This window comes from Anolis sagrei, chromosome 2 (assembly GCF_037176765.1).
Source record: "Anolis sagrei isolate rAnoSag1 chromosome 2, rAnoSag1.mat, whole genome shotgun sequence".
In the NCBI taxonomy this organism is placed as follows: Eukaryota; Metazoa; Chordata; class Lepidosauria; order Squamata; family Dactyloidae; genus Anolis; species Anolis sagrei.
Genome location: NC_090022.1, coordinates 262,079,454 through 262,201,349, shown reverse-complemented (window position 1 = coordinate 262,201,349; position 121,896 = coordinate 262,079,454). Strand labels below are relative to the sequence as shown.

At 40.1% G+C, this 121,896-nt stretch overlaps 1 protein-coding gene across 1 annotated transcript; it reads right to left on the bottom strand.

Annotated features, from left to right (window-relative positions):
* Positions 1 to 526: 526 nt before the first annotated feature.
* MAP1B (microtubule associated protein 1B) lies at positions 527 to 100,311 on the bottom strand. The gene is made up of 7 exons (XM_060761691.2): positions 99,913 to 100,311; positions 85,880 to 85,981; positions 29,980 to 30,062; positions 21,922 to 22,062; positions 13,568 to 19,820; positions 10,958 to 11,196; positions 527 to 8,547 (listed from the first exon to the last, which is right to left on the bottom strand). The coding sequence occupies exons 1-7, from the start codon at positions 100,088 to 100,090 to the stop codon at positions 8,392 to 8,394; spliced, it is 7,152 nt and encodes a 2,383-aa protein (XP_060617674.2). The 5' UTR covers positions 100,091 to 100,311; the 3' UTR covers positions 527 to 8,391.
* Between the last annotated feature and the right edge of the window lie 21,585 nt (positions 100,312 to 121,896).

Below are 121,896 nucleotides of genomic sequence, written 5' to 3'. Positions count from 1 at the left end.
AACTACAACTCCCAAATGACAAAATCAATACCCCCAATCCCACCAGTGTTCAGATTTGGACGTATCGGGTATTTGTGGCAAATTTGGTCCTGTATATCAGATATTATATTGCGATTCATAACAGTAGCAAAATTACAATTATGAAGTAGCAACTAAAATAAGTTTATGGTTGGGGGTCACCACAACATGAAAAACTGTATTAAGGGGTCGCGGCATTAGGAAGGTTGAGAAACATTGCATAGGCGGTATGAGGAATGATGGGAGCTACCGTCTCAACACATCTGGAGAGACACCATTTATCTGGCCTGACCTAATGCAATAGTCTGACAAAGACCAAAGGGATGCCCTGAGAAGCATGACAATGGAAATGACCACCACCACCCCCCCCCCCCCCGCCTTTGTCTCCATGGCTTCTTGAGTGGAAAGATCATTATAGCTGGGACCTCCTCCCCATTTCCATGGCTGAGGCTTAAAATGAATTAAATTCAAATCTCTGTCTAGAAACAAAAAGTCATACCAACACCACTTGAACTATTTTTGTATTTTATTGTGGAACTGAGCTTGTTTCCTTTACATCAAATATCCTCAATGGAGAGGGGATATTGCACACAAATATCATAAAAGCACTACATATTACTTTTCACTGGAAACTAGTTTTCTACGTTAGATATGACTGGATAGAATAGAGTGATGAAGGATTATAAGACAAAACCATACACAGCTGCAGACCGACACAAACAAGACCATTCGGAACAAGAGAGGAGTGTGTGAGGTGCTTCTCAGCCAGCAACAAGCCTTTCTCTCCATGGTTCGGAAGAATAAATGGCTACATGCAACTATGTGAAAGCAACCTGGCACTTTAGAATTGCGTTTTTCTGGCGTGATTACAGCCCAGCCTTGCGTGAATATAATGGTAGCTCTGGGCAGACGGAGCCCCTAAGCTAATTTAGTGCAGAGAAGCATTTACCCCCCAAAATGTTCAAGGTTTTGATGCTGCATTTTTTTAATTTTATCATTTTGTAAGATCACAACGAACAGTTTTTTTAATAGCAAACATCTTTAACAAGGCAAGCAATGCAACTGCAAATGCATTCAAAGAACTGCTTGTACCTAGACAGATTTTCATAATTTGTTCTACTATCATGTGAAAAAAAAGGAAAAACGCAAGATTTTTTTCTCCCATAAGTGTAAACATATTTTCTCATTGCTAATTAATGCCAGACCACTAAAATTACTATTTCCCTCTGAGCAAGAACTTCTGGTTACATATAAATAAAAGAAAAGTTTGCAATATAAGCTTCAAAAATGCAGAATAATCTCCTTGGAGCAGGAGTTCCCCGGGCAATTTCCCTTTGCAAATTTCTCATCTCGATTCGGTGTTGCAAGGTTTCTAAACTGCTTAAGCTATGAAAGACAGCTAAATACATTCATATACACACTTGTATCCATTCACCACAGTATATGAAGTCAAAATAAAAACAGAATGAATGGACACATGTAATTAAAAGATTTGTTGGAATCAAACCCAAGAAAGAAGATCTGTTTTATGTTTGGAAACAGACTGTGAACTCCACTCATCTGTCACTGAACTTCATCCAGCAATATACTACTCTCATAAAGGCCATGATTAGGAGAATGTTATCCATAGGCAATATCATTTTCTGGAGTATTTTAACACTCCAGCATTGACATCATTAACCTTGCTTCTAGTGATCTGTGTTAAGCTACAAAGCTCAAGAGTGGTGTCTTTGCTGCTTCCTGATTGATAGTTGCTAAGCTAACTGTTTATGGCTGTGAGTAACTACCAGGTTAGTTGCGCAGGCATTGATTTGGTCATGAAGGGTTTATTTTAAATAACACAAAGCCAAGTAGAACACAAGAATACATGTCTGCCATGTAAACCTTTGAGAAGCAAAAAGAGCATAGTTTATAAAATTGATAGACTACCCAACTTTTGCAGATTGAACTCAGAAACCTATCTACCATAAGCTTGGGGTCAACATTTCAGCTACACAATCTGTAGGCGCTTGTGTGAGGAAGTTGTTGCTTTCCTTCACGCTGTATCTCCCTGCATCCTCAAAAAGGCACTCTGGGTGGTTTGCCGGCCCTCAGATGCCAGAGTTCAAGAAGGGCAGGGGTTCACAATGGACAGCAGCAGCAATAGGAATCCGTAACACACAATTATGATCTTCAAGCCTTAGAAAAAAAGATTGCTGATACTCAAGAGTTGAGTAGTGCTTTAAAAGATTTTGAGGCATAAAATAAAAAGACCAGCTGACATAAAATCCCTAATTACATTTTTGCTTCTACAATAAAAAAATATGGATGAGAATGGTCACAAATTGATTTAAATTGAATGGAGTATTAAGGCCGAAATCGAACCTCATTAAGGCTGCAATCCTATCCACATACACCTGGAAATAGATTAGACAAAGAATTGCACTTTCATGCTGATTTCAAACAAGCCACTGCCATGAGACTTCTGCTGTATTTTTTCTTCGTGTTTGGTGTGAGAGAATTGGTCATCTACAAGGGCATTGCCCAGGGGATGCCCAGATGTTTGATGTTTTATCATCCGAGTGGGAGGCTTCTCTCATGTCCCCGCATGGGGAGCTGGAGCTGACAGAGGGAGCTCAACCAGCTCTCCCTGGATTTGAACCACTGACCTATGGGTCAGCAGTCCTACCAGCACAAGGGTTTAACCGATTGCACCTCTGGGGGCTCCAGTCTGCCGTAATGAAGTTTAGAAAAGTTGCTCCTTCTTTCCGGCGAAAAGTTCTCCCTGCCAGAATGAGCAGCAGTCCAAATTAATTTTTCCAAGTTCTTTCAACAAAGCTGCTGTTTTTGAAGGGAGAATAGTGTGTAATATTGCTTTTGCACATATAAATACACAGTGCCTTGCAGAAACATCTGTCCCCCACTCTTTAACTTTTTAGTATTTTATTGTGTTACGACCTGAAACAGAAAGAGGTTTAAATTGGCATTGCTATCATTTAATGTCTGCAAGACACTCAACACTGTGAAATTACCAAATATTTCACTATAGCACAACATTAACCCCCTCAGCAAGCTTTGTCACCTCTCAATGCCTCTAAAAGTCTCATCAGTAGCCAAATGGTGTCCATCCGGATGTCATTTAAATGCAACATCATCTCAGATAAAATATGCTTTTCTCTGAAAGGGCCAAGATTTCAATGGAGACCACATCCAAACAAACTAAAGGACTATCCAAAGAAATCTGGAATAATGTTGTGAAGAAGCACCAAGCAGGGTTGGATTTTAAAGAACTATCTTATCCATGGAGGCTCTGGCGTGGGCTGGTCCATGAGGTCACTAAGAGTCAGAAGAGACTGAACAAATAAGCAACAACATCTTATCTATGGATATCCTTCTGAGTGCCACTGAATCAATTATTACACAGTGGAAATAATATGGCTCAGCCATAACTCTGCTTACAGAAGGCAATCCACTAAAACTAAATTACAGGGTAAGGAAGGCATTAGTTTAAATAGCAAACAAAGTGGTCAATGTTAACTTTGAAGAAAGCTACAACTGAGATGGAAAACATCACAAGGCAGCCATCAGCCAGATGCTCCACAAAGCTGGATTCTGACAAGGAAGAAAGTCATTGCTGAAACAAGCTAAGATCATAGTTTGCAAATGCTTAACCAGCATATACAAAAGGGGTCTCTGAGGCAAGAATAAACTGTTTAGCCATGTCATAAAATGCTACATGCAGCACAAAGTCAAATGTACACATTACCCCGAAAAGACCCCTCCATGCTGAAGCTTGGTGCTGCTATCATATTGTGGGGATTTTTTTTCCTTCTCAGCATGGACTGGGAAACTGGCCAAGGCTGAGGGTAAAACACATGGAAGTAAATACAGGGCAAAAGATGTTGATGGATGATTTTCAAGGAAGGACAACCATAAACGCGCAGCCAAAATAACATTGGCATGGTTTGAAAACAAGAACTGGAATGTTTGAAAATGGCCCGGTCAAATCCCAGACCTTAATTCAACTTTGGAAGTGAGACAGGCCTTGAAAGTTGCTGATCAGCAGTGGTCCCCATCCAACCTAACACAGCACAAAGAATGGGAAATTAGGATTTAGTTATGCAGAGCTAATAGTCTTACTCAAGACTTAGAGCTATAATTTTCCCCTTTGCTTCTATGTCTACATTTTGATTCAGAGGTGTGAATGCTCAGGCAACTAAGGAGTGCCAGTTTGGTTTGTTTACTTGACTTTTGTGCTACTAAAAATATCTTGTGCTTCATAGTGTTGAGTAGCTAGTGTATCCCGTGGTAACAATGCCAATTAAATTCATTTTGATTCTAGAATTGTAACACAGCAAAAATGGCTTATGGTCAAAGAGGGGTGAATAATTCTGCAAGGCAGTGCATATACATGCAATATTGCTCTTGAACGCTGAACAAAAAAATCAAGCAACATACATTTTCATTAAAACAGGTAACCTGGTTGAAATCAGTCTTTCAAGTGGCAATTTCCACAGACTAGCTGCAATATTGTTGCTCACTTTAAATTACAGTCTCCATTCTTAGCTACAAATCCATTGAAATGTTTGATGAAATGTTTTCAATTCCACTTAATTAAAAAGTGAATTTTAAAAAATAATTATAAAACAAAATCAATTCTAGGGAATTTATTAATACAGAGAATATTGCATTAATAACTAATCTGGCCTTCAGTTTCCAGCAGAATTCAGAAATATTCTTCAGGACATTTCCACCCTAATAAATAACTTTTCTGATTTCTAATTCTTGGACACCAAAAATGGAGCCTCACTGATCTTAGTAAGACTTGCTATTAAGAAAACATTCCCTGTAGAAGTAGGCTATAGAAGGTTTTCAGGCAGTTTCTAAGCAAAGCAAAGCTCAGGATACAGTACAGTAATACATGCAGCATAGGCCCAGCAGCACATAATGTATTATTCTTAAGAATATTCTAGTTCATCCAGTGTGGATGAATAGTCTGTTAAGGTTCACAGGAATAGATGCTGCACAGCTAACAGCCACTGTTGAAATGGGAAAGGGCAGGAGAGAAACAGTATTTAATGACTTAGCAAGAGATGGGAATTTGAACTTCATGGTAGATGATGTACTTCAAAATAAAGTTAAGACAATGGAACCAATGTCCTCCATGTGTCCTGCACAAGTTTCTATTATGCCTATACTGGGACAAACAATGCTTTGTCATGTTGTGAATCCATCTTTAGGATCAAGATGTCAGCAGTAGAAACCTAGAGGATTATGAGCTCAGCCATTCTGCTTCTTTCCACAATATGTTTTCCTTCGTCTCTTGTACCACAATCACAGGGAATTCTGACAGACTTGGGCCAAACCTAATAGTGCTTTCATGTATATGTTTCTATTAAAAATCATAGGAACCTACAAGTACACAAGTGTTTGAAGTACCGCCATGATAAAATAATAAATAAAGCAGCATTGCTAAAATTGTCAAACAAAAATAAAACATTAGAATTTTAAAATGCACAAAACATTTAACAAACAATATTTCACAGCATTAACAGGGCTACACGGCCCAAATAAAAAGGGGTCTGAAGTAGTATTTAAAAATATTTTTAAAAATTAGCAGTGCAAATGCACATTTATAAAATAAAACAAAAATAAACAATGTTAACTATCGAAATAAATTATACAGCCAATAGAAAATAAAATGCTGCCCTTCTTAATGGAATCAAAGCCTTCTGCAAAATTATTGGCACAGAATAATACAAATTCCTATTACAGAAGTAAGCTTATGTAAATCCCTTAAAGAACTGCAAAGTAAAACATCATGGTTTTCTGTAAACAGTGATGGCATGCAACCTGGTCCTCAGAAATACTCTATAGCAGCACCAGCAATAGCTCTGCAATGTTTCAGCTACAAAAGGCTCTATGTTTTTTCTAATTCTTTAGCAATGAATGAAATAATGTTCATAAATGGTAGGCTTTACTTGGGCTGTGAGTATTTGGGGTGTGTATGCTTTCATAAAATATTCAGGCAAACCCAATTCGGGCAAACTCATATAAATCAAATTTTCCTAGTTTCCAACACACCTTACAACCTCTAAGGATGCCTGCCATAAGTGTAGGTGAAATGTTAGGAGACCTACAACAACCGAAACCCAATTCTGTCAATAGCTGAAGCTGAATTCTGCAACCTGCCAAAACTATGCACTTTTAATTATTCTTGTTTGGAAAAATCCACTATTCTACTACTTTTCTTGGGAAAGGGGGAAAGACTTTACAAGGTCCTTAAGACCTACACTCTTGGCTGCCAGAAAACCTGAAAAAATAATGTGCCTTCTCCCTTTAACATGATGGGTTGAAAGCAAGTATATGTGTATATGTGTATAGATAAAAGGTTTCATTTTCATTGAGCTGAATTCTGAACCATATTCTGCACTATGTCTGTGTTCTCACAGAATTGCAACATACACACACTGCAGGCTATAAACTTTTCAAAGAAATCTGTAAATGATGGGAAAGACAAGTTCTTTTCACCTCCTTCAGCTAATTTGGCTCAAGAGAAAGGAAACCTGAAGACCAGGAAACTTTTAAAACTCAATCCAGCAGCACTGAACAGTTTCAGAGATGTACTGAAGGGTTACTCGAAATATAACTGAGGATGCTGTGCTGCAACTTCCAAACATACAATGCTTTCTCTGATGCCATGACAAAATATTCTCGCCTGTGTCCAAGGGCCAGCTCAGAATCTAGGCTGCCTTCAAGTTAAAAGGAAGACATCTAGCCCCTCTATCCTAAGGTCCTCAATCACTACCACATAACAATATTTGTTAGTATGCTCCCTGCAAAGCAATTCCTGGCAGTTAACCGTGTTCAATAAATACATTACTGCTATATTGTACTTCCTTCTCCCCAGAACCTTACAACCACACTATGCATTGCCTTACACTATGCATGGTCTCACAAAACTTACAAAAACAAAGGAAACATGCTGCCTTCACCTGAATGTTTTTTCTTTGCATTTTCCTGTAAATGAAACTTCTGTTTAAAAATTCATCTATTAAAAGTCTGCACAGAGCTAAAAAAATTCTTCTGTACATTTGTTTCCATACTCACTCTTAAATTAACAGTCAAAATTACGCAAGACAAAGGAAGGCTTCAAAAGTCTGTACAGATGTGCGGATAACTTTTTTTTTTTTGCAACGTTCTGTCTATGTTTGTAAAGTTTTGCATTTCTGGTACTGGGCACCCTTTCTTCCATACAGCAGAAAAAAGAAAGGCAAGGGGAAAAAAAAAACGTTCAAAACAGGGTTGCTCTTCAGGTGCACCAATGAAGTGTTCAACTTACATACATAACTCATAGCACCAAGCTGTTTGACCAACCAGAGCGGTTTCCAGGCGCACACATGCACAGGCATACTTCTGAACTGGTGTCACTATAATCTTACACGGATGGTTTAAAAACTTGCTATCTTGCATTACAAAATAAGTGCATCAAGTATCTTTGTACATTCAAGTCACTTTCTAAGGCAAATTGTCTACCATATTGTTACTCCCAACTGCTTTGGTATTTCGATCAGTAAACTCGGCGGTGACTCGGGTGTTTCAGCACACACGTTTGTCAAATTTAAGAGGACTTGTTTGTGGGCTTTTCCTGGGAGCGTGCCTTAGACCAACATGTTTGCATGTCAAACAGAATGGGGTTGAAACGACTTGCACAGTATTGCCTAAGAGAATTATGGTATATGAGTATGAAGCATTAAAAGTGAAGCTTGCTAACAGTGAATGAGTGTTTTTGGTTCTCGTGTCCCTTCAAAGCCATGCTCAGTTTCGCTTAAATGTTTTTGCTAATTTGCCACTAAATTAACGCCCGCTCTTGCAATAACTTAAGACTAATGCAAACGTACTTTCTATTTATGTGATGGCAGACTGCAGGAAGCAATACATTGATTGCTTTGGGAGTAATGCAGAACTAATGGTTTTATTCTCCTCTCTCTCTCTCTCTCTCTCTCTCCTCTTTCTTTCCCTCCCTCCCCCCTTCTCTCTTTTTTCTCCTTGTATTTCTATCAAGGGCAAATGCCTCTAACCTGGCAGAAGTCAGCAGTGTTCGCTAGTGCATGGTTTCCAAGTTTTTCAGCAGAAATGAACCTGGATCTGCAGTTTTTGCAATTATTTGAATCCTATGATGGGAATATAGTTATTTCCCTTAGCAATCAGCAAAGACTGAAGAAAAAAAAAGATTAGTGACTTGCATCACTGTGATACAGTATAGCATTTGGCAGGTATATATAGTTCGGCAGCTGAATTAGATGGATTACATTTTTAGAAAAGGTGTTTTCAGACTGAAGAATTTCTGGAAACAAAGTTTAAAGTTGCGAAGCATTGCTTTTTTTTTTTTTTTTACAGTTCAATCTTGCATGCAGGGAAAGATTCATCTTGCATGACAACAGTGCTACTGCTTGCCAAAACCATGATGTTAAGATCCTGTTGTTTCTCGTGGGTTTCTTGATACCATTCCCTCATCACCTCTGAATCGTGGGTTGGGATTAAAGTCACCTGCAAGACAAGAAAAGAGGACACATCTAAGCATGATTCATCAAGTGCAAATCCTGGCAAAAAATTTCAATGTCTGACCTTAAGCACTCCTTTTGGTAAGAATATATCTTAAGTACTTGTGGTTTACATTAAATTTGTGTTTAATGTGTTTTTAAAAAGGTTACAGTAATTCTGCATGAGGCTTTGGTTTTCCATTACAGGGGCATGGCCATTTTGTTTAGCCAAATGAAATTTTACCAGTAGCTCCTGGTAAAGGAGTTCCTAAATATTTAAAGGTAGGGAGTTTTCATCTAATACAGTAAGACCCCCCCCCCCCCACCCAATCATCCGATTCAAAGGCCTGCTGGATTCCCAGAAGATGGTTATAACTACAACACCGCAAAGGGTCCAAATCTTACCATGACCTTCCCCCTCAGTTGTCCTGGAAGTTGTCTCACTAGTGGGTTCACAAAATTTCTGGCTAAAGGGGGTCCTTTAGCCAGAAATTTTGTGAACCCACTAGTGAGACAACTTCCAGGACAACTGAGGATTCGTGCTTATAACAATGAGTTTGGGGGAATTGAAGTAGATATGTAAAAGACCATGGAAAAGTTCAGAAAAGAACCACTCTCTTCACAGAGGGAGAGGTAAACATAAAAGTTCAGAAACAAACCACTCTCTTCACAGAGGGAGAGGTAAGTGCAGAAAAACACTCCTTTCTCTGGGCCTGACTCTTCTGAATTCTGTTCTCAGTGGGCAGAGAAGATGATCTATTAAATTCAATAGCTTTTGAGGGGCAGAGCTTGGAAATCTTTCCATAACAGTGTCAATAGAAATAATAACATTTAATTGTGTGTTTAGTGCAACCCTAGTTCACACTGGGCAAAGTGTCACTCATGAGCCACATGAGGCCAACCAGACCTAAAAAGACTGAGAGATCTCACTACTTAAAATAGCCAGCATCACTTGCTGCACCTTGATGCAAATAACCTTCTTTGTCTGCAGCAACCATGGTGCTCCCACACATTCCCATCTCCTCCTTCCACTCCCTTGCATAGTTCCAACTTAAATTTCTCCTGTCCATTCTCAATGTCTAGCAATGCTACCACTCCCCCTCCTTCTGTCACATTTTTGCTTTAATCACTGCTTTAAATCCTTTTTGCTCAACCCCCTTCAGTACATCCCTGCATTAAATCTGGTTTGCTCAACCCATTTCAACAAAAATATAGTCTGTTTCTCCAATTGTTCTCATTCTTCCTGACAAGAAAACTGCCATATACATATACATACACACATATGCACAATACATATAGGGTCGTGATACAATTGTCTCTCCCTGCCCTAATTTAGACATGAATGGAAAAATACAAGATTTTGTTTCTTTAAAACAATCTTTTGCCATCTTTAAATAATATCAGTACACGTTTTGAAGCGGAAGTCTAAGTGATATTCAACTAACACATATTTGTATCATCTATTATCGTTAACTTCTTAACAGAAAAATAGCCAGAAATATTATCCACTGCCACATCCTCCCAAGTTTCAAGTGACTTTTAAGCAGTGAAGTCTAGAATATAACGAATAAGCATTGTTTCATTCACATGATAACTCCTTTGTTATTCCCCAAATATAACGCATCACAAATACAACTCAGTGATCACTGGATTGTATTTCGTCAATACAGGAGTTCAACTGACAAGGAAAAAAATCAACAAAGTAGTGAGTTAAGGAAATGTCTTAAAGGTAATTTTGTTTTAAATGGGCATTTGCCTAGTTGCAGGGGTGGAAATCATGCCACCTCCAAGGGATATTGGACTCCACTTCCCAAAATTCCCCACCATCAGATATGCTGGTGGGATGCTGGAAGTATTCTGGCCCTATCTGGAAAGTCAGATGAGTCCTACTTCTGCTTTAGAGCAATAAGCAATGAATAAGAACATACTGTATCTACTCAAGTCTAATGCTCACCTTTTTTTACTTAATTACCCTCCCAAAATTAGTCTGCACGTTAGATTTGCATAATATGTTACAATACTTTTTGGGCTTTGGGTTTTTGAAAATTGAGGTGCACGTTAGATTTGATGGCTCACTACATTCAATTTGAGCAGATATGGGTATTAAAGACTAACTTTACTTAACAAGGTCTGATTGCACATCCTTAAATTGGAACTAGATATGACAGAAGCATCCTTAATTAAGCAAACTGAATCATTTTCGTTTGGAGGAAAGGTTCTTTACCTTAAATATAACTTTGATTTTAATTTTAAATATCATTAGCATATGCTATGAAATCATTTCTTGCCATTTAGACCAGATAGGCTGGTATTGAATAAGAAGTCACAGCTCAAAGTCTAAATATTGTAAGTTTTTTCCCAGCTTTCTGTAGTTATGTTTCTTTCAAGTTGTGATTTGAAAGTACTGGAGAGCTTACCTGCATGTTGCTTCCCCATTGAGCCTTGCCCTCCAGCAGGGAATCCAGGACTGCCCTGCTTGGTTCTTCCGCAGCAGGATCATTCCCACTCACCACATAATAGGAGGACCTCACCCTCTTGAAAAACTCAACATCCACATTCTTACTATTGCTGTGGTTGGGAATGTAAACCAGGTCCATGTACACTGGAGGTCCTGGAGGTACAGCTATCGATTTGGTTGGTTTCCCATTTCCAGATCCTTTGAAAAATGACAATAATGAAACAACAGTGGTATGCTTCAAAGTTGGACAGAGCATGCGCATAACAAACTATGACACATGTTCCCATGTGAGCCGCGCCGTCCCTTTGCGGAGATGGAGGTGGGGTATAAAAATTAAGTTGTCATTATTATTATTATTCGGTTTTTTCCTTCAACCCATCAGAGATGGCTCCTCTAGATGTAAATAGTAAACCTATCATTCTTATATCAAACAATAAAAAATAATTGTTTGGTGACAATCTCTGTATTTATTTTGGATCCAGTAGATATGTATGTTGGAGGCACCAGATTCTGTCTGGTCTTGGAAGTCAAGCAGGATCAGCTCTGCTAGGTACTTGGATGGGAGATTGCCATTGAATACCAAGTGCTCTATGCGATATTTCAGAGACGGAAACAGGCAAAACTGCCTCTGAGTATTCCTTGTCTATGAAAATTCTTTGAAATTCAAAGAATCACAGTAAATCAACAGGCAACTTGAACACATATACACACAAGTGTGTTAAGGTCTGTAAAATCTACACAATGTTAATTTCTAAGCCAAGATTCATTCACATCCTTTGCCATATCAGGAACTGAGTAAAAATATGAGTAAAAGCAGCTCTGTTAAATCTCAGCATAACCGTCTGTTTCTTATTAAGTGGTTTATTGCTCAGATATTATTAAGAAATCATGATCATTTTGTTGCTCACTGTGGTCAACCGTTTCTCTTCATATCCTTTGTATATCAATGGCACTATACATGAGAAACATAATAGCTATGCTTTCTCCTGTTTCTGGGACAGATTCCATGCTATACTGTAAATCAGGAGTGAAGCACTTTTGGCTTTGCAAATGTTTTGGACTTCAACTCTCAGAAGGCACAGACAGTATATTAAAAGCAAATGATTCTTGCTTTTAATGTTATAATGAAAAACATGGGGGTGAATCATGAGGCCAACACTCCCCATACCTACATTTTCTTCTGTACTGAAACTACTGTATAGTATTGAAACACAAGTGTCTCAGCATGCTGAATTGGACACCGCGATTTACATCCCCAAGCATGAATATACTGAAAACTCATTTGTTGTGCTACATGTTAGGAAAAACACTCTTGTAATTCCAGTTTTCCCACAAAAGCCATGTTTGTTATGTAAAGGCAGAAGCTACTTTACACACTAGTCTTACTATTTAAACACCCCCCTCCCCATCTTCATACATATTGAGTCATCAAAATGCCACTGAATTGTAATGATGCATGACACCAAAATTATGCAAAGCAAAATCTCTAATAGAGTAATTTAAGTTTATATTAATAGTCCTCATGTAAATAACTGTTTTTGGCAAACATCTGTATATACAGAATTCCTTATTATTATTATTATTATTATTATTATTTGAAACACAACAAGATGAGTCCACAGCAAACAAGATCACTCTGCTGGCTGTTGTATTGGATCACACGTTGGACACTTCCCAAGTGTATAGGACTGTGTGATGTATTGGCGAATAACGCGTGCAGATCCCAGTAAGGTGGCCTTTTACAGCTGGCAGATGGTCATTTTTGTCAGTGCCGATAGTGTATAAGTGCAGGCCAAGGTCTTTTCGGCACTGCACCCAGTGTGCCGATCATCACTAGGACCACCTTTACTGGCTTGTGCCAGAGTCTTTGCAGTTTGATCTTTAAATCCTCATATTGTGTTTTATTATTATTATTATTATTATTATTATTATTATTATAAAATGATCAAGGGTCTGGAGAACAAGCCCTATGAGGAGCGGCTTAAAGAGCTGGGCATGTTTAGCCTGAAGAAAAGAAGGCTGAGAGATGATAGCCATGTATAAATATGTGAGAGAAAGCCACAGGGAGGAGGGAGCAAGCTTGTTTTCTGCTTCCCTGGAGACTAGGACACGAAACAATGGCTTCAAACTACAAGAAAGGCGATTCCACCTGAACATTAGGAAGAACTTCCTGACTGTGAGAGCTGTTCAGCAGTGGAACTCTCTGCCCTGGAGTGTGGTGAAAGATTTTAAACAGAGCTTCTTTGGAAGCTTCTTTGGAAGCTTTTAAACAGAGGCTGGATGGCCATCTGTCAGGGGTGCTTTGAATACAATATTCCTGCTTCTTGGCAGGGGGTTGGACTGGATGGTCCACGAGTTCTCTTCCAACTCTATGATTCTATTCTATTATTATTATTATTATTATTATTATTATTATTATTATTACATTATTATTATTATTATTATTATTATTATTATTATTATTATTATTCTATGATCATTTTTACTAAATGGCATTGACTGACACACACACACACACACACACACACACACACACACACATATAAGTTGCTCCATCTCAATAACTTACCTGCAGTTGTAGTCTTTGCTGACTTTGATGTCGTCGAATTGGCAGCATTTTTGGTTTCCTTGTCTTTTTCCTCATTGCGGGAAGATTTTATCTCAGGAGTAGAGATATTTTTGGCAGCTTTCTCCACTGACTCCTTCTTCTTTGGAGAAGCTGTTCTTGAAACTTTATCAAATGCTTCCTTCAAGCCAGCAGGCTTGGGTGAAGCCATTTGTTTTGATTTGCTGTCACCCTTCTTGGCAGGAGAGGAAGACTTGGTCTTTATACCCTGTTTTTTCGTTTTCGTTTTTTCCTTCAGATCCTTCCTCAAAGGTTTGCCTATGTTCTGCTCAATAGGCAAGGTCTCTGGGTCTACCATTGAAACATCGGGGTGCCTGGGTGAAGGGCTACGATCTTGCATTGGGACTGGTGGAGGATCAATGTGTTCATACGTGATGGTTTTATCTGTTGGAATAGTTTCAGATTCGTCTTCTGAATCAATGTTAGCATCTGCTGTAATAGAAGGACACTCTTCTGTCTCAGGTGGCACATCTGAGTCAGTTTGTGATGGAGCAGATTCACTGACTGAGGTTGGAGGAGTTTCACCACACAGGCGTGCTTGTTGTTTTCCTCCTGAAGGTGGTTGTCCTCCTCCAGATTGAGTTAATGGCTTCTCTTGTTCTTGAGACTGTTCCTCACTTGCAAACCATTCTAAAGGGTTAGGATTAATAAATGAAGGTGAAAGTTCAGTTTTTGGATGTTTATATTCACAAGAAGAAACAAGACATAGATCAACATCTTGACGGGTTTCTGTTTTTTCTGAAACAAAGTATTTATCAACCTCATAGTGGTAGCTAGCTGTATCGGGTGATCTGGTGGTTTTCCCACTCATTTCATAAGAGTAACTGACTGTTTCGGGTGATTTGCTAGTTTTTCCAGTGCTTTCATAAGAGTAGTCGATCCTTTCAGGTGATTTGCTTGTTTTTTCAGTGGTTTCATAAGAGTAGCTAAGAGATTCAGACAATCCAAGACTTTTTTCACAGGAATAATCAAACTTTTCTGGTGACTTGGTGGCTTTTCCTGTTGTTTCGTATGAAAAACTATCAGTCTCAGGGGATCTGGTGGTTTTCCCTGTGGCAACATAAGAATAAGCAAGAATTTCAGGGGATCCCATGACTTTCTCTGTTTTTTCATAAGAATAATCAGTATCTTCTGGCGACCTAGTGATTTTTCCAGTCCCATTGTAAGAGTAATTAAGAGCTTGGGGTGATCCTGCAGTTTCCTCAACATCTTCCTGATCTGTACAGCCTAGAAGCTCCTGCCTATGTTTCGTTAGAGTGTCTTGAACTACTGAGGTATGGTAACCAAATGATTTGTCTGGTGACATATGCAATGATAATGGAGGCGACTGGGAAGTGGCAGTTGTATCTTTAATCACAGGAGGTGAATCTGAAAAACCAGGTGAATATAAAGGAGAAGATTCCCTTGGTGTTAATGGAGACAAGTCGGACTTTGGTGAAAGTTTTTCTCCCAGGCTCTGAATTTTTTCAGATGAAAATGCAGAATGTAATGGCATATCATGAGGCTGTGTGACACCTGATAGAGTTTCCTCTTGCAGTGGAGAGCTTGCCGGTGAAGGTGTGTGAGCCGAGGAGGAAGAGGGTGAAGCCTCTATCTGGGATACTGAAATGATCTCTGAAATATCCTTCTCATGGCTATAGCATGCTTGGTCCACTGGTGATATTTTATTTGGAAAAGAGTGTTCCTGCATGTCTGAAGGGCTGAAATCAACTTCGGTTGGACCATTTTCGGATATATGGTGCATAGTAGCACCTGCTATAGGATGTTCAGGGGACTGTCTACTAAAATCCATTGCCAAAGATTGCTCTGGGGAATCTTGTCCAAATTCTACAGACATGGTTGATTGTTCGGGAGACCTATGATCTTGAGCAGGTGTCCTTGATTTTGCTGTTTTAGGGGAGAAATCTGGGGGAGAAATGGACATAGGCCTTGGGCATTCTTCTTTGGATGGAGACATTTCTGTTTCCTGAAATGTTGTGGGTGTTTGTACAACAGATACGGAAAGAGAATCATCTACTTCAGTAGAGTGAGGGGATCCAACCTCAGCATGCAGTGAAGGAGATACATCATCAGTAGTAGGCTCTGGAAAGGAACTAGTAGCAACTGATGCTGTGGAAACAGAGGCAACTCCTTCAATGTGTGAATAAGTATCTTCTGCTACAACTTCATCAACAGGAGTTGCAGATTTATCAGAGACTGTCCCTTCAGAAATGGACATTTTGGTGTCTTCTTTAAAACAGCTAAAATGACTAATATCTACCTGTGTGGGAGAAATCTCTCCTAGTTTCCTTTCATCCAAAATAGATACAGGATGAGTTTCAGAAGCTTCGAGGTCATCTTTTTTCTTTTCTAGGACAAAGTCTGATTTTGATGGTGTAAGCTGCATATCTTTTTCAACTTGCTTTTCTTCGAAAACAGTTGTAGAAGTAGTCTCAGAAGCTGGGCTCTTCTGCAAGGGAGAGCCATCTTTTTCACTGTTTTCAAAGGGACTCGATGTTTCTCTGGGGTAAGATTTTACATCAGCACTCAAAAATTCATCATAGGAAGACTCTGAACCTATGAGTGGTGGGCTTCGTAAAGGCGAGAGCACTTTTTCAAATGGTGATTCGGAGTCAGGCACTGGTTCATCCATTGGGCTTATTCTATTTTTATCAATGCTATCTTTGGCATCAGTAACTTCAAAAGTGATTGAGGCTTCTGTTGTTTTACCAGTAATCTCAGAGGGGAGTTGGTTTGGCTTTTCATCTGTGGGAGACTGATAATAAGGAGTGTGTCCAGCACTACCAGCGGCTGATTGTGAAGGGGATACTACTTCTAATGTTTTATCATCAGGACTGGCACATTGCTCTTCCAGGCTTTCATGATGTTTTTCTGACACTGCTGAGAGAGTTGCAGGCTCAGATGACACTTTAATTTCATTGGGAGTCAGGGAGAAGTTCACACTGCGTTCACTAAGAGGTGTTTTAGCAATTGGTGAGAGAAGGCCTGGACTTTCATCTATTGGGCTATGCTTCTCCTCCAAAGCTTCTGAAATTTCTAATTTGCTAGTACTTTTGATCTCATTTACTTGTTGACGGTACACATCTTGGAAAGAAGATTTGCCAAATTTGTCTTCCTCTAAAGATGAAGGTGGTGAAATCGTAGAAGCTGAAACATTATAATCTTTACCTTCAGTAGCATCTGTTTTAGATCCTTCAGATAACCCATTGAAAGCATCAGGAAGTGGAGAAAGTTTATCCCTAGTAAACTCTTGAGTGTATAGAGCTGACTCATACTTAGTAATGTTAACATATTCTTGAGAAGGGGATTCACTTTCTTCATTATTCGTTTCATCACTCATCACATCTCTTGGAGTTGACATTTCATCCATTGGAGTTGGTTCACTGGATATTTCAATAGTGGACTGGGTATAACCTGAAGTAGCAGTAAATTCCTCAGGCGGATCTTCTCTATTTTCCTCATCTGAAACAGTTGCTTCACTTTCTGACCCACCAGGTAAAGTTTCATCCTGGATTGAAGATGCTGGTTCTTTAGGAGGAGACTGAGATTCTGAATGCTTCATTGGAGTATGCAAGCCATATTTAGCATCAATCTCACCAGCCTCTGCTGCTTTGTCTACCACAGCCATAACATAATCTTCTTCAGCTGCCATCTTCTCTGTTTCCTCTTCATCTTTGACACCCTCAATTTTGTCTTCCTCCTCAGCTTCCTCCTCAGTCTCTTCTGTTTCTGCCTTTTCATCTACATTTTCTTCATCTTGCTCTTCAGCCTTAGCTCTAAATTCTGCTTTTTCATCATACTTCAAACCTTTCATTTTTTCATACTCAGGTACTCTGGTCATTTCTTTTTCAATCTCAATTATATCCTTCATATCTTGGTGTCTGATGCCTAGAGGTTCCTCTTCTTCTTCATTTTCACCTTGTTCTTCAGCCTCCTCTGTCTCAGCCTTTTCTTCATAGTCACCTGCCTCAGAAGATTCTTCCAAACCCGTTCCTTCATCTTCAAACTTTTCATTGTCATCAACCCTGTCCTTTCCAACAGACTCCAGCTCTTCAGGTGTTTGCTCACATTCTCCCTCAGGTTCAGTGGTTGTTATGCCTTCATCAGGAGAATCAGCGGGACCCCCTGTTTTTTCCTTCTCAACTTCATAATCTTCCTTTCGATCTATATCTGTTAATTTGTCTTCATTTCCTATTATATCTACCTGAGATTTTATCTCTTTCACCACTTCAACTTCTTCAGCTTTTAATTCCTCAAAGTCTTTTGTTAAATCCTCTGGTGAAGACATGAGTGACCTCTCAACTTCAAGTTCTTTCCCACTTGCCGCCACACCTGCAGCTGCCACGGTTGCAGCAACAGCCCCCAAAGCAGTCACTGCAGCTGCTGCTTCGGAAACTTTGATCTCTTTCTTCAGTGGCTTGCTTTTAACTTTCTCCTTTGGTTTCCCAAGAAGCCCACTTTCTTTTTTGACAGACTCTTCTTTCTTTTGTGGCTTAGGCTTTGTGACAGTCTTTTTTGACTCGGGCAAAGAGGCAGATGTTTTCTTTGTTTCTTTAAGAAGCTTCTTGGGCTCTTTCTTCTCTTCTTTTTTAATTTCCTTTTTCTCTTCTTTTTTAGGGGGAGCTTCTTTCTTTGATTCTTTTTTAGATTCTTTTTTCACATCCTTCTTGGCATCTTCCTTTTTAGGCTTTTCCTCTTTCTTAGCCAGGGTTTTTTCTTCTCTCTTAGATACTTCTTTCTTTGGTTTTTCTTTTTCTTCTTGCTTTTCCTCAGATTTTGCTTTTATGTCCTTTTTCACATGTTTCTCCTTTATTACTTTTGGTTTGACATCTGCTGCTTGTTTTTCAGCTGGTTCTGATTTTACAAGCTGCTGTTCTTTAGCTGTCAAATCCTTTTCTGTCACCGAGAGTCTAGTTTCAGCTTTTGCTGTTTTATCTTTTTTTGCTATGGGTTTCTCTTTACTTTCTACTTTTTGAGCCTTTTCAGGTGGACTAGACTTCCCTGTATCAGATGCCTCATCTCTTGATTCCTTTCTGACTGTTTTGCTAGATAGTTGTTTTGTCACAGGTTTGAGACTTTCCTTACTATCTGTTCGCTGTTTCAGTTTTGTTTGTTTTACCGCTGGACTCGCTATATTACCAGTAAGGTCTTTCTGTGTAACAGTTGGCTGCTTAAGAAAGTCTAAATGTTTGAGTTTTTCCAATCCATCTAGTATACTATATTGAGTACTATTCCCTGGAAAGAGAACTCTGATGATTTTTTCAGAGGGATTTGCTGGATGCCATACAATCAAAGATGATATTGATGTTAAATAGGACACTGGGATGTCTATCTCTTGACCGTTTGGTAGAACAAGTTCAGCTTTATCTTTGCTCGTACCTGTCCACTGATGCATGAAATATTGCATCTCTTTGCTATTTTTGACTGGGTTAAGCACATACATTTCCAGTTTTCCTACTCCCATTTTTTGAAAAAGAATAATAGGCTCAGTGCTGTTTCCAGAATTCCTAAAAAGAGGTTCTGGTTTCATAGATAGCTTGCTTAAGTAGTGAAGTGTAAAACAGGCCTCTTCTATGCTTCTTTTCAACTGGAAATTAGGATCAGGGTTTCCTAGGCTTTCAGGGACATTAAGAAACACAACTCCTAAATCTGGTGAAATTAGATTTTTCATCCAGTCACTATTGGTAGTAGAGCCTTGAGACTGCTCCTCTTCTAATTCAGCTATTTTTCGTTGTAGCATGCTGTTAATTCCTGGCAAGTTGTCATCCCCAATGTGGGTGAGCAGAATTGAATCCACTCTATCCAAATGTCGGATGAGTTTCCAGAAACAAGATTTTCTCTCCGAGCCCCCATTGATAAGCATGTTGAATCCATTAACTGCAAACAAAGCAGAATCTCCTCTTCCACCAGGGAAAATGTAGCAACAAGGTTTAGAAAGCTTCAAAAAACCTCCTGACGTTGGTGGCTCCAAGATATCGAAAGGTGATGGCACTTCCACTGACTCTGAAAGGTATTCTGTGAACTCAGAAAGTCCTTCCATTTCAGGCAAAATAGAGGCAGAATTGAGTTTGATGTTGATGAAATCTTGAAGGTTGTGTCTGTCAAGGTTTGAATTCTTCCAGTCCCCTTCCTCAGGACAGAAAAGCGTTAAGCTGGCTTTATTGGCAGGGTGAGTCGTACTCAACAGTTCTCCAATCTGAAGTTGCAAAACACAAGAGGAAATATTATAAGGCAATTTGGACTTAGGACCTTATTGCATTGTGATATAATCTTGTTTATATCGGTATGCATCCTATATTTTTTTTAGGACTGGATGTATACTGTATTTGAGATGGAATGCATACTCTCCCCATCACATTCAGTTATTACGATTTGAAAATACCGCACTTTAACTCATCACACCATGGAAGGCTGGTTCTTCTCAAACTTCTGGAATGCCTCCCAAAATCACTTTATTATTATTATTTCTAATATTTCTAATATTATGCAATATTTGAAGTCTCAAACAACAATTATCGTGAGATTTTTACCTGACAGAATGTATACTGATTTTCTGAGCACACATAAAAACAGTGCCTCAGCAACGTACAAAATCCTAGTACATTTTTAAAAACACAATCAGAATCCTGTGTGCAATAACTCAGTCTCTGAAATGTTTTGTACTGACAGAATGCGACAAATGTCATATGATAGGATCCATTCAGAACTCCATTCAAAGAGTCTCAGAAATTGAGTATATCCCAGTGTGATAAGACCCTGAATAATTTTCACTTGCCATAAAATCAACTGGATGTTCTTGGTGATCACCTGAACCTGAAAATAACTCAATGTTGTAGAAAGAAATCCAATATATTGTGCGTAGGTAATTCTAAATGAGGCCTCAACAACTTCTATTTCATTGCCTAAACACTGCCCTTCACCCCTAGTGTTGTGATAGTACTTTATCAACGCATTATTGTCCTATTATATGTGAGTTGCAACAATGGCCGGAATGCTGTTGCAGACTTATGTATTGGAAAATGGACTAACGTGTGGGATTAAGAATTGGATAGTTCTGTAAAGCAATAAAGGGCTGCCATTACATTACTATGTAGGAGAGCCAGCAAAAGGACCAATGCACATTGGGATTGATGCACAATGGGACCCATGAATTTGGAATCCACTCTATCCAAATGTCCCATTACACATCACGACACTAACTAAGGAATGCTGATGCACTTTGGGACATTATTGCCAGTTGTCCCACAATGCACCTTTGCAATTCACTAACAGGGTCTCATGTAGCTAGATTTACATAAAGGACAATGTGATAGAGAATTAGGGCCAACATTTGGTTTAGCGAATAACAATTTGTGTATGTGTTTTAGACTATAGGTATTCTTTGTACACAGCAGCTTATTGGATCTGTCACTCAAGTTACTATTTTATATTTGGTTTTAGTTGATAGGCTATAATAAAAATAGATCCTGCTAGCCTATAATTGTCCTTCATGCTCACCTAGAAGAATTTACATGCTTCACCTAAAAGAATCATCCAATGAATGTGCATAATAAGAGAGCAAGAAATAAGATAAATAAATAAATGAATAAATAAAGATGACTGTACAGTATAGCTCAGGCATAGGCAAACTTCGACCCTTCGGCTGAGGGGGAAAAGGAAGGGGCCTGAGGCCAGGAATTGTGGGAGTTGAAGTTCAAATCACCTGGAGGGCCTAAGTTTGCCCATGTCTGGTTTGGCGGTATTGTTTTTATATAGGTCACTGAAAACAATGTGACAATCCACATGGTTGGAATATAAATAGGTTTTATATAAATGTCAAGCAGAACTTTATGTTAAATGTTTTTCTTCAAAAAGGAAAACAAAGCACTAAATAGGAAGAGTAAACTTTTCAAGATATGAGGCAAAAGCCTGTCAAACAGATACACTTATCAGAGGATACTAATTATTATAGAGTTTGGAAAAGTTCCATTTTTGAACTCCAATTCTCAGAATCCCCCAGTCTAACTTATTATGAGACAACAGGGATTGTAGTTCAAAAATGGTTACTGGAATTCACCTAGATTTACAGGTTTTTGGATTATAGTTCCCAGAACCCTACAACCAGCATAATCAATTTAGAAATTATTGGGAGTTCCAGTGGAAAAAAATTACTTTTCTTTTGACAAATCTCTGAAATACACATGCTAATTACTAATACTGAGAGGGGGGTATGTCATAAAACTGTTACATCAGAGTGTACACCAATGCTAAACAACTCTAGTCACTAGTTGTTAGTGTTGAAAAACAAAAACACAAACCTCTTGATCTGTGAAAATTTCAATAAAGTTCTGAAATGAGAACGATCCAGACTGAAGAATGAGCTCGCCTGTATTTTCAAAGCTTTGCCCAGTTAGTACCAGAAGTTTGTGCCTTGCAGCATCAGTTATCATCAAGCGCACCTGTGATAAGAGATAACAAGAGTGCATTTAAACGCTGTCTAAAAATGACCCATTAAACTCAAATTATTATTATTATTATTATTATTATTATTATTATTATTATGCACTTTTCAAAAACAGGAATACTCAAGATGGGATGAAAAGCTAGACATTTCTAAAAAAAACAGTAAGTGAAACAAAAGGAGAAAGAATAAAATGAATATCAAGTTGCATGAACTTCGATTTCAAAACAGCCTCTACTTAAATAACAAAAATCTTTAGAAAACAAGAAAAGGGACTATAAGCAGAATCTTCAGAAGAATGGGCAATACCACATACTCAGGGCGGGGCAGAAGTTATTTGACATTGATGGATGCTGAAATCCATTTTAAAAGTCAGGATTTATCCAGCTTATCTGTATGTATTAATCGATTTCATTGATTTGCTATTAGTTTAATTCTTTCATTTATTTATTTTAGAGTTTCTCATATCTGGAAAATCAATATCCAAAAGCTCTAAAATTTAAACTCTTTGCTGCCAGCCACCTACTTTCAATGTAGTAGCTGTGGCTTGTCCATCTCTCAGATCGTATTAGTCATGAAACAAATAGTGTATCTACATGGTAGAATTCATACAGTTTTACACCACTTTAATAGCCATGGCTCAATACTATGGAATCCTAGGAGTTGCAGTTTTGCAAGATTTTTATCCTTCTCTGCCAAAGAGTAGTAGTACCTCCTCAAACTACAATTCCCAGGATTCCACAGCACTGAAACATGACAGTTTAAGTGGGTTCAAACTGCATTAATTCTATAGTGTAGAGGCAACCAGAGGGAGGAATTTGAGGACTGCAGTTTAGGGAAGAGTATTTAGAATTCCCTGCCGGAGAATGCTGTACCAAACTACAAACTCCAGGATTCCTTAGGATACAGACGTGACAATTAAAAAGCAATCATAGTGCTATAACTGCATAGTGTGAAAAGTTCCTGGAGCCGAGAAGGCTTTTCATGAAGTATTGTGTGGCTTATGAGCTGCAGATGCCAGCCACAGATGCAGGTGAAATGTCAGGAGAAAATGCTGGTAGAACATGGCCTCACCACCCAGAAACTACACAACACCCCCCAGTATATTACCATAATATTGGTTATTCCATTGAATATTGAAAATGTTGTGTTTGATGAGCCAACATCACAAACAACATTAAAAGCCAATGGGATTTTGGCCTGCATAAATAGCGTCTAGATCTAGGAAAGTCACGCTACCCCTTTATTCTGCGTTGGTCAGACCACACCTGGAATACTGTGTCCAATTCTGGGCACAGCAATTGAAGGGAGATGTTAACAAGTTGGAATGTGTCTAGAGGCTGCCTACTAAAAGGATCAAGGGTCTGGAAAACAAGCCCTGAGGAGTGGCTTAAAGAGCTGGGAATGTTTAGCCTGCAGAACAGAAGGCTGAGAGGAGACATAATGAGGGCCATGTATCAAGATGTGAGGGAAAAGTCATAGGGATCAGGCTTGTTTTCTGCTGTCCTGGAGACTAGGACGAGGAACAATAGTTTCAAACCACAGGAAACGAGATTCCATCTGAACATTAGGAAGAACTTCCTAACTGCGAGAGCTGTTTAGCAGTGGAACTCTCTGCCAGGAATGTGGTGGGGGTTCCTTCTTTGGAGGCTTTTAAACAGAGGCTGGATGGCTATCTGTTGGGGGTGCTTTGAATGCGATTTTCCTGCTTCTTGGCAGGGGGTTGGACTGGGTGGTCCATGAGGTCTCTTCCAACTCTATGATTCCACTGACTAAAGTTCATTTATCATCCGGCTGTCAAATTTTGGTGAAAATTTAAATAAAGAAATATCAATGATCGAGAACAATGGAAAAGCTGCTGCACTTGGCCTGATCCTGCTATACCCAACAGTTCACTTGTTCTTAAATATTTTTTGATCTTGTGTCACAGAAAAGCAATACTGCCCTGAATTCACGTTTGCCTTTTGTAGTGAGTTCAAGGGTATTCACTAAAAAGCTTGGAACAGCAGGAAAACGACCTAATCAGAAGCAAATCCCAAGCTCCTTTGGCACTAATTGTGTTGGGATATAAAAATGTAACATTATTCTTGACGGGACGAGTCGTTTTATTGGGTGTGATTTTTTCAGGAAGCAGTGAGAAAAGGATTCAACTGTATAATGAATGTCACTTAAATCTCATCTGTTTTAATTGCACAAAATCCATTTTAAAAAACTGAATTCTCTTGGATTTATTGTTTCCTGCATTTGGTAGCAAAGCTCAGGGAAAGCTGCCAGCTTTTCAAACAAAGCCAATAACTTTTCCAGGGAAAATGAATCTTCTAGTTGATGTATATAATGTTTATTCATGATGCTGTAATATATTTTCCTGTTCCTTATAGATGGCACTTGGAACTATGTTAAAAATAAGTATGTCCTCATTAAATACTCAGATATTTATCCGTTCTATATGTGCTGCTAATAGAGGGAAATTTCCCCCCATGAGACCAAATGGAGATAACAAAAAGGAACACACACATTGCCAAAGAAATGACAAAAGTGAAGTGATTAAAAAAATTGGAAGACATATTGGTAAAAATATTAAGACCAGCAATCGACTGGAAGGCAGATCCAAGCTAGTGATTCTATGATCCTATGGAAATCAATAAGACTGAAATTGGAGAGCTTGAAGAAGAAATCCAGGAAGAACTAGTTGAATTTCAAAACGATAGAAACTGGAAAGATGTATTTGAATCTGATTTTCTCGAGAAGTTTTGGTGTACAAAAGCATTTTTTAATACTAAAATTCAAGGAATTGCCTTGCGCTGTCTTATGCTCTTCTCCACACTTTATGTGAACAAGAGTTTTCAGCTTTGCTGGTAATTAAGAACAAGTCCAGGAATTGATTGAAAGTAAGTGATAGCATGCATGTAGCTTTCAGCAGTAATATTAGTACCAGGATTAGCCAACTTGTAAAGACTATGAAAGCTCAAAAATCACAAATTCGATGCAAACCTAATTTAATTTTCTATTAAGATGCTCTTTTTTATATTATAATAGTATTTTTAATTCATGTTACTATTAAGTTTAACAAATATGTTAAAAGTTTGAATTAAAGTTTATTTTTAGATCAACACAGTTTATTTAGTTCTTGAACCTTGTGGCGCCTACTAACAACAACAACAAAAATCAAACTCCCTGGTTAAAAGAAAAAGGGTTGGGAACCACGTGACTAGAACAAATATAGCCAGCGGCCCTCCAAGGTAATCCCCCCCCCCATCTTAAACTAAAATCTAACCCTTGGAAGGGAAATTCACTCCTGAAAGAGTTTTCCTGGGGAAAAGGTGTCTCCACTGATGCTTTCTTACCAATCCTTGTTTCCACAACAAGCTGAATTTTTCAAAATCCAATGATCACAGGGACAGAAAATGAGGAAACATCTTCTCAACAGGGGCGCAGGCAGAAAAACGAACACTGTGGGGGTGTTAACCCTTTCCTATGCTATCCAAAGCTAAAAAATATGTATATTTTGGCTGGAGTTACACTTAAAAAAATGCACTTGTTCCGACTTACATACAAATTCATCTTAAGAACAAACTGACAGAACCTATCTTGTCTGTAATTCAGGGACTGCCTGTACTGGTAAGTTTTCTGGTTAAAAATGTCCTTCATTTTAACTTTAAATGGCAGTGTGGTGGGTTAAACTGCTGAGATGCTGAATTTGCTGACCGAAAGGTCAGCAGTTCGAATCCGGGGAACAGGGTGAGCTCCTGCTGTTAGGCCCAGCTTCTGCCAACCTAGCAGTTCGAAAACATGAGAATAGATCAATAGGTACCGCTTTGGTGGGAAGGTAACAGCGCTCCATGCAGTTATGCTGTCCACATGACCTTGGAGGTGTCTATGGACAATGCCGCCTCATCGGCTTAGAAATGGAGATGAGCACCATCTCCGAGAGTCGGACATGACTAGACTTAATGTCAGGGGAAAACATTTGTCTATTGTTCTTTCATATTTTTTGCACTAAAATATGATTATGTGTAGTATGGGATTTACGTTTTTTTCAACCAACAGTCTGGCCCCAAACAATCTGAGGGACTGCGAACCGGCCCTCAGCTTAAAAAGTTTGGGGACTCCTGGGATAGAGCATGCCTTAAAGCATACTCTCAAGTCACAAAGAAACTTGAGAGCCAACTAAAATGTATTAAATCCAAATCCCTTTCAGCCAAAGAATATTAAAAATGACTCCTGACTACGCTAGCTCTGACTGAGGTTTGTGCTGTCTCCCTGGGCGAGGATTCCCTGGGGAGTTTTAGATCTGACATAACTTGGCCTCTGCCTCACTTTTCCTTTTCTCCACCTCTTTTTTGGCTTTTCTGAAATTCTCCTAACAGCTGGTGTCTGAGATCAGCTGGCAGAAGAAATTATATCAATATAACAAGAGTTCATCTGGCAGAAAAGCTTCTGCTGATTCTGAAACCTTTGCAAGTAGCACATCCTTGACTTAGGGACACACACTTAGTCTAGATCAGGCACGGGCGAACTTCAGCCCTCCGAGTGTTTTGGACTTCGACTCCCACCATTCCTAACAGCCTCAGGCCCTTTCCTTTTCCCCCTCAGCCACTTAAGCGGCTGAGGGGGAAAAGGAAAGGACCTGAGGCTGTTAGGAATGGTGGGAGTCAAAGTCCAAAACACTCAGAGGGCTGAAGTTCACCCGTGCTGGTCTAGAGTCAAGTTTTTAAAAAGCAGTAGCAGAAAACTGACTATGAAAGCAACGGAGACACTGGAAGGCATTGGAATTATGAATGGTATACTAAATACAAACAAGGACATTGCAAATAGTGAGTTCTTCACCAGTCTTCACTTCAGTTAGTATAGGACAAACGCCTGTCTCTGAAATAACTTTGGGGAGGAAAGGATCTGAAATATTTAAATAATGAAAAAAAAACCTACTGATAAATTACAAACCAAAACATTACTTGGTCTGGATTATATCTGAAAGTTCTTAATGAGTGTAAAAGTAAAACTGTTAATCTTTTGGCAAAAAAATATTTCACTTGTTCTGCAATAGCCTTCCATGACAGAAAACTATAAAGCAGCCAATTTAACACTTATTATTTTAGAGATTGCAGGCTGGTTAATTTAATGTCTGTGCTCAGTGATGAAAAACATCGTTACAGAAAAAACTGTCAACCATATAGGCGTTTCTGAAGAAGAACCAACATGGCATCTACAGTTTAGTTCTGTTTCACAAATATTCAAGGAGCCCCGGTGATGCAATGGGTTGAACTCTTGTGCTGACAGGACTGAAGACCGCCAGGTCGGAGGTTCGAATACGGTGAGAGCACGGATGAGCTCCCTCTGTCAGCTCAAGCTCCCCATGCGGGGACATGAGAGAAGCCTCCCACAAGGATGGTAAAATACAAAACATCTGTGTGTTCCCTGGGCAAGGTCCTTGCAGACGGCCAATTCTATCACACCAGAAGCGACTTGCAGTTTCTCAAGTCGCTCCAGACATGAGGGAAAAAGTTTGCCTTAAATTTTAAGGGGGTGGAAGGGGGGCAAACTGCAGCATATGGGGTAAACAATAGCCTTTCCCTCCAAAAAAACATTTTATGTCTATTGTCAAAGCATTTCTACCACTTGAGGAGAAGCCTGGATCAATTTAGACTCAAGACTGGATCTATACTGTCCTATATCGAAGGATCTGATTCCAGATTATCTTCTTATCCCAGATTATCTGGCAGTGTAGACCCATATAATCCAATTAAAAGCAGATAATAATAATAATAATAATAATCATCATCATCATCATCAATTCCCTCACACCAGAAGTGAGCTGCAGTTTCTCAAGTTGCTCCTGACACGAAAACAACAACAACAACAACTAACATTCAGAATTATTCTGGAATGTTATCAAACACATGGACAGAGAGTGCATCTACTATACAGTAGAATTTATGCAGTCTGACACCACTAATTGCCATAGCTCAATCCTATGGAATCACGGGAACTTGTAGTTTTACAAGATCTTTACCATCTCTGTCAAAGAGTGTTTGTGCCTCATCAAACTACAACACCTATGATTCCATAGCACTGAGATATGGCCGTTAAAGTGGTATCAAACTGCATTAATTCTACGGTGTAGATAGACACAGAATTTACTATAAGATATAATAACTAAACTTTAAAGAGGTTTTCAAAGAAGGCCTTAAGTAAAACTAATGGTCATAGGAAAAGAGCACAGGTCATATACTATATAAGTAATTAGTTAAAGAACCAGAAGTCAAGATTATGAATGAAACGGTCAGTTTGGCACTGGACAATTATCTGGTGATGGGTTGTGAGAAGTGGTAAGCCCAAAATCTTTACCATGGCCATTAGATTTCAATTTGTTCAGACATTGTAATCAATGGTGAGCAGTAAAGTGGCTAAGTTTGTTGGTGATGCAAAATTATTAAAATGAGTAAATTTTTAATGTACAGGGTGCCATATGAATCTATTTTAATTGGGTAAATGTGTTTCAATGATCCAAACAATACATATGAGTCTCAAGCTGGCAGTACTACTAGAAAATAACAACACCTTAGGATCAAGATGTATAAGGTAAAAATAAAGGTTTTCCCCTTGACATTAAGTCTAGTCATGTCCGACTCTGAGGGGTGGTGCTTATCTCCATTTCTAAGCTGAAGAGCCGGCGTTGTCTGTAGATGCCTCCAAGGTCATGTGGCTAGCATCAATGCATGGAGTGACATTACCTTCCCACCAAGGCAGTACCTATTGGTCTACTCACATTTTGCATGTTTTCGAACTGCTAGGTTGGCAGGAGCTGGGCCTAACAGTGGGAGTTCACCCATTATTTTAGTCTCCCTTGTCTGGACACATTCCAGCTTGGCAACATCTCCCTTCAATTGCAGTCCTCGGAATTGGACACCGTATTCCAGGTGTGGTCTGACCAAGGCAGAATAGAGGGGTAGCATTACTTCCCTGGATCTAGACACTGTACTATTTATGCAGACCAAAATCCCATTGGCTCTTTTAGCTGCCACATGACATTGTTGGCTCATGTTTAACTTGTTGTCCATGAGGACTCCAATATCTTTTTCACACCTACTGTTGTCATGCCAGGCGTCCCCTATTCTGTATCTTTGCTTTTTTTTCTGCCTAAGTGGAGCATCTTGCCTTTCTCCCTGTTGAACTTCGGGTTTTTTTTTTTTCATTTTGGCCCATTTCTCTAACCTGTCAAGATTGTTTTGAATTCTGCTCCTGTCTTCTGGAGTGTTGGCTATCCTTCTCAATTTGGTGTCATCTGCAACCTTGATGATCATGCCTCCTATCCCTTCATCTAACTCATTAATAAAGATGTTAAACAGAGCCGGGCCCAGGACAGAACCCTGCGACACTCCACTTGTCACTTCTCTCCAGGATGAAAAGGACAACTCCCAGGATTCCACAGCACTGAACCATGGCAATTAAAGTGGTGTCAAACTGCATTAATTCTACAGTGTAGATGCACCCCTTAAACAGAGATAGATAAATACAGGCATCAACAACCCATTTTTTACCAGTTTCAAAAGTTATGCCCAGAACTTATACATTTGACATGCACACTGCATTTTCATCATTTATTAAAACAGAACCAAATTAAAATTCAATCAATAAAATGTAACCGAATTAAACCAAAAACAAATTAAAAATCAACCAAATGAAAACGAAAATGCGACATGGGATTCTGCATTTCAAGGACTGCTCTGGTCCCTAATCTGTTGAGTAAACAGGGAAATCCTCTTTTTCCAGATGACAAAATACATTAGCAGGATATTTAAAATTTATGCTAACAAAATCCAATTATTGCTGCCCTGGCTCCAGTAAAATACAATTATTTTATGCATATAATATAATCTGTATAACACATTCAGTTATAGATTTTCGATTAATTTACCTCAGTGCTGACTGCTTCATCTGAAGGGTTAATCAGAACGACAGTTTCCAAAACATCACTTCGGTGGTGAAGAATCTTCTGACCTGTAGATATGAAAGAAAGGGAAAATATGAAGAGTATGTCTTGCAATTGCCAGAAGGTACACTTTCCTTAAAAGGTAATTCCTTCAGCAGGATCAGTCTGTATCACAACATTTTCCTCTGTCCTACAAAGATAAAAAGCTAAGGATTCATGTTTGAAGGTATTCAAACAGCAAAATACAACATGAAACTGGTGAAAACCAATATTGTGTGATTTTTACCCCACTTCAGATAGGATTGGAGAAAATACTCAAAAAGTTAGCATAAAGCCATTTTGCCATGCAAAAAAAAAAAAAGCTTTTGTCACCCTTGGGGCCACTGCCCACAACAGTTTTCTGACATTATTGTTTCACCATCTCACATTTTTCCCCATTTGGCATCATTCTTATTGGTGCTTTGAGAAGAGCAGTGAGACTAATTAGCTGTTGTATTGGGATTTTGAAGGGCATGTCATCCAGGCATCCTGTCTGGCAATTAGTTGGATACAGAGAAAAGAAGCTTGGCATATATTATTTAAAATGAAGTAATTAACCTTCACCAAAAGATACTATGGAAACAGTTCATTTGCCTAATATGAAATACTCTTGAACATAGCTTCTCTTTGTGTGTATGTTCACACATGACTATCTGAAAACTTTTGAAATTGAAATGCATTTTAAAAGGAATTATTTTCCTTCAAGATCTGCAAGATAGGAACACATTACTATTGCAAAATAAATTGATTTTTGGTCATGCTGATTGTAAGCTGATTGTGTTACAATTGTGTTGCAATTCTGGAATGTCACAGGTATACTCCACTTGCTTTACCTCCATCAGATCTTCTGAAGATTCCAGCAGGTGAAACGTCAGGGGAAAATGCTGCTAGAATGTCTAGCCCAATGGTACACAATTATGATACAGCACAGCACTTTCATCCCATGCCCTTGTTCCTTAGCTACAACTTGCACCATCCCTTTCCCTTCTTCTTGTTTACAGTTGGCCATGTTTTATGACAGTAGACACTATAGGTTATTGGGCACTGTTCTGAATTCAAATTATTGTTTTATATACTACTGGTTTTATTTTGTATTGTACTGTGTGTTTATTTTATGTATTGTTTTGGGCACTTTGTGCCATATGTAAGCTGCCACAAGTCCCTTCAGGGAGATGGAAGCAGGATACAAGAATAAAATTGTTTTTGTTGTTATTATTATTAACATAACAAGATTAGTACACAGCAAACAAGATCACTATGTTGGCTGTTGTATTGGATCACACATCGAACATTTCCCAAGTGTCTAGGACTGTGTGATGTATTGGCGAATAATGTGTGCCGATCCCAGTAGGGTGGCCTTTTGCAGCTGACAGATGGTAATTTTGTCAATACCAATTGTGTTTAAGTGCAGGCCAAGGTCTTTAGGCACTACACCCAGTGTGCCGATCACCACTGGGACCACCTTTACTGGCTTGTTCCAGTGTTTTTGCAGTTCTATCTTTAAATCCTCGTACTGTGTCAGCTTTTCCAGTTGTTTCTCTTCAATCCAGCTGTCACCTGGGATTGCAACCTCCACAATCCATACTTTGTTTTTTTTAACATTATTGAGGTGTTATTATTATTATTATTAGAACACAGCCATACAGCCCAGAAACCACAAAACACTCCAATGATTACAGCCAAATAAGCCTTGGACAATACATAGTTTGCGAGTTATTTCTCCTTAATAGTAATTTCAATTTTGGCCACACACATGTCCACATTTCTATCTACGAAATAATTGAGGATAAACTGTGAATAACTTCAAAGATATTCTCTGAATACTTCTTTTTACATAATTATTAGTATGACAATGTTTGATTGAACAGCAGTCATAACTGATCAATTCAAATGGATTAAACACATATTTATCAACTCCAAATTGCACTTCCGACTAATGAATCAGTAAATTTTAAATTATTAATATTATTTTTAGTAACATTCTATACAAATACTCCAGGTGGCAAATACCACCTTGAAAAAAACAACCCCAAGTGTATGAGTGAATGTGTATATTAATGAAAAATATGCATGCATCATCTAAAAAATAGATGATTTCTCTTATTTAGAACTCTTTTTCTCTCACATACAAACTTACATAAATGTACCAGGTTACTCACTGTCTAATCCTATACATACTTACTCAGAAGTAAGTATTACTGTAATATAGTTTATGCCTACAGATGAGTGACATATAGGACAAAAGCCTTACACAGTGATTTTCTTCATAGTAAATGTGGTTGGATTGCACCATTTATTGATGTATATAATAATATCACATGCTCCAAGCAGTCATGCTGGTCACATGACCTTAGAGGCATCTACGGACAACACCGGCTCTTCAGCTTAGAAACAGAGATGAGCACACACACCCCGCTGCCCCCAGAGTTGGACACAACAAGACTTAATGTCAGGGAAAACTTTTACCTTTACCCTATATTAAAAGTGAAATGCCATGTATATCTACGAGTATTATTGAGTGGTACCAGACAGAACTTGTTTACTACTTTTACAAATAAAGTAGTAACAGTTAAAAGGTTTCTGCCAAAGCAGTTTCCATTAAAGTTACAGTGCTATAAAGTAACATTTTGTTTTTCCGTTTTCTAAAAGCAATTATGATAGTTACCATTTTAAAGCCAAATTTGGCTAGCTAAGGCTACTGTAATTGTGTGGGCCTGCCCGTAGCAGCCAAAGAAAACAACATGTACAGTAACTCCAGAATTAGCATGTGTGAATAGCAAAACAGAGAGACAGCAAAGCAGTGTGAACAGCAAAAAAGAGCAGGTATGCCAGCTTCACCAGCTATTTCCAGCATTTCTTTGTTGTTGAGTTCAACAATAAAAATATTAATATGTTTGGCTATCAAAACGAAAATCAAAATGAAATCATCATAAGAAGTGGGAGTTAGTGAACAAAAAGGTGATCCTTCAAATGTTCTCTAGAAGATTCAAAATGTTTCTATTTATTTACACAAGACTTACTTGAGCTGGTTGTTTCATTTCACAAGTACATCTGGTTAGTTCTTTGAGGATGGATCTACACTGTCCTATAATCTAGTTTCAGAATATGCATTAACTGCACTGAACTGGATCATATCAGTCTACCCTATAATCCAGATAAATGTAATTAATCCAAATTCTGAAGCTGGCAGTCCCCTAGTTATGAACAAGGTATGTTCTGTAGGTTTGTTCTTAAGTTAAATTTGTATGTAAGTCAGAACAAGTACATTTTAAAGTATAACTCCAGCCAAACCACCTCATCATACCTCCAGCGGCTGGTGGTGGTGACGTTACACTTCGCCGCAGGGTGTGGGGAATCCTCCTCCCCATGCCTTGCATCGTCCAGATCCAAGGAAAGGTGATCGCATGGGTGAAGAGCGAAAGCGTAGATTCCCCCTATAGATTGTATAAGCCGGCTCTGCCCTGCTTCACCCATGGAGCCAATACAATGTCATGTGATGGGAGCCAGCCGGCTCAGTGGGTAACCTGGGCTAAAATCAACCCATGCTGCCAATTGCAGCCCAATGTGATGAGGTCAATAGACAGACAAAGTTTTGGATAGCATAGGAAGGGGTTAACACCCCTGTGGTATTTGTGTTGCTGTATGTTCAGAAGATTTCATCTTACTTTCTGTCCCTGTGGGAATTGCAGTTTGAAAAATTGTCTTGTAGAAACAAGGATTGGCGACAAAGCTTCATTTGAGACACCTTTCCCCCATGATAACTCTTTCAGGAGTGAATTTCCCTTCCTAGGGGTAGATTTCTCTCACTTCCTGTTGTCTCATCCCCATTCTTAGGTATGAGTCATTTGTAAGTCAAATGTTGGTAACTTGGGAACCGCCTGTATAGGGCAGTGTAAATCTAGACTTAAATATATTGAATTCTCTTCCTGTTTATGGTGTAAGAATCTTGCTCTATTCTTTCCATGCTAGTTTTTGCCTCTGGTACCAAATTTTGTGTTAAAGAAGTAATGCCCAGGGACAAATCTATTTTGCTAACTGAAGTATAGCTATAATCATATCCTGCTATCCGTGGCAAATCTTTGAATGAGAACTGCAATGTTTGTTGGGTTTTTCTAAAAAGGGAAACAAAACTGAATGCACCAAACTGCTGGCTTGTAGCACAAAACACAACTTCCTACTGTCTACTTTGCCATCATACACACACACAGATTTCTGAACAAAATGAAGTGTTATAGAACCATTGTCCATTATGTAGTGAAGTCACACTATCTGTCTGTCTGTCCGTCCATCCATCCATGCATACACACACACAAGACTCTCTCTCTACACACATGCACGCACGCACATATTGTTCCATCTGAAAAGGAGTGGAAAATCCCTTGTTAAGTCACTGGCAAAATGCAACCACTATAATTTGTTAACTGATAAAATGAATTAATTAGAAGTAACTCTAATTCAGAACAAACCTTGGAATTAAAGAAGATGGTGGCCTAAAATATACCATAGACATTTAGATAATATATCTACAACAAATCCATAGTTTTGCATAGTTTCTATAAAAAGAAACCTCTCAACTATGTTGCTTCGGCTTGTTGGGTTTTTTTATAACTAAAATTGGCATACTTATAATATTTGCTTGCAACCAGCAAAACAAAGTGACCCATTTTCTATATTTAAAAGGCCTTTCTTTTTAATCCAGATGTTGTTTTTAAAAGTGGAACAATGTATAATACCCAAGTATGCCAAATCTGGTAATGGTAAACATGTTATTGTACTGAGAAAAAGACTTCTGCTAAAGATGTCAAAGATCAACTGAATTGGCCATGTTCCTAGAAAGTCAATTTCTGGTAGCTTCAGTCAAGTCAAGTGAATCTCTACAATGATACTGATGTTATGCTGACTCTGCTCTGTGAACCATTCATTTTATAGAGAAAGCCATTCATATTTAAGCTTTTTCAGTACTTAAGACAAAAACGTTCACTGATAAAAGTGAGGAAGTGTGGTATTTCCGCTGCATCCTTTTGTTACCCATGACTTATATTCTACCAGCAATTACTGACATATTGAACACAGAAAATGAGATTTGACATGAGCTTAAACATAAGGTTGGGCTTAGCACAGTGGGTTAAACTGCCAGCTGCATAAAATCTTGTGGATCGCAAGGTCAGCAGCTCAAGCCCGGGTTGGGGTGAGCTCCTGCTGTCAGCCCAGCTTCTGTTTATCTAGCAGTTCAAAAACAGCGATGTGAATAGATAAATAGGTATCACTTTGGCATGGAGGTAATAAAAGGCACCCATGCAGACATGCAGCGATTTGATCGGGAGAGCATTGATGGACAACAAAGTTCCTCGGCATGGAAGATGGAGTGACAGCACCTCCCTGTGGCCGGAGTCAAGTGCAGCCTCCAGTTGCCAGAGATAGAAAAAGGTGGGAAGCCTTTACCTCTGTGTATGTACTGTTGTCTTAGTTCATTGTATAATGGCACTGAATGTTTGCTGTATATGTGTACTGTAATCTGCCCTGAGTCCCCTCGGGAGATAGGGTGGAATATAAATACTGTATATTATTACAAGCTTTATTTACTAATTAATTTTTTATCTAGCCTTTACTCTAGAAAATTAAAGACATCACCAATTCACTTCAAAAACAAGTTAAAAATAAAACTATTTAAGAGGCCAGATTGGAAACATGTGTACCTTTCATAGAAAGAGTGACAATAGGACTGAATGTAAAGCTGAAGGAAACCTTTCATAATTTGTGAGCAAAACAGGAGAAAATCCATCCCTGTGTGTGTGCCTATGTCAAGCATATCTCTGGAGGGATTCTTAAGAGATTCATTCCTACAAATCTTAGCAACCAGGTTCATAAGCAGACTTTTGTAAAATCATGCCCCATGCTGTTCAGAGCTATGAAGGTTTGAAGAATCATCTACTGAATTTCTGATAGAAATTAAACAGATATCCTAAACTTTGAAAGTTGGTGTTTGTTTTTAAAAATATTTTAGAGAATATAATTTGGTCCATTTTAGGGGAAAATATAATATTTGTTGTGTCTTCACCCTAAATTTTAATAATCTATGACTTTAATGCTGCAGTTTTGTATACAATTTCTGGGATTCACTGGCATGGAACTCAGTGGGATTTACCTCTGAGTTGTCATGCCTATGATTGCACTGTATCATTTCTGATGGTATGTATAATATGTTGATTGCAGATATGACGCCACGAGGGGCTTAGCAAATGTTAAGAGTCAGCAAAGTTCTCTAATGAATCTTCTGCTCACTAAAAGTGAATAGAGAAAATGAACTGTCAGCAGATGGGTCTTCCATGAACCTGCTAATTAGCTTTGATACATATAAGATCCCTGGTACTTCATGCCTGGTAGAAACCCACCTACTGTTGTATCAAAAGAAAAGCAAAAAAGCTCTGAAAGTCCATTCTCAATCCATTAAAAAGGTAAAAATACAATATGAGTCAGTTCTTGTGGGTTTTTTCGGGCTATATGGCCATGTTCTTGAGGCATTTCTCCTGACGTTTTGCCTGCATCTATGGCAAGCATCCTCAGAGGTGAGGTCTGCTGGAACTGGAAAAAAAGGGGTTTATATATCTGTGGAATGACCAGAGTGAGACAAAGGGCTTTTGTAAGTTGGGCTAGGTGTGAATCTTTCAACTGACCACCTTGATTAGCATACAATGGGCTGACTGTGCCTGGAGCAAACTCTTCTTGAAAGGTGATTAGATGTCCCTGCCTGTTTTTCTCTCTGTTGTTTTTGCTGTTGCAATTTTAGAATTTTTTAATACTGGTAGCCAGATTTTGTTCATTTTCATGGTTTCTTCCTTTCTGTTGAAATTGTCCACATGTTTGTGGATTTCAATGGCTTCTCTGTGTAGTCTGACAATACAATATGACCCCCCATATTCAGAAAATCTTAGTCGATAGTGAACCCTACTGAAATCAATGAGCCCCAGTCATAGGGAGGAGGGAGCAAGCTTGTTTTCTGCTGCCCTGGAGACTAGGACACGGAACAATGGCTTCAAGCTACAAGAAAGGAGATTCCAACTGAACATTAGGAAGAACTTTCTGACCGTGAGAGCAGTGGAACTCTCTGCCCCGGAGTGTGCTGGAGGCTCCTTCTTTGGAGGCTTTTAAAAAGAGACTGAATGGCCACCTGTTGGGGGTGCTTTGAATGTGATTTTCCTGCTTCTTGGTAGGGGGTTGGACTGGATAGCCCATGAGATCTCTTCCAACTCTATGATTCTATGAAGATGCCACAGAACTGCCCTTTCTAAAAATTAGCTACTTCCTCCAATGCAACTATAAGGTAAACATGCCATAGAGTCATCTAGAAAAGCCCTAAAGATGACATATTTTGCCAGATGTAGGTATGTGAAAGCATGGGAGATCATGCTGTAATAATATGGGATGTTTGAAATATGTGTGCTTGAAAAAAATATTTTGCATTATGAACAGCAGCCTTAGTGTCTAGTTTGAACATGTTTACTTAGACAGAATAATTGCCATTGAATAGGGATTATTCTCAGTAATAGGGAAAACAAAAAAAGTCCTATGCTATAAAGCATCGTATGAATTTGGTATCTCTCTATCAGTCAGATTAATACAAACTGGTCGTCTTACTCAATTTTTATGGAATGTTTTAAATTCAGTGTATGAAACAACAACTCAAGGATTCAAATAGTAACAAAAATGGAGAATATTTCAGTTTTGATGCCAGAGGAGCCAGAATGCTCACTGGATGTCACTTGTCACCCAAACTGTTCTGTTTCAGGTGACTGATCTGTGGACAACCAGAGTGAGTTTAGACAGTGTACTAAAGCATTGTCTGGATGTTCCCATGGTGTGCTTTCAAAGGCTTCAGCTAAAGAATTAACTGGGGAAAATAACTCATAAGTGAAGAGATACACTCCTGAATTTCTTAAGACCTTTCTGTCATGAATGCACACAGTAGAACAGACAGGTTTTTCCATACTTCATTTTTCCAGTGAATAAAATCAACTATTATTATTATTATTATTATTATTATTATTATTATTATGCCCCCACTCAAAACAATTATGACTTTTCATATAATACTCTGCTCTTCTTTCAGGCCAAACTATCTCTCTAATATGAAGTCCTGCTTTTATTGCAGGCGAAAACTAGATACCTCTAGGGAAAGCACTTGGGGACGACAGGAATGGAAAAATAATGCAATGTGCTCAACAACAAAATGTGAACTAACTATCACACTGTATCATAGTAACGAGATATGTAAAAATGGTAGCCTGTCTCCTTATTTCTAGGAACAGAACTATAACAGAGCTGCTAAGTGCAAACAAGTAGTATGATTTACAGAAAATGTACAAGGAAGGCGAAGAGCAAAAGTTAACCTTAATTAAATTAATAAATAATGAAAAGTGATTCACAAAAAAGAGAATAATTAAAATTAATTCAATTGCAACCCAAGTGAAATAAATGAAAATATTTTTCATTTTACAAATACTTGACTTACAATTGTGAGATAATAGGAAGTGAGAGAAATCTATCCTAGAAAGGGAAAATAACTCTTGAAAGTGTTAATATGGGGAAAACATGTCCTAACTGAAGTTTTTTCACCAATCCTTGTTTCCACAACAAGCCAAATTTTTCAAAATCCAATTATCACAGGGATAAAAAGTGAGGTGAAATCTTCTGAGCAGAGGTGCAAAGAGCAAAACAATTGACATGGAGGTGTTAACCCTTCCCTATGCTATTCAAAGCTTGTGTGTGTGCACGCGCGTGTGTGCATGTATTTGGCTGGAGTTAAAAATGTACCTGTTCCAACCAACAAACAAATTCAACTTAAGAACAAACCTACAGAACCTATCTTGTTTGTAACTTGGGGATTGCCTGTACTCGGATTTAACTTCACTGAAGACTGCTCCAAATAGTTTATGTTAGTTTATCTGGAAACTATTATAGTTTCATAAATAATCAAACCAGAACAGTCTTTACACTTTTCATCATTCATCATGCTTGTCTTTGTTTTATACGTTATTTAGTAGCAGATGTAGAAATATGATTGAAAGGAAGTTACTGTTCTCGATATATTTAAATCACTTCCAGCATGCCTTTCTGTACAAGAGTATTCAAAGCAATTCACACTAAAAACAAGATACAGATGGGTGGATGGATTTGATGAAGCCTGGGGGTTGGGAATATGTATTTTATCAGATATTGCAATGTTTCCAATTTTATCAGCCAGAACGCCAAGGATGATAACAACTACAGTCCAATATTTGGAAGCCCTTTCATTTCCAGCACCTATCAAGTTTATTGATATGTTACTGATATTACTGTTGTTGTTGTTGTTGTTATTAATGAGTCTCCAGCAGGACTAAAGAATGACAGGTCAGGGGTTCAAATCTGGGATGAGCGCAGATGATCTCCCTCTGTCAGCTCTAGCTTCCCATGTGGGGATATGAGAGAAGCCTCCCATAAGGATGGTAAACCATCAAATAACATCCAGGCATCCCCTGGGCAATGTCATTGCAGACGGCCAATTCTCTCACACCAGAAACGACATGCAGTTTCTCAAGTCACCCCTGACACGAAAAACAAATTATATCCCATTTTTCTCTCTCACAGGACCCAAAGTGACTTAAAACATATTAATGTCATAGAGACAACAATCTGACTACATATATCCAAATAGTGCTATTACATCACTTGATATATGTATCGATTTCCTTTAATACTAGAATCTGTCAATATTACTTTGGCACACCAAATGCTTTGACAGTCATTGGACACAACAGTTGTTATTGTAATAAATTAGAAAATAAAGTAAAAACTATTTTACTAGTAAGAGAGTAAAGACAGAACCCCTTCTTGAATTCTTGAGCTGGAGTACATGGAGCACAAACAATGAACTGGATCAATAAAAAACAAATGATGGCCTGGATAAGCCTAATGAAAACCTCCAAGATTGCCTAACCTGCTAGGAAAAGCCCCCACACAAAGCACTTTCAGCTTTAAATAAAAGCCAGCTAAAACACAGCAAGTAAATAATAGATAACACTCCTCTAGGCTATCTGGCAAAATACATGCTAAACGTGCCAAGCAAATGTGATGCCAGGTAGCAACGAGAGATGTGCCGCCTTAGAATTGGAAATGTAATTCTAATCCAGACTCTTTAAAGCTTTGAACAAAATATTTTCTCTGTGGCATTCATAAATATCTTAACCCAGATTTGTATTTAAAATGTGTCAAAGATTGCAACCTTCAAGGTTTGTTTGTGGGTTTTTGGTACAATTTTAAAATGAAAACTGGGACAAATTTTGCAGGATGCTTTTTTCCACTGAACTGAAGTGACACTTAGAAATGACTTGAGAAGCTGCCTTTCCCTTCAGGTATTATTCTGCAGTACAAGTTAAAAACAAAGCAAAAGCTGAGCTAATTATGCTTTGCACTTCAACACTGACACCTTGTTAGGGCAACCTGAGACCGGATTTCTCACTTGGAGGTGTGGAAAGGCCTGGCAGGACGTATTTGGAATGAAAGCATTGATGCACCTTGAGAAGGAATTATGTGGCCCAGCGTACTGTGATTGTATGTCATTCTGAGTTACACAGGCTTCTACTTTAAGAGAGGCCAGTGTCCTGTAATTGGCTGCATTTAAGAGTGAATGTCTGCCATCTACTCTCAACTTACATCAGAAATATCATCTGCCTGAGGAAAACATAATCTGTTTCGATTTTTGTCTGTCTGCTATAACATTTTGGAGATTCTTTTGAACACACAAAACATTTTCTCTATAAAAATGACATTCCTCAAATCAAGTTGCATGCACTTAATGCTGTTGATTACCAAGATAACTGTATCAAATTGTTGTTGTTTTTGCACTAAACACTGGTTTGAAATGCCATTTGCCACTTTTATGTGACATTTAATTTGCTGTCAAATAGCTGCCATTAATCAGTTATAGACAAACCACTGACCTTTTACTTCCACTAGATCCCACAGGGGATAAACTTTCCCCCCTAAAGTGTTGCAGGAATCACACCTTGAAATGCTGTCCCTATTCTGCTTTAAATAATGACGGAAAAGCAAAACAACAGCAACAACCACTGCACCAAAACCCTCACAGTAAAAGTTTAATGAATAATTATAATTGCTTTCCCAATTTAAGGAATAGCAAGAAACAATCCAGTTGTAACTTTGTACTTCTTATTCCCAAAGGCTTTAATAGCAAATGGGCCATCCAGAATGGCCAGGGAGGTTTTTGGAGTTGTAATACAACAGGTCCTCTTGTAGTGAAGCAAGTTAAACCATTGAGCTACTGAACTTGCTGATCAAAAGGTGGTGGTTCGAATCCAGGGAGCAGGGTGAGCTCCCACTGTTAGCCCCAGCTTCTGCCAACGCAGCTGTTCGAAAACTTGCAAATGTGAGTAGATCAATAGGCATCACTTCTGCAGGAAGGTAACGGCATTCCATGCAATCATGCTAGCCACATGACTTTGGAGGTGTCTATGTACAATGCCGGCTCTTTGGCTTAGAAATTGAGATGTGCACCACCCACCAGAGTTGGATACAACTAGAGTTAATGTCAAGGGAAACCTTTACCTTCACCTTTAATTTTTTTAAAAACCATAATGTTTACAAGCTTCTGCAGGACAATGGCATATGAAATAATGGGCTACATAGTAAAGACTATGACGTCTTTCAGAAAACAAGATTCTGTTAATGCAAATTAACGAACAACATAGTTTGCTAGTGTGTGCTATCTCATCACTTCCCCCACCAAGTGAAAGCAGCTAAACAAATCATACACTTCCTGTTGATTTGTATATTGTTTGTATATTGTGATGTGAGATCTTTCTGTAGAAAAAATAGAGCCAAAAGATGTGAAGAAATTTTATCTTATAGCTCCAGCTCATCTGGAGAGAGGGAAGCCAGTGTTTCCAATTTGCACATTGTTACAAACAAATGAGGAAAAGGTACTTCATCTGCTCCAATTTGCAGGAGAAGATGAGAGTAAATCACTGTGGTGGCACAATGGATTAAACCATTAAACTGCTGACCTTAAGGCTGGCAGTTCGAATCCATGCAATGGGGCGAGCTCGCACTGTTAGCCCTAGCAGTTGAAAACAAGTAGTCTTGCCGGCCACACGACCAGGAGATGACAACACAGGCTCCTTGGCTTGAAAATGGAGAAGAACACCTTTCCCACAGCCAGAGACGAGCACCGCCTTCAGAAGCCAGAAATGAAAGGAGAAGCCTTTGCCTTATCTGTGTTTGTGTGTTTAATTATATGTGATTGCAGGGCATACAATGTTTTCCTAAGTCTACTGTAAATGCTGTAATCCGCTCTGAGTCCCCTAGGCGAGAAGGGCAGAATATAAATAAAGTGTATTGTTATTACTATTACTATATTGTACATTGGCATATTGGCTTATTTACAATAAGTCAGAATTCTTCAATTTATATCTAAAGCTAATGGTGAATTTCATATTGCTTATTTATTTGTTTGTTTGTTTGTTTGTTTGTTTAATTTATATCCCCCTTTCTCCCAACATGGGAGTCATAATATAGATTTTACACACACACACACAGACAGAGAGAGAGAGAGAGAGAGAGAGAGCTGCCCCCAAGTTTTTTAAAAAATGAAATAAAGCAGCATACAAAATCAGTAATTTAAATCCTAAAAATATCACTGAAAGAAGAACAGAGGAGTCTGAATCCTTTGCAAGACAGTTCCAGAGTTCTGGAGCTGATACCAAGAAAGCCTTCTCACATATTCGGGCCAATTGTGCCAACAAAGAGACAAAGTCTGCCTCTAGAACTTCAAAACTTGTACCATTTTATACAGGGAGATATTGTTTTTACTTAAGAGTAATCAAATCTGGTGTCCTTCTAAAAAAACAATTACTGTACAGGTGTAGAATTAACACAATTTGACACCATTTGAACTGCCATGGCTCCCCCCCCCCTCCCCGCCAATGTTAGGAGCAACTTGAGAAACTGCAAGTCACTTCTGGTATGAGAGAATTGGCCGTCTCCAAGGACATTGTCCATGGGACCCGCAGATGTTTGATGTTTCGCCATTCTTGTGGTAGGCTTCTCTCATGTCCCCGCATGGGGAGCTGAAGCTGAGAGACTAGAGCTCAACTCACTCTCTCTGGATTCAAACTATTGACCTGTCAGTCAGCAGTCATACCGGCACAAGAATTTAACCCATTTCTCCATGGGGTCTCCTACTGCCATGGCTCAATGCTATGGAGTCATAGGAGTTGTAGTTTTACAAGTTCTTTTGCCTTCTCTGCCAAAGAGTGCTGGTGCATCACTGAAATATAAATCTCAGGATTCAATAGCAATGAGCCATGGCTTTTCAAGCAGTGTCAAACTGCATTAATTTTACAGTGTAGATGGACCCTAGATGCCCCATTTTTTCTCAAGTGTCAAATCCAGTATTTTGCCTATACTGTACAAGCCATTGCATCTGTCTCTTCACTGTAATATACCAGTTTGACAATGCAGGACTAGTTTGGTAATGTAATGCAACACAAAGGCACAATGGAGACCCCCAGTAGTTTCTTCAGAGTCTGTAAAAGCCTAAAGCCTTGCCCAATAAAACCCCTAGACTGACTGGAATGTGCATTGAAGTTTTTTTAAAAAAAACCTCTTTTGCTTTGTACTTCACATTAGCAGGTTTCATAAATAATGCACTATAGATTAAAATGTATTTCCAGCATCACATACAAAAGGCTGCCAATATTTCAGAGCCCTGGCTAGAGCTTACTCGTAGCCTCTGCTGAAGAATGATATTCTGGAATCCAGTGAAAAGATATTTTTTCTCTTTTTCGTGGCTGAAAATGTCTTTTGGGAGGATATGCATGCCTGAATGTTTGCCCAGTGTGACTCCAGGGATAACGCCATTAAATGGTTTAGGGCTTCTCTCTTTGTGAGGTTTCTGTGACAGGACCAACAAAAGGAACAATAGGCCCAGAACAAAGATGATGTGGAGGGAAAAGCAGGTCCCCGAAGGAAAAGAAATGCGGATATCTATATAAAAAGTTCAAATAAAAGATCTCAGACAGGGAGGATTCAAATAGCAGAACAAGGTGCAGTAAAATGAGTAATAGAATGGAATGACATACAAATATATTCATTTCTTTTATTTTGCTTACCTTTACTTAATAGTTATTTATTTCCATTTATTTAGTGGTTTCTAGGACATAAAACATAGTGCTACGTTTTCTTAAGCAAGCACTTTCCAACAGGTACAATCTTTTCCTGACTTTTTATTATGGGGTAATTTATACTACAGAATTAGAGTACTAATTCTGGTTCAACTTGTATTATTATTATTATTATTATTATTATTATTATTATTATTATTTACTGTTTTCTCACCCCTGGGGGGACTCAAAGCAGTTTACAACAAATAATGGCAAAATTCAATGTCTCACATACATAAAAACAAAATCATAAATCTAAATAACATAACTATGCATAAATTCAATAAGGCAATTAACCCTAAAATTAAACAATATTTACACTTGAAAACATAAAAATTAAAACCACCTAGGAGGGAGGGCCCTGATCTAATCTTACTGGGGAGAGAGTTCCAGAGCTGAGGAGCCACCACTGAGAAGGCCCTTATCATGATTATCTATCGACAAGCAGACGACGTGATCTACGGCATATGTTCTGTATCTCAAAAACTAGAGCTGATAGGAGAAAAACTGGAACCATTTTTGGAATCAGCCAGTCAAATATAACCAGAAACAGGGCTAATATTTGAGGCACCAAATATTGTGTGTTGGCCAGTGTTATTACCTTAATGGAGCATGTATTTATAATGCCCCTTTTTATTGATTGATTGATTTTTCACACTCAATTCACAAACAAAGAAATATGCATTAAGAAAAAAGAAAAGAAAAAGATATAAATATACACAGTAGGACTCTGATCAGCCCCCCTCCCCCCAAAAAACTGGTTGTAATGAAGAGAATATTATTAGCCTGCCATTACTGATCCAACTCAATAATCAGGCTACTAATAACCATAACTAAAAATCATTAAATTGTTAGATTTCTTTTTTGCTTAAAAAGTTTATAGTACCCAATCTTTAAGAAAGGTCTATTCTTAGAATCATGTTAAACTGACAATTTGGACTAATTCAATGACCTTAGCAATTCATTCTTCTATTGTTAGTAAAGGTAAAGGTTTCCCCTGACATTAAGTCTATTCGTGTCTGACTCTAAGAAGTAGTGCTTATCTCCATTTCTAAGCTGAAGAGCCGGCATTGTCCATAGATACCTCCAAGGTCATGTGGCCAGCATGACTACATGGAGAGCTGTTACCTTCCCACAGAAGTGGTACCTATTGATCTCACATTTTGCATGTTTTCAAACTGCTAGGTTAGCAGAAGCTGTGGCTAACAGTGGGAGCTCACCATGTTCCCCGGATTTGAACCACCAACCTTTCAGTCAGCAAGTTCAGCAGCTCTTGGTCTATTACTACATTCGAGCACATTCCAGCTGTTGTCATGTATTGAAGTAAATCATTTTTACTGTTCAATTCTTTACCCAAAACATCCAACAAAAACATTTCTGATAACATTACAAAATCTATCTTTAATTATTTTTTGGATTAATATATAAATCTATACAAATGGAGATGAGCACCATCCCCCAGAGTTGGACATGTCTGGACTTAATGTCAGGGGAAAACCTTTACCTTTACCTACCTATATCAATAACTTTTTGCCTACTTACAGACCTTCACATGTGAAAAATAATCCCTCTTTTTCTTGATTTCCCCAAAATTGGTTTGCAACAATCTGAGGCACTTTCAATAGGTCATTTAAAGTTAGACATGTTTATAATACTTTTTAAACGGTTCTGGCCCAACTTACCTGTCCAAACCCATCTCTCCTTATGAACCTGCTAGGACTTTAAGATTGTCCGGGGAGGCCCTGCTCTCATTCCCGCCTCCTTCACAAATACGTTTGGTGGGGTAGAGAGACAGGGCCTTCTCAGTGGTGGCCCCTCAGCTTTGGAACGCCCTTCCTAGGGACATTAGATTGCCCCCCTCCCTCTTAACATTCTGGAAGAGTCAAGACCTGGCTGTTCGAGCAAGCATTTGAAAAAGCAATGTAAAAGAAATAGGAACTTGGAACGACTGGACGATGAGATGGATAATGTTTTTAATTAGGAGATGCAAATGTCTTATGTTTTTATTACTTTTGTTTGGTTTTTATACTATGTATTAATGTTTTAAATGTTTTATGATGTTCTTGGGCATCGAATCGTTGCCTCTGTAAACCGCCCTGAGTCGCGTGAGGACTAAGAAGGGCAGTATACAAATATAGTAAATAAATAAATAATATATAAATTTAATCTAGAGAATTAAAAAAATCTTAGTAAGGCAAAACATAAAATTGTAACATTGCATGTGCACAAGCTTTTGTATCTGCATCTCTTAATTGTGTTAAATTGAGGTTTCACCAACAGAGCTCTTCAAGGCAGCTAACAATACATCAACACTACATCAGCACAACCCTGATTAAATCATAATACAAAAGCCATTCAATGAAAAAACACAACTTAATAAGCAACAACGAAAGTGCCAGCTCTCAGTCAGTTAAAGCCCTTCAACAATAGCCAAGGGCCTGCCTGAATAAAGAGGTCTTTGCCTGCCAGCAGAGATCTCCCACAGACCCTAAATTATGGACACCTGCTTTGCTTTTTTTATGCATCCATGATGTATTGATTATTCCTGCTTTATATTCCCTTCCTCCAAAGTCTTCCCCTAAGACAAGGAAAGGTTAAGTATGGATTGTCCAGAATCCTGTAACAGATGCAGAAGTCAATTCTGGCTTATTAATAATGCATTATTCTTCTTCCAGTCTTGCAAACTGGAGCTCAGCGAAATTCTGCAGTCCCCAAGCTCCCTTTGTATGGATAGAAAAAGATGTATCTCGGATGCTTATTTCATTCATTTCAAATATCAACGAAATTGACAGCAACTCTGCTGAAGAATGAACATCATTACACTATCATATCTGTCGAATGTATTGATTAAAGAAAAAATCCCCCACCCCAAATGGAAGAGCAGCAGCAGCAGCAACGAAATACATAAGCCATCTATTCTACATAAGACATTTAATCACCTGCTCAGTAAAAAAAAAAATAAATCTAAGACTCCAGCATCCTCAAAAGACTGCTATTCGGACTCTGCTTGACAACTTAAAACAAGGAAGAGTGGAAGCCACAGGAGCAGTTGAGTGTCCCAGTACTGGAAGCACTGTCTGACTGCTCTTCCCATTAAAAAAGAGTTTTTTCTTAATATTCAAATTAAATCTACCTTCTTGCAACTTGATGGCCACTCCTAAACAGTGTACAACTGCTATCTGCTATGAAGCTGGGAAGTCCTGTCCCTTGAGTACTCTAGCTGAAGGTCAGCTGTGACCAGCAGTGCTGTAGAATTTGAAGAGATATTAATGGAAGGTGAAAGGGAGAAACGTGCCAACAGGAAGGCATGTCAAGCCAACTCTGACCGGGACCACCTTCCACCTGGAAACAGATGTCCTCACTGAGGGAGAACATGCAGATCAAGAATAGGGATCCATAGCCACCTACGGACCCACTTCCAAGACACTACACTTGGAGGACCATCATCCTCAGGCTACGAGGGATCACCTAAGTAAGTATATGATTATTCCAGATTATAAGGCAGTAGGGACACATATAATATAGTTCAAAGCAGATAACCTGGAATTAGATCCTAGGATATAAGAACAGTGTAGAAGGGGGCTAAGATTTCTCCCTCCTTCCTTTTCTTCCTCCATCAAGGGCAAACTTTCCTATTCCTATCATTGTCTCCCAAAGCAGTTATTTTATTCTCAATTTAAGAACACAAAACACAATGTGGTGGACATCAAAAGAGATTTATAGATAGGCTTAAAGTTAAACTTAAACAATGTGGTATAAACACCAAGAACTGGGAAGCCCTGGCCCTGAGGTCAGCTGTTACCAACAATGCTGTGGATTTTAAAGAGGCATGAATAGAGGAAGAAAGGGAGAAACATGCTAAGAGGAAGGTGTATCAAGCAACCAAGCAACCAATGTTGTGACTGCCTTCCACCTGGAAATCTATGTCCACATTGTGAAAGACCACACGGACCAGGAATAGGTCTTCAGCCATTTATGGTAAGTGATATGGTTAATTATATTATGGACATTGGATGAGCAAAAGACTAAAAGAACTTACAAATACCTCATGTAGCCAACAGCACATTTTTGACAAGGTGGTATCTGTACCAGGAATCTATGGAACAGAAAATATTGGCCTAAACCAGTTTACAAAACCAGATTCTGGTTTTTTTGGAGCTTCAAATGAGTTCACTAGTGTTTTCCCACTTTTTCACATCACTAGCAAACCCATGTTAAAAATTCTGTTTCAAATGCCTCTGCTGCTCTCTCACATTGAACCACTTGGGTTTGTGCAGTATAAATAATATATTATAAAGCCTTAGAAGGTTTTCCATCATTGTAATATATTTATAAAGGTTCCCTATGTCAGTCTGCAGCAAGTACTATAAGTGGATTTTCAGTGGTGGTTACAGATACTAAAAGCCACTCATTTGCATTTTGCAATACTTGGCTTCAGCCAAAAAGCTCACTAAAGCAATTCGTAATTTTAAAAGAAGGCTGTCCGTGGAGTCTTTCATCCTCATCTGTTTTGGTTTTCTTCAGAGAGCTGCTTGGCTAAAAGCAAATATTTTGAAATGCAGTTATTATCTGAAGAAATAATAACAGAATGTAAAATTGTAACATTATAGGTAGGCTTGCAAAAGCATTAACTTAAAACAGTTCTGGGTAAAAGGCAGCATGTTTCTTCTTTTCTTCATTTTGCATAAGCTAAAGATCCTTTTCAGTTTTTCAATCATTCAGGAATTACTCATTGAGTCTAAATTCTTTGTTACTGTGTCAGTAGTGAGGATCATACAGTCATCCAGATATTGCTTGATTGTGGTCCCCAGTAGTGCTAGCCAGTACAACCAGTGATGGGAGTGGCAGTCCAACAACATATGGAAAAATGTGTTGTTAAAGGCTTTCATGGCCAGAATCACTGGGTTGCTGTGAGTTGTCTGGACTGTATGGCCATGTTCCAGAAGAATTCTCTCCTGACATTTAGCCCACATCTTTGTCAGGCATCCGCAGAGATTGTGAGGTCTGTTGCAAACTAGGCAAGTGGGAGATATATATGTGTGTGTGTTTGTGTGTGTATCTGTGGAATGTTCAGGGTGGAAAAAGGAACTCTTTTCTGTTTGAGGCAAGTGTGAATGTTGCAATTGGACAGCTTGGTTAGCATTGAATGGCTTTTCAGCTTCAAAGCCTGGCTGCTTCCTGCCAAACAGACAAGAATTTATTCTCCCACTCTGGACATTCCACAGATATATGAACCATAGTGGTTAAAGTGGTATCAAACTGCAGTAATTCTGCAATGTAAAAGCATCCTGAATCTATTTACTTGTAATAAAACGTTCCTCTTTTTTTACTGCCTGCTATCCTGGCAAGCATCATTGTCTTTTCTAATGAATCGTGTCTTTTTCATGATGGGGATAAAGTAGGGCAGTCTCACTTTAGTCATCTTGGTATCTAAAAGGAGTTCAGACTTCATGTGCTCTAGAACCCTAATGCTTCCTTTAAAAAATTATTCAGTGATCTGCCTCTAAAATTGAGTTTTGTTCCAGTAAACTAATTATTGGTCTGATCAATGATAGCAAAAATCTTGGTATCATTGTAATTTTGCATGCATTCCTTAATGCACATAACTTGATTTAATGAATAACAACTACATAGGGCTCAGACACCTACAAAGTACTTTGACTTCCATTCTTCTACTTAGTGGTTCTATATATTTGATTGTCTTTCTTCCTTTACTTGTCGAAGGAAACACCTACAAAATTACAGCCTATTAATTTCCCTTGTAACTCAGTATTTATAGATAAAAGCAGAATATAATTAATCTTAGAGATAAAGGTAAAGGTTTCCCCTTGACATTAAGCCTAGTTGTGCCCGACTTCAGGGAGTGGTGCTCATCTCAATTTCTAAGCCGAAGAGCCAACATTGTCCATAGACATTTCCAGGGTAATGTGGCCGGCATGACTACATGGAGCACTGATCTTCTGATCTACTCACATTTGCATGTTTTCGAACTGTTGGGTTGGAAGAAGCTAGGGCTAACAGCAGGAACTCACCCTGCTCCCTGGATTCAAACCGCTGATCTTTCAGTCAGCAAGTCCAGCAGCTCAGAGGTTTAACCCGCTGCGCTAACAGGGACTCCAGTTAATCTTATATGGAACACAAAATGTGCTGTTGCAGCATGCATTTTCATGTATACGTGCTACTATCATGATTGTTTTCTAAAACAATGTAACAACTGTTAATACTGTTATTTTATTTACAGTGAAACAAATCATATTGATCTAAAACTGCTGCTTTGGGAGGATCACTGGGGAATTTTTTAACCATTTGGGGCCATATATACTTTTTATGTGGGGGTTTTATTCATTCTAAAAGTAAGACTAAACGTTATTCCCAAAAGACTGATAAATGTTATTTTCTAAAACAATGAGTACTAAATTACTTCAAGCTCTATTCTAGGTATCAGTCTGCTCTTGCAAAATGCTATTTAACATGCCTGCCACATTACATCAGTTGCTTCCTTTAACCTGCAAAATCACACACATGAAGCTCTGCTAAATATAGAAATCACTTGTGGCATCATAGATATGCAAACATAAAAACCCAGCAAGACGAAATCTAGCACGCGTTTATTATTGTTGGACTGGTGCCTCACATAATGCACCTGGTAAGATAATTTCAGGAAGATTAATTCAAAAAGTGCCAGAAATAACTCTTGCAGCTACTTGAAAGTTTGTTTTTTATTTGATCAATCCTATTTCTTATTTCACATAAGAGATATTTCCTTAACTTTTCCTTACTTTGCTTTCACAAAGAAAAACACAAATGCACGATATATATTGTTCTGGATAAGGTGCAGAATAATTTATGAAATGTCCATTCATTCTGCTTTGTGAAGGGCTTGATACTATAAATAAATAAGGAAGACCAAGGTCCAGTGAAGGTGACAAGCAAAGACTTGTGCCTGAGATGACAAAGGCTAGTGCAGTTTTCTCCATCATGGTGCCACAGTTTCCAATTAGTAATTTTTTGGATTACAATTCTCAAAGAGTGATTCTGGGAGTTCTTGCCAAAACACAATGTTTCCAAACTCTGTCTCATGACTTCCAAATATGCTGGCTGCAGTTCTCATCATTCCTAACCAGCATTTTTGTTTTCAGTGCTGGCTGAAAATGTCAGAAATCACAATCCGACACTTGTGTACATTCTCAATGGCTATATTGTTATTCTGTATTTTTATGATTTCCTGTCCCCAATTTTCATAGAAGCATAGAATTGGAAGAGACCCCAAGGACAATCCAACCCTTGCCACACAATAAAAGCATCCCAACAGATAGCCACCCAGCCTCTGCTAAAAAAAACTTCCAGAGAAGGAGACTACGAAGCAGCAGCATATTCCACTGCCAAATAACTCTTACCATTATTACCATTAGGAAGTCCTTCCCAATATTTTGATGGAATCTTCTTTCCTGCAATTTGAATACATAGCTCCAAGTCCTAGTCTCCAGAGCAACGGAAAACAAGTTTGCTCCTTCCTCAATGTGACATCCTTTTAAATACGGAAACATGGCTGTCTTGTCCCCTCTCAGTCTTATTTTCTCCAAGCTAACCAGACCCAGCTCCTCACAGGGCTTGGTTCCAAACTTTTGATCATTTTGGTCAGCCTTCACTAGAAACAGTCATTATCCTTCTTGAATTGCAGTTCCCAGAACTGGACACAGCATTATTCCAGATGAGGTCTGATCAAAGCAGAACAGGATGGGACTAAGACTTCCCACTCTAATACGTTGCCACTTCTTTCACTTGTACCTTCCATTTCTGGCCTGGGACTCTGGGAAATAAAGTGCAGAATTTTGCCCTTGTTAACTTAGGGATGTCCTTTTAAATCTGAAAAAAAATGTCAGCAGCGTTTTTTGCCAGGCTGGTTTTAGACCTGTGGATCCCAATCTGTGGTCCATGAACCACCAGTGTTCATCAAGAATTAAAATATGGTCTGCGGTCTCACTGTTACTACACCATTGCAACAAGAGCAACTGGTCTCGCAAAACCCTCTTATAGTGCCGAAGCAATGGGGATGTCAGGAGGGGAGAGGCTGACTACCCATGAAAGGTGCAACAATAAGCCTCCTGGCTGCTGCTTCTCTTCCTCCCTCCCCCTGAGCAGAGCCATTCCATGTGGCACCTGGAAGTGGGGGTGCCTTGGTGTCTTTGTTTTAGGTCTGTTCCTGTGGTTATTTGGGGTGTTGATTCAGAAAATTGCTTTGGATAGACCACATCAGCTCTAGATTATTAAATATAGTTTTCTGTGGACAAGCAGATGGCGAATACTGGATAGCATATGTTCTGTATCAGGAACTAGAGCTGATGTGGTGTATCCAATGCAATTTTCTGAATCAGCACCCCAAATAACCAAACTCAATCTAAAGGTGATTCGTAACCCTTTTGGTACTAATGTTGGAGAGTGGTCCCTGGTCAAAAAAGGTTGGGAACTAAGTGATCTCTCTTGACCTGGAACTGTCCTTCACAAAGCAATCTGCAGCAGACAATATTTTGGGAAACTTAGTTAATTGTTTTTGGAGTCTGGTGCAAACTTCTCCTTCATATTCATCTTTTTAGTATTACAGTAATCAATCTTTTAAAGGAGACACCCAGTATTTTAAAATGTTCTCACTGATTTGATACTTTGCATGACAAAAACTTACCACAGTCTCTTTCATCGGTCTTTCAAACCTATAGTTAAAAGCAGTGTACAGTCATGCAAGTTACAAAATCCTTTCTGCTACAACCTAATCCTATTTGTTCTACTCTGGCAAACAGAGATATGGCTCTTTATTCTGCACTATATTTATTAAGTAAATCAGTCTCCTTGAATCTTGCAAGGTGAGAGAAATACATTTCCTGCAATTTCCTCTTTAGAATTCTGTTGCATCAACTACACAGTTAAATTGAAACTAGATATATCTGGACTAATCTTTGCAGTCACTCTATGCATAATATAAAAAGGAAATTACCAATAAGGAATTCAATCAAAAATCATTACGTATTTGCACATTAAATTATATTTTGAATACTTTGTAATCTCAAAAAGTTTAACATAAATTCATAATGAGTAAATATAACAACAACAACAACAACAACAACAACTTTATTTATACCCTGCCATCAACTCCTCGAAGGGACTCGGGGTGGCTCACAAAACCGCTCAATAGTGCAAACACACAAAATACAACAAGTGCACAAACAATAGCACAATAACAATAACAAACGGCATAGCCTTCATCCTTAAAATATCTTCTGAATTACTGCCTTTTCAAAAATGTTCTTCCATGGGAGCCTGGGCAAACACATTGTGAACTACTACTCCAATTATAAATAATATTCATACATATTTTCATAAGATACATACACTAGATTCAGTCAATATGTGACTAAGCTAAAAGAGGCAGGCCAGGCAAGTCAGGTATCCAAAATTGGAAGACACTATCAGCAGAATGGAGATTTGATTGATTCTCCATCTCTGCTGCAGCCCCCCTGTCCACCCTAAAACTTTCTCAGACAGCTGGGAAACTCTCCATGGGCAAATGCTCACACAATACAGAAAGCTGCAGAAAATATCAGCTGTTAGTGTAATAGAGGATTTAGGGTGTAAATGGCAGCCAAGCTGTCACTCCCTACATGGCTTCAGGGTGGTATCAGGTTGCACTCTTATAATCCACTTTCTCAACATTCCTACTAAAGGAATGTTCCTATTGTTATCCAGTACTCCCATCTCTTAGGTCCAATGAAATGCATGTGAACACTTGGGAGATGCTAGGTATGTTGAGTTAATTAAAACCTTTTTTAAAAGAATATATTTTTCCCTCAAAGCTTTTTAAAGAAGAATATGATATGGCAGAGATCATCTGTTGCAAAGTGCACCCTGTAATAACTCTGCTTGCTTTTTTTTTTTTTACATTGCTTGCTTTTGTTTGACAGTCTTAAATGGTTTTGGCATATTAATCCCAAAGTCTATGAACTAAACTATTCTGTTTCCCACAAGTCAACCAGAAGCCTCCATCCAGGAAACTTTTTTTTTTGCTATAGCCATCTCTGCTTTTTGCCCTTCATCTTCTTTTTATATAAAAAAAAACCCAAACACTGTTTTTCATAGGAATTTATTAAAAGCAGACCCTCCGGTGGCACGGCGAGTTAAACTGCTGAACTTGCTGACCAAAAGGTCAGCATTCAAATCTGGGGAGCTCCCGCTGTTAGCCCCAGCTTCTGCCAATCTAGCAGTTCAAAAACATGCAAATTAGAGTAGCTCAATAGGTACCACTTCGGTGGGAAGGTAGCGGCGCTCTATGCAGTAATGCTGGCCACTTGTCCTTGGAGGCGTCTACAGACAATGCCAGCTCTTTGGCTTAGAAATGGAGATGAGCACCACCTCCCAGAGTCAGACACAACTAGACTTAATGTCAGAGGGAAACCTTTATCTTTACTCATTAAAAGCATTACAAATTTGAGGATAAGAAAGTGTGACTTTCCCAAGATTGCTCAGTGGGTTTCCATGGGTGAGCAGATGCTTGAACCCCGGTCTCCTGGACTGTAGTCTGACATTAAAACCACTACATCATGTTGGTTTTCATCATTCTTATAATGAAGTAATGCTACAGAACTGTGGAAAATGTTGAGATTTTATCTAGAGAACAATAGCATCTAGACCTTTCTCCATATAACCTTATGTACTCACATAATGTCATTCATGCATGTTTATTCAGGTGTCCAACCTTATTTAAAGATACATGTTCATTTAGGTGTCCATCTTTACTCAAAGGGGCTCACATCCAAGAACATAGTTTAAAGACTTCATCCTTAAAATAAGATTAAAATAAGTTTAAGTGGAATGTGATTACAGTTTTCATTCAGGAAAAAAGTGTTCTATGGCTATGTTTGGTCAATATCGACAGAATCATTGTCAAAGAGGAAGAATGTTTATTTTGCTGATAACAAAAATGGATGGAAATGAGGAGCATTCTCCAATTGCAGCAGAACATGAGCAAACACATAATCCCTGCCCTTCCAATCTCCCTGCTTGTCTAATTGTGAAATTTTCATATCTGAATCATGAAAATCGAACAGGGGCTTGTTGGGAAGTTCAGCAGAATAAGGAAATGTGCATGTTAGGAATAGAATCATAGAGTTGGAAGAGACCTCATGGGCCATCCAGTCCAACCCCCTGCCAAGAAGCAGGAAAATTGGGTTGTTGTAGGTTTTCTGGGCTATATGGCCATGTTCTTGAGGCATTCTCTCCTGACATTTCACCTGCATCTATGGCAAGCATCCTCAGAGGTAGTGAGGTCTGTTGGAACTAGGGAAAAGGGTTTATATCTCTGTGGAATGACCAGGGTGGGACAAAGGACTCTTGTCTGCTGGAGCTAGGTGTGAATGTTTCAACTGACCACCTTGATTAGCATTTGATGGCCTGGCAGTGCCAGTTGATGGCAGGAAAATTGCATTCAAAGCACCCCCGACAGATGGTCATCCAGCCACTGTTTAAAAGCCTCCCAAGAAGGAGTCTCCACCACACTCCAGGGCGGAAAGTTCAATTGCTGAACAGCTCTCACAGTCAGAAAGTTCTTCCTAATGTTCAGATGGAATCTCCTTTCTTGTACTTTGAAGCCATTGTTCTACATCCTAATCTCCAGGGCAGCAGAAAACAAGCTTGCACCCTCCTCCCTATGGCTTACTGCAAAGCTAAACTATAACCTCCCCTTGAATATGCTGTGTATATTCATGGAGGATTTGTGGGAACATCGTGTTTTCCAAAGTTTCAGAGTATTCGTTTAATATTGATTTACAATCTTGTATATTTTATTATATGTATTCCTTAGATTTTTTATTCCATGTTGGGAAGTTTTGTATTCCATCTGGATAGTTCATTTTACAATTGTATTGTACAGTTTTATATTCATATTACTCTTTCCTTCCCCTCTATGCATATATTTGTGTTATGTTAGTGTATACATACACACATTACATCACATCACATAACTTTGGCAGAGCTGGCTGTTTTTCTTGTTTTATTTGTAAAGTGTCACGTACACTAATGTCACCATATAAATAAACAATGATAACCAACAACAACAAAGGAATACTTAAACAACTGTCATTTTCCCTCTTTCCAGTCCATTCACGAGATGCAAATAAATGCAACTATCACTCTGTGAGGATTATGTGTGTTCCTTCTAGTATACAGGTACAACTCACAACTGCCACAAGATAAATGTGTTGTGCATGACTGTTTCTGTACCAGAGGACAAACCACAGCAGTCCCTTGTGTGTTTAGGATTTCATTCTAAAAAGGTCTACTGCAAGAATCAAGTTTTTTTCAGGTAAGGTTTCAAAGCATCTTGCTGCAATACTTTATCCTTTAGCTCAGGTTCTAAATACTCCAAAGGCACCAGATCCTGTGTGATCTTGGAAGCTAAGAGCACCAGCCCTGGTTAGTACTTGGATGGGAGACTACCAACGAATACCAGGTACTGTAGGCTGAATACCCGAGGAATAGGAGCCCCTGGTGGTGCAATAGATTAAACCCTTGTGCCAGAAGGTCTGAAGACCAAATCTGGGAAGAGTGGGTTGAGCTCCCTCTGTCAGCTCCAGCTCCCCACACGGGCGACATGACCGAACCTCCCACAAGGATGGTAAAACATCAAACATTCAGGTGTTCCCTGGACAACATCCTTGCAGACAGCCAATTCTCTCACACTACAAGCCAACTCAAGTCGTTCCAGACGTGGAAAAAAAAAATCTGAGGAATAAACTGGCACAACCACGTGATAACTCCTTGTTTAAGAACCCTGCAAAATTCATACAAGCATAACCATAGCTCAGTAAAAGCTTATTAAGAAAACTTAGAAAGCAAAGAAAGCTTATGTAGCCAAATCAAAAAAATGATATAATTTTATTACTAAATAACTAGTCTTCTTTGGTTACATATTGTATCAGAAAGATTTTAGAGAACATTAGTTATCACTAACAATCTATAATAAAGCCTCTGTTTTATACTGCAGCAATTCCATGTTCTGAAGATGTGGTTGACTAATTTGTCAGAAAACATTGATTTAACAAGAATCAATTTCCCACGACTAAGAAACAAAAAATGTTGACAGTCACATAGTAGTTTAAAAAATAGAATTTAACAAAATATTGTGCTTGAAAGATAGTTCATTATAGACTTCTTTTATAAATGCCATTCTAAACACACATGTACTCCCTCCCTTTCCTGCTGCTCTATCAATATTAACTATAAAGCATTTCCCATCATAGAAACACGTTTCTATAGTATTTATTCTCCATAGTATTCTGACCAGAGAAAGCTGCATTTAGTACTAAATGCAAAGAACAGGCAATTACTGCTGCCTGTGGAGAAGAAAACCCCACTATCACAAATTTCCCTTGGGTGACTTTATGAACAAATGAAAGGGGTCCTTTCCCCTGCAAGAAATGTGGTCGCAAAAATATATCTAATCTTTCCGTACAGGATAAACCCATGTGAAATCTTACATAGGTGCAAAATTAGTATTTCTTGGGGGGGGGGGGGAATCAGAAAGAAGAAAAAGAAAGCAAGGACAGAGCAGATGTTCATAGAAGCTTCTCTCATTCTTTAGTTCCCTGTGGCTCTCTCGTCTATTCTCCTACCAATTATGACTGCCAGCTAAGATTTCTAAATGATGGATGGCTAGATGATGAGATTTCTTAAATGTTATTAGAACTCTCCTGTTATCAGCCCCATCCAGCAGATGCACAAGTGACAAATGTAAAGGAGCCAACATTCAGAGTACAAACATTATCTCTTCTGCTTGGTCCTCTTTCTTCTTATTTCATCTCAGAGGGAAAGCAAACCATTAGTTCAAATGTGCACCAAGAGGCTTCTAGATATTCCCCTTGGAATGTTTGCCAACTGAATAAAAACCATGCATCAAGATATCACAGGAGCTTCCGTTCATATCTATGCCAGCCTCAAGAGTTCAATTAACAGACATGGCCGACATCATGGGTGGTATCAAAGACCATGTCCCTGAGGACTAAGGAATTTGCTGATATCCCACTGCAACAAAGGCAGCTGAGCCAATTCTGGGGTTTCATTCAGCTCCTCTGTGATCCAGTAGGCATGGAAGCTCATTATATCCATAGATATTTCTCCAATTATGAAGTCATTTGTCTAAATTATACGCATAGACAATTCGTTTGGAGCTGGTGCCCTTCAGTTGTTCTCAAATTACCCAACCAGCTGGAGGAAAGGGCACTAAATTAGAAAGGCTGAAGCAATGTTTTGATCAGGTAAAATACATATCTAATGCTATGTTTTTCACAGCATTCTCCTTCTAGAGTCATCCTAGTGAATGAATCCCAATGAAATTAATATAATTACTTGTAGAAAGATTTGCAATAGTGTTAATTCGAATCCAGAAGGGCATTAGTCTGTTAAATATGGGGAAGTCTATTGGATTTCTTTTCCATCACATTTGAATTTCAAAAACTCTTAAACTCTTTGCGTCTTAAATATGAAGAAATATGAAGGGGTATTTTTGGAAGTCCTTCAAAAACAAACAGAAAAATATTTCTCTCCAATTCCATTAGTCAAATTCAATTGGCACACTGTTTTCTGCATGTACAGGACCATGTTGTTCAGGGGTCGGGCTTAGCACAGCAGGCTAAACCACTGTGCTGCAGAAAAATCCTGCAAATTGGAAGGTCAGCAGTTTGAGCCCAGGTTGGGGTGAGCACCTGCCGTTAGCCACAGTTGACCTACCTACTTACCAGGTTGAAAGCAGAAATGCAAAATAGGTACCGTTTTTAGTATAGAGGTAATAAAGGTGCCCCTAAGGACATTAATCAGAGGAAAGCTCCTCAGTATGGAAGATGGGGCAACAGCACCCCTCGTGGCCAAAGTTGAGCACAGACTCCAAGATGCCAGAAATAAGATGGGAAAAACTGCCTTTACCTCTGTTTGTGTTATGTGTCCTTGTTAATTGTACAATCGGCATTTAATGTTTGCTGTATGTATGTTCTGTAAAGCTGCTCTGTGTCCCCTTCTGGGTGAAAAGGGCGAGGTATAAATACTGTAAATAAATCAATAAATGCTGTATGGGAATCCTTTAAAAGAAAGGCCTTATCTAACGCAGCACCACAAACATTGTGAATATAGAAGGATTCAAATCTAAGGTCTGAAAGCTAAATAACTAAAATCCCTGCTCTGGATAGACAAATTTGTCAATGTCTGTCTCCTAGAGCAGGGCTTCTTAAACCTTTTCTACTTGTGATCCCTTTCTGCCCAAGAAATGTTTTCCTGGCCCCAGGTACATAAAATAGGTATAAAAAACAAACATTTGCTGACAATAAATAAGCATTTGCAAAGCTTGTTAAAAAGGCAGATTTTCCTTTTCATGAAGCACAACTAAAGCATTTTCTGCAGACTCCACTGTAAAATACTGCACGAATACTTGCATGAAGACCAAGACGCGGAAAAGGAAGACATGAAAGTCGTATTCCCTCCCCCCTCCCTCCCTCATACCTCCCCCATCCTTACCTGATCCTTCCCCTCACACACGCTTCCCTCCCTCCCCTCTCTTCCCCTTCCTTTCCCCCCTCCCCACCCCTCCCTACCTTCCCTATTTTATATATGTACTGAAAATTTTTGAATAAAGATTATTAAAAAAAAAAAAGTAAAATACTGCACGTTATTGCTAACAGATTCCTGTAAATGTCTAGCTGGTGTTCAAAGACCTTTCACTGTTAGAGGAGTTTTTTGCAAACCCAACATTGATCTAAAGGGACCCCATTTGGGGTCAGGACCCACAATTTAAGAAGCAGTGTCCTAGGGCAGATCCAGACAGTCCTTTATCCCACAAGCATCTGCATTTAAAAAAAACACGGATGTTTGTGGGGGGCTATCTGCACCCACGCCAGAAAGCCCTACTAGCCCGAGAGAACATCCACCTCCCCCCAAGCCCCCAGACCCCTTAAAAAACTAACAAAAACTTAGGTGCAGTCCAGTTGAAGCCCTGGTGAGCTCTCCTGGTGCATAGAAATGATGTGGCAGGAGAGGGGAAGCAATAACCGTAACTCCACAGTAACAAATTAATTTGGCACAAACCAGGGCTTTCCTGGTTTGTGCCAAATTAATGCGGGACTGGCCAGAACGTCATCTAGACAACTCCCTTTTTATTGCAGAAGGGGCTGTCTGGACAGACCCCTACAGCATCCTCTTGATGTTGTTGTGTGCTTTCATTTTTTTTAGATTTGGTGACCCCTAGGTGACTCTATCACAAGGTTTTTTGGGGCTGAATGTGTGAGTCCCCTAAGGTCACTCAGTGGGTTTCCAAGACTGAGTAGGGTATCAACCCCTGGTCTCTAGAACTCTAGTCCAATGTTCAAACCACTATATCACACTGACTTCTTAATCTTCCACAATTGTGGAATGGTCTAGAGCAGGCATGGGCAAACTTTGGGCCTCCGGGTGTTTTGGACTCCAACTCCCATAATTCCTAACAGCGTACTGGCTCTTAGGAATTCTGCGAGTTGAAGTTCAAAACACCTGGCAGATCTATTGTTCGCCTCCTAGGTAAAGTGAGCAATTGGAGAGGGGAATTTGGCCTGCTCTCCCCCTGCCCACCCATGTAATGTCACGAGGATTTCTGTTTTTAATTTTAAAAATAACTATGTTTTTAAGCACGAAAGTGCCTCTGTATCCCCTTAAGCAAAGAACAGTTTCCCCCATTTCAGTGGTATTATTTTAAAATCTATTTTGATATGATTTCATCATTTGAGTACTCCTACTGGTAACATGAGAACTTTCAAAATCTAAGGACTGACAGTCATTGGCTTTCATTTTACATACATAAAAGAGCTGAGAAAAGGGAAATTGTTAAAAAAAATCAAGACTTTCAGTTGGTTTTTAAAATCTGACACCGCATATTATATTACAAATAGTGTTCAGGAACTTTTGAAGTTTGACACAGAAAATGAGTTGCTGTGGGTCTTAATTTATCATTATTAACTTATTGTAATATGGGGGGAAGCACAATATTTCACAAGTCACTGTGCTCCACTAACTTGAATTGTAGCCCAGGGGCATTATTAAAATTCACAGTCCTAAGTGACATGCTGAGGAATAATAAATGTATTCAAAAATCATGTAAGTACCTGCTACCCCTGTAGCATGATGTCAGAACTCACAAAGTGGGTTGAAAGCACAAGATTTCTTTTTGTAAAAAAAAATATCTAGGTTTATAACAGAACATTTTACATCAGTTGCTTATTCTGTACTTATAGAAAGCACCTTCATTCATATGGTGTTTATTCTAATAGATACTATGCCTTCCTTCTTCCATTTCAATGACACATTCCTTTGCTCTTAAGATAATGCCTACAAATTTTATTTGTCTATAGCTACAGACTTAACAAACATTTCTAAAAGAGGGTTCCTGTGAGTTTTCCCGAGCTGTATGGCCATGTTTTAGAAGCATTCTCTCCTGACATTACACCCACATCTATGGCAGGCATCCTCAGAGGGTATATTGGAAACTAAGCAAGGGAGGTTTCCACCAGGCAGTTAGAAGCCTAACCTAACTGCCATTAAATGCTAATCAAGGTGGTTAATTGAAACGTTCACACCTACCTCAAACAGACAAGAGTTCTTTCTCCCACTCTGGACATTTTACAGACATATAAACCCCATTTTTCCTAGTTTCCAACAAATCTCACAACCTCTGAGAGTGCCTGCCATAGATGCAGGGGAAATGTAAGGAGAGAATGCTTCTGGAACATGGTCATACAGCCTAGAAAACTCAGAGCAACCCAGTGATTCTTGCCATGAAAGCCTTTGACCATACATTCAGGTTTATATATTGGTGGAAGGTCCAGGATGGGAGAAAGAACTCTTGCCTATTGGAGGCAATTGTGAATGTTAGATACATGTTGACTGACTATATCTCACAACCTTTGAGGATGCCTGCCATAGATGTGGATGAAACATCAGGAGAGAATGCTTCTGGAACATGGCCATACAGCCCGGAAAATTCACAGCAACCCATGGCCCATCCAGACAGTACCTTTATTGTGATAACTCCTGCAATAAAGAAGGTGCTGTCCAGACAATGTTCTGGACATTCCCAAATTAATTCGCAACCAACCAGGAAAACCTGGATTTGTAGCAAATTAATTAGATAGTGGATTTATTCTGTGCCTTCTTGGAAGGCACGGGATAAATCCACTTTTTCCAGTGTCTGAATAAATCCACTTCTTCTGGTGTTTGGTTAGTCCAGAAAATGGTGGGAATACCCACCCCCCTCCCTCAAAGCCCCCGAACCCCTTTGAAAAGTAAAGAAAACTTGCCCAGCCTCCAGTACACTCTCGGAGCAGCTCTCCTGGTGCATCATTTCTATAAGCTGGGAGAGCTGCTCCAAGAGTGTACTAGAGGCTGGGTAAGATTATTTTACTTTTCAAAGGGGTCTGGGGACTTCGGGGGAGGGTCTCCAGATGTTCTCGTGGGCCAGTCCCGCGAGAGTTTCTGGACACCCACCCCAGAAAGCATGTGTGAACAGGCCCCCAGGAAGATCAGCATTTTTAAAACACAGATTCTCCTGGGATAAAGGCCTGTCTGGATCCGCACCCAGTGATTCCAGCCATGAAAGCCTTCAACAGCATATTTCAAACAGACTTTTTTTTTGCTTTGCCCCTGAAAAGAAACACCAAGTTGCAACTTGGAAAAAAAGGCTTTTTATCTTCCTGGGAAATGTCAGGCTTGATTAGATTGCAGTGTGGATAAAGTGCTATTTTAGATATGTAACCTTCCCTTTGCCAATTTATATGTGTGCTGTGTAATTAGTTCCATAAATTGTATCCCATCAGAAAGACAAGGTGTCAGCAGAGACGAGACTTTAACAACTGGGGGCAGTGGGAAGGATTCAGTAAGCTTTTAAGAACATCATCAGTCAAAAATAGCACACAGATATAAATGACAGATGAATGCTAATTTTACCTAGAAGCGTCTATGTTTTTTCAAGAGTCTGACTTTATGTTTCAAGTTATGCTATTGTTATTATCCAGTAGGTCTTTAGTAGGGGAAGTCTGCTTTCACGAAAGCAGCAACAATTATTGGGAGATGTCCAGTATTTCTCCTGGAAGCTCAGTTGTTTCTATTTATTCTAAATTTATAGAAATATGTAAATTGCTGATGTAACACACACACACACTTTGACAGCATTTAAGCTAGGTCTTACACAAAGGGAGATGGAATGAATATGTATCAGTTCAACCTGGAAATGCTGACACAAGCAGTTTGGTTGACAAGCAGCCATGGTGTTGTTGTATCAGAACATCACTGACGCCACTTACAAAATGGATGCAGGCCTTGCACAGTCAACTTGATTAAACAACAGTGTGCACAAATAAAGCTAAAGACAAAAGAAGAAGAAAAATGACATAATATTTCATTCTTTTCCTCTTTCATTATGTATTCGTCCACAATAGTTCCAACACACCTCACTATGGATGTTAGAAAGTAAGCATTTGGCAATGCCTTTGTAAATTATGCTATAGTCAGGATACATCATACTGATTTATAACCCTGTTTGTATGAGGGTGGGTCAAAAAGTTTTGCCTCTTGTGCCATAAAAATGTTATAAATAAACATATAACCGCAGAAATTGCTACAGATCCTAGCCTGAACTGTCCTCTACCCAAAACTACCATCCAACATAGTCACCATTAATTTGTACACATCTGAGACATCGTTTAACCCAGGCATCAAAACCATTTTGGAAAATTCAGGGTTTTGCTTCATGACCCATGATTTTCAAGCTGTTTTAACATAATTGAATCTGAAACCATGTAGGTTGTCTTTCAGAGGTCCACACAGGTAACAGTCAGAAGGGGCCAAATCAGGACCTAAAGGGTCACAAAGCAAAAGGGTCATGAATCAAAATGCTGCATTTTTCCAAAATGGTTTTGATACCTGGGTTAAATGATGGCGCATATGTGTACAAACTGATGGTGACTATGTTGAACAGTAGTTTTGTATAGAGGCTACAGTTCAGGCTACGATCTAGGACAACTTCTGCTGTTATGTGTTCAGTTATAACGTTTTTATGCCATAGGAGGCAATACTTTTTGACTGACCCTCTCATTTTGATGTATTCAAGGACAAAAGGTCAATTGTTTAATTCAACAGGGAAAACAAACCTGGGGCCATATTTAATATGGTAAAGTAGGTTCTCCACTTTCATGGGATTTTGGGTGCAACAACCACACAAAGGTGACAAAACCATGATTTAAAAAAACAGCTGAGATATCATCACTCTGCCAAAAGTTGACCATAAAATTGTGTGGGGGGAAAATTGCTAGAGAAGTGCTATTTCTAGGAATTTCTAGGTCCTCCAGTGCAAGTCAAAAGTCAACTTGCAGTAGAGGTTGATCACAGAATTGGGATGGAGGACCTAGAGCTTTCTAAAAGTTAAAAGTAAACATGCAAAATGTATAGGGCCAGTTGTGATTTGTAATGGTATTACTATTACTATCATCATGATAATCCTGGCTGAGGTTCCACTACAGTAATGACTGATATTCAGTGGCACTAGGGAAAGAAAGCAACTACAGTTCCAATTGTAAAGGTGCTTTGGGATGAGTTCCAAACAGAGTAGCAAAACATTCGAATCAAATCACAATAGATTACAGTAGCAAAGTTACAAAAGTTGATACTTGGAGCATGCTGCTTTGTTTAAAAGTAGTTCTCTGGTTACTACATTCTTGACTGGAATCCAAACAATTAAGGATTCAAACTCCAGTGAAAACACAACTATGATGACAATAACTGTGGTTTCACTATTAGTTGTTCAGTCTCGTCAATTCATGTAAAATTTTGTCTTAACATTTCAGTCTCAGATTTGTTACACCATTCTACAATTTCCATCACAGTGGAAAAAATCCATCAAATTGATAAGGGAATAATTTCCAATACTACTTGAGTTATGTTGGGTACTTCATTGAAAAATAATTCCTGCTCGTGGGATTTCAGGCAAGCTTCTACATGCAGGCTATCATGTTTTCCTTATTAATTTGTTGTTGCTCTATGTCTTTCTTATTTATGACAATCCTATGGTGAACCTATCCTGAGGCAGAGAGAGTGATTTGCCCAAGATAAACCAATGGATTTCCAGTGTAGAGCAGGGATTCAAACCCTGGTTCACCAGAAGCCTAGTTCAAAACTCAAATCACTATGCCATGTTAGCTCTTCTTTATTAATTAAACTAGCTTGGGTATCCAGCATTGCCCAGGTTATTTGAAAAAGTCATTTTTTTTAATTGTACAAAATGAATAAGGTTGTGGATTAACTACTGACATCACGCCAGGTTAACCCCGAGAAACTCCATCAGTACTTAAAGTTTGTTTTATTGCACAATTTTGCTCTAGATGTATCATCATTGGGGTTCGGTGTGCTCTCTGGCTATAGGGTACACTACAACTCCCCTCTGGAGGGTCAGTCCTCTCAAACTCCTCCAGTAGGTTGACTTAGTCATGGGGGTTCTGTGTGTCAAGTTTGGACCAGGTCCATCATCAGTGGAGGTCACAGTTTCTCTGGTTGCCAGTGAACTACAACTCCAAGAAAGGAATATCAGTCCCCCTGACCCCCATCCCCCCAAGCCTTCCAATAATTAAATTTCAGCATATCAGGTATGTGTGCCAAGTTTGGTCAAGATCCATTGGGGTTTGGGTTTACAGTGCTCTCTGGATGTAATTCAACTACAACTCTCCCAAATCAAGGTGAATTTTCCCCAAAGATCTTCAGTAATTTTTTTGATCATAGGGGTTTTGTGTGCCAAGTTTGGTCCAATTGCATCTTTGGTGGAGTTCAGAGTGCTTATATATTGCAGGTGAACTATAAATCCCAGTACCTACAACTCCAAAATGTCCAGGCCAATTCCCCTCAAACCCCACCAGTATTCAAATTTGGGCATATTGAGTATGCATGCCATGTTTAGTCCAGATCCATAATTGTTTGGGTTCATAGTATGCTCTGGATGTAGGTCTCATGCAAATTCTACACCAATGGAGAGAGTAAGAAGCACTGGGATGCCTGTGGTGGAGAAAAATAGAAAATCTAGGATGAAATTGTCCCCTCTGAAAGCCTTCATTTGGGTGGTGGGCAGTATTGTGTTTGTGGAGGTCATGGGCAGTGTTCTTGTATGTGTTCATGGCATTCCTATAACCTACAATGTCATTGGAGGGAGGGTCGTTGGTGCTTCCTGAGTAGTGGGAGCTATAGCTGTTTGTGGAGGCAGGAGCTTATCTGTGTAAGTGGACACCCCAGCCACACACACACACACACACACACACACACACATATTTTCACTTTTATTACGTGTACAGATAGATAAATAAACGTAACACACTATTGTAATTTTGACACTCACCAAAATCATTCATAGAACAAAGGAAAATGGAGATTATTCTCAAGAATTGTGCAATTGCAGATTAACATTCTTCAGTCTTTTTAACAATTCAAAGTTTACACTTTTAAGTAGCTCAGTAAAATGAATAACAAGTAGTTTCTGCACTGGAACGGCATGATATAAGAATTTAATGGAAATGAAGAAGACAATCTAATCCATCAAAGTAAATCTTTCCTACACCTGTGCACTTTGACAAAGTACACTTAATTGTTGTGGATAAGTAAAATGTAAGTCTTTCTGAGAAATGAGAAACCCTGTTTGGTATGCTGTACATAAACTAGAAAGAACCTTTGAAATAAATATTGATTTATCATATCGTCTTGTCTCTTAGAAATATGGTCCTTTTGGTTACCTAATTAAATTGGTTAATACAATAGCGTGGGCTACCTCTATAAGACGCTGCAGATCTGCCAGACTGTGATGGGCCTTCAAGTGACATATCGCTTGAAAGATATGTATGGAGACTCCGTCTGCATACTAATGTGCCTCCCTGCTCCATCCTAATCCACACGAATGGAATTTAAATCAACCTCCACAAGTTCAGCTTTAGAATGTTCTAATTAACCCTCAGATATAAGACATGCAGCAAGGCAGGAGGGGGGACATTTGGTAAATTAGAGGCGACAAAAGTCAAATGCTAGTCAATTCCATCAACTGAAGGTGACTTCAGGCATTAATATGAAGTCTGAGGTTTTAATCTGAATCTCTACTTATTTTGTCTCTGCGTGAGCTTAACTTTTACCCTGTAAGCACTTCTGTGCATTTTTAAGCAACTGGCAAACAGATTCCAGAAACAACAAAAACCACACACTTCTACATGGCAGCACATTAAAGCATACCATTTCTTTGTGAAGTGCAGCTTAATAAGATGGCAGCAGATATTTCATCATGGTTTTTGCTTTGCATTAACATTTCAGATTCCTAGAAAGGAGTATCTACACTGCAAAGCCACTTACTGGCTGCCAAGACTACTGAAGCCAAAATGAAGGGATGGAGGAAAATAACTGATCATATACTTGTGGGAAGGGTTTCCCCTTGATTCAGGAGCTTAGTGCATTGCTAACTCAGCAGAATATATTGCAAGCATTCTGGTTAGAAACAAATGATGAATTATTATTATTTTAAAAGAAAGTTAAAAAACTTAAATCAAGACTCAAAATTACCCATATATGGAGTTTTTACACTGCAGCTTTTAAACATCTGGATTCTGCTTTGTACTCAACTTAGTATGAATGCAAAGACTTTTGAATTGGAATGAGAAATATGAAAGCACTATCAATGAGCTCATGAGCACAATTTAAGACACAACTTTATCAGTAAAGAAACATTTTAATTTTGTTGAACGATGTGTAACCTTCTTTTTACATTTAGGATGTAACCATTCCAAGGTACCATATATATTCGCGTATAAGTCAACCTCAAGTATAAGTCAGTGACCAGTTTGGGTGCTCAAATTATGAATTCTGATGTGAACTATGGGTATGCCAAGACTAATTCTGCACGGACAGGAAAGCACCAGTGCCACTCCAGGGGGGCAGCTCCCCCAACCACCACCACCATTTTCCCACCCAGAGATACATAAAGGAAAGAAGGAGCACCACAGTGGAGACAGTAAAGGGATTTGGTGCCTTTTTGACGGTTTCCAAATGGGTTAAGCTCTCACATTTTGCTACACTACTCAAAGAAAAGTATGGTCACAGAGAGAGAGAGAGAGAGAGAGAGTTCAACTGATTTTTAACTAAAATTTCTAGACTTATACACAAATATATACAGTGACTTCAATCTTTTCCAAAAAGATAACCATCTCTTGCAACTGTTTTTGCGTTGCTACCAACTCAGGATGCAAAACCTGAAACCGGCTGAAGCCACAATTCATTTAGAGGCCAATGTATGAGGGTGGATCAAAAAGTTTTGCCTCCTGTGTCACAAAAACGTTATGAATGAACAGCAGAAGATGCTACAGATCAAAGCCTGAACTATCCTCTACGCAAAACTTCTGTTCATCACAGTCACCATCAATTTGTACACATTTGAGTCATGGTTTGATCCAGGCATCAAAACATTTTTGGTAAAATTTGGAATTTGGCTTCATGACCCAAGCTATTTAAATTTGTACACATTTGAGTCATGGTTTGACCCAGGCATCAAAACATTATTGGTAAAATTCAGAATTTTGCTTCGTGACCCAAGCTATTTAAAGCTATTTTAAAGCTATTGTAACATCATTCAAGTCATTGAATCTGAAACCATGGAGGTTGTCTTTAAAGGTCTAAACAGGTAAAAGTCAGAAGGGGCCAAATCCTAATCATTCTTCAAGCTATTATGGATTTCCTTAGGTGTACAACGTTCTTTTGCCAGAAATTCAATAACGACTCTTTCTTTAACTTCAGATTCATGGTTCTGATCAGTCAACTGGAAAAATAAAAGACTATCATATAATGCATAGATAGTCCAGTAGCTGTGAAAGAAATAAAAGTTAGAACGATGGAGGCATTACTTTTTGACCCACTCTCGTACAAGGGACCATCCACAACACTCCTTCAGAGGTCACAGAAGCCACAAGAAAGGCTCTGTACCTTCTAGTGGGTCTGGATGCTAAGTTCCAGTTTTAAAGATTGGAGTCTCCTTTTGTCTTATATTCCCTAAATTATTATCATTCATTTCTGCATTAAAAAGTAGTTACTTGCAGCTGAGGATACCGTACAACCTATCATTGAAAAAGTTACATTTTTAGACCACAGTATCCAGAAACTCAAAGGATTTTACTCACCAGTGATGACAATTATATAGAGTTTAATGATATGAAGCTTTTCCCATTAGATGGCTTATCAATAAACATCTCATTTTGAGGGAGGAAATAGGCACAATAAAACTGGTAAATATGTAAAATATTTCATGCACGCAATGTCATCAGCGATACTAATTTGCTTTTGTTAATGAATAGTTTACGAATTGCATTTTTCCCCTAATGGCATCTACTTAATGAAAATCAGAGGTATCTGTTATTGTATATTGCTCTCAGGCACTTTTCCCCTTTGAGATGGAATTCATGAATACAGAAAGGCACAAACTGACAGAATCATAATATACACACAGAGCAGTTGCATTTGAACTACAGGATATAATTGTTAAAGCTACCACCTCAAAAATGAAAGCACAAATTTCAACAGGGCAATTAAATGACAAGTTGATTTTTTAACGGGGCAATGATGTTTGGGAAGAAAAAGATGATAAAAGCAAACTGGGATACAGATTTCAAAAATTTTGTCAGTGTGAAGAAAATGGATGCCTAAATATATTTTACAATCTCATGAACTAAGTTGGATCTGGCCTAATTAGTACCTAGAATCATAGAATTATTGAATAATAGAGTTGGAAGAGACGACATGGGCCATCTAGTCCAACTCCCTGCCATGCAGGAAAAGCACAATCAAAGTACACCTGACAGAGGGCCATCCAGCCTCTGTTTAAAAGCTTCCAAGGAAGGAGCTTCCACCAAATAATGGAAGGTGCTGTAGGGAAATCCCTATTGCCATAAATCAACAGGGTGACTTGAAGACACATGCATCATCATGGAGAAAAATCCCTGTATAGGGCAATATCATTCAGGGACATTGACTGACTGTCTGCATGTCACTATATTTGGGAAATTCAATACCTCAATATGTAGTTATGAATCTGGCGGGGCTGGATTTAGGAATAATTAGACAATTTTATGGAACATATGCTGCCAACAGTCAGCAGCACATGAATGTCTGGGCAGTATATTATTATTTATTTGTTACACTGGTACTTGTCTTTCCTCCAAGAGTTCAAGGTGGAATACTGGAGCTCTGTGAGACAGGAGGAAATGACTAGTCCAAAGTCACTCGGTGAATTTCCTAACAATATTGGGATTTAAGCTTTTTTTTCCCTTCATGCCAAGTGCAACTTGAGAAACTGTAAGTTGCTTCTGGTGTGAGCCTGTGACTCTCAAGTTCTAGTACAGGCCTGCACAACCTGTGGCTCTCCAGGTGTTTGGGTCTTCAACTTCCAGAGGTTCTAGCCAGCTGTTCCAATCACCAGGAATTCTGGGAGCTGAAGTCCAAAACACCTGTAGAGCCACAGGTTGTGCAAGCCTGGTCTAGTGGAACACACAAACCCACAGTGGCTTCTGGCAAACAGTACAGAAGGCCCACTGCTTCTGTGCTATCCTTGTGGGCTTCCCAGACGTACCCATTAATGGAACGAGGGTATAAAACTCTTGGCCTAATCCAGGTAGTTTCTTCTCATGTATAAACTAAAGTGTTTGAAGAAGTTACTTTTTTACTCCAAAACCTCACATCAACATAGCCATGGAGTGTTCTTGGAGTGATTGTCCAAAATAATAACTCTTTCAAGTGCTGGATAAAATCAACATTACTACCAGCAACAAGAAAACATAATCAATTGTGCCTCTGTGTGTGTGTGTGTGTGTGTGTGTGTGTGTGTGTATGTATGTATGTATATATATATATATATATATATATATATATATATATATATATATTCAGGGTTGATGTATATCCAAATGTTGGCCAAAATACAAAATTCACAAAGGAGTGATGCTTTTATTGGCCAAACTCCACTGACATCTTCACCAGGCCATACAGGAGAAATAAAAAAGGGGGGCAAGTGATGATGCCAGAGCCCCTCGCCGACATTTTATATTAGATGTTGTCTGTGCCATAGTTCAGTTGATCTGGAGGGATTACATTGAAGGCAGAGACTATGTGCCTTTCTCTGACCATATGGAGACTGAGACAAAGGACAGCAAAATGTAAACTCCATTAGCAACAGCAAAATTATTCCCCTTGGGATTCAGAGGAGTTCCTTGCCTTATGAAGCCTCAGACCCCCTTCTTGGGCAGAGAACACTGGATTTCTCAAGAAGTCCATATACAGTAATATCACAGGTGGAAAAGCTCTTAAGTGCTGTATAGGTAATAATACCATGATAGGAAGCTTAATCCCTCCATTGTTTTTATACTCAAAAATTACAACATTCATGGGACAGGAATCCATAACTGGATACAATTTTTTTCATTACATAGTCAAAAAGGGATTCTGTTTCTTTCCATGTCACTCCTTAGAGAAATTTACCAATATGATTTTTTAAACAAATGAGAAATAGAATACACTGCAAATCATGTCTTTTCTTTAACTGCTTGTTTGCTTTTAGCAATCAGAGTACAGACTATCCTAAAGATTTTACACAAATATGAGACGTGCACCGCAACCATGGTGGAAACTAAATTCGGCATTTAAGAGGCTAAAACAGAATGAATGAACTCATCAGCAATTCAACAAATGGAGAAAACTGAATAATGTTATCCCAGCAATAAGCAGATTGATGTCTCTTGGTGATGTATATATTTAGGCCAATCAACCCAATTGTGCTACATCTTTTGCATGGTCTAGAAAGACAAATGAATGAATAAAAATACTCTTCCTGCACTTGTGCTAAAGATGGAAGAGTCACATCCCTTTGTACCATCCCCCAGTACTTAAGGGCTGGAAAAATGCAGCAGAGAGGATGAAGTTAGCCATGTCTGTGGATTATCTTTAAAAATATATATATTTATTGTTTTATAGTGCACAAAAGAAACAAAACAGACAATAAAAACATAAAAAAGAAAAAAATCAAATCATAACAAAACAAAACAAGATGCACAAAAGAACAAGCAAGTTTACAAAATATATAGTCAGCGCTCATTAAAATGTGAAAAATCAAATTTGGCTGTACAGTTATTATACCTTAACATTTCTTATCCCTCTAACTCCACACCTGTGAACCCAACCCCTGTCAAGCCAACCCCGACCGGGACTGCCTTCCACCTGGAAACCAATGCCCTCACTGCAGGAGAAGATGCAGATCAAAAATAGGGCTCCATAGTCAGCTACGGACCCACCCTGGAGGATTATCCTACTCGGACAACGAGGGATCGCCCAAGTAAGTAAGTAAGTAAGACCTCCAACACCCCTCAATATCCATAAAATAGCCAACAACTACCCATATGTCTTCTTTTACTAAATCCCTTTTATGGCAATCTTCTTTTCCAGCTTGCCAAGTGCCAGACTCCATTTTTTTTTTGCAAATTCTTCATTATTTCCTCCTCTGTTGGCCATTTGGATATAATCTACTAATTTGTCTCTCCAATCTTTAATAGTTAACTCTTTCTCCCCCTTCCATGTTTTGGCTATTATTAGTCTTGCAACAACAAAGCAATATTGACAAATTTATTCACCTCCTGCACTAATGCACCTTCTAAATAATCCTAATAATCACATTTCTGGGTCTTTCTTGACCTTTTTGTTAATTATATTGTTTGTTTCTTTTGCAACTTTTTCCAAAATTCTTGAACTATATTATAGGTTCATCATACATGGAGAAAAGATCCCTTGGAACAAAAAGAAAAGATGCAGCAATTGTCAGAGCGGTGGAAAGAGTACTCCTATTGCACAAGGCAATCATGTTTGTTGTCCTTACAAGTGATATCATTGCTTATTGATTTTTATTTCTTAAATAAAGGAAGTCAACTTTCAAATGCCCCAAACTACCTTTTGTTAGATCAGCAGAGTGTTTCTAACTCTTATTTTACATTGTCATTGATTTAACTGTTTAAAAAGTAGTTGAGAAAAGGTCACGGTCTTCCAAGTGTAAGTTGCCTGTGCTCTTTGCTTGTGTTTCAGCGCATAAAGCCTGAAACATTGGTAAGACTAATCAATGGAATGAATAATTTTACAGAAATTCTTTTGTGCTTCCTGTCTTGCTTGTAATTGGTGGTAAAGGGCTATTATCTGCATACTCCTATTAACCAACCCAGTGAATGGCTGTACCCATCTGAATCATTATAAGATAATAAAATCCCACCCCAGACTTTCCTATTTAACATAAGTGACAGTTTCAGCAGGGCCTCCTTCCACTCGATAATCTCCAACTTGACATGCAATGACATTATCCCATTGAAGCCAGGGACAAATTATAATTCTTGATGTAATTACAGGTTTAATGGGGAGGGAGAATTGTTAGGGGCAAAGTAACCATTCCCACCAGGGTCTTTTTATGAATACAAATGGGGCAGACACAACCCCTGTATGTGGTTTTGGGCTCATACTGTGATTCAAACCCAGAAAGGGAAATTGCAATTATTAGATACTATTGCTATTAAATAACTCAGTACATATTTACTCTTCCAGGCCTAACTTTTATCGGATTTTGCACTTCTCCATTAGCCCTATCCTGAAACTACTGCACATATTCTTAGCCCTCCAAGCTCAGAATCTATTACTATTCAGGCTAGGAATTGTTTTTATGATGTTATTTTCTGATATTGTAATGTGTTTATTTTATTTTTGATTATTTTGATTTTATTCTATTGTGCCATGTTTTAATCAATGTTTTTTCCAGGCTTGTTCCTATGTAAGCCGCTCTAAGTCCCTTTGGGGAGATGGAGGCAGGGTATAAAAATTAAGTTATTATTTTTATAGTACTATTATATTTGCAACTAGCCACCCCCTGCCACACTTTGCTGTGGCCCAGTCTGTGTATATGTTGTGTGTGTGTGTGTATGTATATATTTGTGTATATGTGTATTTATGTGTGTTTGCATGTGAGTGTGTGTGATTTTGTGCATGAATTGTAATATATTTTTTATTTTTTTTGCTTTTTAAAAAGTCGCTTCTGCTGTGTTTTTCAGTGTTTTTATGAGTGATGGTCACTCATTGACCTTCAATAGGTGTATTGTGTCCCAACTTGGTGTCAATTCATCCAGTGATTTTTGGGTTGTGTTGATCCCACAAATTAACATTACATTTTATTTATATAGATTGTTTGTATGGATCTAGTTTTTTTGTCAACAGTGGCTTTGGTGGTCAACTGAAACATTCATATCTACCTCAAACAGACAAGAGTTCTTTCTCCCATCCTGGACATTCCATAAACCCCATTTTCCTAGTTTCCAACAGACCTCATAACCTCTGAGGATGCCTGCCATAGATGCAGGTGAAATGTCAGGAGAGAATGCTTCTGGAACATGGCAATACAGCCCAGAAATCTCACAGCAACTCAATGATTCCAGCCATGAAAGCTTTTGACAATACAACAATGGCTTTGTTTTTTATTAGTAACGAACATCACTACAGGATTTTTTTTAAAAAATAAGATAACTAATTAACACATCCCAAAGCAGCAGGCACCAAAAGTGTGACAGTTCCAAAATCTTTAAAATTCTTCATTTTGAAGAATCCCTATTACCTATTGAAGAATATTTAAATCTTTTTAAGTCTAATGAACTTTCGGGAATCTGAGCTCTAAAGCTTACAACTGATAATGACGACTTTAAAAATTCAATAGACTGGGACAAATGACTTGGAGTAATATTAAATTAACAGATTGCTAAATCCTGTCTTCAGATACATTAGAGCAAATGGGCTTTTGTGGCTTTCTAATACATCTTTCAGACAGCTCAAATATTAACAAGCATCCATTTGGAAAACCTTCAAAAATATACGACAGGATGAAGGATCTTTCTCCATGAAGTCTGAGATTTTATAAATTCTACAACCGAAAGAAGAAAAAATGCTGCTGCTACTACTACTGTTGTGGTACATTTCCAACATATAGTGACCACAAGGCAAACCTATTATGATTTGTTCAGACACAGTTTTGTGTTTGCCTTCCTCTGAGGCTGAGAGTGACCCACTCCGGGTCACCCACTGGATTTCCATGACTGAGCAGGAATATGAACCTTGGTCTTCAGAGTAGTAATCCAATGTCTCAACCACAATCCCATACAGCCTCTCAACTATATCACAGACCTCTATTAATAAAAAAAAACTGCAGGACCTGGACCCTATGAATCCTGGCTCCACTACACCACTGAATATATAAATGGCTCCGGCCCTTCTTACCTATCCATCCGAACATATCTCCCCATATGAACCATCCCGGAGATTAAGATAATCTGGGAAGGCTCTGCTCTTGGTCTTGCCTTCTTTGGAGGCATGGCTGGTGGGGACGAGAGACAAGGCCTTCTCATTGGCGGCCCCTCGTCTGTGGAACTCCATCCCCAGCAACATTAGATCAGTCCCCTCCCTCCTGGCCTTCAGAAGGAAAAGAAAACATGGCTTTGTGATCAGGCCTTTGGAGAATAGTTGCAGTGAAGTAATAGATATGAAATATGTGCAATGGCTAATGGAACGGCCATGAACTATGATTATGGATGGTGTGATTTTAATTTTGAATGTAATGTTTAAATGTTTAATATGTATTAATTTTAAATTTTAATCTTAATTTTAATTTAAATGTCATTAGAATTGTTTGTCACTCTAAGGCACTGAATAATTGCCAATATGTAAGCTGTTTTGAGTCCCCTTAGGGGTTGAGAAAGGCAGGGTATAAATAGAGTAAATAAAATAAAATAAATATTCAACCGTGATCGCTATACACTACTACCACTATTACTAAAAGAAGTTTCTACAAGCAACCAAAAAAATAGAAGGCTGGCATGATTCCTTTGTGTGGGAAGATTGAAGAGGAGAGTTGTCACTTTAATGTTCAGTGAAAGCACTTAACCATCTGAAGAACCTGAATATAAAAGTATTGCAACTGGAATGCTATATCTTTCTGTTTCTTAAGGGTCACAAGTGAGGAGTGAAGGGCTGTCTTTTCATTTTAAGAGGATTTTGTGCACATACACAGGACAAGCAGAGGATGAATTGGATTTCCCTTTTCTCACAGTTTTTCCAATCACACATTCACCTTTATTGTCAGAAAATTAGAAATGTTTGAAAGACTAAGGTCTTATTACGGTGTATTACTGATCAAACTGTGCAAATTCATTTCTTTTGTTCTGGTATTTGATTAAATTGACACAAAGGCTTATGAAGCGCAAACTTTATTCTACATCACAGAGAAGGCAAAAATTAGAAAGTCAAAACATCCAGAGATTGTAACCTTCTTTAGAAGGAAAGACATAATGCAGTTCCTGGTGGAAGGGTTATCCTAGCTTTCCCTTGGCACGCAATATGCTCCTGCCCCACATCATGACATCCTCCTATTGGGATGGTTCTGTTTATACAGATGATGAATACGGACTTTGATTATTTACTTATCAAAAAATGTATATCCTGTCCTTCGGGTGATCTACATCAACCCTGGGGTAGTTAATTAAAAGTAATTTTAAAACACAATAAAATCCCAAAACAGCAACAATTAAAAAACAGACAGATGCTACTAAGTAAACATTATATGAAACTCATAGTGAAAATGGTTGCCTAAACAAGAAGGCACTCCTTAAAGAGTTACCACACATTTCAGCATAACACTAGTATTGCAACAGTATCTATAGCAAATGGACAGCATACATGTTTAGTTTTGAGGGAAAGTCAGCGCAAGGTACCAGAGCACTGGATTGCAACTCTGGAGACCAATCCTCATTCGGCCATTAAATCCACTGGGTGATCTCAGGCAAGTCACATCTCGTAGGGCAGATCAAGACAGGCATTTATCCCAGGAGAATCTACATTTTAAAAACGCTGATTTTTCCTGGGGGCTTGTCCACACCCACCCCAGAAAGCACGCACTTTCTAGGGTGGTTGTCCAGACGTTCTCTCGGGACTAGCCCAAGAGAACCTCTGGAGGCCCTCCCCCCAGACTCCTTAGAAATGTACTGAAAACTTACCCAGCCTCCATTACAGACTTCGGCCAGCTCACCCGGCACATAGAAATAGCATGCCAGGAGGGGGGAGTGATTTTCCTCCCCCCCCCCTTCCCGGCACGTCATTTCTATGCACCGGGACAGCAGGCCGAAGCCTGTAATAGAAGCTGGGTTTCATTACTTTTCTAAGGGGTCTGGGGGCTTGCGGGGGTGGATATTCTCAGTTTACCAGGCTTATTTAGCCGGGTAAAATGTGGGAATACTATCTAGACTGCAGTATTCTGCAGTTCAGAACCAGAAATAGTGGGTTTATCCCAAGCCTTCCAAGAAGGCACGGAATAAACCCACTATCTAATTAATTCACTATCAACCAAGGTTTTCCTGGTTTGTGGCAAATTAATTCGGGACTGTCCAGAACGTTGTATGGACAGCCCCTCCATTATTGTAGTATACCACAATAATGGTACTGTCTAGATGGGCCCCTAGTCTTGGAGGAAGGCTAGGGGAAACCTCTTCTGGACAAATCTTGTCAAGAAAACCCTGTGGTAGGTTCATTTTAGGGTTGCCATAAATTGGAAATAACCACCAACACAACAGAGCTGACTCCAAGACTTTTATGTGGGGTTAGGATGCTTGGGCGAGTCCTTCTCAGTTGTCCTGCTTCCTGGAATGGGCCCACCCTTTTCTTAGTTTTTTCCTCTCCTCATTCAATAAGGAATTGCAGCTTCTTTTGCTATTTTTTCATGGTACTAATGCAATCTTAGGATACATATATGCTGGTAGAATGAAAACAATTCAAACACCACTGTAACTGCCTGGATTGTAATCCTAGGATTTGTAGTTTGGCAAGTTATCAGCAGCCTTTAGCAGAGAAAGCTAAAGACCTAATAAAACTACAGATTCCACAATTCATTAGCATTGAGCCATGGTGGTTAAAGTGGTGCCAAACTGCATTCATTCTACAATGTAAATGCACATTTAGGCCCCTTTCACACAGCTGTACATAATCCACATTGAACTGGATTATATGGCAGTGTGGACTCCGATAACCCAGTTCAAAGTAGATATTGTGGGATTATGTGCCTTGATATTCTGGGTTATATGGCTGTGTGGAAGGGCCCTTAGAATGCTTTAGAGGCGAAAAAAGGCAGCAAAGTTTTAATCCACATTAACAGAAGGGTAGAATTGACAGATACCATACATAACATTTTATTCTATGCTTGTCCATACACATATTTTCTTGCTTCATAGCCTCCCTGCCTCTTTCTGGCATTTCTTTCTATCTCAATGGTTCTCAGCCTGTGTGTCCCCAGGTGTTTTGGCCTAAAAACCCCAGAAATCCCAGCCACTTTAACAGCTGTTATGATCTCTGGGAGTTGAAGGCCAAAACTTCTGGGGACCCACGAGTTGAGAACCACTGCCTAAGTAAAAGCACATTATCTCTATATTGGTAGGGAGGTGAAAGAGGATTCAATATGGTAGATCTGTTTCTAGCTCTAATCTTGTTGTAATAGCAAGCATTTTACAATAAAACTATAATTAAGTACAACTTTTAAATGGCATTGCATCAGACTGCTAACTCTCTCTCTTTATACCCCAGTGTTTTCAATTGTAATTTTATTCCTGGATTTGGTTTCAGTTTTTAACAGGAAATACTTCTTCAAGTCAAACTTTCCAGTAATGGCTGTGGTGTAAACATGTGTGAGATCATTCCATGGGTTTCATGCTTTTTCCCACATGCAGGAGCATTGCATATTAAAGATATCTGCAGTAGTATTACATCAATAAGTATCTTGAATAAAAATCTTCGTCATATTCTTGGCAGTGAACATTTCTGCTCATGTATTCAAAAGACGTTTTCATTTAAAGGCCACGAGACAGAAACCTTACTGAAGCAAATGTTATTCTGGCTTGCCCTTGAGTTACATACTCCATTCTTAAGCTGATCACACCTAGTGAAATCACAGGATGCATTTTTTGTGTGTGACAAAGTGAACATTGTCCAAGGACTTTTAAAGACATATGTATTCCCTACTTTATTACAGTACAGTGAGACACTGGGGCAATGACACTGTTGCTAACAGCAACGTCTCCATGGGGGAAATGAAGTAAGGATCCATCTGCATGAATCAGTTAAATTCATATAACCACAGTCTCTTTGTCTACATTTTCTTTCTCACCAAAAGCACCAAATACTAAAATGTGTATCAAAGACTTCAGCGAGTAGTGGTTGGAGATCGATATCTATCAAGCTATGGTAATTAACTCCTAGTTATGCTAGGAATAACTGTCTCTCCTACCTTCAATAGTCTTTTAATGAGTTAGTAATATCATGACTCATTTCCTTTATTCCAAAACAAGTGTCATTTTTCCATCTTTATTATACTCATATACAAAGGAGTACTGAATTTTCTTCACACCACAATTTGAGAATGAAAGTTATTTTAACTTAAACTAGCATTAATATACATTCATTCCCCCAACTTTTTTAACGTTTATTGGAAAAGTGGGCATAAAGCACAATCGGCCTATGGGACACAACTTTCCACTATTGAAAGCAATGGAAAGAATAGGCTTAGATTTGAACTGGCCAATATACAGTACAATATTATAAACATTTTAATTAAGCCACCATTTTAATTAAGTGAGCCTTGAGATATGCTGGGAGGCCCTTTTCTCGGTCCCACCACCATCACAGGTATGGTTGGTGGGGATGAGAGAGAGGGCCTTTTCGGTGGTGGCTCCCTGGCTCTGGAATGGTCTCCCTAGAGAGACTAGATGAGCCCCAAATCACCAAACTTTCTGTTCGAGCCTAAAAACATGGCTATTTACACAGGCCTTTACCTAGAGTAATGTACTATGGTCATGTGATGATATCAACCATAGTTATTCGGCACTTTAGCTTGTGTTTGAAGAAACCCAATGACCCACAGGAATGACTGCATTTTAGAATTTTAATTTTTTTTTAATTTTATCGATTGCCACTGTCCATTGTTTGTATTCAGTCAGATTGTGTATTGTTTTGATAATATGTAATTCTGCTTTATGTGTGGCACCTTGAGTGCTTTGTTATCTGCCCCGAGTCCCTTCAGGGAGATGGTGGCTTCTGGATTGTATCCCAGTTTTATTATTATTATTTATTATTATGTGTATCATAAACTGAAGATCAAGATAAAAATATAGTGATTCAAATAAAATACTCAGAAATATATTTGAACTTAATCCCAAGTAAGTGGTAATAGCATTGGAACAAATATTCTGGTTTTCCCAAGGTGTCATGAAAGAGACTGATAAAATATAGATATCAATATTTCACTCTAATCCACCATTAGATGCTCCACACTTTCAAGGACAGGATATCTGGCAAAGATTTGATGCAACAGAGATGAATTTATGGTGGAAAATGTTCTGTGTGTCCTTCTGCTTAAAATGAAGCAGGGTCTACCTTGCGCATGCCACTGCATCACAACACTGGGGAAATATTATTTGTTGTCACAGCAACCATTAATTAGATTTCACATTTCATTAACATAAATAACTGCCAGCAACATCAGTCAAGGTTCGTAATTTAACTTCAGTCTATTTTAGGGATCATCTGGGCAGTTTAGTGCAGTGTAAATCTGACCTAGGGCAGGTCTGGCCCCAACACACTTATGCTGAATCCAGGGCCTTTGTCCAGATGGCCACATCTGCTCTACTGTGCCAACACCTCCTTTATGTTGTTGTCACTCCTAGCTGACCACAAAACTCTATCCAGGCACTTGGTTATCATGGCCACTGCTGCTGATAATAGAATGGGGCACCCACACAGTCATCAAGAACAAGAAGAGAATCACCCTTGCTGGCTGGAGCTCCCTGGATGGCTAGGAACAATGGTGGCAATGGCACATAACAACAACAACAACAACACTTTATTTGTATTCTGCCATATCCCCAGAGTGAATTTGGGGCTTATTCCAGTATATACAGGCACAAGGCAAAAATTCAGTGGCTCAAAACAATGAAACACAGTCACACACAAATAAAGGTAAAGTTTATCTCTGTCTCTGGGGGGTAGTGCTCATCTCTATTTCTAAGCTGACGAGCCTGAGTTGTCCATAGACACCTCCTAGTTCATGTTGTCGGCATGACTGCATGGAGCACCACTTACCTTCACGCCGAGGCAGTCCCTATTGATCTACTCACATTTGCATGTTTTCAAACTGCTAGGTTGGCAGGAGCTGGAACTAACAGAGGGAGCTCACTACATCCTGCGGATTCGAACCACCAACCTTCCGGTCAGCAAATTCAGCAGTTCAACAGTTTAACCCATTGCACCACCACAGCCCCTTCATCCCCTTTCTCTGTGCTGATCAGTCAAGGAAGGGGCAGTGTTTATCTGGACAGTGTATGGGACAAAATACAGCTATGCAGTCTGCCTGAAACCCCATGATACTCCAGAGTTTACAGCAAATTCCAAAGTATTCCCCAACACTGCCTGAAGTGGGGCAAAATTGGGTTAAAGCAAAATAACCCAACAAGGCTGGAATATGCTTCAGAAGTCAGCTTGGATGCTCTATCCCAGATCTGATCCCAGATTATTTGCCTTGAACTGGATTATATGAGGGCCCTTCCATACAGCCATATAACCCAGAATATCAAGGTAGATAATCCACAATATGTGCCATACTGCCATATAATTCAGTTCAAAACAGATGTATACAGCGGTTTGGATGAGGCCTGAGTCTATACTGCTGTATAACCTGGGATAAGCAAGTTATTAGATCCTGGGATACAGGGCAATATAGATCCAGCCCTAGATGCTTCCCTGTCTATTTTATGACTAACTTCACAAAGCATTGTAAGGAATGGTAGAAAAATGGCTCACACAAAAGCTACAATACGAGATATTAGTAAATGTGCAAACGCAAAAGCACATTTTCTTATCATGGTTTTTATTATGTGGAATAAGAAATCATGTGTCTTGTTTCTTATTATGCAGACAAAAAATAAGCATGCGCATGAATCTCATTTTATTAATTTTTCAGCATTTAATGAGTGTGAAACAGTCTACTTTTGATATCTTAAACAGTTTTCCAGTCTTTTGTTCCACGATTTGAGAACTGGAAACATATTCATAATTGTATGCCATAAAGGTGGTGACAAATTAGTCACATTCAACTTGAACTGTAATCTTCCATGATGGCACTCTAAGCACAGAAGTCTAGTCCAAAAGAGAGCTATAAATACTTTTCCTAGAAATGTTTCCTAGAATACTTTAAAATCTTGCCACTCAGAACCTACATAAAATCTTGCTTTTTTCATTTGAAGAGGAGCAAGAGGATTAGCTTTATTTTAGGCATTTGTATAATGCTATCAAACACTCTGCCCAAGTAATAGATTTTAGCAGCCTTTGATCTGAGAAATTTGCTGTCGTGCATCTTCTAAATTTGTATCCAAATTGGTAGTTTCAATACACACATCTGCAGATTCAGGCAACTTCACAGAACCCTGCATATGAAAAACTTTCCCTGTTCTTTTGTATGTAAAGAAACATGTGTTTCCTAAATTTTATTTGACCACAATTCCCATGATCCTTACTATTTCCTATGATATCTTAGGTCCGCATTTCTCAACGTGGAGGTCAGGGCTCCTGGGGGGGGGGGTTGTAAGGTGGTGTCTGAGAGGTCACCAAAGACCATCAGAAAACACAGTATTTTTATTTATTCTGTTGGTCATGGGGGTTCTGTGTGGGAAGTGTGGCCCAATTCTATCATTGGTGGGGTTCAGAATGCTCTTTGATTGTAGGTGAACTATAAATCCCAGCAACTACAACTCCCAAGTGTTAAGGTCTATTTTCCCCAAACTACACCAGTGTTCACATTTGGACATATTGAGTATTCATGCCAAATTTGGTCCGAATCCATCCTTGCTCGAGTCCACAGTGCTCTCTGGATGTAGGTGAACTACAACTCCAAAACCCAAGGTCAATGCCCACCAAAACCTTCCAGTATTTTCTCTTGATCATAGGAGTTCTGGGTGCCAAGACTGATTCCATTCCATCATTGGTGGAGTTCAGAATGCTCTTTGAATGTAGGTGAACTATAAATCCCACAACTACAACTCCCAAGTGTCAAGGTCTATTTTCCCCAAACTACACCAGTGTTCACATTTGGACATATTGAATATTCGTGCCAAGTTTGGTCCGAATCCATCCTTGCTCGAGTCCACAGTGCTCTCTGGATGTAGGTGAACTACAACTCCAAAACCCAAGGTCAATGCCCACCAAAACCTTCCAGTATTTTCTCTTGATCATAGGAGTTCTGGGTGCCAAGACTGATTCCATTCCATCATTGGTGGAGTTCAGAATGCTCTTTGAATGTAGGTGAACTATAAATCCCACAACTACAACTCCCAAGTGTCAAGGTCTATTTTCCCCAAACTACACCAGTGTTCACATTTGGACATATTGAATATTCGTGCCAAGTTTGGTCCGAATCCATCCTTGCTTGAGTCCACAGTGCTCTCTGGATGTAGGTGAACTACAACTCCAAAACTCAAGGTCAATGCCCACCAAAACCTTCCAGTATTTTCTCTTGGTCATGGGAATTCTGTGTGCCAAGACTGATTCTATTCCATCGTTGGTAGAGTTCGGAATGCTCTTTGAATGTAGGTGAACAATAAATCCCAGCAACTACAACTTCCAAATGACAAAATCAATTCCCCCAACCCCACCGGTATTCAAATTTGGGCATATCAGGTATTTGTGCCAAATGTGGTCCAGTGAATGAAAATATATCTTGCATATTAGATATTTACATTACAATTCATAACAGTAGCAAAATTACAGTGATGAAGTAGCAACAAAAATAATTTTATGGTTGGGGATCACTATAACATCAGGAACTATATTAAGGGGTCGCAGCATTAGGAAGGTTGAGAACCACTGCCTTAGGCTGAGGAGGGCTTTAGCACAAAGAAATATAGAAAGTCATATATTTGCCAACTTTGCTCTGAACAAGTTGTACACTGGCTTTCTGATGTGCCAAATATTCAAAGAGTTGTTGATCCAAACCCATTGTGTCTCCTTAATCCTAAAATTAATTGAACTGGAAAATAATATTCATGAGCTATAGCAGGCATGGGCAAATTTGGCCCTTCCAGGTGTTTTTGACTCCCAACTCCCACAATTCCTAACAGCCTCAGGCCTGAGGCTGTTAGGAATTGTGGGAGTTGAAGTCCAAAACACCAGAAGGGCCCAAGTTTGCCCATATCTGAGCTATAGCAATGAAGTATTCTGAAATAGAACTGTCAAAAATGTAGTCAAGCTAAAGTTCAAGACATGGATACAAACCTACTGCCTACCATTTGACCTATAAGAGGATAATGCTTCACACATGGAATTGCACTGGACTGTCATCACTTTGATGTTGATGCAGAGGGCAATTTCCCAGTGGAGATCATACCCATATGGCTATTTAGCGCTCTGGGGAGGGAATGGAGTGCCTGTGCAACACACAATGGCATGTCTGCATCTGGGAGAAAATGGGAGCTGTGGCTCTCCCAGATTTCTTATACCACTGTTCAGCTACTAAATGGCTGTATAATGAAGCAGGCATGCACAGGGAAAAGTGGGACACACTGCACAACAGGATGTTGGATGTTCCATCATGCACCACAGAGGAAAAAACTAATGAGTCATGGTCGAACCAAGGGCCCAAGCAAGAGCGTGCTGAAAATCAACTTGACATACAGCACAATGGAATGTGCCATTTAGATGACTCTGCAAAGGATTTTTGTTTCCCTTTTTAAAAGGCCAGAAGGAAAAAAATAATCAAATCCATGTTATGTTTCTTTATCCTTATGCTTCTTACTCATATTTTCATTATAAAGCTGGGTTTGGAGGGGAATCCACCAAGTCTAAGAATGCAAACAAGGCTAAGGCAGAAATCAAAACTACAACTGCCATAACTAGCTTTTAAAAAATCTACCTGTTACTTATTTAGTAAACTAATATATAGATTGCTCTTCTACCCACCAGGACCATTAAATCAATGTGTAAAATGATCACAATATAAAGGGAAAATAGTAGTACACATTTGTTTAAAAAAAGACTAGAGCAAAGACATCACACAATACTACAGTTCTGACATCCTCTTGGAAGCTAAGCAAAAATGACATTCTGACTTCCCTGGGGAAAAGTTGGTGTTTGTTGTTGTTTGTTGTCAAGTTGGCTTTGGCTTCTGACAGTCCTATGAATGACAAGCTTTCCAAACCTCTGGTTACAAACTGCCTTGCTCAGGTCTCACCAACTCAGAGCTATGGGTTACTTGATTAGGCCAATACACCAAAACTGCACTCTCCCTCTTTTCCTACTGCTTTCAGTTTTACTAAGCATTACTGTATTCCCAAAATGCCTGAATTAAGCTGAAACCAGTTTCACATAAATGTTTTAAATATATATGTGCTATTTACAGGTAAAAACAGAAAGGAAAGACTCACCTCGCACATCAGGGGAGAATCGAGCTGAATGGCGAGACACGAAAAGTTTAAGTTCTTGATCCAAGTTGCATTCTACTAGGTTTGTGTCCCAAGATCGGATTCCTACAAAGCAAAACAAGATATATATGCATAATTAATTCTTAGATAAGATTGCAATGTATACTTTCTTCAACAAATTTTTGGTAAATTCCATCTAGAGCAGGCATGGGCAAACTTCAGCCCTCCAGGTGTTTTGGACTTTAACTCCCACAATTCTTAACAGGCTCAGGCCCCCTCCTTTTCCCCCTCAGTCGCTTAAGGGAGAAAAGGATGGGGCCTGAGGCTGTTAGGAATTGTGGGAATTGAGGTCCAAAACACCTGGAGAGTCCAAGTTGGCCCATGCCTGATCTCGAGAATCTACTCTTAAAAAGCCATTTAAAATAATGTTTCACCTATTCTCATTTTCTATGTCATTTTCTATTTCTTTTAGTAATAATTATAATAATAATACTAGAATTCTAGAAGTTAGCACAAATATTTACCAGCACTGTTCACCTTCAAAGCTACATCTGCCATTTTGTAGTAAGCTGGTGGAATAACCAATTGCTACATATTTTTAGACTGAGTTTGCAACTTAATATGAAAACCTCCAAATAAATAGTTACATAATATCCCAATGGATTCTGCCCAGGGACAGCTTGTACATCTCTTATTTTCAAAAGAGAGAATAAAGGAAGTTTGTTTTTCATATTCTGCTGAATAAATGTCACAAAATATGAGCCTACACTTTTCCTAAACACAGAAATGACTATGGATGCAATGCAATAGAGATACAAAATTACTCTAACTTGTTCCAAAACCCAGTTTGGAAAGCTTATTTTTTTGTGTCAGACCTTAGAATTTCCAGCACCCATCACACCAGCTGAGTGCTCAATTGTGGACACTTTAGTCCAGTGGTTCCCAACCCCGGTGCCTCCAGGTGTTTTAGACTTCAACTTTCAGAAATCCTAGCCAGCTTAACAGCTGTTAGGAACTGTGGGAGATGAAGTCCAAAACACCTGGAGGGCCAAAGGTTGGGAACCACTGTTTTAGTCCAAATAAGTAATTTTCCCAAAGTTTTCTCCGAACATATACTGGTCTGGGGACATCATGCCTCAGCAGTCTCTATTTTGATCTAGACTCTCTACTTCTTTAGATTTAAATATACTGGAAGAAGAATATACAAACAGTCACCAGTCTTATACTGCATCAGAAATGGTGGTTAAAGCACAAAAGAATGTGACTGACCCTCAACACTTAATTGTCTCTTTTTAAAATCTGTAACATTCATTCTAACCCTTTGTTCACAAATTTGTCAGAAGTAAAAGCTTTAACTCAGAAACCTGTTGCTGGAAGTTGCATGCATGATGTACAACATGAATTATATTGTACAATGAGATGTAATTTTCATAGGCTTATGAATGGACCAACAAGAGGGAGTTGAGGAAACACAGAAGAAGCCTGCAGGGTCTGAGCCACCTATTTCTTCAAAGCATAGCTACTAGAGTGAGGGTTCCTCAGAGCAAAGGTGCTCTGTTCATGTGTCATAAGACAGGTGATTGTCCCTTGAATTTATTGAATATTTTTCCCCTGAGTAATGATATTTAATGCCCAAAATAGAAGAGCTTGAAAAACAGTATCAAACAACCTTGAAACCTGGGTTGCTGTGAGTTTTAAAGGCTGTATGGCCATGTTCCAGAAGCATTCTCTCCTGACATTTCACTGACATCTATGGCAGGCATCCTCAGAGGTTGTAAGGTTTGTTGGAAACTTGGCAAGTGAGGTTTATATATATATGTGGAATGTCCAGGATGAGAGAAAGAACTCTGGTCTTGAAAACTATTTAAACTACAACTGTATTTTTGAGAGGTCATTTCAAAGATCCGGCAAAGGTCTTTGGGTACTCCTATAAGGACAACATAGAAATACCCAGAGAGTCTGCCTGGATAGGGTATTTCTGAACTTGAATGCTACCATTGAAAAGACTCTATTGATCACTCGTCAAGCTTTGTTTGAATTAAATGGAGGTCTAGAAAAATATATACCCTACATACTCATGTGCAAGTCTAGAAATTTTAGTCAAAAAACCAACCCAAAAATCTGGCTAGGCTCTACAGTACCTTAATTCTTATTTTGAAAGGCACCATCCTTTTCTCTGAGTAGAGTGGCCAAAAATCTGGCCCAACCGATCCATAGTTCTACTATACCTTAACTCTTATTTTAAAAACAACCATCCCCTTATCTAGGAAGAGTGGGAAAAGGAAGGATCTAATCTGTCCTGGGAGAATCTAAAGGCACCAATCCCCTCAACTCTATTTGCCATGGTGTTGCTCCTGGCTTCTCTGAATGCAGGGCAATAATGGCAGCAGCAACCAGGGGCAATTGGCCCCCTGAGGCAATACTGGCTTTTTCCCTTCTCCACCGAATAACCCTCGACTTATCTATGGTCAAATCAAAATCCACAATTATGGCCCCAAAACCTTATATGTTAAGTTGACTAATACAGTACTGTAATTAAGAACAGAATGAAACTGCTTATAGTTAGGTTCATGTGAAACTTTTAAGTTACTTCATTGGACTATTCTTACTGTTTCCCTTCAAGTTATTTCCAATTTATGGAAACCCTAATGTGACCCTAATGGTGCTCCATGCAGTCATGCTGGTCACATGACCTAGGGCGTGTCTACGGACAATGCCAGCTCTTCGGCTTAGACATGGAAATGAGAGTTGGACATGACTAGATTTAATGTCAAGGGGAAGCCTTTACCTAAGGTGACCCTAATAATGGGGTTTTCTGAGGATGAGCCCCAGACTGCGACTCTGGAGACGAGGGTTCAGTTCCCCACTTGGCCATGGAAACCCATTGGGTGACTGAAGGGATCGCAATTTGTATATATTACAATTTAGTTCATATACAAAGTGTGATCCCCTTATCACCCAATGGGTTTCCATGGCCAAGTGGGGAACTGAACCCTCATCTCCAGAGTGACAGTCCAGGGCTCAAGCCATGGCACCACGATGCCTCTCTCTAGTTCTCAGAATTCCCCACTAAAAATGCTCAACTACTCAAACTCTGGTTCAAGCAAGCGTGGAGCTAAATACAGCTGTACAGCCAAATAGCTAATTATTATACTTTGTTATACTTTACATTGCCTTCCAAAGATCCTAGAGATGATTAGCTTACATTTCTATTTCCGCAAAAATAAATCCTAGTTAATTTGTAGCACTGGAATGTTGAATTCAAAGTAGCCAATTTTTTTGTTGCTTTTTCAAAAGACATTTACAATTTGTTTAGGAAAGGCTTCCTCACAATTCAGAACTTTTAAGAAGTCAAATGCTAAAGATGAAATGGACATAATAATTGTGGACAGTTTAAGGGTTGTGCTCTCTAAAAATTAAAAATACCTGCAAGCCATTGTTCTACATGACAAGATAAATGCAGATGTTTTCTAAACAAATCCAAACTAGTTGCTCTGTCATATTTCAAAAGGTCACCTGCCTCTTTTCAGATGGCAAGATTTTAAACAAAGCTGAAACATCTATGAAGGTAAAAGAAAGTTCAAGGCCATAATCCATAATACTTGTCTACCTGAAAGTAAACCTTGCTGGCTTGGTTTTTTAGGTTTGTACTGTAATTGGCCAAACTGTTCTGGTTAATGTAAAATCGAAGGCAACATCCTATCCCTTTAATTCTACTGCGGGGGGGGGGGGGTTCTGGCTGGGAGCTGGGGAAGATGTTCATCAGTGGAACTCTCTGCCCTGGAGTGTGGTGGGGGCTCCTTCTTTGGAGGCTGGATGGGCATCTGCTGGGGGTGCTTTGAATGAATTCTCCTGCTTCCTGGCAGGGGGTTGGACTGGATGGCCCATGAGGTCTCTTCCAACTCTGTGATTCTATGATTCTGTTTAGTCTTAAATGTCATTTTTAACTGCATTAGTATCTTTATTCTATTTTATTGTATCTTGAATTCATGACACAAACATTTAATTGTGTCTTAATTGTTTTTAACTTGTTTTTCTAAACTTTTATAATTGTCATATTTCTAAATTTATTGGATTGTGTCATGTTATTGTAAGCCGCCTTGAGTCCCCATGGGGAGAAAGGCAGGGTAGAAATAAAATGAAATTAGAAATAATAAGAAATAAGAAAACCTAATAAAACTCATTGAATCACCAGAAGTCAGCAGATGACTTCAGACACATAAACACATCCATGCTTATATAGACTGCAGTCAGTAAAGAAGTATGAATGGAAGTTATTAACAGATGAATTCTACTAATACATTATGGGACCTGAGATCTGCTGGGGAGGCCTTTCTCCCAGTCCCACCACCATCACAGGTGCAGTTGGTAGGAACGAGAGAGAGGGCCTTCTCAGTGGTGGCTACTTGGCTCTGGAATGCCCTCCCTAGAGAGATTAGATTAGCCCCAAATCTACAAAACGTCTTTTCTAGCCTAAAACATGGCTATTTACATGGGCCTTTGACCTGGAGTAATATTCTATGGGCATGTGATGACATTGACCATTGCTATTCGGCACTTTAGTTTGTGCTTGAAGAAACCAAATAACTCACAGATATTATTGTGTTTTAGAAATTTTTGAGGCTGTATTCATTTGTATTCACTCAAATTGTGTATTGTTTTGATGATATGTTATTCTATTTTATGTGTGGCACCTTGAGTGCTTTGTTAACCACCCTGAGTCCCTTTGGGGAGATGGTGGCAGGGTACAAATAAAAATTTAAATTAATTTAAAATTATTTATTTATTGTAAAACATAATAAAGATCTGGTAGATGTTTATGAGATAGTTTTATTATTTTATGGTCCAAATCGTGAATATAAAGTTAGGTTTTTTAAAATTAGTTTCACTATGCAACAGTGATCTGATGTCATGATATGAGGTGAAATCACTCCCATGCTAAAACTATAATATGTTGCTGCATAAAATTTCTCATTTTCACTGTTTTATGAGGTTAACCAATAACATAATGAATAGGTGTTTTCTATATGCCTTCAATTCATTTCTGATTTATGGTGACCATAAGGTGAATTTATTACAGGTTTTCTTGACGGGATTTGATCAGAGAGGGCTTTCTATTGGCTTTTATGAGTTCCTTGCTGCCAAAACTTCAGAAAGCCAATAGCAAGCCCTCTGAGAGATTTGAACCCTGGTCTTCAGAGTCAAAGTCAATACTCAGACCACTACACCATGTTGGCTTTCATTGAATAGGTATGATAGAGTAAAACTGAAACTATCCAACATCACAATTAAGTTTTTGATATCCTACTAGAAAGAACACACACATAACAAACAGTAATTAATGTGCTAGACTAGTATTTGAGAAATCTAGGGCATGCAACTCGCTTGTGTCTCTTAGCTGACTTATTTTACATGTTCACTGTGATAATAAAGTGGGAAGGACATTCTATTACTAACAGGAGAAGATGTCTGTTAGAGAATAGTTTTGCTTCCAGATTCAAAAGTTGTTAATTTCTACTGCAGACTCTACTAAACTTGATCTGGAGTGCTGAGAAATCCCATAGAGTTCAGTTTTTGTGTTGTGCCCAGAGCCAAATATTGGATAAGTGAAAAGCTGTGTTGCACTAGGAACCCAGCACCCAATGCTTTGGATTTAGGCCAAAGGAGGGATACCATCATGGCTGGCAACTCCTCTGTGAGCAACCTGCTCTGGATTTAACTCAAAACCTTAGAGGAGCTATCCAAAGTACTGACCCTGTGGTGAGCTTTTGTCCAGATCCTTACCTCCTTTATCATTTGGACTGAAAACCAGAGTATGTTCATTGTCCCTTGGAATGTATGTCACTCATGTGTTCCCATTGAGAAAAGATGGGATACAAGATACAATATATGATTCCTTTTGTATGTGTGCATTTTTAGTAGTCCAACTTAAACTTGCAAGTATTCAAATAGGAACAAATATAAATATTTTCCAAGTGAACATTACAATGTACTTGACTAGTCAATTTTTTTCGTGTCAAGAGCGACTTGAGAAACTGCAAGTTGCTTCTGGTGTGAGAGAATTGGCCGTCTGCAAGGACGTTGCCCAGAGGACGCCTGGATGTTTTGATGTTTTATCATCCTTGTGGGAGGCTTCTCTCATGTCCCCGCAATGGGGAGCTAGAGCTGACAGAGGGAGCTCATCCATGCTCTCTCCGGATTAGAACCTGCGACCTGTTAGTCTTCAGTCCTGCTGGCACAAGGGTTTAACCCATTGTGCCACTGGGGGTTCCAACTAGTCAATAAACCATATATATATCTCAATGAAAAACAGTCAATAAACCATACATTAAGTGTTCTTCACTGATTCTCCTCTTTAATATGTGCACATAGCAACCCCATTTGTGTCTACACACTTCTGAGCAGACATGAACAAAACTGTAATATATTCAAATTTGGGTGGGGGAGGGTGTGTCCAAATTCACTAGAACTTTAATCCAGATAATCATCTGTGTGTATGCGTATATGTACATGCAACTTAATTTTTCAATTCACTTAGACCCCATTAATTTCATGGTGTTTTCTTTGGCAAAGAATAGTGAAGGGTAGTTCCTTCCTCTGAAAAACAAACGAGAGCACCTATTATCCATTGGTGGTCCCCCATCCAAGTACTGCCCCAGCTTAGCTTCCAAAATCAAAGGAGATCTGGTGCCTTTAGGATAGTTATACTAGAGCCTCAATGAGTTAGAATGGACATCACTCACTGCTTTTCATGGTAACCTCTGATATTCAGTAATTGTCAAATGTGTCAGAGTACAAGATGAGGCGAGCTGATTCATCCTCCAGCATTCATCCTGTAACTCATGACATCATTGATGATCTTGAGCCAAATATTTCAGCCATCTCCACTGAACAGTATTTTCTATGAGCTGCCATATGACAATATGAAAGTTTTTTCTGGGATCAAGAACATGAGAATTGGTTTTTGTTCAACTTTAGATTCATTTTGGTTATTTGGGGTGCTGATTCCGAAAATTGCATTGGATAGACCACACAAGCTCTAGTTTCAGATACAGAACATATGCCACTCAGTAGTCACCATCTGCTCACCCACAGAAAACTATATTTAATAAGCCATGGCACTATAAGAAGGTTTCACAAGTCCAGTCGCTCTCATTGCAATGGTGCAGTAACAGTGAGGCCATGGACCATATGTTCGTTCTTGCGGACCACAGGTGGTCCATGAACCACAGGTTGGGAACCACTGATCTGGCCCAATACTGTAGTGTTTACTCTGACCTGCAGAAGTTCATAGGCAATCATCTTTCCCTTTACCTGATCCCAAAGCTTTTATAACTGGAAATCCCATGGAGTGATTGTGGGACATGATGTGTACAAAATGGGCATGCTTCTACTGAGGAATAGGCCTCTAACACAGAAGTAGGGGAAGCATCTCCATGACCCTCACCAACCAAGTCCTACAGATAGCCAATGTAGCCAGCCACCAAATCCCTTACAGCCGTTCTAATACAGGTCTAATCAAAAGTTTAACCCCAACTGTTATGGTTGCATGCTAGAAACCAAACCAAACAATTTTCATGCTTGAAGATCAGTGTGCCAAAGCTGGTTGATTTGTATGTGGCAACCAGTTTCACACATGTTAAATCCTCAGACAGCGCTCCAGCAGAGCTGATGAGCCTACAGCTGTCAAAATGTCACTAGTTTAATTCAAAACAATCCCAGTAAGCTTGAACAATAGTGAGCTCAAATGAGAGTAAAGAGTTCATCAACAGCTTGAGGGCCAAATGACCCTTGTGTCTCTTCTAAAGCCATTGAAGGGAATGAATGTGTTGATGATCCCTGACACTTGGGGGGTGAAAATAAGGCTACAGTCTAACAGAATAATGGTTACAGTCCTATCAAGGTCAATATGAGGTCTTCATGATTACACATAAGTATATAGCTGTCAAGGGTGTTTACCCTAGAGCAGTTTTGACAACCTGGTACTCTCCAAACGTATTGCATCTCCTATCAGCTCCAAGTGCTATGACTAATGATTGACAGATCTGGGAATTGCAGTCCAAATAATCTGGAGGGCAGTTTTCAGTAATTGTTCTAGAGCAGGCCTGGGCCAACTGGGCCAACTTGGGCCCTCCAGGTGTTTTGGACTTCAACTCCCACAATTCCTAACAGTCTCAGACCTCTTCCTGAGGCTGTTAGGAATTGTGGGAAAGGACGGGGCCTGAGGTTGTTAGGAATTGTGGGAGTTGGTCCAAAGCACCTGGAGGGTCCAAGTTGGTCCATACCTCCTCTAGAGCATATACAGTGAAATTCAAATTGAATGAGAAGAATTGCTTACTAATTCTCGCCCTATCCTGTATAAGAAATTATCAACAATACACTATCCTGAGCTAGATCTGTTAAATCTGTACAAGCTTGTTGCTCCTCTTCAATCTCACCGCCTTTTACTAAAGCATTTTATTATCATGTCGTCTTCAAAGTCTATGTCTTCCAGCATTAAAAAAAAGTATAGAGTAATACTTAAACATGGGAACTGTTTATTTCATCATGGTTTTCCACGATGCTCTGCCTTTACTTGTTCTTTTATCATGGATTTATGATCACAATAAAACTGATTGGATGAGATTATCTTGCCATTATTAGAAACATTTCTGTTTTTATGATATAGGAGATGTTAAGCAGATAACGTATTCACAGTCAATTGTGTGAATGTTGGAACTGAGATTTGTTAGTGTGCGTGCTACATCCTCCCCTGTGAGTTTTTTTTTGGGGGGGGGGGGCTGCAAAAATATGGGTCATCACGCTACAGAACATTTGGCAGTCCCATTCAGCAATTTTAAGGATGTTGATTTTAATGCAAGAATGGCCGTTTGTATGCAAAAATAAAACTTTAACTATATATCTTTCTTAACGTGTTGTCGAAGGCTTTCATGGTCAGAATCACTTGGTTGTTGTGAGTTTTCCGGGCTGTATGGCCATATTCCAGAAGCATTCTCTCCTGAGGCTTCACCTGCATCTATGGCAGGCATCCTCAGAGGTTGTGATGTCTCTTTGAAATTAGGCAAATGAGGTTTATATATCTGTGGATTGTCCAGGGTGGGAGAAAGAACTCTTGTCTGCTTGAGGCAAGGATGAATGTTGCAATTGGCCACCTTGATTAGCCTTGGCCTTGCAGCCTCAAAATCTGGCTGGTTGCTGCCTGGGGTGCTCCTTTGATAGGAATTTTTGCTGGCCCTGATTGATGTTAGCCGGGCAGTGTTAGCTGGCCCTGAATTCCAGACAAGAATCAATCAGGACCAGCTAACACATCCCAACAAAGGATCCTCCCCAGGCAGCAACCAGCCAGGCTTTGAAGCTGCAAGGCCTATATACACTGTTGCACTATCCCTGGCCCAGCCTTTTATAGTTGGTTGTGTCCACTTTGTAATGTTGGCCTTTTGTATTTTGAACCTGTCTGATGGAGATATAATGAAATTGGTTTTTAAATTTTCATGTATGTTTTAGTAGGGTTTTATGTTTTATGATATTTATTTTAATTTTATTTGTCTGTAAGTTTTTTTCCTTTTTTTGGCAATTGAATGTTTTGCCTTATATGTTGGAAACCACCTTGAGCCCCCTTGGTGAGATAGGAAGTTATATAAATAAATATTTATTATTATTTTATTAAGGCCATTCAGTGCTAATCAAGGTGGCCAATTCCAACATTCACACCTGCCTCCCACTCTGGACATTCTGCAGATATATAAAACTTACTTGCCTAGTTTCCAACAGACCTCACAACTTCTGAAGATGCCTGCCATAGATGTGGGTGAAACATCTGGAGAGAATACTTCTGGAACATGCCATACAGCCTGGAAAACTCACAACAACCCAGCCAGCAACTGCACCTCATATCCCTTCCCTTTAGCACCTAAGCAAGGCTGTTCTGTGTGAAGGCAGGGGAATTCCAGACAAGAATCAATCAGGGCCAGCTAACACCTCCCAACAAAGGATTCCCACAGGCAGCAACCAGCCAGGCTTTGAAACTGAAAGGCCATTAAATGCTAATCAAGTTGGCCAAGAGCAATATTCACACCTGCCTCCAACAGACAAGAGTTCTTTCTCCCACCCTGGACATTCCACAGATATATATATAAACCTCACTTGCCTAGTTTCCAATTGACCTCACAACCTCTGAGGATGCCTGCCATAGATGTGAGTGAAACATCAGGAGAGAATGCTTCTGGAACATGGACATATAGCCTGGAAAATTCACAGCAACCCACTATCTTTCTTAGCTTTCAAATTAAATACAGTAATATTACAATGCAGTGTTAGTCTCGACTATACAGCCCTATGATTCAGCACTTCTCATCTCCCTGCTAAAAGAAGAGAGAGAAAAGAAAAATAACTAAAGAGTGTGATCAGAATGTTGAAAATAAGCTGTTATCAATGCAAGTGACCACATTGAAGTCCAACTGAGACAGGACTGTCTGTTGTCTTCTGTGAGAAAGATGGAGATCCGACAATGGATTCTCCATTAGCAATCTGGGCACACCCACATATCTTGAGTTTTTGTAGGCAGCCAGGAGTTTTAAGGATGTGTATGCATTGAAACAAACGGCTCTGCACAAATTCTTAAACCATATCATCTCAAGGTTTCTCTGTGTAATATTTAAAATAAAAAACAAATAATCATCATCATCATTCCCCAAACCACTTAGGATACAACAATGGCCATACAGCCCAGAATATTCACAACAACCCAATGTCTTCTCTGATTTCTCTGCAGTGATTCACATGAATCCATCAAAGAAGCAAAAGCACAGACCTTGCTAACTGTCATCTTCAAGGCCTTGTGCTGAATGCATCATTAAAATGACAAAATGCAGTATTTTTTTTTCCAAAAAAGAAGAAATAAAATGAAGTTTACATATGCATCACAGAAAGAAATCTGATTTCCCCAATCAAGGTTAAACATCCAACTACGTGTATGTTTAGTGCTGCCTTTCTAAAGGTATGTATATGTGTGTGTGCGTGTGTGTGTGTGTATGTATCGTTATCTGTTTCAAATCTAAAATTTTATAAAGAAGCTACCAACTGTGTATCCAAAAGTCTAGGAAATCTGGATATCTGTATTATTCCTAATGGGTTAAAATATACATCAAATGACCTCAGGACATAACGCATAGTTGCATATCCATTTGCTGTTTTGAATTATTAATAACTTCAAGACAAATGCAGCTTTTTCAGACTTAACTTAAAACTAAGTAAAACTGGAAATAAGACAATTGGAAGAATATAAGACAAAGATTAGTCTCATCAGGTTTGGAGTAACTATGCAATGGGGTATAGGAGCAACTAAAAAGGTCATATATATGTGTGCATATGTATACACACACACACAACCAGTACAGATGGCCCTGTCTTCACTAGGATGCTAGCTACCCAACAAATTGAAGCAATGCTGAAAGTAATGACGAAATTCAAACCACTTGTAGGAGAGATGTAACAATACAAAGAGCCAACGGAAGTCCTCCATCTGCTGAACCACACCTATATAGCGCAAACCCAACCAAGGCATTGCCTAAGGCTTCTCTGACAATGGCAGGCTCCCAAAACCTCACATCTTTTTTTTCCAAATAAAGTCCATAAGAAATAAAATCATATTTGTTTCAAAAGTTGCATTTCACAAAGAGTTGTGATAAAAAAATAAAATCTAGTGATGCATATTCACTATGCAGCATTCACAGGACTTATTCAGCTGAATTACTTTTCTCAGGCTGGCACAATAGATGCAGCGTTGCATTGAAGGACCATGGTGTAAAAAGAAAAAAAAAGAATCCACTTGTTTTCACCAATAGTCTGATCTACTGTGCGTTTCTGAATACAAAAGCTAACTTGACCTACTGATCCCTAATCCCCAACCGCAGTTGTCTGGAGTAAGGGAGCGCCAAGGTTGAGAAAGTGTGCATTATTTTAATAATGAGTCCTCTTTTCATTTATTGTTACGGACACTTCTTCTAGGGAAAAAAAATAAACCCTTTTGTTGTGGTTGAAATCCCTAATGCAGCCACTTCTGAGTCAAAGTTAGAAACAAAGGGAACTGCAGCATTCCTTAGAAAGCAGGAGCTGCCCAGATGCTTCAAAGTTCAGTTTCAGGGAGGACAGGCCAAGGGATGGTCCAGAGGGGCTTCTTAGGGCCATTGCCCCATCCTGATCCGGTTCTCCTTGGCGGTGTGAACGCCCTTTGTCCGCTCTGGGCCGCCATGGGGACCGCACTGCGGACTGCACCACGCCCACAGGCTGCCGGTATCTCTGGGCAGACTCCCCGGCAGCCAAAGCAAGGCAAGGAAGGCAAGCAGCAGCACCACAGACAAGAGGAGGAAAGGGAACAGTTGGGCAAAGAGGGAAGGGCTGCCCAATGACCTCTGCTCCAGGGAATGGGGAAGATGCGTCTCTCATCACAATGGCAAGAAGATAAGGTTTCAAGTCACATTTAAGGGAGCCCACTCCCAAGTCAGGACTCCATCCAGGACCACATTCGTGGTGCCTCTACATGCCCCCCAGGCAACTGCAGACGTTTCCTGCCCAGAGGCCCAGGACCTGCTCCTTTCCCTGGGTGCCTCCTCCCTCCCTCCTTTCCCTTCCCTTCCCAGCTGCCCCTCCCTTGCAGGCTGCTGCAGAAACCCCTCTCCAGGCACCGCATCTGATGGAGCCAAGGCAGAGAGAGTGGCCCTGCCTTAGCCAACTCCCTCCTAGGCACAGCATCCCAAGGAAACCCCGCTTGGGCCCCTCCCTGCCATTTCCCCCCTTCCCAGGCTCTGGCCAAGGCCAGGAGAGGTTCCAACAGACCTCACCACCTCTGAGGATGCCTGCCATAGGGCCCTTCCATACAGCCCTATATCCCAGAATATCAAGGCAAGAAATCCCCCAATATCTGTGTGGAAGGGCCCTGAGTGCACACTGCTATATATTCCAGTTCAAAGAGGACAATGTGGGATTTTCTGCCTTGATATTCTGGGATATAAGGCTGTGTGGAAGGGACTTAGATGCTGGAGAAATATCAGGAGAGAATGCTTCTGGAACATGGCCATACAGCCCGGAAAACACACCCCAACCCAGGAGAGGCTCTTCTTAGAGGACTTCAGGGTGGAGAAGCCAAAGAGAGGGCAAGGATCCACTTGTGGTCCTTCCACACAGCCTTAGACCCCAGAATTATCAAGGCAGAAAATCCCACGGTATCTGCTTTGTACTAGCTGAGTCCACACTGCCATATAGTCTACTTCAGAGCAGGTAATATGGGATTTCATTCAACTGTGTGGAAGGGCCCCAAGTGGATCCTTGCCCTCTCTTTGGCTTCTCCAAGGATGCGCCCTGAAGTTCTCTCCTTGGGTTGGAGTGTGTTTTCCGGGCTGTATGGCCATGTTCCAGAAGCATTCTCTCCTGACGTTTTGCCTGCATCTGTGTGGAAGGGGCCTGAGGATGGACGCCACTGGGTGCTTTCCCCTTCCAGTCAAGGTTGATGGAGAACAGGAAAAGCCAAGTCATTCCTTCTCAAAGGGGCCATGTCTGTCCGCTCTCTCCTCACTGCGGCGCCCTCCATCCTCGCCGGGACCCTCTTCGGAACACAATAGAGAGGTCTAAAGGGGGTCTGTAAAGGGGGTCAAGGGGAGGAGAGGGGCGCCGCTGCCTCTGGAGCCATGCAATACAAAGCGGGGAGGAGCAGGCGGAAGCGCCGGCCTCCGAGTCCCCTTTGGAGGACCTTTCCTGGGGAAAGAAGCACGCAGCCGCCCTTCCAGCTCCAAAGGAGGGAAGAGGACCCAGCCCTCCCTCCAGCCCACCCTTCCCATTGCTGCAGAGCAGCATGGAGGACTTCACTGCAACCTGTAGGTCTCCTCTGGATGGGCTTTGCTCCCTTTTTCCCCGCAGAGGAGGAGGAGGAGGAGGAGGAGGAGGAGGAGGAGGAGGAGGAGGAGGAGGAGGAGGAGGAGGAGGAGGAGAGGAGCCGCTCAAGGAGAGAAGGAGGGAAGGGCGGGGAAGGGGCTCCTGCTGACCTCGCTCGATGTTCCCGATGGCCCTCCGCAGGTGCTCCTCGGTGACCAGCTCCCCGACCACCACCAGGAGGTAGAACTTGGTGTCCAGGAAGCGGTGGGAGAGGCTGGGCGAAGCGGGCACGGCGCCGGGGAGGCTGCAGGAAGGCTCCGTCTCCGGCTCCAGCACCACCGCCGCCATCCTGGCCAAGCCCCGCGCCAACGACGACGCCTCCTCCCGCCTTTCCTGGCGCTTCTCCCTCGGCGGCCGAGAGGCTTCGAGCTCCAAGGCGCCTCCCTCGGCAAAGGCGGGGGCCCGCAGGGAGGGAGGGAGAGAGGGGGGCACAGAGAGAGAGAGCAAGAGAGAGAGGCCGGGCGGAGGAGAGACAACGCCGCGCTCCAGGCAGCAGGGCGAGTGAAGGCGGGCGAGGAGGCGGGAGGGTTTTTATACCGAGACGGGGCTGCGACCAGGAGGAGGAGGAGGAGGAGGGATAGAGATGGGGAAGGGGAGGGGGGGCGCCAGAGCCACGCGCCCTCCCTCCCTCCCTCCCTCCTGCTTTGCCGGCTTCCAGCCCAGGCAGCTGATGTCATCTGCAGCAAATCATCCCCATCGCTGCCTCCGGAAACAGAAAGGATGAGGTGGGCCTGCAGCCCCCGAGAAGGGAGAAGAGAGGAGGCTTTGGCCCACCGCAGCCCCTCCCTGATTTACCCCCTCATTCATCCCAGGGATAGCAGCCCCGGTGGCGCAGCGAGTTAAACCCTTGTGCCAAGCAGGACTGAAGACCCACAGGTCGGAGGTTCGAGCGCGGATGAGCTCCTTCTGTCAGCTCCAGCCTCCCACAAGGATGGTAAAACATCAAAACACCCGGGTGTCCCCTAGGCAACGTCCTTGCAGATGGCCAATTCTCTCACACCAGAAGGGACTTGCAGTTTCTCAAGTCACTCCTGACACAAATAATCATAATTTTGTTGTTGTTCATTCATTCAGTCGTCTCCGACTCTTCGTGACCTCATGGACCAGCCCATGCCAGAGCTCTCTGTCGGCCGTCACCACCCCCAGCTCCTTCAAGGTCAGTCCAGTCACTTCAAGGATGCCATCCATCCATCTTGCCCTTGATCGGCCCCTCTTCCTTTTGCCTTCCACTTTCCCCAGCATCATTGTCTTCTCTAGGCTTTGCTGTCTCCTCATGATGTGGCCAAAGTACTTCAACTTTGTCTCTACTATCCTTCCCTCCAGTGAGCAGTCGGGCTTTATTTCCTGGAGGATGGAGTGGTTGCATCTTCTCGCATAATAATAATAATTGGATCTGCGTGCATCATTCAAAAATACATCACACAGTCCTAGACGCTTGGGAAATGTTCAACTTGTGATTTTGTGATACAAAATGCAGCATAAAGATCTCATTTGCTGTGACATACTGTGCTTTTGTGTCAATAATAATAATAATAATAATAATAATGCCCTTGGATAGAATTACTGGACTCATGATGAAGACCTACTCAAGCCTCCCCTCCCAGTAATGACCATGTAGGTCCCAGTCAGTCCTGGTCAGAACTTGGAGGAGAAATCTCTCATGAAGGAAGATGCACTTGTAGGTCGCAATTCACCTACAAAGGCCTAAACCAGTGGTTCTTAACCTGCGGGCTGTGGACCACCAGTGGGCCTGGAGAAAAGATGAGGTGGATCCACAGCCCTGGAGAAGGGAGAAGAGAGGAGGTTTTAGGTTCCCCGCCACCCAACCACAGCCCCTCCCTGATTTATCCCTCATTCATCCCCATGGATAGAATTATTGGACTCATGATGAAGACCTACTCTAGCTTCACTACTCAGTACTGGTCATGTAGGTCCCCATCAGAAGTTGGAGTAGAAACCTCCCATGAAGGAGGGAGCAGATGACGCCCCTATTAAAGCAGCTCCACTAGCTGCCCACAAGTTTCTAGTCCCAATTCAAAGTGAATGCTATCACCTACAAAGCCCTAAACCAGTGGTTCTTAACCTGCTGGCTGCGGACCACCAGTGATCTTCATCATGAGTTCCTCCCTGATTTATCCCTCATTCATCCCCATGGATAGAATTATTGGACTATGTTGAAGACCTACTCTAGCCTCCCCTCCCAGAACTGACCTTGGAGGTCCCAGTCAGCCCTGGTCAGAAACCTCTCATGACGTAGGTCATTTTGCAGAAGAAGGAACTGGCACAGCCACCTCCCTGAGTTACAAACACCCAACTTACAAATGACTCATGGTTAAGAACGGGGTGAGACAACGGGAATTGGGGGAAATGTACCCCTTGGAAGGAAAATTCACTTCTAAAAGTGTTCTCATGGGGAAAAGATGTCTCCACTGAAGTTTTATCACCAGTCTTTGTTTCCACAACATGCCATTTTTTTTTCAAAATCACAGGTGCAGAAAGTGAAGTGAAATCTTCTGAACAGCAAAACAAACACCACAAGGATGCTAACTCTTCCCAATGCTCTCCAAGGAGCCCCCAATGGCGCAGTAGGTAAAACTGCTGAGCTGCTGAACCTGCTGACCAAAATGTTGGTGATTCAAATCCAGGGAACAGAGTGAGCTCCCACTGTTAACCCCAGCTTCTTCCAACCTAGCAGTTCAAAATCATGCAAATATATGTAGATCAATAGGTATTGTATTGGCAGGAAGGTGACAGTGCTCCATGCAGTCATGCCAGCCACATGACCTTGGAGACATCTACGAACAACGGCAGCTCTTTGGCTTAGAGATTGAGATGAACACCACTCCTCAGAGTCGAACACAACTAGACTTAATGTCAAGGGAAAATTTTTATCTTTACTATGCTATCCAAAGCTAAGATGTATATATTTTTGGATGGTGTGACACTTTAAAAATGTACTGTACTTGTTCCAACTTACTTACAAATTCAATTTAAGAACAAACCTATCTTGTTTGTAACTTGGGGACTGCCTATAGTCCTTGTCTATAAAAATTCTGGGGGTTGATCCGCAGGCCACTTGAAGGCTCATACTTGCACAATGCAGCACAAGGCCTAAATGTCCTCAAGGCACGATCCCACTTGGACCTTGATGAGGGACCACCAGTGAATATCCATTGATGTTACTGTATTCTTCAGAGAAAGGAACTTGGAGAGCTACCTCAGAGTAGTCCCTGACTAAGGCAACACTATGAAATTCCTAAGATCACCATAAATCAACATGCAACTTGAAACCACATAATGCACAATACAGTACAGGGCCTAAAACAGTGGTTCCCAACCTGTGGTCCGTGGACCACCAGTGGTCCACAGAAATTAAAATATGGTCCATGGCCTCACCGTTACTACACTGTTGCAACAAGCATGGCTGGTCTCATGAAATCCTCTCAATGGGGATGTTGGGAGGGAAGAGGCTGACTACCCACAAAAGGCACAACAACAAGCCTCCTGACTTCTGCTTCTGCTCCTCCCTCCCCCTGCACAAAACCATTCCATGTGACACCTGAAAACGGGGGCACCGTGGTGTCTTCATTTTTAGGCCTGTTCCCAGGGATGTTTGAGGTACTGATTCAGAAAATTGAATTGAATAGACCTCATCAGCTCTAGATTATGAAATATGGTTTTCTTTGTGTGGGCAGATGACGACTACTGGATGGCATATGTTCTGTATCAGAAACTCAAGCTGTTGTGGTCTATCCAATGCAGTTTTCTGAATCAGCACCCCAAATAACCAAATCAAATCTAAAGTTGACCAAAAACTGATTCGTAACTCTTTTGGTACTAATGTTGGAGAGTGGTCTCTGGTCAAAGTGGTCCTTGGTCAAAAAAAAAAAGGTTGGGAACCACTGGCCTAAAGGCACCAGATCCCAGTCAGTCCTGGTCAGTACTGGTGGAAAATTGCCAATGAACACCAAGTGGTGTTAAGCAGTATTTCAGAGGTAGACACTAGCAACACCACCTCTGAGTTGTCCTTGCCTAAGAAAATGCTATGAAATTCATGGTGTGGTCATAAGTCAATGGGCAACGTGAAGGCACATACACACCCAGAACACTGTCTAAATAGCCTAAAAGCTGTTATATCCCTGTCAACCCTGGTCAATACTGTATGGAAGACCACCAATAAATAACAAGTAATATTAGGTTATATTTCAGAGAAGGAACCGGCAAAACCACCTCTGGGTAGTTTTTGCCTAAGCCATCCCCATGAAATTCACAGGATCACCGTAAGTCAATGGGCCACTTGAAGGCACATGCTCACACAGTACAACACAGGGCCTAAATACCCTAGAAGCAGAACATCTGAGCTAAGCAAGGTCAGCTTTGATTCATGCTTGGATGAAGACAGCCAACTGCAGTCTGGTGCTGTGGGTTATATTTCCCAGGAAGGAACTGGTAAAACCATCTGAGTATTCACTGCCAAAGAAAACCCAATGCAATTCATGGGGTCACCATAAGTCAATAGGCAATGTGAAGGTACATACTCAAGTTCAGCTGTGTCCAGCAGGGCTACTTTAGGAAGAAGAATATGCATGAGGTTGCAGCCTTGTTAGGGTTGCAGTTTGGATCTGAAGTTGTCTGAGTTGATATTTTACAGTGCAGGTGCACACATAACTAACAGCAAAGAAAAATAAGTAGTCTGTTCTTCTCAGTGGCTGTTGAAGAGAATAGTCAAGAATGAGTTTTCTTCCCTTTTCATATGAATTCTGTGTAAACTCAGGCCTATTCTTGTGCATTTAATTCCTTTGTCAGATATGTGAGGCAGGTTTTGCACAAAGAGTTTGCTGCATGGAGTGATGGAAGTGGGTGGAGAGGCTTTATTTTCCTCATAATAATAAAACATCAAATGAAACTGGTTTGGCCAGAGATTCAAGACAAAGCAAGGCAAGGCAAAGCCAAGCAAAAAGCTATTGTGTGGAATGGTTTGCTTGAGTAGCTCCTTGCGTTTGGACTGGGGGCCATGGTGATAACAATATCCCTAGCTGCAGGGTCAGCCTCAGAAGACAGCATTGGGGCATTTGAACCATAGGGTCCAGCAGGTTTCCATTATGCCATTTAATATCTATGGAGTTAAGGGGTGAGGTTACCTGGTAACTTGAAAAGGAGGTCTCATCAGGATGCTGGTGATTTTCAAATCTGTTCTCACTCTGAATCAGGTTAAACAATAGAGGTTATTTGCTATGGTACACTGTGGCACTGAGGATGTTATGATTTTTTGTGTGTGTCAGGAATGCAGAATTGGCAGTCTACAAGGACATTGCCCAGGGGATGCCCAGATGTTTTGCCATCCTGTGGGAGGCTTCCCTCATGTCCCTGCATGGGAAGCTGGAGCTGACAGATGGAAGCTCATCTCACTCCCTGGACTTTTCGGTCAGCAGTCCTGCCAGCACAAGGATCTAACCCATTGCGTGAGTGGGGGCTCCTGATGTTATGATAATCTTTATATAGTCGTGTTCTATATGATGTTATGATAATCTTCATATAGTCATGGTCCCACAGAAAATGCCCAAATGTTGTATGTCAATGATGATAATGATGATGATGATGATGATGATGATGATAACTTTATTTCTGTATTTATTTATTTATTTATTTGGGGTTCTTGTACCCCGCCCTTCTCACCCCGAAGGGGACCCAGGGCGGCTTACAGCTGCAAGGCGCACTTAGACGCCTGCTACACAAACAATCATCACAAAAAAAATATAACAGTACAAATTCCCACAATTCAACATTATCCAATAAAATCAGTAAAATGATAAAATCAGTAAAAACAATACAAACCTGGATCTTCCTCCTACCCATCAGTGTACAATGAACTCAAAGATCTGTTTTGGTTCCATTTCGACAATCCTGCCGATCTTACACATCTGATTGTCTTATTTGGTTGTCATTGTCTAATTGCCTGGTTGCCCAAAGGCCTGGTTCCACAACCATGTCTTCACCCTCCTCCTGAAGGAGAGGAGGGTTGGTGCTGTTCTGATTTCCCCCGGGAGTGAATTCCACAGGTGGGGGGCCACCACTGAGAAGGCTCTGCTTCTCGTCCCCACCAGCCTCACTTGTGAGAGTGGTGGGGTCGAGAGCAGGGCCTCCCCAGATGATCTCAAACTCCGAGGTGGGACGTAGAGGGAGATACGTTCGGACAGATACACTGGACCAGAACCGTATAGGGTTTTGTAGGTTAAGACCAGCACCTTGAATTGTGCTCGGAATTGAACCGGCAGCCAGTGGAGCTGGCACAACGGGGGTGGTATGCTCCCTGTATGTCGCTCCGGTGAGCAATCTGGCTGCCGCACGCTGGACTAGTTGGAGTTTCCGAACAGTCTTCAAGGGCAACCCCACGTAGAGCGCGTTGCAGTAGTCTATCCGGGATGTAACAAGAGCGTGGACCACTGTGGCCAGATCAGACTTCCCAAGGTACGGGCGCAACTGGTGCACAAGTTTTAATTGCGCAAAAGCTCTCCCAGCCACCACCGAGACCTGGGGTTCCAGGCTCAGCGGCGAGTCCAGGATCACTCCCAAGCTGCGAACCTGCGTCTTCAGGGGGAGTGTAACTCCATCCAGCACAGGCTGTAACCCTATACCCTGTTCGGCCTTCCGACTGACCAGTAGGACCTCTGTCTTGTCTGGATTCAATTTCAATTTGTTAGCTCTCATCCAGTCCGACACAGCAGCTAGACACCGATTCAAGGTCTGGACAGCCTCCTTGGTGACAGGCGGAAAGGAGTGACAGATCTGGACATCATCTGCATAGAGATAACACCGCAGTCCGAAACTCCGAATGATCTCCCCCAGCGGCTTCATGTAGATGTTAAACAACATTGGGGACAGAATAGATCCCTGAGGGACTCCACACGACAATGGTTGTGGAGCCGAACAGGTGTCACCCAGTAACACCTTCTGGGACCGTCCCTCAAGAAATGACCGGAGCCACTGCAAAGCAGTACCCCCAAGTCCCATTTCTGTGAGTCGTCCCAGAAGGATACCGTGATCGACGGTATCGAAGGCCGCTGAGAGGTCCAGGAGAACTAACAGGGACACACTCCCCCTGTCCAGTTCCCTGCGCAGATCATCTACCAAGGTGACCAAGGCTGTTTCCGTTCCATGTCCCGGTCTAAAGCCAGACTGTGCCGGATCAAGATAATCAGTGTCTACCAGAAATCCCTGGAGTTGAGCTGCCACCACACGTTCCAGGACTTTGCCCAAATAGGGGAGATTGGAAACTGGCCGATAGTTGTCTAATTGAGTGGGGTCCAGTGATGGTTTTTTCAACAGCGGTTTGATAATAGCCTGTTTTAGGCTCGCTGGAATCTTGCCCTCCTGTAAGGAGGCATTAACCACCACCTTCACCCACTCCGCCAAACCCCCTCTGGCTTCTTTTATAAGCCAGGATGGACAGGGGTCTAGGATGCATGTGGTAGGCCGCACCTCTCCAAGGATCCTGTCCACATCCTCAAGCTGAACTAATTGAAAAGAATCCAACAAAACTTGACAAGCAGGTGTTCTCGTTACATTCTCAGAGACTGCAGGTAAAGTGGTGTCAAAACCCGACCGAATCCGCCCAATTTTATCTGCGAAAAATCGAGCAAACGCTTCACAGCGAGCTCCAGAGCTGTCAGGGATCTCGCTTTTCGGCGGATTTAACAGACCCCTGACAACTCGAAAGAGCTCAGCTGGACGATTCTTCGCAGATGCAATATTGGCAGCGAAAGATGTTTTTTGTGCTGCCTCTATTGCCACACCGTAGGACCTTAAGAAGGTATTCAGATGTGTTTGGGTTGATTTAGTCGGGTTACTGCGCCACACGCGCTCTAGCCACCTCTTCTTTCGCTTCATTGCTGCCAGCTCCTCAGTAAACCAAGAAGCCGGGTTAGCTCGGTTACTCGAGAGGGGGCGTTCTGGAGCGATTGTGTCGATTGCCCTAGTCATCTCGGTGTTCCAGCGAGAGACCAAGGCATCGACAGGGTCGCCAGCCAGGGAGGTGGGAAATTCCCCAAGAGCCGTCAGGAAACCACTAGGATCCATAAGTCTCCTGGGGCGGACCATTCTAATGGGTCCACCAACCCTGCGGAGGTTGGGAGGAGCAGTCAGTCTAAACCTAATCAGGTGGTGATCGGTCCATGACAAAGGAGCGATGGTTAGCTCCTCCACCCCGATACTATCACCCCATCCCTGCGAAAAGACCAAATCCAGTGTGTGCCCAGCGATATGGGTGGGACCAGATACTAGTTGGGACAGGCCCATGGTTGTCATGGTGGCCATAAAGTCCTGAGCTGCACCTGACAGAGCAGTCTCGGCATGAACATTGAAATCCCCCAGGACTATAAGCCGCTGGGAGCTCAACGCCATGTCCGAGACCACTCCTGCTAGCTCAGGAAGGGAGACTGTCGTGCAGCGGGGTGGTCGGTACACTAACAGAATCCCTATCCTGTCCCGGTCACCTAACCTGAAGCCGGCACACTCAAATGTATCCCACCTCCATCTCACCGAAGGTACTCGGAGTGGCTTACATATGGCACAGTGTGCCTAAAACAATGCATAATAAACACACAATGCAATATAAGATAAAGTCAATTGCATTATATACATTATATTCTATGATGAGAACTGTCATATAACGTAGCCAACTGCAAACAGGAGCAGGGAATAGGAAAGTGCAAATTTTAGCTAATGAATCAGGGCATGGGGCAAAAGTTCTGTGCTGTGGCATTAATTGTGGACCATTGGGAGAAGACATTCTCAAAGGCTTATCCAAACCTCCAACTCTTCAATTACTTCTTGAAGGAGGACAGTGTGGGGGCCTACCTAATCTCTCTAGAGAGGGTGTTCCAAACCTGGGGGGCCATCACTGAGAAGGTCCTCTCCTTAGTCCCCACCAACCACGCTTGTGACACAGTTCTAGCAGTATTCAACCTCATGTAAAGCCAATAGGTCTTAATTGCCTTCTCAAGACAATGGCCGCACAAGTACTTTGCATTAGAAAAAGGATAGCTTACAACATTATGTTGTTGCTGGGAATATCAGATTCCCAGCCAAGCTACTGTAATGATTTCACCTGAGCACTGACAGAACAAAGCATCCTGGGGTGGGGTAGGGGAATCAGATGGCATCATTATGCCTGCTAATGAAACGGCTATTGGTACTTCAACTTTGTGAGCTTTTCTACATCCACAGCATGGCACTGAGCCTTCATCTGACTTTCTCACTACAGGCCGAAGCCTAAAGAACAAAACACAGCTTTTATCAGCTGGATAGGGCTAAACTTGCTGCAGTGATCAATTGGTCTAAAATGAGAGCTTAGACCTTAATCATTGATGTGTTTCTGATTTACAAGATTTTTTTATTATGATTTCACTACATTTTCTGGATTTTCCCAAAAATATGAACTTCAAATTTGCCATTTTATATAAGTGACACCATTTCATTACATTGTTGTATATAATGGGACTTGAGCATCCTTGGATTTTGGTATCTAGAGGAGTCCTGGAACCAAACCCAGTGGATATCAAGGGTGAACAATAACATAACTGAAGGAAATGTGTTGCATGATTCTGTAGTTAACCTGACTAATCTGTGCATTTCTTTGAGAAGACAGCAGAAAAAAGAGAAGTTAGAGAGAAAAGTTTCTGGAGCACAATTCAGGTAGTTGGGCTTGCATAGAAGAACAGCAAGATTTGGAAAAATAAAAGAATAAAGATGAGAAAGAGTGAACCTTAAAAGGGTATGGGAGTGGGAATGAGTGAGTTCTTTTCTTTGCAGGAGACCAAGAGCCTCAGGCAATCACAGCCCTTTCAGAAATAACAACAACAACAACAACAACCTACTTTACTCTCTGGATAGAGACCCAAAGAATGCCAGTCAGGAGCCTATATGGAAAGAAAGTAGTTAGAACAGTGTTTCTCAACTTTCCTAATGCCGCAACCCCTTAATACAGTTCCTGATATCATGGTGACCCTGAACCATAAAATTGTTTTTGTTGCTATTTCATAACTGTAATTTTGCACTGTTATGAATCGTAATGTAAAGATCTGATATGCAGGATGTATTTTCATTAACTGGACCACATTTGGCACAAACACCCAATATGCCCAAATTTGAATACTGGTGGGGTTGATTTTGTCATTTTGGAGTTGTAGTTGCTGGGATTTATAGTTCACCTACAATCAAAGAGCATTCTGAACTCCACCAATGATAGAATTGAACCAAACTTGATACACAGAACTCCTATGACCAACAGAAAATACTGGAAGGGTTTGGGGGGTATTGACCTTGAGTTTTGGAGTTGTACAGCCAAAGAGCACTGTGGACTCAAACAATGATAGATCTGGACCAAACGTGGCATGAATACTCAATATGCCCAAATGTGAACACTGGCGGAGTTTGGGGAAAATAGACCTAGACATGTGGGAGTTATAGTTACTGGGATTTATAGTTCACCTACAATCAAAGCACATTCTGAACCCCACCAACGATAGAATTGGGCCAAACTTTCCACACAGAACCCCCCATGACCAACAGAGAATACTGGATTTCTGATGGTCTTTAGTGACCTCTCTGGCATCCCCTCATGAACCCCTCATGGGCTCGAACCCCCAGTTTGAGAAACACTGAGTTAGAGTCTTTCAGGATAGCAGGGTCACATTGTGATTGTTTATTATTGTGTTCTAGATTGGTTTCTATTGCGTCTTGTGATACAGTTTTTCTATAATGTTTAGGGGAAGGCCTATCAGGGTGCCTTTTGGATTGAAAGTAACATATATGTCCCCTTTGGTCCCTATGAAAGGAATGTATTTGGAGTATCTCTGGGAATGTAGGTGCACTCTTTACAATTATTTCTCCCTCCAATGATTGATTATATTCTGGACTAATTTCTATTGCATATTGTTGTGTAATATACATTATAATATTGTATTAGACACAATACAATGAAGCCCTTTGCAAGGGATTGTAATTTAGAATTCTTTTTAAAACAAATACAGGAAAAATGTAAAAATTACCATTGTATTAGCATGGTGATGGCTAGGACTAATTGAATACATTATCCAGCCAGAGGCAGAGCAGTATTTGTCTCCTTCCCAGGTCATCCTAAGGATGAATATTTCAGTATCCTCCCTTGCAGTGAAAAAAAACCCAAAACAACAGTGCTAAAATTAGAAAGTAATAACTATGAGCCCTATCCTTTCATGATACTTCAGCTGACTGTAGCAATCATCTTGCTTTGTCCAATTTTCTTGCCTGAGGCTGACCAGGAAATGGCACTCAGACTCTAACACCATGTCAAGGGGCAGCATAACCAACTCCATTGATTTTATTTGGACAGCTGAGGCAGAATATATGTCAAGATTTTTTCTATTTTTCTGACAGTAAAACTGCTACAGGAATATGTTTTTTAAAGACTATCAATGCACTACCCTTTTATGAAACCAGCATTGTATGCCTAAGAGGAACCAATACTCCTGAATTTAGATATAGGCTTTTGTTGCTATTGTGTTCATTCAAGTTATTCCCAACATATTGCAATCTGAAGGTGCCCCTATCATGGAGTTTCTTGGCAATGTTTATTCAGATGGAGGCTTGCTTTTGCCTTCCTCAAAGACGGAGAGAATATGACTTACCCACAGTCATCCAGTGGGTTTCCATGGCTGAGTGGGGATTCAAACCCTGATCTTGAGTTGTAGTCCAATGCTCAAGCCACTACTTTGCTCTGGCTCTCAGGCTCAGAATTGACAACATAATGGAAGATATCTACTAGTTCTGATACCTGTATGTGACCTTTACATTCAGAAGCAGTTTCCCTGTGAATACCACTTTCCTTGGAGCAGTAGTAGAGAGTTACCTTCAGATCCACTATGAGAAAGAAAAGGTTAGTCTTGCTATTTTTATTTCATGTTATGTTTAACAACAGCTCCTGAAATCCTCGTTTCTTGGAGCTATAGTTGCAAAATTAACTTTCTTGAGCTCTGCATGGAACTTTAGCTATATGCAATAAGTGATTTGTTTTGAATTATCACTTGTATTAGATCTTCTGAAATTGTTTCAAAGAAGGAAAAGGGGATTCTTACTAGAGAGAGGGTCTGTTCAGTGGTAACATCCCAGTTTAGGAACAGCATCACTAGCTCTGATTTTGGCTCTCTGAGCACATTTTAATTATCTTTTCAGCACAGTTTTTTTTTTGGGGGGGGGGGGGGGGGGTTGATCTCTTGTAATCTCAAGGTCCTCCATTGCGACTCTGTGGTTAGCTTCAGCCAAAGCAGGCATGGGCAAACGTGGGCCCTTCTAGTGCTTTGGACTTCAACTCCCACAATTCCTAACAGCCTCAGGCTTAAGCGACTGAGGGGGGAAAGAAAAGGGCCCGAGGCTGTTAGGAATTGTGGGAATTGGAGTCCAAAACATCTGGAGGGCCCAGGTTGGCATCAGTGAAATAATCTCAATATGTAAAGAGAAAATACAAAATCAGATGCTAAAAAAGCATGCCATTTCACAGTAATTTAAAAAACTGAACCAAAAATCTTGCCAGCTGAGCATCATTGTCCCTCCTCCCATTGCATTGCACAGGATCCAACCCTCAAGTACATGAGGTTAGACATGTTCAGTAATGCATTTGTGTGTGTGTGTTGTACAGGTTTGGGGTGCAAGACCCATGCAAAAAAGGAAACATTGTGAATAAAAATGCCACTTTTTCTAACTTGAGAGAACACCTCTCTAGAACTTTTGCCTGACATTGACTATTGAATTGCATTGGAACACTTACAGATCCTAAAGAGTTGTTCTTTCTAGGAATGTGTAGGTATTGCAGCATGACTCTACAGCAGGCCTGGGCCAACCTTGGGTCCTCCAGTTGTTTTGGACTCCAATTCCAAAACATATATGCAGTTCTGAAAACTTTCCAACAAGACACACTTTTCCCACTGTATTTATTCCATTTCAGCCCAGGTAGTATTTTGAAGTTGGAATCAATAAAGTTTCTGCTGACACCAACTCCATCCAATATTGCTTCTGACCCTGCCTTCATGGCCCCAATGAAAAGCACAGCATTACTGAACATGTCCAACCAAGGGACGGTTTCATGTACTTGCAGGTGGGATGCTGTGCAATGCAGTGGGAGGAGGCACAATGATGCTCAGCTGGAAAGATTTTTGGTTCAGTTTTTTAAATTACTGTAAAATGGCATGCTTCTTTTTCAGCACCCGATTTTGTATTTTCTGTTTACATATTGAGATTATTTCACTGATGCTGCCTCACTGTTTTATTGATGTGTGTCTCCTAGGTGTCCAGTGACAGGAAGAGCTATTGATCGTTGTTGATAATTGGCTGAGTGAACTTTATATCCTTGCAAACCCAAGTGACACTGAAAGAGGAATAATATTTTTTTAGTCGTGATGCTAAAATCTTATGCTTACAGAGATAAGCCACACATATTTGAGGGTCCTCTGAGTGAAGGTATATAGTTTAGTAAGGAATATAATGAAGATCGGGCTCTCCAGATTGGTCTACCCAGTTTGGTCCTCTAGGTTTTCTGAATGTCAGCTCCCACAATTCCTAACAGCTAGTAAACTGGCTGGAATTTCTGGGATTTGAAGTCCAAAACAACTGGAGGACCAAAGGTTGGTAACTACTAGTCTACAGAAATGTGGGTTCTCACAATTTAACTTAGTATTGTTTGTTGTTACTTCTCATCCTCTTGTTTCATTCTTTGAACTGCAGTTTGCATTGATTTCCTAGACTTGCATTAGGACTAATAAGGAGAATGGTTAATGATTTGCTGGGGTGTTCAGTATTTTTCAATAAAAAATTAAAGGAATTATGAAGTTAAGTACTATACCTTTTGTGCATAAGTGCACAAAACTTAAATGCATAAGCGTTGTTTCCCTAATAAACCATACCATGATTACTCTTTTTAAAAAGAGTTTATTTTAATTTCTTTTTTAATTCCAGTATGTCTCAAGGACGCCCCGGTGGTGCAGCAGATTAAACTGCTGAGCTGCTGAACTTGATGACGGAAAGGTCAGCAGTTCAAATTCAGGGAGCGGGGTGAGCTCCTGCTGTGAGTCCCAGCTTCTGCCAACCTAGCAGTTCGAAAACATGCAAATGTGAGTAGATCAATAAGTACCACTTCTGTGGGAAGCACTGTACTCCATGCACTCATGCTGGCCACATGACCTTGGAGGCATCTAAATACAACGCAAGCTCTTCGGCACCCCCCCCCCCCCCGGAGTCGAACACAACTAGACTTAATGTCAAGGGCAAACTTTATGTAAGGTAAACCTTATGTCTTGGAAATCAAAAGAAACTCACTTGGTAGTGGAAATAAAATATTGCAGCTGGTTCTAGGAATAGCCAGAAAATAGTCATTTGGAATTTTTTTTAAGTCCCCACAACTACAATAATTAATACGGCAACCTTTCAACACATTTGCCACATCTGGAGAAGCCCAGTATCTCCAAACTTCCTTGAAGGGCCTGATATAATTTTTCTCTTCTATAAGATAGAAGAGAAAAACAAGACATATGGATATTTCAAGTGAAATAATTGTTGTAATTTGAAAAAGGCTATTATATTAAAGAACCTTTGTTTGTGGGTTTCTCATTTGAGCTGCTAAAGAAGAAAGCTTTGAGGATTTCCCCCTATTAAAAAGCTCATATTGGAAGAGGCACTTTCCAAGATACTATTTATTGGTTCATTTAATATATTTATGGATTAGCTCTCTGCTTAAAAGTGCTCAGGGCAATCTGCACAAACCAAATAAAATAAAAATAAAAATCATTATCCCCTAGGGCTCAGGTCATGGGAGGTTTAGAGGCCAACATCATGATTTTGAATCCAACCAGTAGCCAAGAAGTGCTTATCAATATGAGGTTATAGACTTGGAATGATAGTTATTGCACTACTATTGTACTATGGTATTTTATTTCCAGTTGGCATTTCTAAGCCATCTTCAAGGCTTTGTATAGAAAATGTTACAGTAATCTAATCTAAAATTCATTAGTGAAGACATTGTTTTATGATAATAGCAGCACATCGGCCCCCAGCCTCCAGAAAGGAATAGCATTGATCGGACTTGACATAATTTCATTATGTTTTAATTCACACATTTTACAGAGCGGTGATGCAAATTTGCTGTAAAGCTGCAAAATTAAAATGCATGCAAAAACATATCCTGATTATGCTTATTTGTGTCTTTGTTTCCACAAGTGTTCCTGTCCAATCCTGGACAATATCAAGTCAGGGTGCTAAAACAACGTAATGAAAGAATATTGTATTTACTCAATTCTAATGCTCACCCTTTTTGACTAAATTTACCTTCCCAAATTTAGGGTGCGCATTAGATTTGCCTGATATGGTAAATATTTGTTTGGGTTTCAGGATTTTGAAATTTGAGGCACGCATTAGATTCGGTGCATTAGTCTCAAGTAAATATGGTGCATAAGAACCCTTTTATAGCCTTTCATTAAGTTCTTAAGGGCCCAGCCTTAATATTGTCCAAACAAGATATAGATATAAAGAAAGATGTAAATGTATTTTGCTTCACTGTAACTGCATGTATAGTTCTTCAGTTAATAAATTCAAGCACAGATATTATTATGATGTTTTTTCTGTACCTGAGAAAACATAATGATGGCCTGAACCTGGCTTCGAATTTCCCCACAAGCTGCTAATTACAGCTGAAGTTAGCTCCAGGATACAAAAGAGAAAGCTGCCATCAGTTCTTCCTATCATGTGAGTAAATCTCTGTTGCTTTATGTTGCTTCTTGACCTTGACCTGAGGAGGAAAGTAACAAGTTTAATACAAATAGGTTTCACGTTTGAAAGATAAAATATTAAGGTTGCATTTCCTAAACACATCTGCCTAAATACCCTAAAGGCCCCCAATCCCATCTGATCTTGAAAGCCAAACAGTGTTAGCCCTGGTTAGTACTTGGATGGGAGGCTGCCAACAAATACTGGGTGCTGTTGGTGATATTTCAAATATAGGAACTGGCAAAATATTCTCTGAAATGTGTGGTCCTTGCTGTTGTGTGCCTTCAAGTCATTTCCATCCCTTGCAACCCCAATGGGACCCTGTCATGTAGTTTTTTTAAAAGCAAGGGTTGTCTTTGCCTTCCCATGAGGCAGAGAAAGAGTATGACTTCCTAAGGTCACATAAAGGATTTCCATAGCCAAATGGAGATTCGAGTACATTTTTCTAGAGTTGTAATTCAACACTACTACAGAAATTGAGACTTACTTACCATACTTTGGCAATCCCTCGTAACCCGAGGATGATGGTCTTCCAAATGCAGCGTTTTGGTGGTGGGTCTATAGGTGGCTGTGGTGCCCTATTCTTGATCCTCATGTTCTCCTGCAGTGAGGGCAAGGGTTTCCAGGTGGAAGACGGTCCCAGTCAGGGTTGGCTTGACGCGCCTTCATCTTGACATTTTTCTCCCTTTTGCCCTCCATTTGTTCCTCTTTGAATTCTGCAGCACTGCTGGTCACAGCTGACTGCTAGCTAGAATGCTCAAGGGCCAGGGCTTTCCAGTTCTCTGTGCCTATACCACAGTTTTTAAGGTTGGTATAAGCCCATCTTTAAATCTCTTTTCCTGTCCACCAACATTACATTTTCTGTTCTTGAGTTGGAAGTTTAATAACTGTTTTGGGAGATGGTAATCGGGCATTCGAACAACGTGGCCAGTCCAGCAGAGTTGATGGTGTAGGACCATCACTTCAATGCTGGTGGTCTTTGCTTATTCCAGCACACTGACATTTGTCCGCCTGTCTTCCCAAGAGATTTGCAGGATTTTTCAGAGGCAACGCTGATGGAATCGTTTCAGGAGCTGAATGTGACATCTGTAGACCACGTCCACGTTTTGCAAGTGTATTGCAGGGTTGGGAGGGCAATAGCTTTATAAACATATTAAAAACAACTAAAAAAATGGGACAGCAGAATTAATAGGGACCATTTGTGAAATTGGAGGCTAAACTGAAATTGGAGGGTAGGGTGATTGTCCTCTGGGAGGTGGGATTTGATCTGTGGTTTTGTCCGGTGGGGGGACAGTCAATAGTTTTTTCAGGATTCTATCTGCAACTAAATACACATAGACATCCTGGATCTTCCAGATGCTCAAAAGACAAATGTTCTCATGGAAAATATGAGACCCAATGAACAATGTAAAACCATCAGAAATGTTTGGGATCTCACAATCACCATGGAACAATATTTGAAAAGCAGTGTTCGACCCCTTCCAGACTGGAATGTTCATCAATGAATAATTTTGTCTAGAAATCCTTAGAATTTATTTCCTCACTATAGAGGAACAGACAGGTTTGTTGTTGTTCTACAATGTACAAACACTTCTCCTTTTTCCAGTGCTTTAGGACCCCAGGCAACAAAATCACATACCAGAGCCTTTGAAATCTCATTGCTCTCCCTCTTCAGCTTTGAGTGGGTTCTCCAGTAAATGAATTCCTTGAATTTCTTCATGGCATCTACAACTTAACCAGAGTTCTCAGGGCTTGTCTGAACTGGTTGCAATAAAAAGAATGCATATGGTTCATCTTTTAATGTGTGTGTATGTGTGGATATATACACATTAATACATACTATCTTGGGCACCTGGCTGCGCCCAAGTTATTTGAAAAAGACATTGTTTATTTTGGGGTGTTAGGTAACAAATAGTAACACTATTTATTAGAAAAAGCCAGTCTTTAATTTTGTTATTTATGAATGCTCCCATTAGAAAATACCATAACAATGCGGGTGAACGACAATTTCCAGAATCGTGGGTCGATCCTCCCCAAACCAGGCCTGAATGCACAGCTGGCTATGTTGGCTCTGTGTGCCAAGTGTGGTCCAGATTCAACATCAGCTGGGTTCAGTGCTCTCTAGATAAGGGTGAACTACAACTCCCAAAATCATGGTAAATTCCCACAAAGCCCTGATGTTCAGTTGGTCATGGGAGCTTCTCTGTGCCAAGTGTGCTTCCGGTCAATTGTCGGTGGGGGGGTCACAGTTTCTTTGGATGCAGGGTGATCTACAGCTTCCACCCTCTTGAGTCAGTCTCCCAAACTCTTCCAGTCTCTTCAGTTGCTGATCAATTACTCTCTGTTTGATGTGTGCCATAGGAAAGGGTAGGAAAGCATTAAGGGAGAGGCAGTGGGTGGGGACATGCAAATCCCACACAAAGAACCCTGGGATGTCTGCCTGTGGTGGAGGAAACATGTCAAATGTAGGATGAAATTGTCCTGGAATGAAAGCATTCGTTGAGTGGTGGGCCATAGTATTTGGGGATGATATTGGCAGCATTTGGACTACATGTTCATGGTGCTTGCTATAACCTGCAATGTCAGTTGAGGGAGTGCCTTTGAAGGCTTCTCAGCACTTGGAACTATAGCCTGTTTGTGTGGGTCAGAGGCTGTCTGTGTAAGTGGATACCTCCGCCACATACACATTTTTCACTTTTATTATGTGTATGAATAAGATATATATGGGGAGAGAGGGAGGGAGAGAGAGAACACTAATAGCTTTACAGGTTTTATTCTTGGCATTCCCTCTTCTTTTTATCTCCTGTTCCTTTGGCAAAAGTAACCATTCCTGCTGGAGGAATCCTGAGAGATCCTGCTCATACTGTCATTAAAATCACTCACAGAAAGAATCAATGCAATTTAATGTGATCCAAGAACCAGAAAAAAGGATCATATATACAAACGAATATATTTACAAGAAGCAGTTATTAAATTTTGAGGTCACACTTTCATCATGACAATCTCTCCATTTTTATTCGCTTACTTTATTTTTTCTTGCCTTTCTCCTGATATAGAGATTTGTGATCCAACATCTTCTTAGTGTAGTATAAATATCTGTACATGGAGATACACTATGCAAGCATAGTGTATCTCCATGTACTCGTTAGCATTGACACTTAGGAGCAATAGAGACTTCTAATTAGCTAGTTAGTATTGACATTTGGGAGCAATAGGGACTTCATCACATGGGGTGTGCGGGAGTAGGGGGAATAATTTCATTCCATTCCATTTATAAGGAAAACAGATAATATATTGACCCCACAATGTACTTTTGTCCATTTCTACAGTAATCCTCCACATTCTGTGCAAGTGTAGTCCCTGCCCATACAATTTTTTTAAAGGGAAAACCTTGGAATTGCAGAAGTCTAAAATCTAGGTCTAAAATGGAGTGGGTGAGTGGGGGAGGGGGTTGAACTGCAGTGAACTGGTAATATATCAACATTTTGCAACTGGCAATATATCTGCAATGAACTGGTAATATATCAAAATTCCTGAAAAATAAATGATTTTAAAAAATTACCATAAAAGTTTAATGCAAGAGAATTAATGGTGTATCGAGACACATTTTAAGACCACCAACAAAAATGCCCACACTGATCTAAAACGAGGGAATCTGACTGTTCCCATCCCACGTTAAAATAAGTGTCTTTAGCTGTTTCTGTGTAAATTGGGAGCTCTGAAGATGATTGCTCCCCAAATCCAAAACCTCAATTTCTACACACTTTAAAAACCTTTTAAAGACGGTGTTGCACAGGAGACTGCTGGAAGTAGTCTTGTATCATGTATCATGTATAATGGCCTCTATGGGACTCTGTCTTTAAAATGTTTTTAAAGTGTGTAGAAAAGGGGGAGGGGAGCTGCGTTTTATGAGATCCTTAGTCTGTTTACCAAAACCCAGTTTTCTTGGGGCCCAAATCTTCTCTTAGGAGATCCTTCATGTATGTGCAGTTTGTTTGCATGTGACTGCAGTTATGAGGACTCACATATAATAGGCCCTTGGTATTTGCTAGTATTTGACCTCACGTGGATACCAAAATCTGTGGATGTTCAAGCCCCATTATAGACAATTGCATAGTAAAATTGTTCTCTTACATAAAATGGCAAAATCAAGATTTATCTTTTGTAATAGTCAAAAAAACATGCAGATTCTGGGGGTATGAAGGGGTGATTGTATTAATGTATGCCATGCAATTATTATCTTTGTCTATTCCTCTGCGGACTCAAATCAACTGTTCCTCTTCCCAGTCGTCCTTTGCAGTGTGATAATGTGATAAGACTGTCAAAAGACATATAAGAAGCATAGAGGTTGATTAGCAGATGTGAGGGGGTGGCAGGAGGGAGGGAGCGATTGTCCAATTAGAGGGAAAAGGTGGGAGGACTGAGAAATTGGTGAGGAAGAAAGAAAGCAAATGAGAAAAGGAGGGGAGGAAGGATAGTGGGAGATATTGTGTGTGTGGGGGGGGGGGGAGACATTGGGAAACAGCCAACCTCTGCAGTAGTCTAATGTATACCATGCAGCTGTGGACAAATCTACATAGAGAATATCATATACAGCCCCCAAATACAAATCAAAGAACATGAAAGGCAACCTAAGCAAAGTAAAAGAACTGACGTTAGAAGGTCATGACTTACGTAGCGGGTAACATTTGTACATCTGGTACGGGAAAAGAGAAATAGAGAAGAATTTCGGCAACCATTTTATACGATTGTCCCTGATAAAAATTTGGGAAAGGTATAAGAGCAAATTCTATAAAAAAAACTCTGAGGTGGGTATCCCTCTTAGAAGCAACACAAAAAAGGGATTTAGATGGAGAATCTGGCTGCAATATAAGGACATAATAAAGAAACAAAATAATTGCTATGTATTAAAGAGTCAGGAGGAAATAAAAGTCATCTTTGACGACATCTCATGGCTTCAGTATAGACAGCTAAGGGAGGCATTCAGCAAGGACAAGAAAATTGGATTTGATGAGGGAGATAAAGCATGGGACAAGATATTGGTTACAGAGAACAAAGTAATCTCCAAAATCTACAAAATACTCTTAACATGGTCAACGGAGAGAAAGAATGAAATAATGCATGATAAAGTGGGCAAAAAATTTGGGCCATAATATACAAATTGCGGATTGGGAAGATATATGGAACATTAAATTAAAATACACAGACTCCTATGACCTATGTGAAAACTGGTATATCACTGGTACATCACTCCACTGGTACATCACTCCAAGCAACTAGTGAAATGTTATAAGAATGTTTCAGACAAGTGTTGGAAATGTGGAACACACGAGGGATCATTTTATCATTTATGGTGGACTTGTAAGAAAGCGAACAATTTTTGGAAAATGATTTTCGACTCAATTCAAAAGATCATGGAGCAAAATCTGGAATTGAAACCCGAGTATTTCCTCCTGGGAATAGTCGATTTCGCTATGGATAAAAGTAAAGAAAGATTATTCAGTTATTACGGCGGCAAGAATAACATAGACAAAGAACTGGAAAGGACAAGATCCACCAAGACTAGAGGACTGGCTAATTTAAGTTCTTGATATTATGAATATGGATAGCCTCACCCAACAACTCAGAAGCAAACAAGAAAAAACTCAAGAAAAGATTGATTCGACTGAAATAGAAGATTTTATAAAAGGGAAATTGTAGAGAGTAGTGTGAAGGGCAAGAAGCTGGAAGAAAGAAAACTGAATTGGGAAGAATAATAATGGACTGTGAGGTCGGAGTGAGGAGGTCACAACGTCCTTTTGTTTGTCTTTTTTTTTCTTTCCTCGCCACAGGAGAAGGTTTCCATTTTATTATAAATAGTAAATACTGCACAGTCTTTTTCTACTGTAACCCCCACTCCCTTTCCCCCATCTTTCAATAAGACAGTATTTTAAAAAAAAATGAAAGGCACTGCAGACTCATTCAAACAGAGAAGTCAGCCATAGCAGAGCACTTGATGAACCAACTTGGAAAAAGCATATTATTTAAGAACACAGAAATGCTGGACCACTCTAACAACTACCATGTTAGACTACACAGAGAAGCCATTGAAATCCACAAGCATGTGGACAATTTCAACAGAAAGGAGGAAAGGATTCCCCCAGGCATGAAGCAGCCAGGCTTTGAAGATGCAAGGCTTTTCAATGCTAATCAAGGTGGCCAATTGCAACATTCACCCCTGCCTCAAACAGACAAGAGTTCTTTCTCCCACCCTGGACATTTTACATATATATAAACCTTGCTTGGCTAGTTTCCCACAGACCTCA

Excerpts from the sequence above, each read along its gene's own strand:
- MAP1B (XM_060761691.2), bottom strand. The coding sequence starts at position 100,090 with ATGGCGGCGGTGGTGCTGGAGCCGGAGACGGAGCCTTCCTGCAGCCTC. Across the intron at positions 19,821-21,921 it reads AAATTTTCACAGATCAAGAG|ATTGGAGAACTGTTGAGTAC; the intron begins GTTTGTGTTTTT and ends TTGCAACTTCAG. Across the intron at positions 11,197-13,567 it reads AGCAAAGACTACAACTGCAG|GATCTGGAAATGGGAAACCA; the intron begins GTAAGTTATTGA and ends CATTTTTCAAAG.